This window comes from Adiantum capillus-veneris, chromosome 17, assembly GCF_014529385.1.
Source record: "Adiantum capillus-veneris isolate H3 chromosome 17, ASM1452938v2, whole genome shotgun sequence".
Taxonomy (NCBI): domain Eukaryota; kingdom Viridiplantae; phylum Streptophyta; class Polypodiopsida; order Polypodiales; family Pteridaceae; genus Adiantum; species Adiantum capillus-veneris.
This window is the reverse complement of record NC_140947.1, coordinates 72,939,978-73,084,156: the sequence shown is the minus strand read 5'-3', so window position 1 is coordinate 73,084,156 and position 144,179 is coordinate 72,939,978. Positions and strand designations below refer to the sequence as shown.

Sequence of the window (144,179 nt, the reverse complement as noted above, 5' to 3'; positions counted from 1 at the left end):
TCCTCCTCCTCCTTCCTGATCCCTCTCCTCTACCTCATTCCTCCCTCTCTGTGCTCTCTCTCTCTCTTCTCTTGTCCTCCCATGTCTCTGTTTCCCTCTCCCCCACTACCCTCCCCCTCCCCCTCTCCCCCCTCTCTCTATCTCTCTCCCCCTCCCTCTCCCTCTCCTCTACCTCATTCCTCCCTCCCTCCCTCCCTCTCTCTCTCTCTCTCTCTCTCTCTCTCTCTCTCTCTCTCCCCCCTCCTCCTCCTCTTGTCCTCCCATGTAACCAAGGCCCTTAGCACGTTGCTACGATGATCGTTTGGTAGTTCGGCGCATGCAAGATCATATATTCGATCATCTGTCAACCACTTTAGTCTCCTGCTCTAGTCTATGTCCATAAGCAATCTAGAAACAAATGTTAAAAATTTTAGAGCAGCACGTGAATGTTGTTAGGAAATAAGACGTAGCTAAATGGATATTTGAGTAGATTACTTAATGGAGAGAGATAGATTTCACACACAAGAGATTATAGAGTAGAGAGAGAGAGAGAGAGAGAGAGAGAGAGAGAGAGAGTACACAAGATATACGTGGTTCACCCAATGTGGACTACATCCACAAGAAAGCAGCCACTCAGTGGCTTTAGTACTTCAAAACAAGAAGTAGTTTACAAAGGGATTATACCCTTAATAGAGCTCCCGCCTTGCTTCACTCTCACCACCTCACACTCAACTTGTTGCATCAACTTCACACTATAAAATGTGTGTAGAAATGGCCTCCTTTTATAGGCCAAAAGGGATGCCCTCTCTCATGAGAGGCAACCATGTGTAGCCGCCCTTGTTTAGATAAGTCCAAATCGGACCCTCCAATCCGCCCATGTGTGGCCGCCCTTGAGAAGACAAGTCCGCTTTTGAATTCGGCCACCGGTCATTGACTACCGGCCATCGGCCAACCAGCCAACCAACCGATTGTTTTTCAATTACTTTCCAGCCGCCGTCCAACCATAATATTCCGGCAAAAAGGAATATTCTGGGGCCGTGAAAATTTTGGTTTTCGGCGAGTGATTCTTATTTCCGGCGAGTGACTTTCCTTCACGCACGATGGCTTCTCCTCATAATGGGGGCCTTACAAATGTGCGTTTTTAACACAGAAAATTACAAGGGGTGAATCAGGCTCCATACTTAACAATCTCCCACTTGGAGACTGATCTCCAAACCAAACCTGTGACTACTTTCCATCCTGGCTTCTTATCCTTGAATGCCAATTGAAGACGAGCAAAATCTCAACTTCTCCTTGTTGACCACCTTTGTAAACATGTCTGCGGGATTTTCACTTGTATGCACCTTTCCTAGCTTTAGCTGTCCCTCTTCCAAAAGAGTGCGTATGAAGTGATATCTCACCTCAATGTGCTTTGTCCTTGAATGAAAGGTTGAGTCCTTTGCAAGATGGATAGTGCTTTGGCTATCACTGTACAAGACACAATTGTCTTGTTTAAATCCAAGCTCTTCTAAGAATCTGTGAAGCCACAAAAAAAATTTGCTTGCCTTCGTCATTGCTTCATACTCTGCTTCCATGGTAGAAAGTGAGACCACTTTGTGGAGCTTTGAAGCCCAGCTTATTGTTGTGCCTCGAGCCGTGAAGACATAGCCAGTAGTGCTCCTTCGAGTATTTTTGTCACCTGCCATATCTGCATCAGCATACCCTTCTAGAAAAATATCAGTTCCTCCAAAATACAAAGCATTTATTGTTGTCCCTTTTTAATACCTAAGTATCCACTTCACAACTTGCCAGTGCTCTTTACCTACGTTATCCATGAACCTACTCACAACTCCCACTGCATTTGCAATATCTGGCCTTGTCCAGACCATAGCATACATAAGAGAACCTACTGTTGCAGCATATGGAACTTTAGACATATAGGTTATCTCCTCTTGTGTCCTTGGACACATATCCTTGGTTTGTTTAAAGTGACTGGCCAAAGGTGTAGAAACTGGTTTTGCATTTTGCATTGCAAACCTTTGTAGTACCTTCTTGATGTAATCCTCTTGAGATAGCTTTATTGTCTTCTTCGTCCTGTCCCTTGATATTTTCATACCAACCTCTTTGCAGCACCTAAATCTTTCATTGAAAAAGATTTAGACAGCTCCTCTTTTAGGTCTTTGATGTCCTGCATGTTAGAACTTGCAATCAACATGTCATCAACATACAACATTAGGATGATGAACTTCCCATCTCCCAATTTCTTCGTGTAGATGCAGTGATCCGAGTTGCATCTTGTGAATCCATGATCCAACATCCATCGATCAAACATCAAGTACCATTGTCTTGATGCTTGCTTTAAACCATACAAGCTCTTCTTTAATCTATAAACCATTTTCTCCTTACCTTTTACTTCATACCCCTTTGGTTGAAGCATGTAGATTTCCTCCTCTAAGTCACCGTGAGGAAATGCCATATTTACATCCATTTTCTCGAGATTTAAATCATGAGCAGCCACAAGGCTTAAGACAAGCCTAATTGAGTTCATTTTTACAACAGGAGAAAATATTTCATTGAAGTCAATACCTTTCTTTTGAGAAAACCCTTTTACCACAAGCCTAGACTTGTACCTTTTCTTCCCACCTCATTCTTCCTTCAGCTTGTACACCCATTTGTTTTGAAGTGCCCGCTTACCTTTAGGCAACTCAACCAACTCCCATGTTTGGTTGCGATGTAGTGAGTCCATCTCCACTTGCGTGCTCTTCGTCCATTCTTCTTTGGATTCATGTTGCATAGCTTCTTCATATGATTCCGGCTCTCCAGAATCTGAGATTAAGAGATGGTTGAAGGAAGGAACAAACCTTTCTGGAGGTCTACTTGCTCTTGTAGATCTTCGGGGAATAGGTTGAGGCTCCTCATTTGGTTGATGTTGTTGCACATTGTCACCGTTTGCAGTCTTTGAGTCTTCACCGTCCTCAAGCTCCATGTACTCATCACCTGTTTCTTTTTTTTGTTTTCTTTCCAAGTAATCTTTGTACATATTTTGTTCGTTAATAATTACATCTCTACTCCTTAAGATTTTACTATCTTGAGGATTCCGTAGGCGATACCCAAAGTCACCTTCTCCATAGCCAATGAAGAAACACTTTTTGAACTTTGCATCTAGCTTTGATCTTAGGCTTCTATCTATGTGCATGAAATCCTCACACCCAAACACTTTGAAAAATGCATAGTTCACCGGTTTACCTGTCCATGCCTCTTCTGGAACTCCCCCATCCAATGTCGTTGAGGGGGACCGATTGATTAAGTACACAGACGTACTTACAGCTTCCACCCAAAGCTCAAGCGGTAGGCCTGCATGTAGCCGCATGCTTCGTGCTCACTCCATGATTGTCATGTTCATCCTTTCAGATATCCCATTTTGTTGAGATGTCCTTGGGGTTGCTTTGATCTTAGGCTTCTATCTATGTGCATGAAAGCTTCACACCCAAACACTTTGAAAAATGCATAGTTCACCGGTTTACCTGTCCATGTCTCTTCTGGAACTCCCCCATCCAATGTCGTTGAGGGTGACCGATTGATTAAGTACACAGACGTACTTACAGCTTCCACCCAAAGCTCAAGCGGTAGGCCTGCATGTAGCCGCATGCTTCGTGCTCGCTCCATGATTGTCATGTTCATCCTTTCAGGTATCCCATTTTGTTGAGATGTCCTTGGGGTTGTCCTTTGCCTCCAAATGCCATTGCTAGCACAAAAGCTTTCAAAAGCTTGGCTGCAATATTCGCCTCCATTGTCGGATCTGAGGCATTTAACCTTGGTACCTGTTTCATTCTCCACAAAGGCTTTCCACCTTTGAAATATGGAAAACACATCAGATTTATTCTTCATGACATAAACCCAGGTTTTTCTAGTCGCATCGTCTATGAATGTTACATAGTACAATGAGCCACCAAGTAATGGTGTACTTGCAGGACCCCAAACATCAGAATGAACCAACTCAAGTTTTTTATTTTTTCTTTCATTTCTTGATTTTGAAATTTTACCCTCTTTTGTTTACCATAAACACAATCTTCACAGAACTCTAAGTCCACTTCTTTCAAACCTAGTAGAAGTTTCTTTGTTTGAAGGATTTGCATTCCCTTGGCACTCATATGCCCAAGCCGGTAGTGCCATACCGCACTGTCAACTTCTGTAGTTGTTGGACAAGCTGAAGGTTGCATGCTAATAGTACACAAGTAAAGTGTACCGACCTTTTCTCCCTTGGCAACCACCAAAGATCCCTTTGAGATCTTCCACCGTTTGTTTCCGAATGCAATGTTGTGACCTTCATCATCCAATTGTCCTGTAGAGATCAAATTTTTGCGAAGAGAAGGAACATGCCTAACATCTTTAAGCTTCCATTCATTTCCATTAGCGGTTTTGACAGAAACTGTACCTTTGCCGACAATCTCACAAGCTTCATCATCTCCCAAGTATACATACCCAAAATTACCTTTGGTGTAATCTTGGAAATGTTGCTTGTGTGGTGTCGCATGGAATGAAGTCCCGGAATCTACTAGCCAAGAATTAGACACATTGTCTAATGAGAGAATTAGAGCATCTTTCTCTACTTTACTTGCCACATTGGCCTTTAATGTTGGCTTGTTGTCGTGAGACTCTGTCTCCTTCTTCTTCTTGGACCAGCAATCCTTCTTGACGTGGCCCTTCTTGCCACAGTTCCAACATTCAAGAACTGACTTTGAGCGTGACTTGCTCCATCTTGAGCGATCACAACCCTTTTGGTTTTTGAACCTCTCCTTAGGCCTTCCTCTTGTTTCCGCTGATAGTGCAGCACTTGATAATTCTCTTGTGCTTCTCCTTCACATTTCCTCGCTTAGGAGAACACCCACCCACAACATCATCAAACTTAAGAGTATTTATGCAAGAGATAGAATTACTTACAGCCATCACAAGGCTGTCCCAACCATCTGGTAGTGATGATAGTATAAGGAGATCTCGCACTTCGTCATCGAAATTGATTTTAATCGATTGAAGTTGACTTATGTTTGTGTTAAAGTCATTTAGGTGTTCTGCAATTGAACCATTCTCTGCCATCTTTATATTGAACAAGCGCTTCATAAGAAATACCTTATTGGATGCCTATGGTTTCTCGTAGAAGTCGTCAAGTGACTTCATCAAGTCCTCGGTGGTCTTCATCTCCGAAACATTGAAGGCCACCGTTGACACCAAGCTTAACCGGATTGTTCCCAGTGTCTTTCAATCAAGGACAATCCATGCTTCATTTACCATTGTTGCGGGCTTCTTCACACGACCGCCTAGTGGCAAATAGAGGTCCTTCTGGTAGAGATAGTCTTCAATCTGCATCTTCCAATGTTGGTAGTTTTTGCCGTTGAGCTTCTCAATCTTGAGCTTCCCTTCCTCCGCCATAACTCCCACTCAATTCAAGGAATCATTTCCTTGGGATACTTTAGCTACGAGAAAACCTTGCTCTAATACCAGTTGTTAGGAAATAAGACATAGCTAAATAGATATTTGAGTAGATTACTTAATGGAGAGAGATAGATTTCACACACAAGAGATTATAGAGTAGAGAGAGAGAGAAAGAGTACACACAATATACGTGGTTCAACCAATGTGGGCTACGTCCATGGGAAAGCATCCACTCAATGGCTTTAGTACTTCAAAACAAGAAGTAGTTTACAAAGGGATTATACTCTTAATAGAGCCCCCGCCTTGCTTCACTCTCACCACCTCACACTCACCTTGTTGCATCAACTTCACACTATAAAATGTGTGTAGAAATGGCCTCCTTTTATAGGCCAAAAGGGCTGCCCTCTCTCATGAGAGGCAACCATGTGTAGCCGCTCTTGTGTAGATAAGTCCAAATCGGACCCTCTAATCCGCCCATGTGTGGCCGCCCTTGAGAAGACAAGTCCACTTTTAAATTCGACCACTGGCCACTGGCCATTGACTTCTGACCACCGGCCAACCAACCAACCTATCTGTCGTTTTCCGACCACTTTCCAACCGTCGTCCGACCATAATATTTTCACGAAAAGGAATATTCTGGGGCCGTGAAAATTTTGGTTTCCGGCGAGCGATTTTTATTTCCGACGAGTGATTTTCCTTCACGCACGATGGCTTCTCCTCATAATGAGGGGCCTTACAAATGTGCGTTTTTAACACAAAAAATTACAAGGGGTAAATCAGGCTCCATACTTAACAAATGTAAACATAACTCCCTTTGAAAGAAATCCCTCTTAGTCTTACCTCCATCACTCTTCTCCTAAGTTAGGATCCGCAATTGCAGATGCCCGTTGCGTATTTTTCGGCCTTTCTTGTCAGCCTTATAGAATGCATTGCGGTAATGGGTAGTGAACTCCTCCGTTGAGAGCTCATTTTGCTTGTTACTCACAGATTGCAAAGCCTTTGTGTACTTTGCCTGAATCATGACATTAGTCCATTCTTTGTTTGATCCAGTACATTCTAATGCTAAGAATAACCAAAAGGACAATGAAACTTAACGGATATAGTAGTTGGGATAGCACGATAAGAGAAACCTTGTACCAGCATCTCCGCAACCCCCCACGCTTATTCATTTTAGCATCTAGTTCTCGTTGCAACCAGCATGGAACATCATCCTCCAAATCCTTAAGCAACGTATCCATGTTGGTTGTGCCCGTTGTTCTTACCATACATAGCATATCTATGAAGGAATGTTTTTACGTAGCCTTTGTCATTAATCATGTGCCAACAAAACTTACACCATTAAAAGACTAGGAAGCGATAATCATGCTATAACTAAACTTATCAATTTGACTAGGAAGCAATAATCATGCTATAGCTAAGCTTATCGATTTGACTAGAATGCATTAATTATGTTATAGCTAAGCTTATTGATTCAAGCATGCCACCACAGTGAGAACTTCTCCCTCGTTCTCTTTAGTGACCTCAACCATGCAAGTTTCCACACAGCAATGATACTTAGGCTCCTCTTTGTGAGCTGTTTAGCAAAATCGCCTTGCATAGTTTCACAAAATTCTTCTCTTCTTGATATAGACTCAAAAACAAATGTGTAAGAAGACAAGTACCTGTATCGATTTGCGCATTCCATGCCCGAAGACGGTGATTCCCATCCCATGTGTACAACATTTTTCCTTTCACGTCCCCCCACCCGGATTTATGCAATTGTTTCTCAAAACCCTCATTTAGTTGCATCCAGATTGAATCCCAGGTTTTTTGAATAGCATGACTAACTTCTACTGGATCTAGATATGGAGTCCTTATTGAAAGCATGAATCTGGCGCGATGTGGAACATATCCATTTCTAGAGAACTCCAACGCTAGATTGTTCACCCGATCTTGCACTGGCTGTACCGCTGGATGTGGTAACAAGTGGCACAATGGCACTGGTGGCAGTGGTACCTTGCAAGTATCCTATATAACCATGCTAGAAAATTTTATAATCTTGTAGCTTTCTTCACAAATGTTAGATGAGCCTACCATATCTGAAATTACAACCTCAAGGCGATGCAAAGTGTCGTCGAGCAAATCCCATTTTAGCATAGATTTCTCAGTAATAGTAAAAAGACCGCGATCTTCATCCCCTGCATCATCTCTTTCGTCATCTTCTTCACTTGAGTTGTTCGCAATAGGGACCTGGTCCTTTGATGGTGTTGTACCTTGGATTGTGTAGAGCCCTCTGCGCATTGGCTTTCACTGGCTTCTCCACTTCTTTCGCTTTGGTGACTTCTTTCTTTGTGCCAGCCGCATCCTTTTTCAAAGCAATTCTACCCTTTTTCTTTAAGGGATCCCAGCTAGGGTAGTCTTCTTTCTATGCTCGTATGACTTGCTTGCTTTCAACAACTTCACTTGCTTGATCTGCACTTCTTTTCTTGACACCCGTCGACTACTTCGTCATAGGCAAATAATTATTAGCCTACATTACTGGCAAACAACGATTAATTTCATGAGTATTTAGGGCACTAAACTCTAGTGGCTTACCTCTGCACCAAGAGTCTTTGGAGGAGGCTTTGAAACGTTTGGTTTGGGTGGAGCACCCGATGCTATGCTAGTGGCTTGTGGAGCAACAGGTACTGAACCTTTGGCTCCAGACGATACAGTTCGTTGTCCTTTTGCCTGGACACAAAATGTTGGATGTTGCTTGCAAAAGAGAGCATGTAGGACAGAATAAAATTTAGAGGTCTCATTACCAATTTTCTTATCGGGCATGCCACAACTGTGTCCACTACTAAACCTAAGGTGCACACATCATCATCAATGGGTGGAACATGTGGCAACATTAGACCGGGAGCTGAAGCCGATTGGACGGCTACTCCCAATGTGCCTCTAGGCAACTCTCTTCCATGTAGCTTTTCATAGGGTAGAGACTGGATCATGATTCCTTTCCCAACTTCTTTGCCCTTGCTTAAGAGCACCACGTGCTCATTCTTGCTAAAAGACAAATTTTTCATAGCCATCTGTTTTCCTCAAGGAAATTGAAATGAAATCTTAATATCTCAATACTATTACACACGACTTATCTTAGGTTGTGATGTTCTTCTTGAGACTCACATAAGTTTCATGAACACAGACGAAATCTTGCGAAAAGATAGATAGATAGATAGATAGAGAGAGAGAGAGAGAGAGAGAGAGCGCAAGAGATCATGGATAGCTACATTCTAATCATAAAATGTCATCAATGCACATATGTTATGAAGCAATGGAGATATATGAAATAAATTTGACAAAGAGAGAAAGAGAGACGTTAACTGTACAAACACAACTATACTAGCATGCATGTGAATAATAAATGCCATAAAAATAGAATGCTTTGGCATTTGTTCAAAGGGCTGACCTGTACAGTCGAATGCGGTTGAATGTACTCTAGATGAGATATTCTCCAATCCTGCAACACCTTCAACACATTAACATGGGATCGACATAAAGAAAGAGAGAGAGAGAGAGAGAGAGAGAGAGAGAGAGAGAGAGAGTCATAAGAGAACAATAGAGAGTTATCCAATATATATATATATATATATATATATATATAGAGAGAGAGAGAGAGAGAGAGAGAGAGGACAGGGAGGGAGAGAGGGAGGGAGATAGAGGACGAGGAGGGGAGGTGAGGGTCAGGAAGAGGAAGACAGAAGGGAGGAGAGAGAGGAGAGAGGAAAATTGGAGGGAGGGAGATAGGAGGAGGGAAAAGGAGAGAGACAGAGGCAATGAGGGATAGAGAGAGGATAGCTAAGAGGGGAGGAGAGGGTGAGAGGGAGGTGGGTAGAGAGGGAGGAGGAGGGTGGTAGAGAGGGAGGAGGAGGAAAGAAGGGAGGACCATACCTCTGTGCAGCAACAACAGCAAATGGTCCTCCCAATCTTTACTACTCTTTTTATACTGTAGAGAGGGGAGAGAGAGAGAGGAGAGAAGATATGAAAGATCTCAAGAAGAGATATACATAGAGAGAGAGAGAGAGGGAGTGGATATATAGCACACATATGTATACACAGCACACACACATATACAACACACGTACACACATACATATACCTCCCCCCTCTCCCTCTTCTCTCTCACCTCTCTCTTTCTCTAACGTCTATGGCTTGCTCTCTCTCTCTCTCTCTCTCTCTCTCTCTCTCTCTCTCTCTCTCTCTCTCTCTCTCTCTCTCTCTCTCTCTCTCTCTCTCTCTCTCTCTCTCTCTCTCTCTCTCTCTCTCTCTCTCTCTCTCTATGTGTATCTCATATGCACTGAATCCGTATAAAACTTGTGTTTCCCTTTTAATAACTCGAGACATCCTTTTACTAACCTTTTTGCAAGTTTGGCAACCACACCATCAGGATTAAAACAATGACGATGAGCCGATGGCGGAGCAGCGGACGGATAATCCGATGGCAGATATGGCATGAGTTGCTGGAGCTGATGGTGGAGCATGAGCCGATGGAGGAGCATGAGTTCATGGAGGAGGGATGAGCCAATGGCGATGATGGCGTGAGTTGTTGGAGCCGATGGGGGAGTGTGAGCCGATGGTGGAGATGTCGATGGGGGAGAGTGAGTTGAGGGAGGAGCGTGAGCCGATGGTGGAGGAGATGGCTAAGGAGGGTGAGTCGTGGGGAGGGAGCGAAGGGTTTACAGAAGAGGAGCAATAGCGATATTGCTTCCTTTTTTTATCTTTAAAAAAGTCAATAAAAGGAAGCAATAGCAATATCACTATTGCTCCTTTTTTTATTGATATCGCTATCTCTGTTGCTCAGGTCGCTGCTCTCTCTCTCTCTCTCTCTCTCTCTCTCTCTCTCTCTCTCTCTCTCTCTCTCTCTCTCTCTCTCTCTCTCTCTCTCTCTCTCTCTCTCTACAGAGCAGCTAGGAGTTGGCCTCAACCTGCTATTGCTAGCGCTCACCAGGAGTTTGCCTCAACCTGCTATTGCTAGAGCTCGCAATAACGCTGCCAGTATATATATATTTAAAAATATTAATATATACACACAAGATGTATGTGTGTGTATGCGTGTATATATAAATGTATGTATATATATATATATACGCGTGTATATATATCTACTTTTATATATATATATATATATATATATATATATATATATATATATATATATATATATATATATGTATGTATAAATATATATATATATATATTTATGTATCTATATTTATTTATTTATAAAATATATATATGTATGTATGTATATAAATATTTTTAATAAATATAAATGAATAAATATATATCTCTCTCTCTTTATATATATGTATGTATGTGTGTGTGTGTGTGTATGTGTGTGTGTGTGTGTGTGTGTGTGTGTGTGTGTGTGAGAGAGAGAGAGAGAGAGAGAGAGAGAGAGAGAGAGAGAGATGAGAAGAAGAAGAAGAAGAAGAGAGTTTTAACGTCGTAGGAAACTATCCCAAGAGACCTTAAAGATTAGTAGAGAGAGAGAGAGAGAGAGAGAGAGATGTAGGTAGAGATGAAAGAGGAAGGCTTTTATAAGAAAATATTGAGGAGGCAATAGCGACATCGCTAGTGCCTCCTCAATTATTTTTTTGAACCATTTCACTATCACTTGTATCAGGAGTTATATAAAGAGAAGGCTCATAACAGCTTACCATTTTTTCCCATCTATTAGTGATCTCTCCTCCTCTAGCTCTCAGCATCCTCCCTCCCTCCCTCCTCCTCTACTCTCACCATTCCTTACCATCCCTCACCATCTCTATATCCCTCTGTGCACTTTACCTACCCCACTCTATCCACTCTACCGACCCCTTAGTACTCTTCCAGCTCTACTCCAACCTCTCCCTCCTTTGAATATCTATACAAACCTCTATCCACTCTACCTCAGTTCTCTCCTCCAACCTCTCCCTCTCTTGACTATCTATAAAATCCTCTATCAACTCTACCTCAATTCTCTGTCATCTTTCCCTCCAGCTCTCCCACCCTTCACTATATCCACATCCGTCTGTCCACTCTACTTACATCCTATGCTAAGGGCACCTTCACTACTATCTCTCACTCTCTCCTATCTTCCCTTCTCATCCTCTATCCTCCTGTCCCTCACTCTGCCAACACATTCCGCCCACCTCCATCACACTTATATCCACTCTACCCCATCTCTCTCTCTCTCTCTCTCTCTCTCTCTCTCTCTCTCTCTCTCTCTCTCTCTCTCTCTCTCTCTCTCTCTCTCTCAATGGAAAGCTCTCATTTCATCGTTCACGTGGGTGGTGTGGGGATTGGCAAACCACACCACCTATCATCGGAAGGATCCTTGTTGGTTCTATCTAGAGCTGACATAAATGCACCAGCTGGTTTTAATGTGTTTGCCTTGACATACATTGTTGAAGGTGAACCGTTAACATTGCCTTTGAATGCAAGTAAAGCTAATAGCTCTCCTCTTTATGTTTTGGATGCTAAAATTTCCACAGAGTATGTAGCATTCTTGGATTCCCCTACAAAACCTTCTACGCCACTACAGTCTGCCAACATAGTGATGCTTTCTTCGGATGAAGAGAAAGAAGACTTTCACTTTGACCCCACCAACAAAACATCCAAAGATGGGGTGATCGACATAGACTCCCCACTACAAGAGGGATGTAAGAAGGACCGGGGTCCGATCGGTGATTCCTTTAGCATAGTGGAGCTAGCGTTACATCCCACTATGAGATCTCCAAAGCTAAAGACCTTGATTGCATCATTTGAATGGGAGTGGGTTTGGGTTACAATGGAAACATGGTGTTTAAATTTCCACCAAAGCAAATATCGAGAGGTCAGCTATGGATGGAATGGAGCAATCAGTGGATGGTCATGTGTGGGCAAAACCAACTACCACAAACACGCATTTCCAGCAACTATAAGGAAAAGCTATTGCGGAGGTGATTTCGAATGTGGTGTTTGCAGAGTGCTTGCAAGTGTTATCTACAAGAATACCCAACCGGTCGTCTTGGACATGTATTCCTTATTCTTTTGTTTTATGTACAAAGGAAGAGTGACAAAATCACAATTGTAGGCATGGAATTATAGGTGACTTGCAAAAGTATGGAACCTTGAAGTGCTTTTATTGTCAACATGTGCCTGTTATTCAAAAAACCTACGAGTGTCAAGTATACTACATAATGCCAACCGACAAACGCTATTCTCGAGCCATGGTGCACCAAGGCTTCCATGACCATGATGTCAAACTAGGGTCATCCAAAAGTACCATTGCAAGGGTGAAGTCTTTGGTGGCTGAGGCTGTTGATGCGCTTGGCATCCAAGCTGGATCGAGAAAAATCCAAATGGAGGTGGTTAAGGTTATCTCCCAATCTATCCTTCAACCTTCTTCAGGTGAATGCACGTCGCTTGGACAAGTAGAGTTGTCAGTTCTACTCCAAGAAATATTTCCTCTTGTTAAAAGCCAAAGGTATGGGAAATGCATTTTAATATGCATTTTAAACTTTAAGTCTGATTTATTTCTAAACTTTCATCATGTTCTCCACAGAATTAAGAATTGGGTGCATAAATTTCGTGGGGAGTCGATTGTGGAGAGGAGTCACTGATAATTGACTTAAAGAGACGCTTGACATTTTTTTTTATCCACGGCATGATTTTTCCAGGTCAATCTAATCGAGAGGAGGATAGATGTTTTGTATTCAAGATGTCGGCAACCGACAGTCCTGGCTCAGGCATAGACCTTGTCAATAGAATGCAAAGAAATGGAAATGGAGATCTAAAAAGAGCGTGGGTTTGCTTTGATCCCATTCGACGGGTAGAAGGATGGACAACCATGGAAGCACATGTTTACGATCCGAGGCAAGTTTTATTTTTATGTTAAATACTAAACACATATTGACACATACTTCAATGTTAATGTGGCTTTATGTTGGTGTTTAGTGTCCAAAAATTAATGACAAATGCCATATGTGAGATGAAAGAAGAGGACGCTACAGCCCAAATGATATTTTGGCAAGAAATGATCAACGTGCTAGAGCGCAATGGGGTGCCCCTGTCAGATTTTGATGGCTTTATGGCAGATGAAGCCCAAGCAAACTGGAATGCGGTGCACACAATTTTCAATGAAGGTCCGGATATGGTGATGAAAGGTAGGGAGAGATCTTGCATTTTCCATTGGGAACCAAGTTTAGGGATCCACTCAATGCATTTCAAGATGAGCACAAGCGACTGTGTCGAATGTGGCGGTGCACGCAACGCAGTGAAGATGCAGAGGCCCAATATCGGTCCATTCAAGCTTGATGGGCAACAGGAAAGGTGGCAGATGGGAATCTAGGTCCAATGGAGTGCTGGTTGAGTTGGTGGCATGTGAGGTACCCTCATTGGAGGAAGGAAATTGTTGGTGTAAGTTTTCAAATATATTCTAGAATAGGTTGTATAATGTCCATTTAATTAAACCCTTCATAAAATCAATGAAATAAATTTTTTTCTTGTTTTGTAGGATCTAGATGAGTACTGCATCGAGGTCGTCCCTCGAACAAATCTCTCTGAGTCACGTCACGCTTCATGGCTAGTAGGTGAAGGTCACAAGCCTAAAATTTCTTTGTACGATGCAATAGTTTTGGATATTGGGAACACTCTTCTTCAACAATCCAACAGAATGGCATATACAGAGGGTAAGTATATAGGAAGCGGACCAAGCATAAGCAACATGAGAGACAAGGTAGCTTCAAATAATTTTACACACCTACCCCATCACAGACTAGCCGTGTTGTGAACGATGCAATTGGAGGAACTAGTCTTCCAAAGGTGCCTGAGTTTTTTGGAAACAGGGTTACAATGACAAGGTGACGCAAGACATTCAGCAATGTTATAGGCAAGGATGCAAATAGTTCACACATGCCAGAGTATGTCACTCAAAATGTTGCTCGACAAAGAAAGGCTCGAAAGTTGTCATTTAGAGATGCATCACAGGTAACCCAAGATCACTCTATGGACAAGGAGAATGCCGGGGTGACAATTAGGGCCATTGAGGTTGACATAAATGACACCATGTGGGCAATCCGCAGGTGCAAACCAGGTCTAATTTAACTTGCCAAGGAAAAATCAAAGGAGGAAAGTACAAGAAAAAGGCGAATTTATGCGTAGAGGGAACAGCGGCACCAAGTTTTGGGGGAAACGCAACTGGGAGGGGCACAACATGAGACATGGGTATGGTTTTGTAGTGACGATGTCAAACATGTGTGGGATGTATGTCCATATATTGTCATGCGGCCTCCAAGACCTCCACTTAAGTGGACAGTGGCACAGGGCACAAACTTAATAGCGTTAGAAGTAAAGTCTTTGCAGCTAGCAAGGTTTCATATCGCAACAAAAACTATGGAAGTGCAAGCTTGGCAAAGACGTACAGGCAGGTATAGGACAGGTGTTTTTGAAGAGGCATCGAAAAGGATCGACATTTCTCTAGGACTGGAAATGGTCATCGAACAAGTGGAAATGGTAAAGATCGGTAAGCATGAAGTCCTCATTGCAGAAACACCAAACTCAAAGTTACGTGGTGAGAAATATCGGGTCACAATAGCTAGGAATCCTAGTTGTACTTGCAAAGACTTCCAAAGGAGGTTAGGGGAAGGAATGACCTATGTGGCTTGCAAACACTTGTATTATATCTACTTGAGAGTGATTGGAATGGACATAAACCACAACATGTTCATTCATCAGTCTAGTCTAGCTGATAACGAGCTCAAAACTTTACTGAGTGCAAAAAGGTTGTTGTAATAATCTAGCATTTTTTGGGCTATCACATTTACCTTGAGTTGTGCAAATGATGATATTGTTTTGAGTTTTCCACAAAGTGAATTCTATCATTGTTGTCTTTTGATATGCAATTAGTGTGTGTGGGGGAGGGGGGGAGAGAGAGACAAGTGATAGAGAGAGAGAGAGAGAGAGAGAGAGAGAGAGAGCAAGGGAGAGAGACCAAGAAAGAGAGAGAGACAGGGAGAGAAAGAGAGAGTGTGTTGGGGGGGAGGGGGGAGAGAGAGGCAAGTGAGAGAGAAAGAGAGACAAAATCAGCAAAATAAGGAGAGAGAGAGAGAGAGAGAGAGAGAGAGAGAGACGGGGAGAGAAAGAGAGAGTGTATGTGGGGGGAGGGGGAGAGAGACACAAGTGAGAGAGAGGGGAGAGAGGGGGAGAGAGAGAGAGAGAGAGAGAGAGAGAGAGAGAGAGAGAGAGAGAGAGAGAGAGTGGGGGGGGGAGGGGGGAGAGAGAGACAAGTGAGAGAGAAAGAGAGACAAAATCAGCAAAATACAGAGAGACAGAGAGGATGAGAGAGAGAGAGAGAGAGAGAGAGAGAGAGGAGGTCCTTGAGTAGCCCACTGGAGGGAAGAGTGGGAGGAGAACTGGCGGCAATGGGCGGTGGTGGTAGGAGGAGGAGTGGCAGATGGTGGTAGTGAGATAACACCACCAACCACCGGATTCACATGTGTGGTATTTTGACAGCGGTGCTACAAAGCACATTACCTCACATCATGATTTGTTCACCTCTCTTAAGTCTGTCCCTCACAAAATTCAGTTACTTGTGCCAACAATGCCTCTTATCCGGTTCAAGGAGTTGGAAAGATTGTGCTTACTGCTGCAAATGGTAGCTCTTTCACACTTGTTGCTACACTTTATGTACCTGGGATCAACAAGAATCTTTTGTTTGTATTTGCACTTGCTAGACTTGGTCTTGTAGTAAATTTGTGAATGACAAATGTATAGTACATGATCTCAATTTTGGTGATGAAATTGTTACATCGGGCATTTTATGCCGTGGGCTATATAAGCTCACTTTGTATGACAAGTGTGGGAAGAATTTTGCAAATACGATTGTGGATTCAAAGGCTATTTCAGATGCAAAACTTTGGCATGCACATTTTGTCATATGAAATCTGCCAGTTTGTTGCATTTGCAAAAATTTGGCTTAACAATAGTCCCATTGGCCATCTTTACCACTATGTTTGTGGTCCCAAGGTGAGGTATCCCCATAATTTCCCATCAATTTTTAGTCACAATGCTAACCCGAGTGCCACCATCAAGGATTCCCTTCATAGTTAATCCCTTGGTAGTGATTGGTATGGTCGCATTGGATTCATCTCCTTCAAAGTATTGTCCCAACTTGTTAACAAGTATTTCAACAACAGAGGTTGGGTTGTGGATCTAAGTGTTCCTCCTCCATAGGCATCTCCCTAGCTCCATCAATCTATGCAAAAATGGGGTAGCCCGCCAAATTCAGTTCTCCATTGAGGAAAGCTCGAAGAGCTAAGAATAGCTCAGGGTCTCATATAGTTTGGATATGATGGTGGTTCTAACTTTTGAAGCCATACAATCCATCAATTTGGCAGTATTTAACGACACCTTTTGGGCTTCAGTCTATAGATGTGGGGAAGATGGGATCTCCATTTCTTCAATAGGGTTAGGTAATCCCTCTGTAAACATTCTCTCCAACAAGAAGTGCGTACGCCCACTTTCCCATGACTTTAAGTCACTTTCATCTTGGATAACACTAGGTATGGCTAGTGGTCTATGGACTTTGTGAGATTGCTTTTATGTAGGGAACATTGTGTCGGTATTTCTATAAAAAATTCAAGAAGGACCAAGCGTGCGGAACACTCTAGCTTCATGGAGGGAGGGTGGGGGGTGGGGGGTTTTGGGAGGAGAAGAAACCAAACGCGTTTCGCTCTTAAGAGAGCTCATCAGTGGTGTTTCTAGGGAGATTGGGCAATGTAAAGAAGTTATGGGAAGGGAGTAGGGGTTTGTTTAAGTAAGGTGAGTTCTAGGAGGGAAGGTGTTTAAAAAAGAGGGGGGGAAGTAGGTTTAGATTTTTGAGCTTCGAATTCAAAAGGACTAGAGTATAGTTGTGTGTGAGAGTGACATGAGAGTGAATGTTGAGGGTGAGCCTTATTATTCTTAGGTTTAAAGAGGGAGAAGGAGAGACTCCCTTAGGGTGAGTTCGTTAAGTTGGGAGGGTTTACGTAGAAAATATGCGCGACGGAGTCTTATACCAAATTAGGTAATACTTATGGAAGGATTCCAGAGCTTGGTTTGGGTAGCGCAGTAAGGGATATGCGCGGTAATTGGTTTGGTAAGTGAATAGATTTAGCGGTAGAGATTTATGGTAGAGTATTGACAACGGTGGTTGAGAGTAGTGTTGGAGGAGTTTTAGAGTCGTGACCAAAGAAAATTTTGCTCGTACATGGGGTGCAAGAAGAGGGTAGCAAAAGGAAAAAAGGGTTGCAAAGAGAAAGGGTTTTGCCAATAAGTGGGGTACACCAAGAGAGATTCTATTAATCCGTGGGGCACAAAAAATTTGTTATGCTCGTAAGTGGGGTTCAAAGGTGATTTAACTCATAAGTGGAGTACAAAAAGAATTATTAAGCTCCTAAGCGGAGTACAAAGGATGGTTTAGCTCAAAAGTAGGGTACAAAAAATTGTTATGCTCTTAAGATGGGTACAAAAAATTGTTGTGCTCTAAAGATGGGTACAAAACAATCTTTGGATCAAAAGTGAGGTAGAAAAGGCAGGATATGGGGTAAATCATGCATCGAAGTAGTACGATCCATCAACCTGCACAGAGAGTAAAATGAGGGTAAGTTTTGGGTAGGTTGAATGTTATTATGGTGCATAAGGTTTGTTTATGAGGAGTGTTTGTAAATTGGGTCCTGTGGTCCAGCATGTGATGGGTTTATCTAAGTGGGAGAGGTTTGGCGAATTTAGGCAAGCTTGATGGATAGGTTTGCCAATTGTCAAGGAGGGTTTGAGTTTCCTAGTTTCAGGGGTAAAAGGTATTTTAAAGATGGTTGGGGAGTGGTGGTTCTTTGTTGAGGAAGGTTTACTCAAGAGGTTATCCCTTTCTGAATAAGAGATTGAGTTGAATACTTTGAGAAGAACTTGCCTAGGATAGCCTCTTTTCCTGAGTCTGATAAAAAAGAGATTCCTTGTGCTGAGGTAGTGTTCGAAGGAGCTTTCTCTCATAATGTACCTCCTAAGTTCTGACTTGATGAAGGCTATTTTCTGGTGGGTAGGGTGCCAAGAGATCCATGGTATATAGTGGAAAGAGTTTAGAGGTTTTTGGAAGCAATTAGAGTCTAGGATGCCATGGGTTAAAAATTTGGGTCCCTTGAAGAAGTGGATGTCTAGGATTGTGGCTTGATTGGTAGAAATGGAGGGGGTGATTTTAATGTGTTCAAGCAAAGCTCCTGCGTAGGTATTGAGTGCGATTGTTAAAGATTCAATGGGGCCAGTCCATATACCAAAGGCATCATCAATGAATCTTCTGAAGTATGCCAGGTTTGGGTCATTGAGAAGAGGGGATTGGGATTCTAGGTGGCAAAGAAAAAGACAAGCATAGACCACGGCAAAATTGGATCCCATTGCTGTGCCTTTGATTTGTTTGAAAGTTCTATTATTGAAACTGATGTAGTGTTGTGTAAGGATGAGGGTAGAAAGCGAGATTATGAAGTTGGTTTTTGGAGGATCGAAAAGTTTACAAATGGTTGTTTTAAGAGCAATGAGTCCTTGGTCTATCGGGATGCTAGGATAGAGGGAGTTTATATCAAAAGTAAAAAGGAGAGAATTTGGTGGAAAATGGGTATGGTGTAAGTCTTTGATTAGGGACAGGGAGTCTTTTAGATGTTGTTTGTAACTCAGTAGGATTGGGTATAGCTCTATGTGTAGCCATTTTGATGCATTTTCCAAAAAATAGCCATTGTAAGTACAAATAGGTCTAGCGACAAGTGATGGTTTATGTAATTTAGGGAGGAAGTAGATTCGGCAGGGTTTGAAAGGTTTTGAGAGGGGTGCAAGTATGAAGATACGTTGCTCCATGGGGAGGAGGGTGTATCTGTGGATGATGGTAGAGAGGAGAGAGGCTAGATAGTTGTGAGGAGGTGGGGTAGTTGGTTGATAGGTGATGGGGTCATTGAGTTGTCTAAGTGCCTCCTTATCATACCATTCCTTCGAGAGGATAGTAAGACCAAGGTTTTTGTCGGAAGGTTTAATAACAATGGAGTTATCGTGTGAGAGAGATTTGAGGGCTTGATGTACAAACTTTGGGCGTTTAGAGAAGGAAGTGTTGTAACTATCCAATTTATGTATGAGATGCAGCTTGTTAAGTTCTGTGATAATTTCTAGAGAGGGATTCCAATGGGGGTTGGGTAATTTAAATGGAGAAAAGGAGGAGTCTTCTTTGGTTTTGAAGAAATCTTTAAGTTGTAAGCTTCTTCCTAAGGTTTCGTGTGCTTCTAGGAGGTGTTTGGGTGTAGGATTGGGAGGAGGCGGGATGTACTTGAGACCCAAGTTCAAGCATTTATTTTCATTGAAAGTGAGGGGACGTGTGGTGAGGTTATGTACAAAGTTTGTAGAAATGGCGTTATCAAAAGAGTAGGCCGGTTGCTTACCAAAAATTTTGAGTTTGTACTCGTGTGGGTTGGTAAGAGGGAGCCAAAAACTATTCCTTTTCCTTGAGTTTTTGCATGTTGTTGTCGAGTCACATCGGAGGTTCATGCATGTCGCTGTCGCGTCGCATTGGAGGTTCATCGAGTTAGGCAAAGTCGTAGTCGAGGGACTAGAAGGAGAGGGAGTTGAAGGAGAGGTATTAAGCATCCATAGTGTAGGGAGGAGGGGGGGCTTGTCAAAAAGAATATGTACCCATGAGGTTGGGTGGGTTTGCCCTAGTCAATTTTTTATAGATGGGATCTCCATTTCTTCAATAGGGTTAAGTAATCCCTCTGTAAACATTCTCTCCAACAAGAAGTGCGTACGCCCACTTTCCCATGACTTTAAGTCACTTTCATCTTGGATAACACTAGGTATGGCTAGTGGTCTATGGACTTTGTGAGATTGCTTTTATGTAGGGAACATTGTGTCGGTAATCTGGATCTGCCAAGGTGTTGGCTCTAGATCCCTTTGGGTCTCTTCCACCAAACTCCTTAATTGCTTGGCTCGCTTGATCTCCTCTGTCGGGTTTGGGTAAGTTCCTATCTTCTTCTTGTTAGGAAATAAGACGTAGCTAAATAGATAATTGAGTAGATTACTTAATGGAGAGAGACAGATTTACATACACGAGATTATAGAGTAGAGAGAGAGAGAGAGAGAGAGTACACACAATATACGTGGTTCACCCAATGTGGGCTATGTCCGCGGGAAAGCAGCCACTCAATGGCTTTAGTACTTCAAAACAAGAAGTAGTTTACAAAGGGATTATATCCTTAATGGAGCTCCCGCCTTACTTCACTCTCACCACCTCACACTCACCTTATTGCATCAACTTCACACTATGAAATGTGTGTAGAAATGGCCTCCTTTTATAGGCCAAAAGGGTTGCCCTCTCTCATGAGAGGCAGCCATGTGTAGCCACCCTTGTGTAGATAAGTCCAAATCGGACCCTCCAATCCACCCATGTGTGGCCGCCCTTGAGAAGACAAGTCCGCTTTTGAATTCGGCCACCGGACACCGGCCATTGACTTCCGACCACCGGCCACCGGCCATTGACTACCGGCCACCGGCCAACCGACGATTGTTTTCCGACCACTTTCCGGTTGCCGTCCGGCCATAATATTCCAGCGAAAAAGAATATTCCGGCAAGGGAAAAAAAAAGTCTCGGGGGCTTCCGCCCCGGAGGCCCCTAAAGTTGCCTCTGATTTTTGGCCGTGAAAAATTTGGTTTCCAGCGAGTGATTTTCCTTCACGCACGATGGCTTCTCCTCATAATGGGGGCCTTACAAATGTGCGCTTTTACCACAGAAAATTACAAGGGTAAATCAGGCTCCATACTTGACAATCTCCCACTTGGAGACTAATCTCCAAACCAAAACTGTGACTGCTTTCCATTCTAGCTTCTTATCCTTGAATGCCAATTGAAGATGAGCAAAAGCTCAACTTCTCTTTGTTGACTACCTTTGTAAACATGTCTGCAGGATTTTCACTTGTATGCACCTTTCCTAGCTTTAGCTGTCCCTCTTCCAAAAGAGTGCGTATGAAGTGATATCTCACCCGAGGCCCCTAAAGTTGCCCCTGATTTTTGGCCGTGAAAATTTTGGTTTCCAGCGAGTGATTTTCCTTTACGCACGATGGCTTCTCCTCACAATGGGGGCCTTATAAATGTGCACTTTACCACAGAAAATTACAAGGGTAAATCAGGTTTCATACTTAACACTTCTTGGGTCCTGGCCATTGTGGCTCATGAAGCTCTTCCTTGTTGGTTTCTTTCCTAGTGGTCGTTTTTGTCTCCATGGTTTCACCTGAATCAGAATCCTCTTCAGCGTTGTTCATATATACGGGGATCGTCACCAGTCCCTATGTTGGTCTTTGAACTGGGGTCTGACTTCGCTGCTTTTTGCGATCTCTTCCTTCGTGTTCTCTTCTTCTTCTGAGATTGGGCAATTGATGTTTTTTCTCTTTCTTCAAAAATATAATTTTGTTTTTGGAGCATCGATTGTGTGAGTACATTTACTAGTACCACAGGTGTACTTTGTGATGGCTCCTCGGTAACTTCAATCAAGTTTAATGGCGTGATCTTTGGTGCATTTGGATAATTCGGACATTGGGCAATCAAATGATCTATGCCACATCAATTACACATGAGTATCAGCATTGTTTTCGTGCTCACTTGATTAGTTTGCATTAGTGTAGTATTCTTTTGTAGCCTAATAGGACACTCGGCTCCATGTAAGATTGTGGACTTTCTTCAAGTGCATCAATCCCATAGACAATATTAGGCTCTATATCTTTCTCATAGCCTTCCAAACAAGCAATAGATGACTCACAACCCACTTGATTCACACAAGTGATTCTCGGATGTGGTGGTTGCGATCCTAGCACCGGAGATGGTAAGGGTGTTGTTTGAACAACATTTTAGGCCCTAGGGACCAGGTGTTGTGACGTTTTTTCAAGAGGTGGCACCGACATCAATGCAGACACTTGAGGTATGTTTGTCCATGCTAAGGTTGGTCTATTAGCCATTGCGTGCTTAAATACTATGTAATCCTTGGCTTGATGACCATACCTCCCACATGCATTGCAATTCCCATTGAATTTTGCTCTAAGCATAGGGCATTCACTGACACTATACAGACCACAGCAAAATGAGCACCATGGTTGCTCCCTTCTTGGATACATATGATTGTTTTGTGGACTGAATTGTCTCTACGACTCTCTTGAATGGCCATGGTGAGATCTGCTAAACTCATCTCATGTCATAAAATATAATATCTAACTTTACCAAATGATTTTCTCATATTAAACTGATCACTTGATATGGGAAAATAAAAGGGGAACAAGAGTAGGGATATATATATGTGCTTCTAGACCCATCTCAACAGGCGAGCAAAAGGAGAAATGGTTGCATCTCAATAGGGGTCCAAATGGAGACGGTCTACCAAAGAGCAATGTGCAATAAGTGCTTCTAGTTTAGTAAGGGACCAAGAGGAGAGATGGTTACATCTCAAAAGCGGTCCAAATGGAGGTAGTCTATCAAAGAGAAACGTGCATCTAATGGAGCCTAAAAGACCTTAGGGTTAGCTTCATTAAAGACCTCCAAAAGTTAGTGTTAAAAAGTCTTTTGACCTTATGAAAGCTAGGGCTACCCTTGAGGTGGGAAGCCTACCCACGCATGAGATGCTAAGATGCTTAAAGTGGTTATGGAAACCTTGCCCAAAGCTTGAGGTGATTTTTATGCTTAAATGACTAAGGTTTTTGAAATGTTAAATTGAGAACTTTCCATGCTTGATTGACTAAGGCTTGAAGTATTCAATTCAAAACAAATGACTTAATAAGCATAAAAGACACATGCTTGCTTGATTGACTAAGTCCTTGAAGTATTAAATTCAACCAAATGACTTAATAAGCATAAAAGACACATGTTCAAATGATCCTCCACGTGTGGCCCTCATGATGTGCTTGAATGCTATTGGATAATTTTAAAGGGGTCCAATGAGAATTTAGATACATTAAAAAAAAAAATTAAGTTCTTTCTCTCAAAGAGGAAAAAGAGGACACATGTCCAAATGAAATATTAAAATAATACGAGAGAGAGAGAGAGAGAGAGAGAGAGACAGAGAGAGAGAGAGGTGTGGACCAAGCATGAGAGGGGGGTATACTCTCCCACACACACACACACACACACACATTCTCTCATTGTGTGGAGTGCAAAGTGCAAGAGCTCCATCTCCTTTTCCAAGCTTATGGAGAAGTGGAGAGCCTACACCAACACTCTTGGCTATGGAATGCAAATCCAACCAAGAGCCATGCTTCAATGCTTAAGCTTGCCATCTTCTTTATCTTCATTACTATGCTATTATGCTATGCTAAGCAAGAAGAGTGATGATAAGTGAGGAACTATTTCTTTCTCATATGGAATGTTTCTTATTCCTCTTCCCTACCCTCATTCCCCGCTAGTTTGAGGCCTTGGGACTGAGGCTTGGGATAGTTAATGCTTTTTGCAAAGTTTATGTTAAGCTCGTGATGCAGGAAGCTTTCTATCTTCATAGCATCACCAAGGTCACAAGGAACACAAAGATTGTATTGAAACAAAGTCTCAATGGATGGGAGAATCTATAATACAAACGCCTTTTGGAGGGAGGACCGGCTCTGAGTAAATCCGGTCCTCAACTATTGTCATGTTCTCTAATACTCTCTCTCTTCCAAAAGTATTGTTCATGCCAAGTTAATTAAGTGCTATGTTTATGTTGCTACCATCAATTAAGTTCACCCGCTATGTTCTCAAAGTGATCTCACAAAAAGTCTCACCTTAATTCTCTTAATTCCGCTATTCTCAAAGTTCATAGGCCATTCCCATTACATTGGTATCAGAGCATTTGGTTTCTCTTTTCTTGCTTAAGAAGAGAGGTCCTTATGTAGCTTATTAATGGTTGATTTTGTTAATTATATTAGGGTAAATGGGACTGGGATCTGTTATCGGTTTTGTTGAGCCCACTATGTGAGATATGGTGCACACCTTGGGAGCTTTGGTCTTAATAATGAGGTCTTTTTAGACTTGCCTACGACTTTACCATTATTGAGCCATAAGAAGTCCAAAAGGAGCTATCCCTCGACAATTCTGCTATGTTAGACTCACTCCACTACTCTCTATAATTCACCAAATCGAGTCGTGGGTGTAGATACTTAAGTGCTTATTTTCAAAGGCTAAGAGGAGTAACAACTAAGGTTTTGAATTGCCAAAGGATACATTAAGTAAACACATAAGTATAATTAGCATGGCTAACAATAACCAAGAGAGTAGAATGAACATTGATAGCTTTGATTTTGCACATGAAGGTGCTAATGATGATGCCCCCATGTTTATCAATCATCTTGTTACTAGGTTGCATTAAGTTATGGGCAACCCTACTTTGCAAGCTGAAGTTACCCGACAACTTCGTGCTTATGGGATTTCCCTTCCTCCCCAAGAGGAGAGAGAGTTTAGGAGGTCTCTTGATGAGACTCCCAAAAGAAGACTCTCTCCCATAAGAGAGGAGGAATCCAAAGAACGAGAAAGAAATGAATCCCTAAGTTCCTTTAAAGATGTGGCTCCATCAAGACGACAGTCTAGACTATCGTCAACTCCTCCCAAGAGGAAACGGTTAACCCGTAGTCCTTCTCCTCGTCATTCCAAAAGGAAAGAGAGGAAACAAAGGAAGAAAAAGGCAAAAAAGAGGTCACCCTCTTCTCCTTCTTCTTCACCTTACTCCTCTTCCGATGAAAGCAATAGTTATTCTCCTAGAGAATACAAGAGGAGAGGACATTGCAAAACTTACCTTGCATGGAGAAGGTCCCAAAAGCTTAATAAATTCACAGGGGGAGGAAAGAGTATCTCTTTTCTCACATATGATGACACCTTTGGTGCCACCAACAAAGTATTGGCCTTCATCCAGCAATTTGATGAGACCTTTGGAGACGAGGGCTTCACGGAGTCCTCCAAGCTACACCATGTAGCTATGCACTTCCAGAAATCTACTCGTCAATGGTGGCTAGCCTTTATGGCAACGATGAGGCCCCAAAGACATGGAAAACTCTACAAGTTTCCATCATGAAGCATTTCCTTGCAAGCGATGCAAAGGACAAAGTGCTTACCAAATGGCGGAGTTTGAAGCTACTCTTCAACAAGTCTATCCACAAATATGTAAACAAGTTTTGGGATTTACATCTCAAAGCTACAGTCTTTCAAAGGACAGACTTCATCAAACAAAAGCAACAACTTTGTGCGGTATTACCTGAAGAAATGATCGAGTATGTCAACTCACAATGGCCTAGCACTATCACCAAAGTCATCCACCAGACTATGGTTGCTTCAAGGATCAATTTACAACAAGGGGCGAGAAGAAATTTCAAGCCCATGGAAAACAAGGATCAAAATGAAGCTAAAGGGAAGAGCAATGCTCAAAACTCTTTCTTCAAGGCAACACAAACACCAACAACAACAAGGCCAAGGAGAAAGGAGCTTACCAAGGTAAAAACAAGCTCTCTCCTAAAGAATTGGAGGCCTTTTGTAAAGACCATAAATGATTTAAGTGTAATCAAGGACATGGTTATCATTCTTGCCCCAAAAGAAATGTACGCAATGACACTCCTAGAGCTTCCATGGTTGAAGATCCAAAAGAGAATAGTCATTGCAAAGGCTCATCCCTCTCCTCTGCTTGGGAAAAAGTAAGGGAGCATGATGCCCTTATTCTTTTTGACCCTGGCTCTACTCACAACTTCATATCAATGGAGTTGGCCACGAAGTTGGGCATTCAAGCTTTCGAGATGGGAGATACTGTAACGGTCGATGCAGCTTTCAAGGGATAGCAAGCCTCCGTTACTCCCTTGATTGGGAAGTTGAGGCTTCATGTCCAAAGCTACATCGACAAAGAAGACTTCTTTTTACCTCTCCAACATGAGGATGCTATCCTACGGGCACCATGGTTCAACCGCATGGCTGCCAACATGAAGTTCCTTGAAAGGAGAATCTATTTCACCTACAGGGAAAAGAGCATGTACATAGATGCTAATGAGTCGGGGAACGCCATATCCCTAGTAAATACGCTTGCTTTTGATAAGTAAATGAAAAGCTCTATTTCTGCGTATGTGATTTTTGTTAGAGAATCTGTAAATGATTCTAATGTTTTCACAAGTAGCAAAGGGAATCAAAAGGAATTAAATTTGTCTAATTTCCTAAATGGATTCTAGGATGTTTTCATTAATGACATCCCTAGTGAGCTACCTCCAAAATGAGGGGATGAGGATCATGCAATAGAGCTTCTACTAGAAAGCTCACCGCCTAATAAACCTCCTTATTGAGTTTCACAAGCTCAACAAGAGGAGATCATGAGGCAAGTGCATGAATTGGTGGAAAAAGGAATAGTGAGGCCTAGCTCCTCTCCATTTTGTTCACCAGTAATTTTAGTACAAAAGAAAGGTGGCACATATCACATGTGTGTCGACTATAGAGCACTAAATACGATCACTATAAAAAAAATATTTATCGTGCCGCAGGTAGAAGATCTATTTCATAAGTTACAAGTTTTGGCCTGACAAATGCTCTAACTACATTCAAACTCACGATGGACAAAAATCTTCAGGCCACTCAAATCCTCTTGAGGAGTACAAGTGACACCTCCAGTTAATCATTCAAGTTGTGTGAGAGAATAAGATTTTCAAGTTGTGAGAGAGAATAAGCTTTTCATTAATCAAAAGAAAAGTAAAATTTTCCTATAAGAGATTCAATATTTTAGGTCACATTATCTCTCAAGATGGTATCCGTATGGATCCATCAAAGTTGGAGGTAATAAAAGCATGGCCTAATCCAAGGAATCTACATGAGCTAAGAAGCTTTATGGGTATGTGTACATACTATAGATGCTTCTTCATAGCAAAATTCTCTCAAATAGCATGACCATTGCATGACTTAACAAAGAAGAATAGTTAAGTACTCATGGACTGCTAAAGAACAAAATGCTTTTGACAAGCTCAAAGAGAAGCTTATCTCTCAACCAGTCTTCATGCTTCTAGATCTCTCAAAGCCATTTGGGGTCCAATGTGATGCTTGTGGTGATTGCCTTGGAGCAGTCTTGTTTCAAGAAGGGCATAGCATATGAGAGTCGAAGGCTCAATGCCGATGAACGGATCTTGGGCATATACGCAAATGAGCTTTTAGCTATTCTACATGCCCTAGACACATGGAAGCACTATCTCTTGGGGGCTCCATTCATCCTACGAATGGATGACAAAGCCTCAAGAAGTTCATGACGCAAACCAAGCTTTTCGACAAACAAATGAGGTGGGCAAATTTTCTTTTGGAATTAAAATTTCATATTGCTCACATTGTTGGGAAGCACAATCAAGTGGTCGATGCACTTTCACAACAACCAAGGGTAAATTTGTTGTCTATAGCAACTCACAATGATCTATCTTTTATGATAGATGAGTATGCTACTGACCAAGACTTTAAGTAGGTCATTATAGCCTTTGCATTAGGGAAGAAAATAAGAACCATTCACCTTGAAGGATGGTTATCTTCCAAACGGCAATAGGCTATGTATTACTCACCAATACAATAAAAAAGCCATGTATGAATCCCATGCTTCTCCTTATGTGGGGCAAAGAGGGATTCCATAATCTACTCTTTGAGGAGTAGAAATGTATTTCTGTTGGTCTACCATGAAACGTAAACATACAACATTATATTTCAAAATGCGTGGTATACCAAAAATTGAAATTTGATCAACGGAAGCAAATTGGATTGTTCATTCAACAAGCTTAGCAAGAAAACACACTCTATGACTGTCAAAAAGACTATTAAGGCACATAAAACGGCAACCCTCTTTAGATCTCAAAATTTCAAGTATCATGGCTTGCCAACATCCATAGTGTCAGACAAAGATCCTAGAATGACCAGGAAGGGTCTCTTTGAGAATCTAGGAAGTAGATTAAATTTCTCTTTCGACCTATTATCCACAAATGGATGACCAAAGTGAAATACCTAATCTAATGATTCTTAAATCTACTAAAAGCCTATGTCATGGAAGTAGATCAATGTTCTCAATTAGAGAAGTACCTACCTCTTATAAAGTATGTGTACAATGACATTGTACATACTTCTATGGCAAAATCACCTTTCGAGGTTAAAGAGGGAAGATCCAAAAGTCCCTTACTACTTAAAGTATATGGGAAGATCTTCGCTACTGATGAATATAGCCAAGATTCACAAGAATCTTTTCCAAAGATTAAAGAGGTTATATGATTTCAAAGCAAAGGCAAAAAGGGTTGCTGCCAATAAGCACGAAAAATGATTGGGTCTTGCTAAAGTTTCTCAAGGCTCGTCTAAGGCATACTATGGGCAAGAATCCTTTGAGCCACCAAGAGTACTATGCTAAACTAGCAAAAAGATACTATGGTCCTTTCTTTTAAAATTATTAGGCCAATCAATGATATGGCTTATTAGTTAAAGTTGCCTAACCATTGGCTCACTCACAATGCTAACAATGTGAGCCTACTCAAGCCTTACAAAGGAGAGCCACCAAAAGAACCAATAATGGAGGACCCGCCAAAGATCAAAGATCAAGAAGAGGGGTTGTAGCCCGAATCGGTTCTTCCACACGAAGACAAGGTACTAAGAAATGGTAAGATTATCCAATGATATCTTGTTAAGTTTAAAAATTATCCCTTTAAAGATGCTAGATGGATGCAAGGAACCTAGCCTAAGGATAGTATGAACATTGTCAATGCTTACAATGCTAAACTAGAGTAAGCAATGAAAATGCATTTTAAATGAACAACATTTTTGTCTCATAAGACTCATTCTCTTTCTTTTATTGTGCACAAAATTTAAGAAGTAAGCATGCTTAGAATCATGTTTGTCGTAACGACGTCCCCCAAACACCAAGTAGAATTTGTCACTCTAATTTGGAAGTATGATATGGACTAAAGAGTAGACATGCTTGCAGCAATTAAGTCTCCCGAGCACCAAATGGATTAGTCATCCATTCTGGAATGATGTCGTAGGGTAAAAAGGGATCCTCTACCCGCTAAGAAACACGGACTAATGACTAAGCTTTATCTTCTCTACCTCATAGTTGAGGACGGCTATAATTTCAAGAGAGAGGTAATGTCATAAAGTATAATATCTAACTTTTCCAAATGATTTTCTCATATTAAACTGATCACTTAATATGGGAAGATAAAAGGGGAACAAAAGTTCGGATATATATATGTGTGCTTCTAAACCTATCTCAATAGGGGACCAAAATGAGAAATGGTTGTATCTCAATAGGGGTCCAAAAGGAGACAGTCTACCAAAGAGCAATGTGCAATAAGTGCTTCTAGATTTACCTCAGCAAGGGACCAAGAGGAGAGATGATTACATCTCAAAAGGGGTCCAAATGGAGGTAGTCTATCAAAGAGCAATGTGCATCTAATGGAGCCTAAAAGACCTTAGGGTTAGCTTCATTTAAAGACCTCCAAAAGCTAGTGTTAAAAAGTCCTTTGACTTTATGCAAGCTAGGGCTAACCTCGAGGTGGGAATCCTACTCAAGCATGAGGTCCTCATGCTTAAAGTGGTTGTGGGAACCTTGCCCAAATCTTGAGGTGATTTTTATGCTTAAATGATTAAGGTTTTTGAAATGTTAAATTCAAAGATAAATTCTCAAGAGGCATGAACGTTTCCATACTTGATTGACTAAGGCTTGAAGTATTCAATTCAAAACAAATGACTTAAGAAGCATAAAAGACACATGCTTGATTGATTGACTAAGTCCTTATAGTATTCAATTCAACCAAATGACTTAATAAGCATAAAAGACACATGTTCAAATGATCCTCCACATGTGGCCCTCATGATGTGCTTGAATGCTATTGGATAGGTTTTAAAGGGGCCAATGAGAATTTAGATACATTAAAAAAAAAAATAAGTTCTTTCTTTCAGAGAGGAAAAAGAGGACACATGTCCAAATGGAATAATAAAATAATACGAGAGAGAGAGAGAGAGAGAGGTGTGTGGACCAAGCATGAGAGGGGGGTATACTCTCCCACACACACACACACATTCTCTCATTGTGTGGAGTGCAAAGTGCAAGAGCTCTATCTCCTTCTCCAAGCTTGTGGAGAAGTGGAGAGCCTACACCAACACTCTTGGCTATGGAATGCAAATCCAACCAAGAGCCATGCTTCAATGCTTAAGCTTGTCATCTTGTTTATCTTCACTACTATGCTATTATGCTATGCTAAGCAAAAAGAGTGATGATAAGTGAGGAACTATTTCTTTCTCCTATGAAATGTTTCTTCTTCCTCTTCCCTACCTCATTCTCCGCTAGCTCTCTCCACCTTTGAAGGTGTTTGAGGCCTTGGGACTGAGGCTTGGGATAGTTAATGCTTTTTGCAAAGTTTATGTTAAGCTCGTGATGCGCGAAGATTTCCATCTTCATAGCATCACCAAGGTCACAAGGAACACAAAGATTGTATTGTAACAAAGTCTCTCTTGATGGGAGAATCTATAATACAAACGCATTTTGGAGGGGGAACCGGCTCCAAGTAAATCTGGTCCTCAACTATTGTCATGTTCTTTAATACTCTCTCTCTCTTGCAAAAGTATTGTTCATGCCAAGTTAATTAAGTACTATGTTTATGTTGCTACCATCAATTAAGTTCACCCTCTATGTTCTCAAAGTGATCTCACAAAAATGCTCACCTTAATTCTCTTAATTCCGCTATTCTCAAAGTTCATAGGCCATTCCCATTACATCTCATATATCTTTGGCTCCTTAGCAATAGGCTTTAGGGTCATTCGTTGATGTCCCGATGCTTGCGAGCTAGTAGATTTAGGCTCAACAGACACTCTTTCTCCTTTAATCATTAAATCATCCTCCAATTGGATCACATTGGTGGTGACTGCTTCCCAAGTGGTGATACCTATAATGATTAGGCCATTGTAGATATCCTCATGTCGTAATCCCCTAATGAATCTATCAAGCAATTGGTTATTAGTGAAGCGCTCATTTGGATTACAACAAGAATTCAAATGCTTTAAGCGACTAATAAAGTCTCTCACGAACTCTCCTTCCTCTCGTTGGGCTTTCTGGAGCTGAGATGCTACACCCCAAAGCCCTCCCTCCTCTCATATGTATTCTTTCAAGAACGTCTCCTAAGAGTAGGGTAAATTGTTTTTTCTTCCACCCTTAGGATTCTATACCAATCCCCAGCCTTTCCACTTAAGGACAGGCTCAAAGCATTACTCTTATGCAGGTCATTGTGTTCTCCTAGGGAATTGCATATTTGTTCAAACACTTTGATATGCTTTCTCACATCCCCATCTCCACTAAATATTTGTGTGAGCTTGGCTATTTGTAGTGCCTTACTTATAGGCTCCCTATCAAGCATGTTACACAAATTCTCAGCAATAGATTGACCGATAGCTTGAGCAAATGTTGCCAAGTCACCTAAGTGAGCAAGCACCGTGGGTGAAGGCGCTCCAGAGACTACATATGGAGTAGGTAATGGCATTGGGCTTGGCGTATAGGAAGCCCTTGGGTTCCAAGTTTGGTACAGTGTTGTGCCATGTGGTGGCCCAAAGTTCATGTGTGGCCCTAGGCATAGCTGACGTGGTAGTTGGTATGGCCTCATAAGGGCTTGGATGTTGCGGTCGTGGAGCATAAGTTCTTGAAACCATGGGAGGTGTAGGAGCTACATGAGCATGAGGACCCATAGGTGTGTATGATTGGTACACACTTGTAGGTATTGTTGCAAGCACTGGACTACCATGTAGCGGTGCTTTACTAACAAATGAAGTCCATGGCGTGTTCCTTGGCATGCCCATCACTGGGGTAGGCATGGTAGCCGTGGTGTCATCAAGAGAAAGATGAGCTAGACTTGGAAAGGTAAAGCTATCACTTGTGGGCTCAGATTGTACTGAGACCCCTGGCGAAACAACATATGGAGGATCCATCAAGCTTACCGAGGGAGTCTCCATTTGCAATAAAGTTGGTTGCTTAGCCTTCTCTGTATCCGAGAATCTCATGAGACCCGTTGAAGGCATGTGGATCCCTTTGTTCTATCTCTCTAGCTTAATAACCCTATGAATGACATCACAAACTCTTTGTTGTTGCTCCTCTACGCTAGTAGCACCTAATGTTGATTGTAGGACATCTAACCAACCCACGTGATAGGTGTGACCTATGTATAGGTCATTAGAGTTTCCGTTTGTAGTTGGTACTCCCAGTTCTCATTTAGGAATGATCCATCTAAGATTGAGGTGCTAGAGGTCTCCTTTGAACTAGATGCAATGTGGCTCTCTATGGGTTGGCCCTTAGCGATCGCTAATTCAGAAGCACTCGATTGCTCTCCTAGCATGGATGTTGACATAGGGGCTTTTGCTTTTAATTCTCTTTGTTGCTCTGCCCTACATAAGCTCTCGATTTTCTTTTTCCTAGCCGCAATGATATACCGCTCAACCTCTTGCACTTCGGCAAGGCTTCTACCATCAGGTAATATAACCTCGAAGGGGAATAGCTCTGAAGAGTCAAGGGGTGCAGTGAATGGGGTATTCATGTGCACACTCTCCAGAAGCATGGGGTCTACGTTGGTCATGAATGAAAAATTTACTTCCCCACCCCCCTCATTTACATCGTTAGCTCCATGTTCGGAGCGAGTGGCTCTACTAAAAGTTTCCTTCAAGAGCTAAGCACGCTTGGACTGGATCGTGGGCCCATGGCATGCATGTCTTGCCTTGAGCTATCGAGATAAGGCATTGGGTAACTCTCCATGACGTCGTAGTCAAAGGAAGAGTCAGTAGATGCAATATGTGGGTCCTAAGTGGTACTACGTTGGGTTCCTGCTCAGAGCCTAGAGCCTAAGGTGGAGGAATAATGAGTGCCCGCGTAAACGGAGACACTTTCTATGTGCTCGTCCTCTAGCACACGACCAGAGCATAGGTGCCTGTGACCTAAACACTCTAGAAGTGTTGGTGAGTGCCCTTGAAGGCTGCTCACCTAGATTTTTGGGCGTTAGCAACCCAAATTTATCCTCAATTTTTTTGTTTCTATGGTGTTTTTTTCAAACCAAGCCACTAAATATTGTGTGTGATAGCTCAAAATGGGCGTCTTGGTTAGAGGGATGTGCTGTGCTTTACAACCCCCGATGCGGTTACGTACAACCCTCAAAATCTTAAAACTAGTCTTTTCCTAGGTAGGGAGAGGGCTAGATTTAGTAAGTCCAAAGGGTGAGTGTGAAGGGGATGGTTGAGGACTTGAGGAACTTGTCCCACATGCCCTCCCTTCACTTGAGGTTCTAGTCTTTATACATAAATTAATGTGTATAGCATATCATAAGACTAAGGACTGAGGTCTGGGTTTGGGCCTGGGCTTGGGAAAAGATCTCGATCCCTTCCTTTTATAATAATATTTTTTTATTTTCTTTTTTGTTTTGGGTTTCCTTTTTGGTCTCAATATGTCTAGGTGTTTTTTTTTTAACTTTTTCAAAATTCTTCTTCTGAGATAATGTGGCCGTGTGGATGTCGAGCTTCCACGCGCACAAAGCAACTCCTAGGAGCTCTGTCTAACCTCCTTGCAGCTAATTAACACTAACTACCTTTTCTAACACAGTACATTGCACACTCACAGACAATCAACTCTACTGCTCACTGTCTACTCTACTTCTCACTGTCCACACTCACTAACAAATCTACTAATGCCTGCACATTATAGATCTTGCAAAACTAACAAAAACAAGTACAATGCAACACTAACAGAAGCTTACAGCCACTAATCGAAGCTAACAAAAACTTGCTAATCTGCACATTTGCAGCCACTTAACGGTTCCCACACAACTCAACAAAAAACAAAAAACAGATGGAAGAAAGGCTTCCAGAGGTAGCGCTGAGTACTCCTCAAGCTTAATGCAAGGCAGTCCCTGTTAGTGCCTGATGTGTCAGGGTTCTTATCTTTTTGGACTTTTAACTAAGGTATTAGCTTTAAACCTTAGGAGCATGTTTACACAAGGACTTTATGCCTAGGTAGTTTGAAATAGCCGAATGGTCATATGGCGAGGAGCAATTTTTGGATGTAACTAACCGACAATTTGCAATTTGCAGCTTGTAGTTTGCAGTCTCCCTACAGTCGTAGTGTTGTTTTGGGCCTGTAGTTGGATGATGATGATGAACACAGGGTAGCGCAATACTTTCTCTTGCTTAGCCATGGTCTCTTGTGTTGACACAATTATAGTTTTCATGGTGTAATGTGCAATCACCTGTAATCAATTTCTTGTATTCTATATGTGGTTTGCATTGAATATCTGTTAGGGATGTAAACCCCTAACACTTTGGCGATCCTGCTGGCTTTGGCCATGGTGCTAGAGAGGAACGAACTGGGCAAAGGAGAGACATTGGGGTCGTTTGCAAGTTCTTGACTATTGAACTTCTTGTTTAGATTCCTGCTTGTTTTTGTTGTGGTGCCAAAAATGGCACGACCTAGAAGAGAAATGTGTTTAGGGTTCTGTTCATTTCCAAGTTTTTGTTAATTTTTTGATCCTTGACAGCATGCAGAAAGCAGTTTGGAATCTACAGTATGTTGTTTGTAGTCTGCAGTTTCAGGCAATGTGCAGTCTGCAATTTGCAGCTTGCAGTTAAACTGTTTACATGCTGCAGAATACAATTTTTCGGTTTGCAAAATGGAGTTTCAGTCTTTCAGTTTACAGAATGTAGTTTGAGGTATTTCAGTTTGCAATGCAGTTTAAGCAGTTTCAGGGTTTAAAGAGGTACAAATGCTCTTTGTTCTTTTGATGTGTATTAATGGCAAAGAAGAAGAAGACAAAGTGTGCAATATGTCAAAAGTATGAGCACCGCACAAAGGAATGCCCTTACATGTGCAAGCCGTCAAAAGGAAGATGTATGTGTCAAATATTGTATGCATAAATTGTGCAAGAAGTTGTATCGGATTATTAGATCTTTTTGAGATGCATCAGATCATGAGGAACTATGTGATGCACAGGAGGATTTGGATGATTTTTCTAATCTTCTTGACAAGGCAAAAGACTGGTATGAAGGTCGTGAAGGAAAAGAAGAAAGTCGTGCTCTAGTATGCGCAGGATACAGATGTTACAAGAAGCAATTGAAGGCTTGACAGAGAAGTATGAAGATCAGTTTCAGGAGGAAGACGAAAGTGATGAGTGGGGAGTTACAACACCAATGTTCCCCTTGGTTGGGAAAAATCAGGTACAATCATATTTAACTTGTCCAAATACACTTGCTATAAGTCCCAAATCAATGAAAAAAGTTCAATCACAAAGCCAACCTAAAGAAGTCAAGAAGGTGATGTTGAAAAGGGGAGAAGAAAAGGAGCATCTTAAGAGCCAAAGAAGCCAAAAGGAGCACTTAGTATCCCAAAACCACACTCCAAATAGACTCAAGGGTTTGCAGGATGCTGAACAACTTGAATCGACAATAGATAGGTATTTGCAATTAGGTCAAGAAATTGAAGACAAAAGAGGGCCTAAAAGTATGTAGGGTCTTAAAGAAGACATGCACATTCTAGTAGAAGATATGCAAATTTCTAAGGGCATGGAAGGTTCTGAAGGCATGCTTGTTCCTAAAAATTTGCAGGAAATTGAATTTGTGAAATACCAAGTTACTGTTCATGATGTAAAGACTTTATATTTGCAGGAGACTAAGAGAAAGGTGTAGCTCATGAGCCAAAGGAGAGATGCCTTCACCCATCTAGCTTGCAAATGTAGAGACTTTACATTTGATGGAGTCCAAAAGATGTTGGTGGAAGAAAGAAGAAGCCAGGAGTAGCTCATGAGCCAAAGGAGCCAAGAGGACTGCCAGCTATCCCCAAACCTCACATCAAAGAGACTTGTATTTTTGTGAGAAGAGAGCAAGAGCTACCCAAAAGAAGAGTTGGCGATTGAGAAGAAGGGAATGCAAGTGGGAGTGAGCCAAAGAAGCCACCAATATCCCATACAAACCCATATACCAACCTTGGACATCAATCTTGAAGAGGTTGAAATTCAGAAAGAGATCAAATTACATTGTACTAAACGGGAAGTGACGCTTATAGTTGAAGACATAATGTGTGCTGATGATGTGATGAATCATTTTTTGATGTATCTTGATGAGGATTATCTTGCAAGTGACAATGCGGAAGGTGTTTATGTTGATGGAGAAGTGTTTTTTGGAGTTTTGAAGAGTGAAAACCAATTTCCAAGAGTGGATATGATTCATTCAAGTTTTGAAGACAAAGATCTTGACTTTCAGGTCCTTGAATTGCAAGTTTTAATATCAAAGATCCCTGAATTACAGAGTTCCACAATACAGGTCCTTGATCCTAAGATTACAGATTTTCAAAGAAGTTATGTACCTGAATTTGATGAACAAAGTCTTGTTATTTCTCAAGCGGAGATGATCCATAAGCTTTCTTTGGTGTTGGATAACGAGAGGTATTTAAATATGGTTGCGGCAAGTGAAGCAGTTTCCAAAATCAGTCAACTTCAAGAAGAGAAGGCGTCATTGATTGTGGAGATTTCTCAGGTTCGAGCGGAATTTGACTTGCATATTTCTTATTGTTATGAAGTTCATGATGCTCTTAAGCAAGTTGTTTTGAAAAAGGATAGTGAAATTGAGGATTTGAATCTTCAACTTACTCAAATCAACAATGTGGAGTTTTCTTCAAACCTTGATGATATGGAACATGTCTTGAATGATTATGTTGTCATTAATAATCTTTATGATGTCGATGCTTTTACAAATTCAATCAAGGAGGTTGGAAGTCCATCTTTTTCCAATCAAGTTCAGTTTTTTGATGATATTCTTGATTATTTATACCAAGTTTCTGATGTCAATGGTGTTTATGATGCTGAGGAGATGGTTTTGGCTGATGATTATGCAAGTATATTGCAAGTTCTTGATGATGGTGAAGTGGGTTTTCCTAAAGATGGTTCTACATTTTTATGTGATGGAGGAGATGATTTTGATATTCTTATATCTCATTGGTTTTATCTCTTCATGCTTGATGACATAAGGGAAGTTGTTCAGGGAACACAAGTCAAAAGTTTTCAGTTTTAGGGAGATAGCATCGATTGGAGAGATTTGTAGCTACAAAGTGGATTTCTTTATTTTTTTGAGAGAGGATGTGAGCAAGCCACATTGGTGGTCTTTTTATGTGTGAAGGAGAGCTCAACTTCTTATTTTCAAGCCTTGAATCAGATAAATTTGATGAAGAAGCGGATCAATTTTGGTATTTCTTGAATCAATATTTTCAGGAAAATCAATTATTTTGGCATACGTAGTCTAAATCAAGTCTCCCAGTGTTTCATCTACATGCAGAGATATTGGATATGTTCAAGAGGCAATGTCTACTGGTTGCAAAGTTTTCATCGTACCTTGAATCTTTCTTTAATCTTTTTGAAGAGAAACCTGAACCTGACCCTGAACATGAACCTACTAATGTGTTTAGTAAGCCATACCAGGCCTTTGCTGAAGTAGAGGCTAAGGAAGAAAATATGTTGTTGTAGAGGAAGTTCAGTGAACTGAAAGGTCATTTTATACAGTTGAAGTATAAGGGGGAACAAAAGGTTCATGACCTACCTGAACCAGGGGGTGTTGAATGTGAAGTGATATTGATGGATAATGCAGATCGGGAAGTTCAAGAGTAGTTAATTGAAGATACAATTGCAATCATGGGATATGAGAATGAGGCAGAGCAACAGCATGTTGGGGAGGCATTATTGAACACCGTCGAGGAAGTGTTGGGTAATAAGAACATTGAAGAAACATACAATGGATGGGGTTGAAGCTGAGATGGAAGTAAGTATTGATGCAAAGGAAGAAGCCAAAGATGAGAATTTGTTTGTGTAGAGGCAGTTTGATGAACTGAAGAAGAATTGCACTGGTAGTTGGAGCAACAGAGGAGTCATCAACCTGAACAAGTGATTACTCATACTGATATTGATATGTTGGATAAAACTGAAATTGAAGTTCAGGAACAGTTAACTGAAGGTGCAGTCACAGTTCCAATTGCAGTTGCAGATAAAGAAGCATATATTGCAAGTGGACAACAACAGTTTAAAGATCCAATACTGATTATCGTTGAAGATATACTCAGTAAGGAGACTATTGAGGTTACAAAGGAAACAACTGAAGCTGAAGTGAATGCAGGATTTGGTGAAGATGGTAAGGAAATTGCAACTAAAGGGGAAAGTTTAAAGAAGCCTGAAGTTAAAGATCATGTTGATGTTGAAATTTCTGATCAAGGGATGGGTTCTCACAATGTTTGAGAAACATTGCCTACCAGGTGTGCTAGGTGTTAGTGCTTGATGTGTCAGGGTATTTATCTTTTTGGACTTTTAACTAAGGTCTTAGCTTTAAACCTTAGGAGCATGTTCACGCAAGGACTTTATGCCTAGGTAGTTTGAAATACCCGAATGGTCATATGGCGTGGAGCAATTTTCGGATGTAACCAACCGACAGTTTGCAGTTTGCAGTCTCCCTGTGGTCGTAGTGTTGTTTTGGGCCTGTAGTTGGATGTTGATGATGAATACAGGGTAGTGCAATACTTTCTCTTGCTTAGCCATGGTATCTTGTGTTCACACAGTTTGCAGTTTTCATGGTGTAATTTGCATCACCTGTAATCAATTTCCTGTATTCTATATGTGGTTTGCATTGAATATCTGTTAGGGATGTAAACCCCTAACATTCCCCGACAATGGTGCCAAAAATTTGTGCTTTGCTGCACATGTTGAAGGCTGGGAACTTGCCTGTGCACTGTGTGCGAGCCTCGAAAGGCTGCAAGCACACAACTAGAGAGTCCTAGCAAGTTCAAACAAACAATGGTGTGTCACTCACCGCTCAATGCTTTCGTCGTGAAGGATCCTGTGCTGTGAAGAAAGAAGGAGCTGTCGTCGATGCGCACTCAATCGTCGATACCGCCGCAATGCTCAATTACGCACTCTCTCTCTCTCTCTCTAGCATACACACACACACACACATACACACATGAGCACACGAAGGAGAAGGAGACAGAGATGGAGCAAGAGCACTTCTTAGCTTATACCTCAAAGAATGAGGACTTTAAGGTCAAATGGACCTTTTATAAGAGTTTGACCCATTCACACATGGGCGCCCACCACAATGGCCGGTCGTTGCAAAACTACTGTAAAAATAAGATAAGTGGTGTGCCTCTCATCGACGATCACCTACACACCTATTGGACCGACAAGCCCGGTCCATGACTCAATCAAATAAATAATATGCGTCCGTCGAAGGTGACAGGGTGTCCGTGAGGGTTAACAAAAACAGACTGCCCTTGCACGTTGGCTGCAATTCCCACCGGCCTCTCTATGCCTAAACCTACTAATATATGGGTGTAGTTGGTTATTACACCTGTGTAACACACACGAGGTCTTTGACTTGAGCAAAAGTGAGGCTAGCAATGATAGTTATACTGAGAAGATGTGGTGATGAGCGAAGTCCATGACTTGGTTATTTTGAGTAGCATAGAATCTTTTGTGGCTACATCCCATAGTTGCTTCTCGTTCTTTTCCTTGTCTTATACCACATGCTTTAAATTTCACTTGACAATTGTATATAGTCCCACTTTCGTGAAAATTTCTTGTATTCTTCTTCATTTTTTGCTACCTCCGAACTCAATTCCTATGACTTTAGAAATTTCTCCGCTTCTTCTTCATGTTTTCTTATACTACTCATCTAAACATCGTTACATGTGTGTGTACTATTAAAAAGATTGTTCAAATAGGTTGTAGATCCTATTCAACATACAAGATCTATGACACTTTGCAGTGCCAATAAGTTATAAAGATGAACAAATTATGCATAATATTTAGGAAAGAGAAAAGAAAGAAAATTATGTTAAGTACACTTTCAAAGGATTTCTACGCCATGAGAACAAGAAAAATGGGAAGAGATTATGGAAAGAGAGGACCATAACTTAGCTCTAGCTCTTAAAGCTCTCCATATCGATACTTGAATTTGTAGGAATTTAAAGCATTGCTTTGATACCACTGCTACAGACGGGTGCGTAGAGGGCCTGCAAAATATAGAAAAATAACATGCTAGAAGCCATAAAACAACATATCTGCATACCTGACGAATCGCACATGCACATAATCGAAGCTATACACGATTTGAGAGAGACACAGAGCGAGTCAGAGCACAAAAGCACGTGTCAATGCACCTCCCAGTTACATAGGCACGGAGAGGTAAGAAGAGAGAAGAAGGACACAGACACTGAGTGCAATCTCCCCCCTTGCAAAAGTGAGCATTTTCCTCTTGCACGTAGTTATTTATAGATTTCTTGAATGCTCAAAATGAATACAAATTTTTGGCTTGGACATAATAATGACCATAGCTCATGAAGAGCACTAAAATAATGAAATGTCCATAAGTGTGCTATCCTTTCTTATAGTCCATAGTTCACTTATGCTTTTGCCACTTGTCAACTGCAAGAAATAACTATCTATTAATTTCCATTACGGATGCGGCATGTAAACTTTATCTCAAGAATTCTGCTATCATGCTTTGCATCAACAAAGACTTAGCATGCTTCAACTTTGGAGAGTTCTGCAAAATTCAATGAAACGTAGAATTTAAAACTCTAATATGAACTTACTTATTGTCTCAAAAAAGCCCTGATTGCGGCAAGTCTTGCTTTGACACCACAATCCAGTCTGGGAACCACTCCCTTCTTGGCTTTGAGTTTCTTGTGTTCTTCCTTTGCTTGCAAACTAAGACAACCTTGGAGTCAAGTGTTTTAGTATTTTGAAATTGCCACAAGCTTGCTCAGTGATTTTACTGCAGAGTGTAAGTGGAGCATTGCTTCTTGAGATTCCCAAACTTTGCATGGTGGTATTGCATTTGCGTAGGGTGGTCCATGGCTTTTGGATGGTTTGGCCTTGCTCCTCTTTGAATTCGATCTTGGTCTAGAGTTTTGAAGCTCTTGATACTTTGCCCACACCTTGTATTCGTGAGGAAAGCTTTTGTGCACACAGAGAGGTGCATCCATGAGTTTTGCATGCATTATGCCTCAACAAAGGAGGAGAACATGTTGAGGTTAGAAAGACTTGGGTTTGCATGCAAGGTTGCATGCCATTTCTCAACAAGGTTAGCATGGAACGCCATGCTTCTATGTGTATTGCCTGGGTACAGCCGCTTGCACACACCTTAGTCGTGAAGTCGTCATGCACGAAATGATGCATGATAGACTTGATGGAAGTGCCCCTCCAATTGCATCAACTTTTGCCATTGGAGTCACCTCCAATTGGGCCCTATAAGCTGATGCAAGCCCATGAAGCTCTCCGTGGAAGCTTCCACACTGCTGCTTGGCTTTTTTAAAATATGAGCGCCCAAAAAATTTGGCCATAAAGCCCTAAGTGGGAGTTCTTGACGTGAATGAGAGAGAAAAATTGTGGCACATTTGTTGCTGACAACAAGGTGAAGAAGCATTCATGGCCGCCTCCACAACCTTAGCTTGCAGTGCTACAAAAACAAAAATGCTTCCTTGTTGTATGACGATCCTTTTCGGCATCACTCCCTTCTCGTATGGTGCAGGTTTGCCATGACACTTGTTCCTTGTAAGGGCCATGTCCCGCTATAGTCTCGACGCATGCATGCTCATGCACATGCAAAAAGCTCCAAGACCCTCTCCTTCTCCCCAAGAGCTAACATGCTTTATACTAGTGAAAGACCATAGGGAACTATGCATTCTTATCTCCACCCATCCGTAATCCTTTTTAGGGCACGTGGCCCCTCTTTACGAGACCCTTGACAACGCAAGCTAAGCCTATGGCAATGCCCCTTGGTCCTACCATTGACCTGATAGTCTCTGGAAATGCATTGATTGCATGATATGCCTAACAAGGGCAAGATCATGACGCTCTGAGTTATTCTACGATAGCCAAATGGTTGAGTGTCCCCTGATCAGTTGGACACCTGCTGGAGAAAGTTGCCCCCCCCCCCCCCCCCCCCCCTCCCCCCCCGCGGGAGGCCATCCTCCACTTTTGGCTGGGCAAATGGCTGCCCGCCACCTCGGCATGGCCAGCCACCCGCTCGAGCAACCCCGTCGGTTCCAGTGTTCGAACGTTAAACGTTTGGATGGCTCTTTCAGCAGGCATTCCACATGACACCAGTCTTTGCGGATGGAAGACGAGGAACAGGTGGCGAAGGAGGTGAGAAGGCAGGGTGGTTTCGAGTATGTAAGGCTCGCACAGAGGGCAGCGGAAGGTGATGATCTGGCTGCAGAGGCAGCTCACGATATGGCTTGGGAGCAGCTGCATTCTGGTCCTTGGCATGCCGTGCACGACGCCTGGCGTGACGCATACGCCCTTTCCTGTCTCCGTCTCGCCACACATCGTGCACATGATGCACTGCGCCTCCTCGACATGGGCCTTTTGATGGGTGGCCCCCTTCTCAAACCTCGCCTTCATTCCGCAATTGCAGAGGCACAGCTCCAACAGCAGCAGCATCACAGAGTGCTGCATGGCAATGATATTCTGGACTCCGGTGAAGATATGGTTGATGATCAGCATGTCAATGGGGATGTTGATGCTTCTGGGCATGCACTTGACACTGAACGGAGATGTTCTATCGCTAGTGATGATGGCTCAGAGTTAATCGTGCACTCCAATCCTTTTGAAACTCATAGTCAGATATTAGCAGCCACAGCTTGCAACCCTGCATGCCAGGTTGGCAACATGCGTTGGTTCTTTCTTAGGGAGGTCGTGTGATTTGTTTAATTGAATGACGTATTCTTGTTCTAGGTGCCCAAATCAATGCTTCCCTGTGGATCATTTTGTCATCAAACAGTCGTCAGGAAAAAGCTTATACCAATGGAGGAATTTATCTGTGATTATTTTATACCCACTTTGCCTGTCATCATTTTAAATGCAATGACACACTGGCCTGCAATCGAAAAATGGAAAAATTTGGATTATTTTAAGGATGCTCTCGGAAGCCGCACTATTCCTGTGGAGGTTAAGGCTCACAGCCTCCTTGTGTTGCTCTTTTTAATCTCTCTTTTCGTCTTATGCTGACCGATGAGAGCCTCTTTTGATAGGTTGGGGAACATTACTTGGCTCCAGGGTGGAAGCAAGAACTCATGACTATGGAGCAACTGCTTCAAAGGTTTCAGTCTCCAGCAGGTCACGCTTCTGAACGGCCTTATCTTGCGCAACACCGACTTTTTGAACAGGCTCGTGCTTTTGCTAATTTAAATGTCTGTTCTGGCAAGTGTAGGCATTTCAACTTATTAAAAAGTTTTTCTGTTTCAGAGTCGCTTATTTTCCATGGCATACATTGGCAGATACCAAAATTAAAAGAGGATATTATTGTCCCAGACTATTGTGCAGCTACTGGTGGTGAGCTAAGAGCAGTGAATGCCTGGTTTGGCCCAAGCGGAACAGTGACTCCTCTTCATCATGACCCTCACCATAATCTATTGTCACAAGTAAGTTACTGTTTCTTCTTGTGCGCTCGGAAGGAGTCTTAATAACTTGCATGTTTTTTGCTGGTTTACAAGTTATAATAAGTCACAAGTCGCTTTAGCTTGTGTGGGAGAGCAAAATTTAGTTGTGTCACGAACCCTAAGCCTAACTTTAATTTTCTGCTCTTCCTACTTTTAAGATGCTTTTTTTGTTTATTTTTGCAAAGAAAATATTCTTCTACCCTAAGCTTAACTCTAATTTTCTGCTCTTCCTACTTTTAAGATGCTTTTTTTTGTAATTTTTGCAAAGAAAATATTCTTCTTGATCAATAACTGAGATTACAAATAGGTTTCATGATGAAAGGAGAAGTGCTATAAATTCCATGAATTGAGGAGATGCATTTTACCCCCAAAAAATGTTTAAGCTCCCAGTGTTTCATTATATACTCATGACCCTAAACTACTTAAGAATTTTTGGAGATGACCGATAATTTTCTAGTGAGTTTTGATGCTGCCTCATAAACCCGTCCACAAGTTTTTGGAACTAACTCACAAACTCTTCTCATTATTGTTTTGCCATCATAAGAAAGGGGATCTGACTAAGACTCTGTTACGTTCCCAGACAACAGGATGGGCGCTTATGTCCGGCCAGTGTGAACTGATCGTGCATGTGAATGCACCCTTAGTTGAAGGGAGTTTAAGAACGGTGCTATAAATAGGACTGTGAGCCATCTTGTGTGATCACCACACTTAGACTCTAGGCCCTTGGTAGCTCTACCCATACACCTGCTTGGTGCGGGTATGGGACACGAGCCCTTGCGGTAGAGGCTAGCCTGTTAGCTGCAGGCTCCTAGGCTATGGCTGGGAGGTAAGTCTGATGCTCGCTATCTATGCTTCTCTTTGTGTGAGTATGACTTGTGTCATGTCATGTGTGTAGGATGGATCCGGCGAGAGGCTTGTGTCATGGCATGTGTGCAGGATGGATTCGGCGAGGAGCGGAAGGAGTGTGAAGAGACCGCCATTGACTCTTGGTTGGCAAAATGGACGGCCTACTATGATTTGTATTATTTTACTAATGCGCAGTGCATTGGTTAGATACAACTTATGCTACAAGGCAAGGCCTACACATGGTGGGCAGGGTGACGCCCACAACCAACGACTTGGGCAGATTTGCAAGCGGTCTTTTGCGCTCACTTCGTGCAAGTGGACAAGACCGAATGCTACAAGCTGTTCAAGTTGGAGATGGGAAAGAAAGCTTTGGACGCTTACTCATAGGTATTCAAGGCATAGTAACAGGGGACGCCCTTTTTCGGGCTTCCCGTCCCCACTTTTCCGTCCCCACTTGCCGTCCCGCTCTCTTTTTTACACTAAAAATCCATTTCAGCCCCGTCCCCCGTCCCCCGTTCCCCCGTCCCGGAATGCGTCCCTTGTGACTATGATTCAAGGACCTCGTCCACAAGGTGAAGGCCATGGAAGACCCAAAAGTCATTTTTCAGATGCTGTATCTATTCGGATTGCCACCGGCATAGCAAAATGAGGTATTGTGCAATCCCGTTGCATCATTGGAGGCCGGGGAGTGACCCAGTAGCGGGGGAGACGGCTAACCACGACACTTCTTCGCCAAAGTTTAAATGCTTTGCTCCTCAAATCAGTCGACTGCACCTTTGTGGAGGAGAATGGCAAAAGCAAGGCTTTTTGTGCCGAGGATCAAAGAAGAATCGATGCTATGATTGCCATCAAACCAGCCACTTTTGTTGCTAAAATAATTCTAAATGAATTATTGGATTTATAAGTGAGAGGGTTTTTCTCCCTGGAGACATCCGAGTACAGATATTTCTAGTGCATCATTCATAGTAATGACGGGAGCATTGTGAAGGGAAATATTTGTAAGGCCACTAGGAACGAGTACTTCTGATGTGTCGCATCGGATGGGTGACAGGGAACATCGGGAAGAAGTATTTGACCATCCGGGAACGGACATCTCTGGTGCGTCATAGGATGGGTGACATAGAGCATCGCGAAGGAGATTGTACCGTAAGTTTGGCAGGAAAGGACTAGGTGAGGGTATTTCTGATGCGTGACAAGGTGGGTGACGGGGGCATTGGCAAGGGGATACTTGAAACAAATGCAGGGAGTAACTCTCCCGGCTACACAGACCGCCTACAGACACGCGTCGGACGAACCACCCGACCATAGCCACCATTCTGCAGCTCCCCGTGTTGGGGCAGCGTCTGAGGACATAGGCGTGCACCTGTAAGACCGAGCGTCCCATACCATAACATATGAAGGAAGAGCCAGTTTATAGGCAATTTGGCCAATTTTCTTTGTGATCAAGAACGGACCACAATATCTAGCTGAAAGCTTATAATGCTTTCCCATTCGCATAGTCTTGGAATCCTTGGGTATCTTTAGATAGACCCATTGTCCCACCTCTAGAGTCCTGGGAGACCTCTTTTGATTAGCATAAGTAGTGACTCAATCTTGAGCCGTTCTTATACTATCCTTAGCCAGTTTGAGCATTTCTTGCATGTCATACAGGAAATCATGAGCTTGGCGTTCCTTGACTTTCTCTAAGCTAATAGCAATCGGGGATTTAGGCTCAAATCCATACATCATCATGAATGGGCTAAATCCAATAGCAGAATGCTTGCTACTATTGTAGGCAAACTCTAACTGCGGAAGATACCTCTCCCAATCAGACTGCCTGTGAGAGACATAGGCTCTCAACATGTCCTCTAACGTCTGATTCATCCTCTCGGTTTGTCCGTCGGACTCAGGATGGTCAAAAGACGACATACTCAACTTCATCTGAAGATGAGCAAACTCTCCTCGCCAATCGGCCATTGAACTTAGTATCTCATCACTGACGATATCCTCTGGCAGACCATACAGCTTATAAAGCTGATCAACAAATAATACTGTCAACTCATGGCTTTTTACTGATTGACAAATAAAACCGCCAACTCATGGCTCTTTACTGTCGACTTCGTTGATATAAACTTCGCCATTTTTATGAGTCTATCGACCACAACCCAAATAGCGTCATTGGCCCGACTAGTATTTGGCAAACCAATGATGAAGTCCATGGAAATACTCTGCCACTTGGCATCTGAGATTTTCAATGGATGTAGCATGCCAGCTTTCCTAAGGCGCTTTGCCTTATTAACTTGACACTGAGCGCATCTCTTCACATAGCTCTCTATGTAAGAGCGCATTTTTGGCCAATAGAAATATTGCTTGACCAAAGCCAAAGTTCTCTGGATGCTTGGATGCTCAGCGCTAGGAACATCGTGGCATTTGCACAAAATTCTTTGTCGAACCTCATTGATTTTCGGCACGCAGACTTTAGCATTTCTGAACAATAGTCTACCTCTAATGGAATATTGTCACTGTCTCGTCTCTCCAACACGACTCACTTGGGTCTTCGGATCACCCAAGCCTGTACGTCACTCTCTTGTTTTTGTTAAGCAGGATATGCCTCATGTATCTGTTTCACTTTGTAATCAGATTTCTGTGAATAATGGTGCAATACCAGTTGCTACTGCTTTGGAAATGTATAAAGATACAAAGTCTTCTGATGTTGACTTTTATCAATGTGTCTCATCTGCTTGGTTTAATATATTAGTGTTTGATACTTCTGTCACTGAATTTCATAAAAATGTTTCATGTTCTTCTGTTGAACTTGGGGATTCCGACGAATCCAACCTTATCCGAGAAATCATGACTGATTTCAAGGATGTTTTTCTCGATGATCTACCTCCCGGCTTGCTGCCTTCGAGAGGAGTAGATCATGGCATTGAGTTGGTGGCTGATAGTCAGCCCTTCTCAAAGAAACCCTACGGTTTAGTAAAACCGAGGAGGATGAGATTTAATGGCAGCAGTTGAAAGATTATCTCGACAGGGGTTTTGTTCGGCCAAGTAAATCCTCGTGGGGAGCGTCAATGTTACTTTCTCGAAAGAAGGATAACACTGTGCGCTTCCATGTGGATTACAAAGGGTTAAATAAGCTCACTGTTAAGGACAAGTATCCGCTTGCGTGTATGGACAATCTGATAGATCGGCTCCATGGAGCACTGTATTTTACGCAGATAGACCTGCGATCAGGCTATCACCAATTACGGATCAAACTAGAAGATGTCCTAAGACAGGTTTCCATACACGTTATGGTCACTATGAGTTTTTGGTCTTGCCTTTTGGTTTGACCAATGCTCCAGCTACGTTTCAGCAGATGATGAATGATCTGCTGAGACCGTTTCTAGGCAACTTCGTTGTTGTATTTCTCGATGACATCTTGATCTATAGCCGAAGTTTGTTTGAGCATTTAGCGCATATACGCGTTGTTCTCGAAGTACTGAGAACTGAGAAGCTTTATGTTAAGGCTTTCAAGTGTGAATTCTTCAAGAAAGAGCTTCTGTATTTGGGTCGATCAGTACACCACAGATCTAGATTTTTTTGATGTGTTCACTCAAATACAGAATGGGGAGGTAGTAGCGGGATATTCCATACAGGATGGCTACTTGATGAAGAAAACGATGTTGTGTGCTACATAGCCGTTGAGGGAAAAGGTTCTAACGGAATGCCACTGTCCACCTTTTACGGTCACCGCGGCATTGAGACCACCTTGAAGGGTGTGAAGCGTTATTTCTTTTGGCTGAGACTCAAGGACGTGGACGATTTTGTACACAATTGTTTAGTATGCCAGAAGGTCAAGTTTGACAGGCATAAAGCACATGGATTGCTACAGCCTTTACCTATTCCCACCTGCCCCCGGGAAAGTATTTCAATGGATTTCATTTTTGATCTCCCGAAGACACAGAGTGGGCACGATGGTATCTGGACTGTTATTGACTGATTTAGCAAGCAAGCTCATTTCATTCCAGTGAAGAAAATAGTCAAGCTGGACCATTTAGCGAGACTGTTCATTGCCCAGATATTCAGATTACATGGCATGCCTGAGACAATAGTCTTTGACAGAGATCCCCGCTTCACGAGGTTGTTTTGGAAGGTTATTTGGGAGAACATTGGCACACGGTTGCAGTTCTCGTCATCTTTCCATGCGTAGATAGATGGCAATCTGAGATTGCAAATTCAATCGTACTGGATTTATTGAAGTCTTACATATCTGATCAGAAGACTCCATGGGAAAAAATTTTCCCTTGGAGGAATTTGCCTACAATAACACGATCCACTCTTGGACGGGGAAGGCGCCATTTGAGATTACAGAAGGTGCTACGAAGGTTTCACCCTCCCTTAGCACGAAAGATAATATTTTTGAAGCCGACCAGTACACGAGGGACTTGGACACTGCTTTTGCCAAGGTCCGAGAGGCTTTAGCGAATCTTAGGAAAGACACAAGAAGACAGTAGATCGACACCGTCGCACTTTGAAATTAAAGAAAGACGATTGGGTGCTCTTACGTTTTGAGAAGGCACGCCTAAGAAAGAAAGGGAAAGGAGCGGCTTTTTCCAAAGCTTAGCATGAGATACTATGGACCTTTCCAGATAAAAGAAAAGATAAATGATGTCTCCTTTAGACTGAAGCTGCCCGATACTTGGAGGATTCACATTGCTTTTCATGTGAGCCTCTTGAAGCCTTTTAAAGGCTATGTGCCCGATGATGGGGAGTTAGATAAGCAACCCGAAGTGGAGGAAAGTGAGGAGATACTCGTTCTAGAACAAATATTGGCACATGAAGATAGAAAGATTAAAGGTAAAGTGATTAGGCGGTTCTTGGTCAAATTAAAGAACTATCTTGCATTGGATGCGAAGTGGATGGAGGAGGAGGACCTAGCAAATACTCCTCAGATGGAACTTTACCTTGAAGCATTCGGTTTAGCATAGTTTACTCCGATAGAACCCCGATTTTAGCATGGGTGAATCTAGTGCAGCGGGCTTGCACAAGAGGGGAGTCGCTCCGCTCCTTTGTCAACGGATTACACCGTTGATATAGAGTCATTGATGTCCCTTTGGGTTTCAGGGATACTGTTGGGCTGACAGTATTCTGCTGTATGACTTTATGAACTGGAATTCCCGAAAATGAAAATGATACTGATAGATTTGCACTTGACTTGTTGAGTGCAGGAACTGAAAGACGAAATGATTGCAGCATTTCGGTCTCATAAATCTCTATAGACATGATTGCAATATGGATTAGTTAATCGGGCATCTGTGAGGTCCCGATTGGATCTAGATGCGATTACTAAATACGTTGCCGATTAATCATGGTCTGAGATTTGGAATGAATTTGAATGTGATTTGTCGTGCGATGTCGTGTGATGTCAAGTGATGTCCTGTGATGTCCGATGATGTGATTGTTGATTGGTACATGTGCTAGATGTGTTGTGCCTAGTGTGTCGATACTAATAGCCAGTGTTTGCTAAGACAGTTTATGGCCTCTGTTTGTTTTGCAGGCGGTATGTCACAAATTGATGACGTGGCAGCAGGCCCCGGACAAACACTCTGTTGGCTGTCGTAAAATGCGCCACAGGCAAGCTGTACAGACCACCGCTGACTGCTGATGTGGCATTTCCGCAAAACGCGCTGACCTGCTGACGTGGCAGAGCGTACAGATTTTCGCAAATAACGCTGGCTGATTTTTGGACAGCTTTGGGCATTGTGCTTTAATTTTGAGAAGCTTTTGGGATAGTTTCTTTTGAAGTGAAAGCTTTTGGGGCAGTTGCTTTTGAATTGAAAGCTTTTGAGTTTAATGCTTTTGGGGCTTTGCTTTTGGGCATCCCTTGTACTTATAAATTAGTGGGCAGGGCTTCACTTCTCAGAGCATCTGGACGCAGAGTTTGAGAGTGAGCACCTACCTGCTCTCTTGTACTTTGAACACAGATTAATACAAAAAGAAATACCGAAAGGGGCGTTAGTCTTTTGGGCCAATACCTCTTGGCACGGAACTACGCCGGGCCGTGTCGACCTTATTGTGAATTGTGAACTGTTTTGAAGTGAATCTCGCGGTAGAATCTTGACTTGGGGTGTCCAAGTTTGTTACAATATGGCCAAGAAAGTGAATCTCTTCCAAGAAGAACTCACTTTTCTTAGGATTAACAAGCAACCTGTGAGTGCGTAGCTCTTCGAAGACAATGGCCAAGTGACGCCTATGCTCCTCTTCATTCTGAGTAGACTATCATGTCATCAAGGAATGTGCCAACAAACTTTTGATGTGGGCGGAAGATCCGATCCATCATCCTATTGAACGTAGCAGGAGCATTTGTAAGATTGAACGGCATCACTAAAAACTCATACAGACCAAATGTCGTCCTAAATACAGTCTTGGGCACATCCTCGGGCTTGATACCAATCTGATGGTACCCACTCTTAAGGTCTATCTTGCTGAAAATTGCAGTTTGTCAAGAATATCATCAATCCTTGAAATAGGAAACCTGTTCTTGATGTTATTCTTATTCAACGCACGGTAATCAATACACATGCGCCAAGAGCCATCCTTATTTTGCACTAGAAGCACTGGGGAGCAAAAGGGTGAAGAACTAGGTTGAATCAGCCCTTTCTCTAACAGCTCCTCTACTTGGCCCATAATCTCTTTTTGTTGAGCCGCAGTAACCCTATACGGAGGCCTATTTGGTGGGCTACAACCTGGCCCCAAATCTATGGCATGATCCTCAAGCCTCTCCGGCGGCAACTGAGACGGTAATGAATCAGAAAAACAGTCACTAAACTCTCGCAAAAATGCTGACCTTTCTTTGTCTAACACAGATAAATTTGATCGACAATTATTTGAAACATCACGTGCAAAAACCAAGTACGCAGAAAGATGATTCTTAATTACAGAAGTGATAGCCGAAGCAGATACAATAGGGACAGACTCCCCTTTAAGCTTTACATCCTGGATGTGAGTTTTGCCCCTATGCTGTATGGTGATCTTTTTGTTGAAGACATCTAACAATCCATGAATACGGAACATCCACGGGATTCCCAACAGCGCATCACACCCTTCCAGTGGCATGATATAAAATTCCTCTTTATGACTGAATATGCAGACGCAGCTTTCCAATGAGGAGTAACACACTCTGAGTGGCGAGGACATGTCAACCCTGCCTCTGCTGTGTACCCCATCTCTTCAGCTTTGATGCCCAGCTTGATGGCCAATTTTGGTGAGATAAAGTTTGGTTTAGCACGTGGATCAAAGAAGATAAGTGCTGTCTGGTCCCTGACTTTACCCACGCTCTGCATAGCTCATGGCATCTGAACTTGGCCTATCACCCACCATATCTGGCACTAGACCTTCCGTGGGTTTAGGCTTCTTGCCTTTCTTGTCCTCTTTGCCATTCGAATCAGTTGGTCTTCTTCTTTGTGGACAATCTGTAGCAAAGTGACCAGGCTGTTCGCATATGATACATTTGTTCTCATCCATTAAAGCCTTCTTTTCCTCGAACGACTTGCGCACAAAAGGCTTCCTTTTCTTTTTCTTAGCCTGTCCTTCAAAGGTCTCGACTGAGGCCTTGCCTTTGTTTGCCTTTTCTGATCCCTAGGACGCTTCAGGAGGCACTTTCACAATGGGCTTCTTTGCTGAATTTTTCTTTTGCTGACCCCCTTTCATGTTGCCCGGAAACCCACTATCCTCTCCCTTCAACAAGGCAAGACCAGTGTTGGCAACTTCCATAAGCTGAGTGAGGGTAGCCACTCTGTTCTTTGTAGAGTAATCTGAAAGCCCTTTAGGCAGCCCACAACAATGCTTCTCAATCTGCTCTGTCAGTGGCACAAACCTATAGGAGGTTACTGAGAGCAACGCTTTATAGAACCTCCGATTGTACTCCTATAGGCTCTTGCAAGTAGCCGCAGTGAGTTGGTGTCAATCCGTCATGACATCGGCTTGAAATTCATTTGACAACCACACAGATGCAAACATTTGCTTGAAGTATACCCATGTGGTGGGTGTCTGTCCTTGCATCAATAGTGTCGTCCACCATGTAAGCGCATTGCCTTTCAAGAAAGTGGCAACTTTCCTGATCTTAGAGGCCTTTGTAAAATTCCCCCTTGCTTAAGCTGTATCAAACTACTGGAGGAAAGTAAGAGCCTTTGCCTTATCCTCAAAGCTGCTGAAAATATCAAACTTCACAGCTGCACCACCTTCTTTGTAGGCTTTTGGCTTTTCTAGTGCTCCCAAATTGTCATAGGGAAGCGTTTGCAACATGGGCACTGTAATAGGGATCATCGGCGCCCCTTGGCCATTGACATTTTGCGTCATTCGTGCCATATGTGGTTGCTAGTTGGAAAAACCAGCCATGCCAAAATTGCTCTATTGCACCCCTAACTGGCCCTGGTTGCATTGAAACCCTTGCTGCATGCCAATGTTACCATTCATGGGGTTTGGCATCATGCCCTGCATACCCCCAAACACTTTCCTGGCATATATTGCTGGTTTCCAGGCGCATAACCAGCCATGCTTTGAAACAGTGATCCACCCCCAAAATACCCAGGATGTACTGTGGGCGGTGGAAAAATCTGTTGCATAGCTTGAAAACTGGTTCCTTGTCCATTTAATGCAACATGTGGACTCTGAAAGGTGGCTGGCTGATGTAAAGCCTATGGAATAGGCGTCCTAACCACTTGTTCGTGGATAGAAGGAACTTGTCTTGGAGCCCCACGTGACTCCACAACATATGAGTTGCTCCCGGCCTTGTTGGGATGCACAAGGGACTTGGGCTTGAGCCTCAACAGGCTCTACTGCATGAGACTGCATGAGACGGTTTTCTCGTCTTCTGTGGTGCTGGCAGCGCTTGCAGAGATTGTAAGGTGCAACGGAATGAATGTTTGCGCTTTGCTCAAGATGAGTGCTCTGAACTGTGCTCAAGGTTCCTTTTGTTCTTATGGAAGGGAGAGCCTTCCGTTCTTAATAAGAGAATGCTATGATCACAAACAAAGTGAATGGACACTATGCGTGCAAGTGTATGAGACTGAGAGATAGAGAGAGAAGAGAGATACGACACCAGAGACGTTGTAAAACCCTCCTCCGAAGGCCCCACTCTCGTCGGCCAGAGTGGTCTACTTATGATTGCACAATCTGGTACAAAGTGAATGCATGTGACTGATGCAAGTCTAGGCTATGTCGACGATGACGACGGGGATGGCGACACCGACCTAAGGGCTGAAATCTGCAATCTTTTATCTGCTGTCCAAAAACGCTATGGGCTGAAATCTGCTGATGCCGAAAACACTAAGGAAAACGCTGATTTTGCGGGTCTTTAAGGCTGAAAATCTGCACTTCCTTAGGGCTGAAACTGCAGGTTCTTAAGGGCTGAAACTGATGGTCCTTTCGGGCTGAATCTGCGGTTGCTTCATGGCTGAAAAACGCCAGCTATAGTGGAGGGCGATCTGGGTTGAAAACGCTAGGGCTGAATGTGTGTGGGCGATAATCCTCCTGATGGAAAACGCTAGGTGCTGAGACTTGCTAGCGATGGTACTTGTTGGAGAAAACGCTAGGTTGAGTCCTTGCTTGCTTGGAGGGAAGACCACCAGGTTCTTGCTTAAGAAGTTGCCTGCTGAGCTTGGCTCCTGTTGCCTCTCTGCCATTTAGTGGTAGTCTAGGTTTGCTTATATACGAACTTACTCAATTTTGCCCTACTTACTTTCCAACAAAAGTCACTTAAAAATAATAAGTGAAAAATGTAAAAAATAGGTACAATAGGCTAAATGCACTGGAAAATTCCCCTGAAGGATTCTGATGGGAATGCTTATGATCATGTTGTGTTTAACCAGAGGATATGCATCTACACTAAGTGTCTGGGCATGCACGGTCTGCGAACAGACTAACAAAAGTGCCAGATCACTAGCTAATCTAGACTGACTGGACTGACTGAACCCTTGTCGTGTTGTAGCTTGTCCACGGACACATAGGGTTGGATGTGTCACGTGACATCCCCTCCTTTTCAAAGTGAGGTACTTGTACCGAACTGTATGGCGTCGAGGGAGATCGCCAATAGCATCCGAAATCCTGGAAAGGACTCTTCGTTGGCCCACTCTGATGTGTGGGTCGTGCGATACTTGAACTTCATAAAGGTCTGCAACGCCTGCTTCTTTGGGCCGCGCCGAAAGCGACAAAGTCTTCTGTGGCTCCTTCAATGCTTCAACTTCGTCGAGAGTTATGCTTCTTTCTTCTTCAAGAATCTCCATGTCTAAAAATTCTTGAAACCATTTCCAACACAAAACCATGAACATACCTATTCCATGTAAAGTGAATGGAAAAACTGTGTCTTCTCTAAAGACTGTGTATGCAATGTAGAACAACATAGAGACGGAGTGACAAACTGTTCATCAAACACATGCAAACAATGAGATCGAATCTTTCTCTTTTGAGCTAAAGCAATCAACTGTGGCAGTTCACAACGGAAATGCCCATGCTTGGTGCTCATACTTTCATGTGCTCTTTCTACAACTGTGTCGTGCCAATGAAGAGACATGGAATGTGAGTTCCTTGAATGCATACTTTTCAGCTCTTCATGAATAATCCGCATACATCCGTGCTCATCCATGAGTTAAACGTGCTCAACATACAATATGTCATGCCTAGGAAAAGGGATCACATATAGACGTTGACTAAAATATAGGAAACGATCATGAATGAAACACTCGAACAATGCGTGCGAATCAATCATGCGAACACATAATACTTCCTGTGAGGGGTCTTGGGACCTAGGCTCGAGAGCCAAGATCACTTCTTCTTGAGGGGGTTCTTTGGACCTAACCCTCCTCCGAAGGCCCCACTCTCGTCGGCGAGAGTGGTCTACTTATGATTGCACAATCTGGTACAAAGTGAATGCATGTGACTGATGCAAGTCTAGGCTATGTCGACGATGACGACGGGGATGGCGACAACGACCTAAGGGCTGAAATCTGCAATCTTTTATCTGCTGTCCAAAAATGCTGATTTTGCGGGTCTTTAAGGCTGAAAATCTGCACTTCCTTAGGGCTGAAACTGCAGGTTCTTAAGGGCTGAAACTGATGGTCCTTTCGGGCTGAATCTGCGGTTGCTTCATGGCTGAAAAACGCAGCTACAGTGGAGGGCGATTTGGGTTGAAAACGCTAGGGCTGAACGTGTGTGGGCGATAATCCGCCTGATGGAAAACACTAGGTGCTGAGACTTGCTGGCGATGGTACTTGCTGGAGAAAATGCTAGGTTAAGTCCTTCTTGCTTGGAGGGGAGACCACCAAGTTCTTGCTTGAGAAGTTGCCTGCTGAGCTTGGCTCTTGTTGCCTCTTCTGCCATTTAGTGCTAGTTTAGGTTTGCTTATATACAAACTTACTCAATTTGCCCTACCTACTTTCCAACAAAAGTCACTTAAAAATAATAAGTGAAAAATGTAAAAAATAGGTACAATAGGCTAAATGCACTGGAAAATTCCCTTGAAGGATTCTGATGGGAATGCTTATGATCATGTTGTGTGCAACCAGAGGATATGTATCTACACTAAGTGTCTGGGCATGCACGGTCTGCGAACAGACTCACAAAAGTGCCAGATCACTTGCTAATCTAGACTGACTGGACTGACTGAACCCTTGTCGTGTTGTAGCTTGTCCACAAACACATAGGGTTGGATGTGTCACGTGATAGAGATTCCATATTCTGCACCAACCGAGATAACACATTCACAGCAGCAACCAACTGTGTCCTGACACATCCTCGTCTAGTTGCCCAGTCATATACCCTTGACCTTGTGGAGCATTCATCAACAAAAGGTGTAGTCACGGGTTGCCGTGAACTCTCGCCAACCTTGAACACTAGAGGAATAGCCCGTCTGTCCTGTGAAGAGGAAAACCCTCTTCCTTGGTGTCATTTGTCCTGTGAGCCATAGTGTAATTCCAAGTTCCTGTGCTCTCCGTCTTCGCCGCAAACCAACCAAGGCTCACTCTTTAAGGAAAAAGTGCCCGGCGACGGAACCATGAAACCGGCCTGTAGGGCGGTAAGACTTTAGCTTTCACCCGATTTTTACTTGATAAACTTTACTTGACTTTATGACACAGAGGAAGACTTCACGAATAGACCTTTGACTGGAATTAACACTTCACACAAAGCACGGCCTGGGAGCTAGAGTGCTTCCAAGCATCAGTAACACCCTGTAGGCCCCAAAGACTGGCGTCCCTTTCGGTATTTCTTTATTCTTATATAACTTGGGAGAAAACCTGCGAGTTTCTACGAGATGTCCTGCTTTTACAGGGCTGAAAAAGGCCTAGTCTAGCCCGATTTCAGCAGCATAACCGCAGTAGGAGGCTTCACAGACAAAATCCCCATGCCAAAGGTGATTTTCCTGGCACATACAGACACTTTCTCAAACCTGCCAAGAATGTGCAGCACGCTAAATTCTCTTTTCTCTGTCTTAAAAATGCACCGGACCACTTGTACATTGACCCCAACGCTTCCCCGAAGGTTCAGGGGGTATTAGGTATCAATTAGGGTCAAAACCCTAAATCTGCAAAAATACACAGCAGGCTGTAATTTACTGTTCTGGGATCCTTTTCGCATGCCGGTCGCATCTGTAGCTAGCCCTCGAGCTCCCGCACCTATAGGGCTACTTGCCCTTTGAATCGGACGAGATTTCTCACGTGAAATCTCTCCGAATTCACCTGTACTTGCGAGGGATTAGCAACTAGCTAATCCAGTACATGTGCAAGAGGCTCTTGCCTTGACAATCGCGCATGAACCCACCCAACTGTACATACAGATGAAAAGCCCTCAAGCGGGGCATCACATTTCTGTATTCAAAGGGAAGAGAGATGCACGAGAGTGGAATCATCGTGCTACATGGAGCAAGGGAGAAGGCAAGTTTTCCATTAAAGGTGTGATCAACTGCACCCACTACTCACACACACAGTAGCACTTATATGATCAAAATCAGCCTTCTCTCACAAGTTTGGGTGCCCCCTCTTCATGTAAGCTGGCAGATTGTTTTGGAGCTGCCAAGTGTCCAGTTTGCCTCTTTTTGAGTTAATTTCCTAGTACCTGTAACAATGTCAGACTTTGTAAGTAGTTAATTTATTTACGAGAAAATAGTTATTTAATTAGTTGTGTGCACATTAGAATAGAACTAGCAGTTCTAGGGCCTCAGTTGGGCCAGAGCACCTAAGGGAGACCCTAGTAGAAAATACCCTGAAGCCCTAGTGATTGGGAAATCGGGTCTTCAATAAGGGGTAGACAGTAGCCTCAGATTTCAGGCTCAGAAAATTACGCGCGTCAGTGCGAGCAAAGAAATGAGATGGGAAAAGTAATCCTAAGGCTTGGATTATAGGATAAGTCAGCTAAACTAATCTAAATTGTTTGTGCCAGACTAAATGGTCGAACAAGTGCGATTAGGTAATGCCAGAGCATTGCCGGTACGACATTGTGCTGGGGAGCAGCTAACGTTTTCATAAGTAGCATTCATGTGTGCAGTTGTAAGTTAATTTGTACATTTCATTAATAGCGTAGGAACTTTTAAATGTGAAAGTTGAATGGTTTTTAAGTTATTAAGTGTGCCACTTGACACACTTACCAAGGCAAAGTGACTTTCTCACTCTCACTCACCCTCCCTCATCCTCTAGCGCCCCCTCTTCTGGCTGGCTATATGGGGGCACCCCCTCCCTCTCTTCACAGGTTGTTAGTGCACCTACCCCCCCTGAAGTGAGCGTGCTCTATGCAGCAGAGCTCTCTGTTGAAGCTTGAGAGTCAACCCTTGTGGTGTATGTTGAGTCCTGGAGCTCCCATCACCTAGAACAAGGTTTCTCTTGATCATAGGCTGTCGTGGGGGAAGATTCATCGCGAAAAGTAGAAGGAAACTCTCTTTCTTTCACGCCTAGCTGCTGCAAATTCTTTGTTTTCAGCTTCTAATCACCTCAATTAGGGTGAATTTCAGCAAAGTACTCATAGAATTTAGTTCTTCTCTACCTACAGTACGCGTACACAAAGTTTGGTGCGATTCCATGCGAAAAAGGGCTCTATTTCGGCATTGGAACGTGCTCAAGTAACAATTTCAGGTTATGTGCAGAATATTACAGCAAGCATGTGTGCGTGCATTTTGCGTGTTTCTCCCTCGTTTTTATTGCAGGAATGATTATGCATAAAGGGACACCGTTAGCGGAAGGTAGACTCTCATTTATGAGAACTTCCGTGGAGTTTTGTGGAAGATAGACTCTCGCTTACAAGAGCTTCCCAAAATCTCAAAGCAGAGGGAAAATTCCTCTCAGTATTCAGAGAGTAGTTTTCTCACTCTCTAAGTCAGAAGCAGAAAAGAAAGAATAGAGGATGAGCTTTTGCCCCGTTCTTGTGCTTGTAGAGATTCTCCCTTAGTAATAAAGGTATTCTCTTTATAGGGGGGGGAGGGGGGGATCAGCCCATCTTCTGGTCCCCAATGAAGTGTCAAGCTCTCTCTCTCTCTCTCTCTCTCTCTCTCTCTCTCTCTCTCTCTCTCTCTCAAATTCTCTTGAGTATTTGAAGTGCAATTAAAAAGTCGGTTTACGCTTCCGTATTTTTGTGACAGTACCCACCAACTTATAAGTGTAGCGAGGGGCCTAAATGACTTTGATCTGAGCCTAGACACCCTTTTATTGCTCGACTAGCCCGACCATCTCGTGGCAACCTGCTCTGCCTCTTCTTGACTATGGGTGAAACTCTTGGCCGTTGGCCGTTTCACGCTAGGCACACAATGTCCGGCCATTTGTGACTTCAAAAAGAGGGTCCCAAAAATTAAAGAAAAATCAAGGGAAAGAAAACTGAAAAATGTTGGTTGATTTGAGTGTTGAAAGCTGAAAATGCTCTTCTTGGCGCAATGGAGAGATCGACCGCGACGAGGGAAACACTGATCTGCAACTATTGCGGCGGTACACCGTGCTAAGCAAAAAAAAAAACGCTGCTTGCTGAAAATTGTTGAAGCCAAAAATGCTGATGCTCATGGGAAAAAGCTGATGGTGCTGATGATCCCAGGTACTTGGTACTGCTTGGTTTTTGAGAGGCTCCGTCATTGCTCCTCTGGCTTCTAGTGGTGCACCAAGGGTTGGTTAAATAGGTACAAATGCTTGGGTCGAGCAGCCATCCCAACAAGGGTAAATAAAAAGGCACTTATTAATAAAATGTACTTTAAGAGGTGGTTCACACGTGGTAAATGCCTAAGTGCTAAAATGCGGAACTGTGCAAGAGAGGGTATGCCTGCCTGGGCATGCATGTCCTGCTAGAGACTCACAAGGGTGCCAGGCTAGGTCCTAAGCTAAGATTTATGCTAGACTGTAGCAGAAGCATGTCCACGTAGCGCAAGTGAAGTGCGCACGTGACAGTCTAAGTATATTCCAGACACATTCCATTGTGTTGCCCACCCGGTAGGCTAGCATGCCTACTCGATGCTCCCATCACCCACCATGTGACTTATGAATCCCCATCTTCGAGTCTTTCACTCACCACAACTCCTTCGCGATGCTCTATGTCAACCATCCCATGATGCATCAGAGATGCCTGTTCCGGATGGTCAAATACTTCTTCTCGATGCTCTTATGTCACCCAATCGACGTGACACATTACAAGTATTCCGTGACACGTTACAAGTATCCCCGTTCTTGGAGGCCAAAGAAATGTTCCCGTTCACAATACTCTTGTCATTCCAAAATGTTCCCGTTCACAATACTCTTGTCATTCCAAAGTCTTGTCATTCCTTTGGAATGACACACTAGGAATATCCATACTCAGATGTCTCAAGAGAGATTTTGTCTATGATGCTCTAGACACATCTGAAAAACCATACCTATGGATCCAATTATTTTTAGGGAAAATTACGAAAATACCCCTCTAATTTGTGGAAGTTCCCAGTATGCCCCTTATATTTGACCAAAAATTCCCAAAATACCCTTCAATTTCTACAAAATTCTAAAAATACCCCTCATTAACCTCGTAAACTTCTCTAATGATAAATTTTTTTGCAACTCTTCACAGGAAGATGATAGAACTAGGATTTTATATGGTATTGTTGTTAGACTTACACCACTCTGCTGCTTCACACAGGTCTAGGGCACTTCCTTGTACGGCTAGTGTCTCTGGGCTGGCCACCCATAGTCTAGGTTGTACCTTGTCCGGCTGCCCGAGTTTGGGACCAACCGCCCACTTGAGCTGGACACCCACCTTGGACACTCATATATATGGGGCGAGGGGGGTATACATATCATAGTTATCATCTGGCATTGTACGGTCTCATGTTCTGGTAGTCAGGGGGGTTGATCTCCCCCTCTTCCTCATCTGGCTCTCTCTCTCTCTCTCTCTCTCTCTCTCTCTCACACACACACACACACACTTCCGCACAGGGGCACTCTCACATGGTATCAGCAACGAGCTTTCCATGGTCTTGAGACCAGGTGCATCCTCAGCATGAGGTTCTTCTCCCAAGAGGACAATCAGCCAGCGATCTCTGCAAGAGGGGGTGGGGTGACTCCATCACTTGGACAACGTTTCTTGCGATGGAATGCTCTGCCACCTGTGCTTTTGCAAGAACTCATCAGATCTGCTGCTTTCTCCACGAGCGCTGGCCTTCCCAGGCCTTTTCATCGCGGAAAACCCCCTCCCTCCATGTGTGTTTTCAGAATGTGCCTGCGTTTTTTTAGTGGAGCTGTCCAGCAAGAAAACACCAGCGTTTTCAGCAATTGCGGGGCAGGAGCATCAGCGTTTTTGCACCAGAAGCAGAGGAAGACATTTGCGTTTTTTTCCTGCCTGCGTAGGAAAATTCAGCAGTGTTTTCAGTTTCTTTTGGCGTGGCAAAACAGCGTTTAAAGCAGGGCTGCATTTTCAGGTTGAGAGGGGGAGCGCTAGGCCCCGCCCACCATGGATCTTGCCTTGCTATACCCCGTTTGGCATCCGGTGCTTTGCCGGCGACATTCCTCTTTATTTACTACAATTTTCAGCCATTCCCCACTGCTGTTTTTTCTGTTTCCAGCCCACCCGGGGTTGCTACATTGATTCACCACCCTCCCTACACCCTCTGCACCGCTCTAGACCCTGCCGGGAGCGTACGAGCACGCTGCAATTCGCTGGACAGCAGTGTTTTCATCACCTCGCAGTTGTGTTTTTGGGTGGACAGCAGCCACATGGCTTGTGTTTTTCACAGAGGATGAAGTTACCTCCTGCCAAGACACCATCCAATGGTGGTCCATGCGGTCTCTCAGTGACTGCTGCAGTACATGGTATCTTCGACATCAGCTTGATCATCTACGGGCGTACGATCCTTGGGAGATCCATTCATTCTAGCCATCATTCGGCGGTTGTCCACCCTAGAGGGGGTGGCGACTCGTGGTTTGCTATGGACACAACTATGCAGATATGGCCATGCTCAAGGCATATGGGATTCCGACATTCCCGGAGAAGACACCACCATCTTGGGTGGACAGACACTTATCACTTGACCTTGACACGTCAGATCACTTGCTTACACATGAGCATCTATATGGACTTCGGGAGAGTATCTTGGAGGCATCATTACTCGACTACATCCGGAGTCACCCGGAGCTTGGCTTAGATGGTAGTGCAGTTGCTCTTCTACACTCCTGATCATTTGGTTTGCTACCTTCAGAGTTTCTTACACTCACCCTCGGTAACCTTACATTAGACTTATGCCCCTACCTGAATAGTAGGCCACTCCCAGCTTATTCACATTGAGAGCCACACCGAGTTACGGTTTGGTGGCGTGGATTCTATTTTGATTGACACCAGAGGATTTGTCACGAGGACGTGGCAACTGCTAACCTTAGTTGTTGGTTTCTTTCCAATGATTTTTGTTTAATTTTTGAGACCCTCTTTTTGAAGTTGCAAATGGTCGGACATTGTATGGCCAATGTGAACGGTAGTTTTACCCGCAGACGGGAAGTTGGTCGGCACTGGAACTCGTAAAGTAAAATGATGTCTAGGTTCAGTTCAAGATCATGTAGGTACCCCCGTCGTACTTAGCAAGTTGGTGGATACTAGGACGAGAACTCAATAAAGGCACAAAGTCAAGGTGGGATCACCAAAGGAAAATACCCGACAGTTGGGCCACATTGCACTTTTGGATGCGGTCCCAATGGGGATAGATAGTCAGAAGACGAGTGGGAGCCCAATGGAAGCATCTCCTAAAATTTAGGGAATTGCTATTTTGGGCCACGAAATCTGTTCGCGTCATTAGCTTCAGAATGACAAGGGGAATATTTTATTACTTTGCTACAAAGTCAATTGATGCACCAGTTAAGAGATTTTTAAGCAGGAAGCCCAATGCGGGAAAATTGCATGTATGAGTGCCAAGTGGCACTTTTTGGCCAATTTACCAAGTTTGGGAGAACAAATCTCGTAATTGATTTTTTGGAGCAGTTTTGGAGGCTGATAACTGTGATTTTCAGCCATTTCTCTCCATTTTTGAGCTTCCCGTGACTTTACTGAGGACATAGGAGCTCATTTTCAGCATTGGAAGGCATCATATGCGTGTTTATAGGGCTGTTTTGCTGCGTTTTCAGCGATACGCAGGTTTTGGCAGCCATGGAAATCTTCCCCTTTTGCATCTATTGGTTCACAGATGTATTACAGGTCGAGGGCAGAAGAGGGGGCACTCGATTTATGCTTGGGGGATGTTTCATTGAGAACCTGTCACAGGTTAAGAGCTATGGAGTGCTTTCTTTCCCTCTCATGTACAGTGTGGTGCTAGGAGTGATGCCCTGCACACTACACACTCCTCTCTCTGTCCCCCATACGTGCAGTTATGTGATGCCCCACAAGAGGGCTCTTCATTTGACTGATGTACAGCTGTGTGGTTTCATGCTTTTGTGTTGAGGCAAGAGCCTCCTTGAGTAGGAACAGGGGTAGCTAATTGCTACTCCAAAGCAGGCACCGGTGAGGGTCATAACCTCACCGTACAGGTGCGTTTTCAGCGCTGTGTATGTGCTGTAAATTGACTGTTTTTCAGCCATACGGACGCTAGAACCATTGAGAGTAGTGCCCCACTGGCAGAGGACAGCTAGAGGACTATTTGGGGCTAAAAACAGGGCAAAAACCAGTAAATACAGCGTGCTGAATTTACTGTTTTTGGGCAGGAATCAGAGGGTTTATGCTAGTGGAAGTGAGTTCTAGCAGGGAATCGGTTTTGCGCAAGTATTGGGGCTGTTATGTTACCGAAATTTGGCCAAAACAATCGGTATCTAGCTGGATACAGGTAGAGGATTCTCAGGACTCTACTTTGTAATTTACCCTCTCAAAGAATGGCGCCAATTTTGGGGCCTACAGGTTGTCGGCGTCTGCTCGGGGCATTCTAGCTTCCTAGCCGTGTGTGTATTCAAGTGTTAATTCCCGTCGCAGGTTCTCTTTGCAAAGTGCTCTGTGTTTGTGTGTCTAAAGTAAAGAATTTCGGGTGAAAGCCAAAGCCTACGGCCCCACGGGCCGGTTTCAAGGTTCCATTGCCAAGATATCAATCACTTTTTCCTCAAGAAGTGAGCCTCAATTGTTTTGGGTAAAGACACAGAGTACAGGAACTTGGAATTACACTATGGCTGACATGACAGATGACACCAGGGAAGAGGGTTCCTCTTCACAGGACAGACAAGAAATTCCGCATGTTCGCCTTACCAAAAAGTGGTCAAATTACGGCTGATTTTTTGCTGCGTTACTAGGGTTTGCAAGGATGAACCAAAATGAGATAGGGAGAGGTCTCACGGTGGTAGATTGGCCACTAGATCTCCTGCGGGAGTGATGTGGGTTTGCCAGGTGACATGCTGCTTGCCGATTCTCTGAGGCGATTGCTTGGATTCTTTGACGCATCGGTAAATCATCTTGAAATTTGAGCTGACTTGGGCGTGGGTGGTACGTCACAGTGTTGTGGAATTATGCTCATTTGCGGAGGCAAGAGCCTTTTGCACACGTAAAAGTTAAGGGACAGGTTGTAAAGATGCTACTTGGTGAAGTTCAAGAACTATCCAGCTATGGATGCAAAGTGGATGGAAGAGCATGAACTGTGAGAGTCACCAAATCTATTGCAGCTTTACTTTGAGGCGTTTGGGTTACAGCCTACGTATGCCCTAACCCAACGTCTGCAAAGGAGGGGTAATGATAGAGCTAGTATATCAAATGTACATATGAATTCAGTGTAATAGATGGAAATGACAAAAATATGAAGGTCTCATTAAGTCATTTGTATCTACGTGTTACGACCTTTCTTGCGTATACATGCGATGATAAAAGAGTGTTAATAGCACAAGATCATCAGTGGCATGTATTTATGGTATGCAATCGAGGACATTTGCGATTTCAAGAGGGGGGTATGTCACGAGGACGTGGCAACTGCTAACCTTAGTTGTTGGTTTCTTTCCAATGATTTTTGTTTAATTTTTGAGACCCTCTTTTTGAAGTTGCAAATGGTCGGACATTGTATGGCCAATGTGAATGGTAGTTTTACCCGCAGACGGGAAGTTGGTCGGCACTGGAACTCGTAAAGTAAATGATGTCTAGGTTCAGTTCAAGATCATGTAGGTACCCCCGTCGTACTTAGCAAGTTGGTGGATACTAGGACGAGAACTCAATAAAGGCACAAAGTCAAGGTGGGATCACCAAAGGAAAATACCCGACAGTTGGGCCACATTGCACTTTTGGATGCGGTCCCAATGGGGATAGATAGTCAGAAGACGAGTGGGAGCCCAATGGAAGCATCTCCTAAAATTTAGGGAATTGCTATTTTGGGCCACGAAATCTGTTCGCGTCATTAGCTTCAGAATGACAAGGGGAACATTTTATTACTTTGCTACAAAGTCAATTGATGCACCAGTTAAGAGATTTTTAAGCAGGAAGCCCAATGCGGGAAAATTGCATGTATGAGTGCCAAGTGGCACTTTTTGGCCAATTTACCAAGTTTGGGAGAACAAATCTCGTAATTGATTTTTTGGAGCAGTTTTGGAGGCTGATAACTGTGATTTTCAGCCATTTCTCTCCATTTTTGAGCTTCCCATGACTTTACCTAGGACATAAGAGCTCATTTTCAGCATTGGAAGGCATCATATGCGTGTTTATAGGGCTGTTTTGCTGCGTTTTCAGCGATACGCAGGTTTTGGCAGCCATGGAAATCTTCCCCTTTTGCATCTATTGGTTCACAGATGTATTATAGGTCGAGGGCAGAAGAGGGGGCACTCGATTTATGCTTGGGGGATGCTTCATTGAGAACCTGTCACAGGTTAAGAGCTATGGAGTGCTTTCTTTCCCTCTCATGTACAGTGTGGTGCTAGGAGTGATGCCCTACACACTACACACTGCTCTCTCTCTCCCCTACGTGCAGTTGTGTGATGCTCCACAAGAGGGCTCTTCATTTGACTGATGTACAGCTGTGTGGTTTCATGCTTTTGTGCTGAGGCAAGAGCCTCCTTGAGCTGGAACAGGGGTAGCTTACTGCTACTCCAAAGCAGGCACCGGTGAGGGTCATAACCTCACCGTAGAGGTGCGTTTTCAACGCTGTGTATGCGCTGTAAATTGACTGTTTTTCAGCCACACGGACGCCAAAACCATTGAGAATAGTGCCCCACTGGCAGAGGACAGCTAGGAGACTGTTTGGGGCTGAAAATAGGGCAAAAAACAGTAAATACAGCGTGCTGAATTTACTGTTTTTGGGCAGGAATCAGAGGGTTTATGCCAGTGGAAGTGAGTTCCAACAGGGGAATCAGTTTCGCGCAAGTTTTGGGGTTGTTATGCTACCGAAATTTGTCCAAAACAATCGGTATCTAGCTGGATACAGGTAAAGGATTCTCAGGACTCTACTTTGTAATTTACCCTCTCAAAGAATAAAGAAATACCGAAAGGGGCGCCAATTTTGGGGCCTACAGGTTGTCGGCGTCTGCTCGGGGCATTCTAGCTTCCGGGTCGTGTGTGTATTCAAGTGTTAATTCCTGTCGCAGGTTCTCTTTGCAAAGTGCTGTGTGTGTGTGTGTCTAAAGTAAAGAATTTTGGGTGAAAGCCAAAGCCTACCGCCCCATGGGCCGGTTTCAGGATTGGAGGCAGGAAGCAAGATGGCACAGACAGATTGGTCTGGCCTTTCCTCTTGTCAGAGATTATTCATAGCACAGACTGCTCAGTCTAGCTTGCCTACTTGTACAGGATGATTACGGTGCAGACAACCTGGTCTGACAACACCTCTTCTCAGAGGCCCTTCACAGCGCAGACTATTGAGTCTGGCTTTCCTCTCATCTTGGATTATCCTACCTACTGACAGGACACCATCCGATGGTTGTCCGTGCGGTCTCTCGGGGATTGCTGTAGCTTACGGTAGCGTCTACATACAGACTGCTCAGTCTGGCTTTCCTTGATTCGGAGGACGTTTTCGGCGCAGATTGCTACATCTGACCTTCCTGGAGTTTTTCCACAGATTAGCCACCTGGTCACACTGGGTTACAGGCTCATGCATTGACAGGGTTCCGGTTCTGAATGGTTCCTGGGCTTCCCCATTTTCTCCTGATGGTTTGACTACATACACCACGGATCCTATTGGGTAGGACACTTGCAGGTCTATTGGCACTTCTTTTACGACAAGGAGTTTTTTTCACACTTAGTTCGGGACCTTCACGCAGTATCTTCACCTTGTATTGGCGAAGTACATCAATTTAGTACACTTCTCGTGACGGCACTTTACCTTGGAGATCTCTCGGTGGTCGAGACACCCTAGACTACTGCTACACTCATGGAGTATTGTCCTTCAGTGGACATGGCTGCAGATATCTTCATCATCTGCCTCGCATCTTCGGCTTCATGCGGTTTGTTCAACATCCGGTGCTGAGAGGGGGTGTTAGATTTACACCACTCTACTGCTTCACTCAGGTCTAGGGCATACATGTACGACTAGTATGTCACTGGACTGGCCGCCCACCTTGTCTGGGCGCCCTTTATATATCTTTTTGTTGCTCGGTCGTGAGGCATTCTTCTGGCATGCTCAACCTCCCCCTTGGGCACCTATATATGGGGCCGGGGGCGCACTCACTTCTGAATCTGATACAATTGTTGTTCGGGTCTTATGCTCTGGCAGTCAGTGGGGGGCTGATCGCCCCCTCGTCCTACATCTCGCGTTTGTGGTCTCTCTCTCTCTCTCTCTCTTCCGCACACGCGCACTTTGACATGGAGATCCCTCCGAGGTTGGGACACGCCAGATTGCTACTACACTCATTGAGTCTCCTTCAGTGGACATTGCAACAAACATCTTCATCATTTGCCTCACATCTTCGGCTTCACGCGGTTTGTTCAACATCCGGTGCTGAGAGGGGGTGTTAGACTTACACCACTCTGCTGATTCACACAGGTTTAGGGCACTTCCTTTTACGGCTAGTGTCTTTGGGCTGGCCACCCATAGTCTAGGTTGTACCTTGTCCCGCCGCCCGAGTTTGGGGCTGGCTGCCCACTTGAGCTGGGTCCCCACCTTGGGCACTCATATATATGGGGCCAGGGGGGTACACATTTCATAGTTATCATCTGGTATTGTACGGTCTCATGTTTTGGTAGTCAGGGGGGCTGATTGCCCACTCGTCCTCATCTGGCGTTTGTCTCTCTCTCTCTCTCTCTCTCTCTCTCTCTCTCTCTCGCTTCCGCACACGCGCGCACTCACAATTGTGGGCTCTTAAGATGAGATTGTTCATCATTTTTAGACACAGATGCCTCTGAGCGCATTTGTGAATATTTCTGTCTAGAAAGCTTAAAAATAACTCCCCTTGTTGTAAATATTAGAATATCCAAAAATCGGGGCAAATCCATCCCAAATGAATCAAGGGTATATTGGGAATTTTTGAAATTTGAGAGGTACTTTGGGAATTTCCATAATTAGAGGGGTATTTTGGTTTTTTTCCCTTATTTTTAATAATTAATCTATAATTATGTCTCTTTTAGATTTAGCTTATTTAGTAACAATGGGGACAACCAGCATGGGAGGATGGGCGAAGGGTGGCGGAGGGCATTTTGGAGCAGCACGAGGGTTCCCCGCTTCAAACATTGCAAGTTTCAGGGGAGCTCCTCTCTCTCTCTCTCTCTCTCTCTCTCTCTCTCTCTCTCAAAACAAAAGTAAAAAAGGAAAAAGGCTAGACAACCAAGCAAGAAGCAATGTTTATGGTAGGGGTTCTTTTGTCACGTTTATCATCTGCTGAGCCTGAACGGAACTAAAAATGATAATAAAGAATATAATAAGACGATCAGATTAAAATGGGAGTGCGGTGTGGGGGGGTGTTATCCATCTTCTTTCTTTTGGTTTGCTTTCATGACAAGGCGGGACTTTTAAAGAAGGTGTTGGCTGAGTTTTGTTTGTGTTTCTGCTTAACCTTGTTTATGATAATTAATTCTATTTCTTTTGTTTTTTGGGCTGGGACTGTAGTGGCAGGAAGATTTTCATTGTGGATGGTGTGGGAACTGTTCGAGATGTAGGAACCATTTGAAAAGTAAGCCCACAATTTTTCTTGCTTTGAGCTAACCATTTTTATATGTTCCTGGTTCTCTAGGTTATGGGACGGAAATATGTTAGGCTATATCCTCCCCTTCATGGTTTTGGATTGTATCCATTTGAAGAATCGATGCTCTGCAATTCTAGTCAGGTATGTCACGGATGCTTCTCTTGTGGACAATACTTGGATGAAATTAGATTCCAACCTAGAAACAATGAAGTTCTTTGGACTTGCAATTGAGTTTGAAAGACTTTCAATAGAGTTATTAGTTCTTTTGAGGTACCTGTTTTTGACCACTTGAGGTCCAAATCATGCAGAAGAGCTTGTTAATTTAATTTGTTAGCAATGTCTTGACAATAAGAGACGAGTTGGAAAAATTCCTTAGCTGCCAAAGAACCAAGGTGCCTTGTTACGCGTTTGTGCTTAATTTTTCTTAACAAAATCTGGAAACCACAATTGTGTGTAAGGTCCACATGTTGAGGTTAGTCTCCCATTCCTCTATCCCTTCATATATTAACAATGGAGTCTGGAATAACTTTTTTAGCTTTTAATAGGTAGTCTGATAGCCATTCGAAATAGTCTAGAATAACTGTTCCTCGGGTTAGCCTTTTTATAGGTATTCTGTTAGGTCGGAGGCAAAAGATACAGAGTATGCTGTAAAGCTTTGAAGTCTTCAATCATGGTAAGATGATGAAGCTGTGCCTTTATGCACATTACATCACCAAACCGCCAAAGTCCAGTTTGTCAGAAAGATAAGCAGTGGAAGAAGGAAGACAGTCATATGTCTATCTGTAGTTTGATTGTATGTGCGAGTTTGTGTGTGAGAGAGAAGGGAAGGCAAAAGCCTCTGCCACATGCTGAACATACTGACATAAAAACCCGTTTCGGCCCTCCGAAACCCCGAAACCCTGAAACGTTTCGGCAAAAAGAGGTGAAATGAGTTTATTTTTTAAAATCTCCTTTTGACCAGTTGACCTTTAACCACCCATTTAAGGGTTTTTAAAGCCATGTACAGAGGCCGCCTCAAAATATCAAGAGATTTTTTGACCCTCACTCACATCAAATAATTTCTGTGTTAGGCGTCAGCCTGGCCCCCTTGTCTTTACCTTTACGTTGCTGCGGTTGGCTGCCGACTTACCGAGTTCACTCGTGACTCAAGTCCCAATTCTCACATCTAGATTTTGGTATTTCACATTTCTTGACAGGTGAATTTGTTGTATATTCAATGTATAATTATAGGTACATACATGTAAAATGATTCTTTGAGCTCCGAAACGAAACGCTTCAGAACGCACGCCGAAACGCATGAAACCCCGAAATGTTTCATGTTACACTGATGCTGAAACGCCATTGGATGTGTAGTCTTCCGTCCGCCTCCAAATCCCTTCTCCCCTTTTCAACCCCCAACCCACTCTCCTCGGAAATGCTTGCATTCCACTCCAAATGCAGACCATGTAGGACTTGAGCTCTGCCGCATGGAATGAGAGTTGGACATGCATGCTGTACGACGTGCGCTAGCTGGAGTCACGCAAACTGCCTCCACCTTTTGTGAACACATGCGCAGGCAGCAGCTCAAAACAGGCAGTCTTCTGCCGTTCCCGTTTGAACCCAGCCATAATAACCATACAAGGAGGCCTGTAGAGGTTCATGTCAAAGGTAACAACAGCTGTGGGGTTATATGCATTTAGAGGTGATGTTGCAGAGATGCAACTGTACACAAAGTACAACGGAAATTCAAGAACTCAAAGATTTCAATATTTTTTCTTCATTTTGGCTTTATGAAACATTTCTCTTTACTTTTCTTTACTTGCCAATGCTTTTGGATGCTATAGCCAGCTAATATGCTTCCATTGTGATATATAGGTTGATCTTGACAATCCAGACTACACCAAGTTTCCTCTGGCAGAGAACCTTCCTTATTTGGACTGTATTTTAGAGGAAGGAGAGATGCTTTATATTCCTCCAAAGTGGTGGCACTATGTGAAGTCTCTCAGTTTAAGCTTTTCTGTCAGCTTTTGGTGGAATGACAGTGAGGAGTGAGCGAGAACGAAGATTTTTTTGCAATTAGCAGATCAGCAATGTCCACCGACGGATCTGAGTAGGTTTGTTTTTGTATACAAGCCATTCAAAGAATGACGATGGCTCTGCTTGGACAATATAGTCTCCGACAACAAATATATAGGACAGGGGTAATATAGATGAAAGAGGTAGAGCAAGTGCTAACAGCAAAAAGCGACTTTTACAAGGTCTTATTCTGTTCTCAGTGGGATGTATCAAGTCCTTATTCAAGCCATTTATTTTGTGAGTAGTGGGCTGAAGAACGCAAATACATACGGTCTTGACTCTTCTGTATGTCATCTCAGTTTGGGAGGGATTTGGCTATAACTTCAATTGTTCAGAGATTCGGCAGGGATTTCAACTTGTGAGCCAAATGCTTTCTTTAGGTCAAGACTTGTCAGGAGATATTTGAGGTCTCCTGGGATTGGTCCTACGATGTTAAAACTACTCTCTCTCTCTCTCTCTCTCTCTCTCTCTCTCTCTCTCTCTCTCTCAACAGGTCTTGAGTTCAACTCTCCTCGTTGGATAGATCTTTAAGGTCTCTTGGGATAGTTTCCTACGACGTTAAGTTCTCTCTCTCTCTCTCTCTCTCTCTCTCTCTCTCTCTCTCTCTCTCTCTCAAAACAGGTCTTGAGTTCAACTCTCCTCGTCGGATAGATCTTTAAAGGTCTCTTGGGATAGTTTCCTACGACGTTAAGTTCTTCTCTCTCTCTCTCTCTCTCTCTCTCTTTCCTACGACGTTAAAACTCTCTTCTTCTCTCTCTCTCATGCACTCCCTACCAGTGCCATTGATTGTTTTTTTTTGGATGCGCTAGAGGGCCCACCAGGGGAGGTGCCCAAATATTAGCTATGAAACAAGGTCTTTGTACACCCAAGAGCTCATCTTTTGTATTTTTCTTATCCATGATTCCTGAAAACATGGATCAGTTGTCATAGGCCAAATTGGCATTTATTTGATGTTGATATTCTCTCTCTCTCTCTCTCTCTCTCTCTCTCTCTCACACACACACACACACACACACACACACACACACACAAAATCTCGCCTCCTGCGTTCACTTGAATTGCTACAAGAAGAGTCTATCAATGTCAACAATAAAGACTACGGGCTTTCTCCAAGAGAGTATGACATAAACTCTAGCTTCATCTTTGAATACCATTTGCTTGAATCTCAAGAGAAGAGTCTATCAATGTCATTGCAGAAGTCTAAAGGCTTCCTCCCTTCAGCCCTCAAGAGTTCCCCTGATGGTAAGGGTCGTGTGACGAGAGAGTGCTGTCCATTTCTATTTCTAGTTTATACTCATTTCTTTCCATCTTTCTCTCTCTCAGGTGTTTTCTAAGACCTATGGTATGTAAATAAGCTCTCCATGCTACCATAAGTGATATCTTCATATGACCCTTTCTAATATTTAAGGAAAGATGCTTCCCTGTACCTTATTGCCCAACATAGAGGAGGGATCTCTCCTCTATGTTGGACGTCTTGATTACAATCCTTTCTATTATTTAAAGGAAAAATGTTATTAGGTACCTCCATGTACCATGGAGGAGGGATCCCTCTTTGTAGTCATTCTCCAAAATTGAAGGGGATGTCTAGCCCTTGGTCTCTTCCTAAACTTAAAAAAATACAAATGGCCCTCTAGTGTGAGAAGTCTACCTTGGAGCAATGCCCTCATTCACATTAAGGAAAACACCCATCTTTGCGAGTCTACCTAGTCGACCGCTTTCTTCTATGAGTCTCTCTATACGATCAAAGGTTGTGACACGTGACCTTCATAGTATATAAAGTTCCTTGGGCTACCATATTTCTAGATGCCTTAGCACAACTTAACCTTTTTCTAGTGCAGACACTTAAACAGAATTTATCATAGGCAAGAGATAATTTGACAATACGTATCATTCAGAGGCCCAAATGTGATATACAAAAGTAAAACCCTAAAACCCTTGCTTGGTTGCCCTAAATAAAATTTCCTCTTTGCATTGGCTTATTTTTTTGCAAGGGATATACACCATATACACCATCCTTGATTTGGCACCTCATGGTGTTGAAAGATGTCCTCCCACACTCCCATCACGTTTGGCTAGAGATTCCCTACTTTGCCGCAATTCTATAGAGACCCAATCCTTATCCGATTTGGGTCTAATCGCTACGTGTATACCCCAATTCCATTTCGTAATAGACATTGGTTACTTTGTAGGGTGAGGAGATCCCGTAGTTACCTCGATGCACCACCCAACATCAATACCCCTTCTTTGCCCTTTGCTAAGAAGGCTATTCTTGGCATAGCCAAGTGACTGTAATAACCTTTGAATGGAAAATTTTAGCCATCAAAGTTATTGGCATCTTGGATAAAAACAAAGACTACACCATTTTGTTGCTTGAACCTTTGAACATAATATTCATGAAAAATCAAAGTCAAGATACTGGCCTTAAAGACACGTTGTGGTTATGTGGCATGCATGCATCATTCAAAGAAGCTGCAACTTTGATCTGAGAGAGAGAGAGAGAGAGAGAGAGAGAGAGAGAGAGAGAGAGAGAGAGAGAGAGAGAGAGAGAGAGAGAGAGAGAGAGCATTTTGGTGCTAATGTACATATGTAAAAGTGACTTTCCATTTTGATCCGGTTCTTTTTATCGCTAGAGATTCAGCTATAAGTGTGTACATCCTCCAATCTCCTTGAAAAATGTGGCATATCAAATTGTTGTCTATAATGTTGCAAAGTTCTCGTGCGTGCGTTCATATCACCCAAGATAATAACCTCACTCTTGTCCTTGAAGTGAAAAATGATTTACTTTAAATTGACAAAACAGATTAATCCTTATCCACACAAGCATAAAAGTTAAAGTCACGGTGAGAAAGGTAATAAGATGTCATAAAAGTGGGTGTGCCAATTGGTGTGATTATTTTCAACCATATGTAGTGTTTATGCTTGCCATCTTTGACAACAGATACACAATCTTCCATTCCCTTCTTGATCATGCACGCCACACCTCCTTGCCCTCTTCATTGTTGTGCATTCTTGGTCCACACTAAAGAATATATAATGTATTTGTCCAAAATTAGTTGGGCATCATGCTCCCATGTTTCAACAATAAGTATGATATCCAATTCATTAGTTAAGTCATCTATGGCAATTCTTGCATTCCATCGATATCCATTACAATTCCAAAAGCACACTCGCAACCATGAGTTGGTCTCATATGTCTCGACTTGGCATTGTTTGCTTCTCTTCATATGCTTTATGACCGAAGGGCCGGGAGGGGGAGAGAGAGAGAGAGAGAGAGAGAGAGAGAGAGAGAGAGAGAGAGAGAGAGAGAGAGAGAGAGAGAGAGAGAGAGAGATGAGCAATGGTGGAAGAGGGAGACATGGTGCTCACTAGTGGATAGATCAAGTAGAGGGATGATGAGGAGAGAGCTTGGCAAAGCTTGATGGCTCTAAGCATGCTCAAATTGATAAAATGGGGCCTAGATGGAGGGGTGGGGTATATATAAGCAAAGGGTGAGAGAGTGAATTATGAGGTTGTTTTTTCCACCACATGTGTGTGAGAGCATACTTGTACCAAGCCTAGAGAGGGATAGAGTGAGAGTAAAGCATAGAGAGGATGATTCCAAAATAGAAAAGGAAGAATCATTTGCCTTCAATTTTGACCACCATAATTTTATCAGTAGAAAATTTACCTGCGAGATGGACTCGTCGATAAGACAATCGTGGGTGAAAAGGAAAGTTTGGATATGCACATTTTGATGAGAATCATGGAGACCTCAAAGACTTAACTCCACAAGTTCCAACGCCTTAAGAATCGCTTGAGACTAGAGAGCTTAAATATCAAACTTCGATGAGACTCAAAATCTAGCCCTGATATTACTACAATTTGATCTTGTTTTCTTTCTTTCTCTATCATTTACCTTTCAAACATATATAGATTTATAGATGAGACACGCTGTAACATGTTTTCGAAGAATAATGTGGGCCACCCTAGAGACTTTGAGAGATGTCTTTTAATGCTTTTGGAACTCATGGATGTAAATAAAGGATGCTTGTACAAATTGTACAAAGACAATGTGTGCCATTTATCTCTAGGCATATGGTCCAGTTGCGCAAGGTATGTAGTTTTCCTGTTTTTGTACATAGAAGTGTCGAAACTTCAAAGAGTAATTGCACTTAAAATGTGAAGAAAAATGACGATTTTATCAACTTTGGATACGAGTGAAGGGTGGAACTCATCAGGAAAAAGAAGCTCCATTTTTATGTAGCCTGTTGTGAAGGGTTGGGGTTTTGCTGTGGAGATGCCCCTCTTGCTTTGCGAGAGCCCCATGTGGTGATCGAGAGTGGTTCCTCAATAGGCTTATCTCTGAATATTGACCTCTCTTCATTTTAGTTTGAGGTATGGTAGCTATGTTATGTGTAACTCTCTGTGGTGCAGCTAGTCAAGGGTAGACTATAAACAACAATACCTTGCTTGTATATATAAGAAAGGGCAAGGTTCCCCCCAACTTTTCCATCACTTTTTTTGAGTTTTTATACTGAAATTTATGGATTCTCAAATTGGTCTTGATTGAATGGGTTTCGGTCAAGCTATATGTATATATGGGGCGCCTATGGAGTCTCTACTAGCACATGGAAGGGCTTTTGAAAAGAATTGAAGCCCTTGGTTTTATTAGAAAAAGTGCAGAGATTTTGATTTTTTTCCTCACTTTTTTTCTTTGATTTTATTACTCCCTTTGCATCTTTTGAGTGCAATGGAGTATAGGAGGAGTTGAAACGGTAGAGAGAGTAGCTAGTCGAGGTGGTCGGTAGGTAAGGTTCAAAAATTTCATGAGTGAAGATCAACCCATATCCTCTTGAGAAATCTATTCTCTTCATAATATTTTTATTTTCTTTTTGGTGGTTTTAGGCGTTGTAGAGGCCAACACCCCAATTCTACACAACATGAGTGTGTACACACACACACACACACACACACACACACACACACACACACACACACACACACACACACACACACTCATGTGTGTGTGTACGTGCGTACACACACGCATACACAGACACGCCCTTGGTTTACTTGATGTGCTCTCTTCTCAAAGCTCCTCTATCTGCTAGACTTGGTTCAAATTTGCTTCATGGATACTTCCATGCCTAACAGGCTACTGGAAAGCTTTTGGATCTCCATGAAATTCTCTACTGATGATCCTTTGCTTTGTTTTTTCCAACCAATGCTCACAAATGCAAATTTTGATCTCTCTAAGCTTGATGCTTTGCATCTCTTTCATGGTGTGTTCCACAATTCTCATGAGAATTCCCCTTGTTTTTTTTTTTAATTTTCTTAAAACACATTGGATTGGGTGGATGTGCCCCTAATTTTTTGAGAGAGAGTGGCTTGGGGACTTGGTCTCATTCATACCTCTCTCTCTTCCCCTTCTTTTTCCCCCTACGTAGTCATGCCTCCGCTTCCCCTTCCTCTGCTGGCTTCACATCATGTTGCTGCATAGTGAAGTCAAGCTCCCCGCTCTATACACTGACTCTTTAGTGGATATCTCCATCTCCCTCTCACTCACATTCAATGCTAGTCTCTTCCTCCAAGTATGAGTACTACACATTTCCCTTGATTATTGTTTCGGCTTCAGATCCTTACCTTCAGGTATTGCTTGTTCAAATTGTTTTTCTACTAAGATTTGAGGCTTGTTCATAAGGCTTGTATGCACATTGGGTTGCTTCTCTATTGGATTTCATCTCCTCCCTATATCTTGAGTGCTTTGATAGATGCAAGCCTTGATTGTGGCTCAACTTGATGAGGAAGTAAATCCCAACACTAAATGATGGCTATGACTAGGTGAAGGCCTTGCTCAGGCTAGTGAAGGCATTGGATGCCAACATCCTTAGGGTGGTAGCTGCATTAAAATTAAGCTATTTCCAACCCTCTCAAAACTCCCAAAGGTGGGGGATCTCTTATCCCTGAGGTAGCCTTGTTTTCTCTTAAAGCTTTGTATGCCAAAGATAGAGAGAGTGAGTGGGAAATGGTTGCTTCTTGTTCTTTTCAAGCTAGAGAGAATGAATGGAAGGAAATGAGCTTTGTTGTTAGAGTTACACCACCGTTGCTTCGCCATTTTGTACGGCTAGTGATTGTCCCGGGTTGGCCACCCATCGCACATCATGTAGATTGCATGGGCGGACATTTTTAGCACGTGTCCGGCTGGTCATTTTTTGAGCTTGGCTGGGTGCACACATTTTTAGCCATTTTTGGGCTTTTATGTTTTTTACACCAGTTACACATTTTGCCCTACCTCAACCTAAGATTCTATAAATAGAATGCTTAGGGTGTTGTAGTCATTTAGATTGTGTATTGAGAGCATCATTTACAGAGCACTAATGTTTCTCTCTCTCTCTCTCTCTCTCTCTCTCTCTCTCTCTTCAGTGTTTTCGACGCGCGTGGCTCACTTTCTTTCTGCACGCGACATGTCGACTCCGAAGCAAAAGGGACAACAACAATAGTCCCAGAAGGGGGCCACCACGTCTTCGACGACTACGGCCACTTCCACTTTCACTTCTGCGACTACGTCGGCATCTGCCAACGCAACATCCAACATTATGCCCTCACCCAGTTTGCTGAGGAGAAGAAGTTGGATTCACACAACTATTCTATGTGGAGGACATGGGTCCCTACAATCATTGCCTACCATCGACTCTGGGAATGGTTGAATGATTTCACCCATTCCACTACTTAGTCTTTCCTTCCCACTGTACTCAAGCCCAAATCAACGAGTGGGTGGATCGGGACATACGAGTCTTCACCTTTCTTATGATGAACCTTTCGGACCTCATCACGAAGGAAGTTTCCAAAGAGGAGCATGCACATCCATTGTGGAGGCTGTTTCTTGACCAGTTTGAGGAGATCTCGTTTGCCAGACAGATCACACTTGAACGGGAGTTGTACAACCTCCAATTTAAGGATTTCAACTCACTCGATGGGTTGACCCCCCGCATGGGGGAACTCTGGGATGACCTTGTCTTTGTCGGAGGTGACATTACCTCGGCATGCATGGCTGGCCTCTTACTATTCAAGCTTCCCCCACGCTTTGATCTCTATTTTCAGAGTTTTCTCACATTTGAACGTACCTCTTTTCCCACCTGGGACAAGATTCTCCCTTCCCTTAGACAGATTGAGGGGCACTCCGCATTCAGAGTCGGAGGTGCTGTTGATGCATAAGGAGTTTTGATAGCTCAAGGAGGCAATACGAAAGGTAAAGTAAGAAGAAGAAGAAGAACAAGGATATTGAATGTTACCATTGCCACAAGAAAGGGCACAGAGAATCAAATTGCAGAAAGAAGAAGCGAGACGAGGCCAACAGGGAGAAACAGAAAGCCTCGACTACAGTTGTAGCCTCTCACGAGACGACTTGGACTGCTCCTGTCACGGCAACGGACCACGCTCTTGCTACATCGCAATCAAATACTTAAATTGTTGACAATGGAGCCTCCACTCACATGACTCCCAACTAGTCTTGGTTTAGCTCTCTTAGGGAGACTCACCAGCAAACCGTCACTATGGGTGACAACCATGAGATTCCAGTGTTTGACACATGTCAGATTGCCCTCTTTCGTTCTACCTCAAAACTGAAGTTCAGTTCAGTGGAGGTGCTTTACGTTCCAGACATGGCCGTCAACCTCCTCTCTGTGTTGAGTTTGGACTCTCAGAGAGCTGACATACGCTCTAGGAGTGGCACTATGACCATTTTTGATTCTACGATAGGTACTATCCTTGCACGCGGTGAGCGCGATGGTTCTCTATACCGACTCACTGCTCTTTTGTCTTGGACCACGGAGTCTTCTTCTCTATGGTATGCACGATTTGGACATCTATGCTATCAGCAGCTCCATCAGGCTTCTAGGACCTCTATGGTGGAGGGTTTACCAGCAATACGCTCCTCATTAGGCGTATGCGAGGCTTTCCAGATGGGCAAGCAACAGAGGGTTGCCTTTCCAAAGCAGGTACCCGACAGAGCTTTAACACCACTCACACTTGTTCACATTGATCTATGTGGCCTGATGAGCACTCCTTCATTTTTTGGCTCATAGTTTTTGCTTGTGCTTGTGGATGATTTCGGTAGGTACACTTGGGGTTCGTCCTTAAAGCTCAAGTCGGAGGCTTTCAGTTTCGAAATTGGAAGATGATGGTTGAAAAGGAGAAGGACTTGCACGTCAAATGTATTCGCTCAGAGAGGGGGGGTGAGTTCACCTTGAAGGACTTTGCACAGTGGTGCAAGTCAGAGGGCATCCAACGCCAGCTGACTACTCCTTACACTCCTTCCCAGAACGAAGTTGTTGAGCGGAAGAATCAGACTATCATGGAGATGGCTTGTGCAATGCTTGCGCATGCTTCTTTGCTCGGGGTTTACTGGACAGAGGTGTGCAACACAATGGTTTACATCCATAATCGTTCTCCTACCCATGCTTTGCAGGACATGACTCCTTATCAGGCTTACTACGGGCGTAAGCCCTCGTATCATACTATCAAGTTTTTGGGTGTCTGGCCTTTGTCCATGTGCCAAAGGAGAAGCCATAGAAGTTAGACTTCAAGGTGAAGAAACTCATTTTCCTGGGCTATTTACGAGAGTCTGATGGATACCAGCTTAATGATCCTGACGGCTAACGCCAAGACCACCATAGTTAGCCGTGATGTGACTTTCATGGAGCTTTTCAACACACCTGCAGAGGGGACAACATCCAAGCCTATACCTTCCCTACCTCCTCCTTGTCCACCTCCTACACATGATCCTACACCTATCCCTGTTCCTGTTGTACCCTCTACACCGCAGCCAGTTACTTCACCCCATGCCATGTCAAATTCCGATTCTGATATGGATTATGGTTCTCCTTCGGTGGAGGCGGTCCCACCTCGCAAGGAGAAGTTATTACCTGGTTGGCTGTACTCTACGGTTTCTTCCTCTGGAGTCACGAAGTTACCATACTCGCCAAACCCTGGACAGCCTCGATGTTCTGCATGCCTCAAGGAGAGGCAAGTTTATGACGGCGCAGAGTTTGTGAACTTTGCAATCATGTCCCAGAATCACGCTTCACCAGTTGAGCTTTCCTTGGTGGAGGAAGCACTCTAGCATGATTGCTGGAAGCATGCCATGTAGATAGAGCTGGACACTATTGAGCGGAATAAAACCTAGACTTTGGTTCCCAGGCCCGACAAGTGGAGGTGGTTTCTACGAACTGTATTTTCAAGACACATTACAAGCCCAATGGTTCCTTCGACGAACATAAGGCGAGACTTGTTGCTTGGGATTTTACACAACGACCAGGCGTGGACTTTGACGAGACCTTTGCTCCCAACGCTCGCATGACTACCATACGCACAGTGTTTGCTCTCGCAACCACCAACTTTGGTTGGGGCCTATCTTCCAGATGGTGCTTTTCTAAACAAAGATTTGGATGTAGAAGTTTATGTGGTGCAAACTCCTGGGTTTCGTATACCAGGCAAGGAGGATTGGGTCTATCAGTTGTGGAAAGCATCATATGGACTAAAGCAGGCTGGACGATAGTGGTACCTCATCAGATTCCAACTGCTATGTTGTCTCTAATGGCTCTTTGGTTGCAAAAGTGATTATCTATGTGGACGATCTCTCATTTCACAGGCTCAGTTATTCCCGACCGAACATCTGTCACACAGTTTTTGTCCTCAGTTCCTTCAACACCCGACCTCGTCAGCGACATTGGCAATGTGCCCAATGTACTTTGCGGTACATCAACGACACCTTGGACCATGGTGTGTTCTACGGTCTCTCCAAGGGTTTCACCTTACTTGGTTGGTACGATTCAGATTGGGCAGAAAATCTAGATACTCGGCAGTCTACTACAGGAGTAGTTTTCACACTCGGCTCGGACCCATTTCATGTAGCAGTAAGCGACAACCCACCGTTGCGCTATCCTCTACAGAGGCGGAGTGCAAAGCAACTGCTGCTTGTGAGTTCATATGGCTATGGAGATTACTGGGAGAGTTGTGTTTATCCCAAATTGCTACGACTCATCTTTTGTGCGACAATCAGAGTTGCATTGCTATTACCAAGAACCCTATCTTTCATGCTTGGACAAAGCACAGAGGTGCAATATGTTTGGGAGCGGGCCGGAGATCTTCATTTGGAGTATGTCTCTACAACGGACAATGTAGCAGGCATCTTCACAAAGGCTGTACCTCAGCGGACCTTGGCTTCTCACCTTCGACTCATCTGTGTTGTCGAAGCATCCAGTGCTGAGAGGGGTGTTAGAGTTACACCATTGTTGCTTCGCCATTTTGTATGGCTAGTGATTGTCCCAGGTTCGCCACCCATCGCACATCATGTAGATTGCATGGGCGGACACGTTTAGCACGTGTTTGGCTGATCATTTTGTGAGCTTGGCTGGGTGCACACATTTTTAGCCATTTTTGGGCTTTTATGTTTTTTGTACCAATTACACATTTTGCCCCACCTCAACCTAAGATTCTATAAATAGAATGCTTAGGGTCTTGTAGTCATTTAGATTTGTGTATTGAGAGCATCATTTGTAGAGCACTTGTGTTTTCTCTTTCTCTCTCTCTCTCTCCAACGTTTTTGGCGCGGGTGGCTCACACCCTCTGCACTGCTCACTCTCACATTTGTGGTGGTAATAGTTTTTTGCTCACCAAAATCTATGACTTTACTCCATCTTGCAACACATGGAGCTTGTTGAGGTTGCATCATTTTCATGAGTCCTTTACTACTTCCTACTTCATCGCTTTGCTCATCACCTTGAAATTATCTCTTCACTGATCCATTGTTTCAACAAAAGGACTTTGCTTAGTTTGATTAAGTTTGAATGAAGCTGTTGAACTCTTTGAAACTATTGACCTCTTTGAAACTTTCTTTGAATATCCAACGCTCACGTTCCACTTCCATGAAATTTGTGCTCTCAATTGAGACACACTTTTGATTGTCTTGGGAATATTTTTTTCTTGTAAACTTTGTGACTTTTTGATGCTCTTTAATCCAACAAGACCTAGGTCCTAACTTGGCTTGCTTTAAGGAAATGGGTCCAAAGAGTGATCTACTTGCTTTATTGGAATTTGTTGTTATCTTATAGATAACACACACACACACACACACACACTTTAGTATTGCTGCTTGGCTTGATTGGTTAAAACATGGAATTTTCCCTTGATAAATTTTCCCCAGGTGACCTTGGGTTTTTTTAGCACTCACGGATATAATCAATCACGAACTGACCCAACAAGGGTTTGTGTGGACACCTACCTACTCAAGATGGCTAGTGTTCTTACTTTTTTGCACTTGGCTACCCCTAGGATATTTCCCCAGTGGGAAGTTACCCTTACTCAGGGTGCATTGTAAGTATAACCTTATCATAGTAAGGTTAAACATGGAGGGTTAATCCCCCTTTTACCGAAGTAAGCTTCATGCCCCTACTGTCGTCTTCCCTCTCTCTCTCTCTCTCTCTCTCTCTCTCTCTCTCTCTCTCACTCTGCCGCATATCCTTCTCTGAGGTTGCTCTGTGCACCTTAACCTAAAGCTACATGCTCATAGCCCCCTCTGAGGCGGCCACATTTGTGACCCATAAGGAACGGTGCCCTACTGGATCGTGCTTGTTATGATGGGAGATACTGCTCGTTGCTCTTCATAATGATTCAACCTCGACCTGCTTCTATTTAAAGAGGTGAGGGTGCTTTTTGCCCCTCACTTAGCCTTGATTGTGTTTTAGTGCGTATATGAAAGTGAGGCGTGTGCTTGTTATCGTTTACTGTACGGATATGGAGCTCACGGAGAAACCTTCACAGGTTTGTGGTACTATTTGGCTTGGTTTCGTTATGCACTGGAACTTTTGACCGCATTACTGCTCTGTGTCGAAAGGGATACTCTGTAGTTTTTAGTACTTCTGGTTCATTGCATTTATGAGTTTGAGTACACTAATTGATGTTTTTTAACGGCTTTTATGGAGTAATTTCATCACTGCTAACTAGTACATGTTGTTGGAAATATTAAAGGGTTTTTTTAAAGAGATAAAGAAACCTCTATTCTGTTGGTATCGTTTACTAGCTAAAAGAGAAATAAAGAAACCTCAGTTCTGTCGGTATCGTTTACTAGCTAAAACTCATGACATTTTGTTGATAGCCTTGATCTTCACATATGGGTTTAATGGAGCTTCTTTACGAGGATAAGCCTGCGGTTCTGTTTACCATCACCTTATAAAGATGGCCTACATTGGTTGGCATCTTTATGATGTTACTGTGAGGTATGCTGTACCATTTGAGGCAGATAACATTGGTTTGGGATGAGATGTTTAGGTACTGGCAGTGAGAATAATGGTTTTAGGTGGGTTGCAATACCACAGGTGTTTGGTTTCTAGCCCGTAGGGCTTTGGTTACGGTAACATTCTGGTGGTTTTTTAATTTTTTACCCTGCTGCACAATGAGCTAATGATTTTTTCTACATACTATGGGTTCTGGTTTTTGTAAATATGGGGTGGATAGTATAAGCACTTAGTGATGGTTCTCACACCACATGCAGGGTTTTTTTTTGGCTGAGCAAGCTATAAATAGAAGATTTACGCAGTGCATGGCAGCGCTAATGAATTTACTGCATACTGTGGTTCATGTAAATAAGGGGTTGATCTTGTAGGCCCTTAGTGATGGTTCTCACATCACCTGCATAGGTTCTTGTTTATTAAATGAGCTGAAAATGGAGGATTTACGCATGGCAGCGCTATAGTATTTGGTTTTTGGATGGGGATATTGCATTTTTTCCTGAGTTTTTTTTGAAAAAAGGGGGGGTTTGATTAGGACCATGTTCTCTGTTTGGCTATTTTTGGTTTGGTTTTCATATGTGGGTTAAGCCTAAACCAATCTAGAGTTTGTTTTTAGTAGGATAACACCGTTATTTTTTAAAAAACTTGGCTTTTACAGTCGATATGGCCCCTCAAAAAAAAAAGGGGATGGGTATTTTGAGGCGGTATGTATAAGACCGTGAGCAATTAGTCTTAAGGTATTCTTGTACTAATTTTGGCTACTTCATGAAAAATTATTCAATTTTATAGGACTGTTGAAAAGGCTCCTTTTTTTTTTTGGGATGTAACACACTTGGATCGGAAGGGGTGGTGGCCTTCCGATCAGAATGATATGTATATATAGCTATTTAAGGATTTTTATTTAAAAAGAGAGGGGGTATATAACCTTATCTATTACAATCACTTAAATCCACCTGGGTCTTGGAGGAGTGATGACCTTTTTGACTACATGCTCTTAAAATGAACATTAAAAAAATAAATACACAAATTTTTTAAGTGGAATTAGTTCTTACTTTGGACAATGGTTTTAAGTTAAAACGGTTGTAAGTTGGACATGGATAACAACTGAAATAGTCTATAGACATCTGTAAAATGCATTCAAGGTTAAGATATCTGTTGTCTTGTTTGAATGGATGAAGGTGAGGACTCTATCCTTTCTTGGTTTTTTTTTTTCTTTGCTTATTGTCCATCCTTCATTACGAGACTCTTTCCACTTTATGAAGCAAACAATACAAGTCATCCTTTATACTTATACATTGGAATGAGACCTCATTCTTGTTGCAATGTACAAAAATAAAGATTGAGTTGTTTTCGTGCTATCCCCGGTGACTTGTTTGAAGCCGGTTGTCTTTTGAACCGTTTTGTTTATTTGTGTTTATGTATTTAAGTAGAATTGCTACACACACGTGCGCACGCACGCACACGCACACGCACACACACACACACACACACACACACACACACACACACACACACACACACACACACACCCCTGCGCATTAAAATACCTCTCACAAAGACCTTCAAACCCACATGAAGGGTGCTCTGACCAAGATTAGCATTGAGAAGGAGAGAACCCTTAGTAGGAACTGGTGTTGTCTCTTTCTCTCTCTTGTCTCTCTCTTTCTTTCAGTTCAGTTCAGTTCTTTCAAGTAAAGCAAAGTGTCCCTTGTGACATGGCTTGATGATTGAGCATGTTGCCCCTGGGTTTTGTACATCAAAAGCAAATGGGTATTAAGTTCCCCACGAGGGGAAACTTATTAATAGCTTGTTCACTAATAAAGAACTACATTTTCTTCCATTCCTTGTATAGGGACATGCACATGTAGCTTGGAGTATTGAAGGAAGGGAGCCCATGGTGGGGAATAAATACCCATCGGGTTGTGTTTTGTTTAATGTCTTTGAAACATTTCTTGATGTGGTTTCTCATACCAAAGGGAGATAGGTTAGCCCTACTAGGTGTTGTAATATTTGCAATGATTGGTTTTTTTTGCAATTGGGCACCAGATGCTGGTGAACTATAAGATTTGGTTTGCAGAGAAATGTTCCCCTTTCAAGTATGAAGATTCTTCGTGCTCGGTGTTTTTCCCCTTTAGGAAAAACCTAAGTAGACACAACCCCCATTTTTAAAACATACCTCTGTAGTAGTTTAAAGTATATAAGGCTTGCTTATAGCCTTTTTATCTGTAGGTCTTAAATCTTAAAAGAAGTTTTACATGATTTTAAAGAAAAAACAGATAGCTCATTTTTGAAAGTATAAATGTACGCATGTGAGTGGCATTGATAACAAGTAGAGAGCTTGTTGAAGCCTGCAAAATGCACATTGGACTAACAAATAGATGTCTTCTGTTGTATGGGTGTAGGTGCGGATCCCACCCCCCCCCTCCCTTTCCATTTATGAATTGGTGCTATTCAAAAGAAGATTGAGGATCTTCAACTATAGATAAAATTGATTTTTAATCAAATCTTGATTTAACCCTCTTGTACTAGATTTGGAAAACAATTTGGTTTATAATACCAAAAACTTTTACTCTCCTTTGTCAGTTGTCATTTGTAACAAATTTTTGATTCTGCTGTGGGTATTTTAGTTTATATTAAACAAAGACACACATTGTATACACAGGGTGTTCTGCCTTGGCAATCATCATGTCACTGACTTAGGCTTTTTTGGTTTTGGGTGCTCCTCTTAGGCATTACCCTTTGGCTAGTCTTGGACTTAGGTCCTGATGACTAGAGGATCCTCGAAAACAGTGTCCCCTCTCACGGTCCTTATATTCCTCAGTGGATTGGCCAGATTTTAGGAAGATGGGACTACCATTTGTATTGCTCTTAATTATCACCTTTGGTTACAGGCTACCTCTTATGTTTTGAAATGCATTAATAACATTAATGCTTCTCTAAAATTTTCAACATCTTTTGCCTCTCAATCACATGGATCACTACTTCAAGTTCTCACATTCAATGATTGGGTAAAGTTATTGGCTACCTTGGATAAAAACCTGGCTGAAGGCAATAGGGTTCTTTCAAATAACAATTCTCATCTCCCTATCCTAGCCAAATTCCACAGTGAGGAGCTTGCCTCCTTCTCTTCCATTGACTTGTATCTTTCAAATGATCTTAAAACATTGTTGTGGCCTTAATCCATCTTTTGTGATGATTAACCTTGGTGTCCCTAGCCTACCTACGGGTGGTAGCATTTATCTCGCAGTCCTGCTGTTTTGGAAGTTGTCAAGAAATATGATGCAAATCTATGTGCTATGAGTGAGGACACATGCTTAGACCTTGTCCCAAAAGGTCCAAAAGTGTTTCGTTTCATATCAATCAAATAGTGGATTTGAAGCTATGGAGGTAGATGGAGAGCTTTGGAAATTTCCCAAGAAAGGCTTCTTGGCCCCTACCCAACTAGCTATTCCTTGGAAATATCCCTGCAATTTAAGTAGAATGTTGTTGACTTACGCTTTTAAAAGGGGTACATTTCCTGGAATTGGTTAAAGCTCCATTCACCATGAGTTTCCTTAATATTGCAAAGAGTTCCTCAACCACTAAAATGTGTGGAAGAACGAAAGGAGCTATGGTGTTTTCTAAAGCCACGGTTGGATATTATACAGACTCTATTTGGAATGTTTATAGGACATATATCAAATGTGCTCATAAGTTCTGGCATAGTAGGGTACCATGTAAGTCTACTATTATGTGGTTTGACCATGCCATCTAGTATGTGCTCAACCATCTAGAACTCATCTTCCTATACAACCTGATGAATATCATCTGCCCTTATTTTTCTCTTGGTTAGGTGGCCAAGATCGACAATTGGAACTTGGTCAAATCACCTTCATGCACTTTAGTACCATGATTCCATAATTGCTCAAGCAAACTAAAGCAAATGAACCCATTACTTTACTTACTTTTTTAGTACCTTTGTTGGTGTTAAGGTTATCCAAAGTATGATAAGTCCCTATTTAGAGGAAGAAACTACCTCTTCCCTAAAGAAACCTAATTTTCTTATTTCTCCTAGTGGATCCTACACTTCTTTACTAACTGCAACTTTATCTAACCCCAATCTTCTAAGGGGTAAAGCTATGAGTTTTTACTAGAGAGAAAGGAAAGAGTGTTCAAGTTAGAAATTTACTTGATCTTTGATCTTTGGTAGGTATTGGTAAGCTACTCTAGAAGAAGAACGTGCAGCCGTACTCCAAACCCTAGTAACCTACCTTTTGTCCCCTCCCTCTTTATCAATAAACTTATATCCGCCTAAGCTTTTAGTTTTAAATTTTTAAAATCAACATCCCAAGACAATGTAGTGTTTGCATGGAAGTATTTCGATCCTATCAAGGGTATCTTTTGTTGAATGGAATGTTTGAAAAGTGATGTTCCCCCTCCTTGCCTTTGTGGAAATCATGTTAAGTTTTGTAAAGATTTGGGGAATTTTGGTTTTCATTGATGTACCAAAGATGTTATTTTCCTTTAAGATGGATTCTTCTAATACTTAATTTTTGTGGGACTCCATCATATACCTCAACAACCTTTGACCCTAATCTAGCACTAATTGCGTTATCTAATTATTTTGTGGATTTAACTGAGCTCCTCTAGCTGGAGGAAAATATCAAACTTATAATTCATATCCTCTGTGATTTTTTCACCCATATGGTCAAAAAGTTGCCCCATTTGTTGTTTTCCCTAGAAACGGACTGGGTTACACCAAAAACCATGCTTGAGATACAAAACTAGACCACAAATAGTAACATTTTTGGTATTGATAAATCCGCTAACAATGCTTCTTTTCTATGTCAGGATAAAGCCCCTAACAACGCTTCCTTTCTATGTCAAAAAATGGTATGGATCCCTGCTAAAGAGAGACTCAATGGCTTTGAGTTTAGCTATCTTAACGGCTCATTGGGATGTTAGAGATGCAAGCCCATGCATAAATTGTGTTGTCTGTGAAGCGCACTACTAATCCTCACATTCGTTCAGCTAAATCTGCAAAACAAGCTTGAAATATTATGGCTAGTCTTTATGCAAGTCGTGATGAGGCTAAAATTCCATTGCGGCATAAAGAGCTGGCATCAAAGATTATGCACGAGGAAGATGAAATGGACACTTTCCTTGCTAGTATCAAGGATATTAATGAGAAAATTATTTTTTCAGGCAAAGTCATTTTTGACAGTTGCCTTGTGTAGATTGTTCTTGATGCTTTGCCAGATTCTTATCGTACCTTTGCTAGTACATGGAGAATTATGGTCCAAGGAAATCCAGAACTTGTCAAGTTTGATGCATTATGCACATTGCTATTGCAAGAGTCACTTTGAAGAAAACACAAGGCTAAAGAACGTGCTGTTGAACATGCCTTATTGTTCCTCAGAGGAAAAGTGGTATCAATAATGTAGCCACTTCTCATGGTTCTTCTACGAATGGATAATCACCTGTTCCTATAAATGCTTTTGCTGGTAGCACTTCGTCTGGGAATTCTGGTGAAAAGGGAAAAAAGAAGATGCATTGCCATTATTGTAAAGCTAATGATGACTTGATCAAGCAGTGTCCTAAGTTGAAGGTAAAGGAGGCTGGTTCCACTATAAGTGTAGCTATTGTAGAGTCTTCTGTGAAACGAGATTGTGATGCTGATGTAGATGCAAAATGGGCATTTAGTGAAGAGTGCACTTATGATCATTTCGTCCATGATACATGTATGTCAATTGCTGTAGATGCTCATGTGTGATGCTTTGATAGTGGTGCTACAAAGCACCTTACCTCTCATGGTGACTCATGGGAATTCAGTCACTTGTGCCAACAATGCCTCTTATCCGGTCAAGGGAGTTGGAAAGATTGTGTTGACTGCTGCAAATGGCAGTTCTTTCACACTTGTTGATGCACTTTATTTACTTGGGATCAAAAGAACCTTTTGTGTGTATCTGCACTTGCTAGACTTGGTCTTGTTATGAAATTTTTGTGGAAGATAGATGCACAATTCATGATCTCAATTTTGGCGATGAAATTGTTGCATCTGGCATTTTGTGTCGTGGGCTGTATAAGATCACTTTGTATAACAAGTGTGGGAAGAATTTTCCAAATATAGTTGTGGATTCAAAGGCTGTTTCAGATGCAAAACTTTGGCATGCACGTTTTGGGCATCTGAATTTTGACAGTTTATTGCATTTGCAAAAATCTGATATGGTTGCTTCTTTTCCTCTTGAAGCACTGATATGTTTGTGAAGGCTATATTTTGGGTAAGATGCAATGTTCAAAGTTTCCAAAGGATGGCTCAATTGGGGCTACATGCAGATTGCAACTTGTGTTGCATAGTGATGTTTGTGGGCCATGCAAACTTTGTCCTTGGGCAATCTCCTTTACTTTGTGACTTTCATTGATGATTACTCCACACATGTATGGGTGTATTTTCTTAATGCAAATTCTGAAGTGTTTATGTGCTTCAAGCAATTTTTGGCTATGGATAAAAATGTCTCTAAATATACTATGGACACCCTCCGTTCAGATCTAAGGGGGGAGTATAAGTCTCATGAATTTAATCCATTTTTGGCTAGTCGTGGAATAAAACACCATGTAAAATGTTGTATACACATAAAAAAAATGGTGTTGCTGAAAGGAAAAACAGGCCTCTTACAGAGATGGCATGATCTATGGTCAAGAGTCAAAACTTTGTCACATTCATTTTGGCTTGAGGACATCATGTGTGCTACTTATATGCTTAACAAGTGTCCTACAAAAGATTTGAAATCTATGACTCCTTATGAAGCATGGCATGATAGAAAGCCATCTGTTGATCACATGCACGTTTTAGGTTGTTTGGCTTATGCTTTGGTGCCATAAACACATCACAAAAAATTGGATGATAAAGCTTCTAAATACATTTTTGTTGGTTATAGTACTGAAAGAAAAGGTTACAGGTTGTACCATCCGCAAACAAAGCGTATCTTGGTTTCACGAAATGTTGTGTTTGTGGAAGATTCTATTCAACCTTTGCTGCCATGTACTAGAGACATTAATGTAAGGTCATAGGACATTTATGACAGTTTGTTGCCTCTTTTTAGTAGTGAAAACTTGAATGTAAATTGCAATGAGACAAATGTACAGCCTATGGGGGTTTCAAAAAATATTAAGGATCAACCAATTTCTGATGTAGATGTACATGATGTACTTGATGTGGAAAGGGCTGAGAATGAGCTGGGTAGAGGTATGCCAAAATGGTTGGTGCATACTTTGTGTGATAGTAAATTGGATGCACCTTTGTCTAGTTATACTTGTTTAGTTTCTTGCCATGCATCTTATGCATCAGATTGTTATGCTTTGGCTATTTCTAGCTTATGTAATATAGAATAACCTATATCTTTTGATGAAGCATAGAATTCAAAAAATTGGATGGCTGCCATCAATCAGAATATAATGCACTTATAGAAAATGACACATGGACTTTATGTGATCTGCCTTGTGTGAAAAAGGCCATTGGTATGAAGTGGGTTTAAAAGTTGAAACATAAGCCGGGTGGTGAGATCAATCTCTATAAGGCTCGACTTGTTGCAAAGGTTATGTACAACAAAAATGAAAAGATTATGAAGAGACTTTTTCTCCCACTTTTTGTATGACTACTGTGCATTTTCTATGTGCATTGGTGGCTCATTTTGGATGGGATGTACATCAATCAAACATTGTTACTGCTTTCTTGAATGGTGACATATTTGAGGAAGTATATGTAAGGAAGCCTCGTGGTTTTCTCAAGAAAGGACAAGAGGATAAAGTGTGAAAATGTGAGAAAGCTTTGTATGGGTTGAAGCAGTTTCCTCGTGCTTGGTATGAGAAAGTTGACACTCATTTGGTGAAACGAGGATTTTGTAACAGTCCAATAGAAAGCAGTTTGTGTGTAAAACATGAGGGTGATGTACTTCTCACTGTTGTTCTATGTGTGGATGGTTTGCTAATTACTGGTCCAAATGAATCACATATTGCTGAATTTAAGATTGATTTGAATGCTACTTTCAAGATGAAAAATTTGGCGGTTCTTGCATCATTATTGGGCATACAGTTTAAGCACTGTGATGATGGTATTGCCTTGTGTCAAACAAGTTACATAGAATCATTGCTATTTAAGTTTGGACGTAAGGATTGCAAACACATTGCCACTCCCATAGAAAAAATTTGAATTTGAGTCTGCATGATGCTGGTGATCTTGTCGACGTCATTCTTTACCAAACTGCTGTTGGATGAATTTTTTATGTATGCAATATGAGGCCATATATTCAATTTACAGTCTCAGAGGAGGTCAGCAAATTTATGCATAGCCCAGGGTCTAAGCATTGGTAGGATGTTAAGCCAATCTTTCACTACTTGAGTGGCACTTTACATCTTGTGTTGTTTTAACCCAAGGGGGGATCATAGCCACCATATTTACATGCCTTTTTTAGACTCATATTAGGATGGTTTTTTTGACATGAGAGTCCACAAGTGGTTTTTGTTTCATGCTCGGTAGTTCATGCATATCATGGTTGAGCAAGAAGGAACCTACTGTGGCCACTTCTAGTTGTGAGCTAAGTACAGGGCAGTCTTCACAGCTACAATTGAGTGTGTATGGCTTATACACCTTATGACGGATTTGGGTGTTGGGCACGATAGTGCCAACACCATCTACATTGACAGCCTGAGTGCATTGGTAGTTGCAAGGAACCCAGTTTTTCATGCTCGCACAAAGCACAGTGAGGTGCGCTATCACTATGTCAAGGAGAGACTCTAAGAAGAAGAGATGAGCTTGGCTTGTGCCAACACATGACAACCTTGCAGATCTTTTCACAAAGGCATTGTCTCATGAGAAGTTCAAATCATGTCCTCAGGGAATGGCACTTTCCTATATTCTATGTGCCAACTCTTGTTCACTACGTCACTCCCAAGGAAAATTTGTTACGATACATATGTGGCGGTGATGTGTGTAACACACTTAGGTTTGTCGGGGTATTTTTTCCCCTCATTAGGAGGTTTTTCCCTCCGTGCATTGTATATGCCCATCACTCTAGGGCTATCTTATCTTTCATTGTGCACTAAGAAATACATATTGTCTATTGTGTGCCTTGAGCTTCTTCATCTTCTCAAAGATGTGTGTGTTTCCCTATAGCCCTATTTCTAATTGATGTACTCACTACCAAGTGCTTGCCTAAGGTCATAATTGATATCACTACTCTCATGAGGCAATAGGCCAATACTCTTGGGGCTTACTACTTCAAGAGTTATCTGGGTGCTTGGGACAAGCCCCCCCCCCCCCCCCCCCCCCCCCCCCCCCCGCCCCCAACACACACACACACACACATACACACACACACACACACACACACATGTTGCTTTCCTATGTGGCTTAATGTTCTGAGGATGGACACTTGCTAAGATTTAACACTACATGGATGGTATATATAAGTTAAAAAGGTTTTAAGTAGGACATGGATAACAAATGATAGGTTTGTTGACATTTGTAATACGTATTCAAGGCTAACAAATCTATTGTCTTGTTTATATGGATGCATGTGAGGACTCTATCTTTACTTATGATCTTTTTGGCTTAGCTGCTGTCCATCATTGTCAAACCTAGTCTCTTTCACTTCAAAATAAGTTGTTCTTGACTATCTTATATACAAAACACTACAGTGACACCTCATTCTCACTATGATGTACAAAAAGAATCAGACCGAGTTGTTTTTGTGCTAATCATTGTCCTTTGTGTAAAGCCAGTTTTCTTTTGAACTTTTATGTTCTTTTGTGTATAAGTATGAATCTAAAAACAACAACACACACATCCAAAACACAAGGTTCTTCTAGAAAGATGGGAAACCAAGATGCTGGCTTTGGATATTTTTCTCTATAGGGCCATTTTAGGAAATCCCGCACAAAATTGTTGCTTTTCCTTAGCGAAGTCTATCTTTTGAAAGAATGTAGCTTTGACCCAACTTTGAGATGTAGATCCCAAAACTTGTCTACATATTTGTGGATAGACTCGTGGGAGAGTAGCTTCAAGATTCTCCATTCAGTAAGCACTTTGTCGTTGGCATCGCTTGTTGCAAGGAATTGCTTCATTATGAAAAACTTGTAGAGTTTTCCATGTCTTTGGGGCTTTGCCATTCCTACGGAGACTTGCCAGCTACATCATTGACGAGCAGATTTTTGGAAGTGCATAGCTATATGGCATAGCTTGGAGGACCTTGTGAAGCCCTCGTCTCCAAAGGCTGCATCGAATTGTTGGATGAAGGCCAATACTTTGTCAATAGCACCAAAAGTGCCATCATAGGTGAGAAAATAGATACTGTTTCCTCCCTCTTTGAACTTCTTAAGCTTTTGGGACCTTTTTCAAGCAGGGTAGGATTTGTGATGTCCTCTCCTCTTGTATTCTCTAGGAGAATAACCGCTGCTTTCGTCGGAAGAGGAGGAAGGTGAAGAAGAAGGAGAAGAGGGTAACTTATTTCTTGCCTTTTCCTTCCTTTGTTTCCTCTCTTCCCTTTCAGAGTGACGAGGAGAAGGACTATAGGATGATCTTTTCCTCTTGGGAGGAGTTGGGGATCGTTGAGACTGCCGTCTTCGTGGAGCCACATGTTCAAAGGAATTCGGAGATTCACTTATTTCTCGTTCATTGGATTCCTCCTCTTCTCTTATTGGAGAGTGTCTTCTTTTGGAAGTCTCAACAAGAGGCTTCCTAAGCTCTCTCTCTTCTTGGAGAGGAAGGAAAATCCCATAGGCACGAAGTTGTTGGGTAACTTCGGCTTGCAAGGCAGGGTTTCCCATAGCTTGTTGCAACCTTGTAACAAGATAGTTCACAAACATTGAGGCATCATCATCAGCACCTTCATGTGCAAAATCAAAGTTTTCAATGTTCATTCTACTCTCTTAATTATTGTTAGACATTCTAATTAAACTTACGTATATGATACTTTGTGCTTTGGTACCCTCAAAAACCTTAGTTGCTACTCTTCTTTACCTTTGAAAATTAGCTCTCAAGCAGCCATACCCATGGTTTAGAGACTGTTGATTGCAAAGAGTAGTGGAGAGGGTCTTACATTTCCCGGTTGATTATGGTTCCTATTGAGCTTGCTAGTAGCTCAATAATGGTTAAGCCAAATGCAAGCCTCGAGAGACTTCATTTTTAAGTCTATAGTTCCCAATGGTGTACCTCGAACTAAGTCCTTTTCAACCAAGATAATAGATCTCTGTTCCACTTACCCTCTTGCAATGAACAGGTCCAACCTTTCATGGATAACTTAAGGAACTCTCCTCTTTAGTAAGAAAAGAGAAACCAATAGCTCTGATACCAACGTAATGTAAATGGACTATGAACATTGAGGATAGCAAAATTAAGAAAACTATAGTGAGCATTTTTATGAGAGTACTTTGAGAAAATAGAGGTGAACTTGATTAGAGGTAGCAACATACCCATTATACTTAATTAACTTGGCATGAACAATACTTCGCAAGAGAGAGAATTAGAGAACTTGATAAGAGTTGAGGACTGGATTTATGTGGAGCCAGTCCCCCCTCCAAAAGGATTTTGTATTATATTTTATCCCATAAAGAGAGACTCGGTACGATACAAGCTTTGTGTTCCTTGAAACCTTGATGCTGCAATGAAGATAGAGAGCTTCATGCACCACAATTATGTCTGTAACTTAGCTAAATGAAAGCATTAATTTGTCCCCAGCCTTAGTTCCAAGACCTCAAACACCTTCGAAGGTGGAGAGAGCTAGCAGGGAATGAGGATAGGAAAGAGGAAGAAGTATTCTCATGAGAAAGAAATAGTGTCCTCTCATACCATTATCCATAGAGCTTAGCATAGCATAGTAGCATAGTAGCATAGTAATGGAGATGAAGAAGATGGCTAGCATAGCATTGAAGCATGGCTCTTGGTTGGATTTGCATTCCATAGCCAAGAGTTGTTGGTGTAGTCTCTCAACTTCTCTAGCTTGGAGAAGGATACGGAGTTCTTGAAATTTCACAAAGTGAGAATGAGATCATGTGTGTGTGTGTGAGAGAGAGTATACCCCCAAGCACACCCCCAACTTACTTTGGTCGATCCCTCCTTGTAGCTCATCCCTGAATTTGATTGGACCCCTGTAAGCCTAGCCAATCACATGCATAGTGTATATCAAGCAACCATGGTAGCATTTGGACAAGTTTCCTCCTTTCCCCTTGAGGGAGAGGGCTTGAAAAATTATTTAAACAATTAATTAAATAAACTAAATTCTCATTGGACCACTTTAGAGGTCAACCAATAGGCTTTAGGCACTACATGAGGACATCATGTGTAGGTGCTTGACATGTGTCCTTATTACCACTTGAGTCTTGGGCTTGCCTTGAGTGTGTATGTGTGTGTGTTCTCTCTCATGCCCCTAGCTTTAGGGCTTGTCCCCTCCTTTGTAGGTCTCATGTTAACTTTGGAACACCACAAGCCCCTCAATCACCATAGTCATGAAGCACCTCAAGCACCTTAGTCATAAATCATCACAAGCACCTCAAGCACCTTACTCATAAAGCACAACAAGCACCTCAAGCACCATATTCATCAAGCACGACAAGCACCTCAAGCACCTTAGTCAGCAAGCACGACAAGCAGCTCAAGCTTGGACCGGGTTTCCATCTCAACCCCAGCCCTAGCTTGTCTAAGGTCCTAGGTCTAAGGACTTTTAACACTAACCTTTGGAGGTCTTTAATGAAGTTAAACCTAAGGTCTTTCAAGCTCCATTAGCTAGCATTTCTTTTTGATAGACCATCTATCATTTGGACCCATTGACTTTGGTCATAAGCACATGTCTATATTCTAACTCTTGTTCACGTTTATTCTCCCACATTAAATGATCAGTTTAATATGAGAATTTTTTTTTGGGTTAGTTAGATATTATATTTTATGAAAATGCTAGAATACTTCCACGTGATGGCCAATCTAGTTTCTACTTGTGTCCATGATATCTTGGATCCATACTTAGCACAAAGGCCTCTCTCAGTGACAAAATTGTATATCCCACCTCCACCCTCCTCATCCCCAACATACCAATCTCTCACAATCAAATACTTAATCTGGGAACTTGTTGCATAGAAAACTTGCTCAATTACAACTACAAGCAATTTATTCTTGTCAAAGACAACATCAATGGCAATACCCTGGAGGCAATGCTGCCCTAAAAGGGGTATGCTGAACTTTTGGTAGGTGATAAGGATTTTGGACTCAGCCTCCTTTTGGTTCTTTTTCTAAGGCTGTCTCTGAGGTTGGGAGTACAAAGAGATGTCCTGGACGTCGATATGAAAGACGTGGATGTCTAGCCAAGTGGGGATGTGGAGGGCAAGAGATTACTGATAGGTTCTGAGGCAAGATTAGAGAATCTAGGGAGGCTCCATTTGAATGTTGGATATGTGGAAAATGGTGTCTTTGGAGAGGCCCCTCGGAATAGAAAATCTTTGCACATCCAACACAAAGTCCCACTTGTACCTGTGCTTGAAAAACTTGATTATGGAAGAACTGCCATCAAGTGATAAGTTGACACTGTAGATGCTTGTGGTGGAGGATTTGCTGCGGCATCAAAGCACAACTAGCTACACACTTGGACAAATTTGCACTTATGCAAGCCAAACAAACATCTTGTTGTTATGAGTGTTGCATTTTGTTGCTAAAAAAGCTGACACTCATCAAGCCTAATGCAGTAGATTTGATCAAGGGTAGTTTTGATTAAGGGCTATTGTTGTGCCAAGTGGCTCACTCCAAGCTCAAGAAAAAAGAAAAGCATCCTAGGCTCACCAAGTAAATAGTTGTCATAGTCGTCTCTCTCCATTCACAATGTGATGAGATAGGATGAACCATTACGAATATTGATGTGTTTTTGCCCTAGTGATAATGGGCATGATGATGGTCTCCTCTATTATGAGTTAGAGAAGAGCCTTTCCTCGTAGTATAGAATTGTGATCCTAGTCGTAAGCTAATACCTATGTGATTGATTTTCTTAAAATCCTTCATTGTTAGTAGCCAAGCTAACAATCATATCATTTTTTATCACTTTGAGTCCAACTATTGTAATTTCATCTTTAATAATTGAATGAAATTCTTGTCCAAGTCCAATATTTTGTAATTGAACCCATTCATTCAAAGATGGATGATAGGTTCATGGGGTCATGACCTTCAAAATTGTAATTATTTTCACTAACGAGATCAATTCATTATCGATGCCAACATACCAACGTTATTGGCTCGTCGTCGTTGGCGAGCACCGCTATATGCATTGCTAAAATTGGAGGGAGACTCATTTTTTTAAAAAATCAAAATTTAAAATACTGACGTTTTTAAAGACGTGAATACCGAGATTGACCAATAAAACAAAAATCGTGGATTCATTTCTGCATTTTTGCCCCATTTTTTTGCTTCTTCTCCTTGCTCCTGTACTGTGTTTCTCCTCCATGCCTACATATCTACCATGTTGGGCCTCACCCGGCTTTGAATTCCCACTCACACACCCTCTTGCAATAAAAATTATGCTTTTAAAAAAAGGTTTATGTTAGATTGATTATGTATTTTTGTGTGTGCGTAACATAGTGTGTGTAGGTGTGTTTTCTTACAGGTTTGCTTCAATCCCCCAAGCTCTTTGTGCTCACATTAGCCAAATGTGAGTGCTCCTTCTTTTTTTTTCTTGCATAAACACACATACATAATCACACTCACATGCACATAAAAATAGAAATAAACACACTCTCTCTCTCTCTCTCTCTCACACACACACACACACACACACACACACACACACACACACACACACACACACACACACACACACACACATGTTGGTATGGGTTGGGTTTATCTTTGGATGCACACACACACATACCTGCTGACTTGATGTACTTCACCTAATCATCTGTCCCTTAGGAGCTACTGATGGTTACATGTTTGTATGGGTGATTACCTTTAGTGAATATGATGTATGCTATTGATAGCCGTTTTTTGGCTATCCAAAATTGCTATAGTGAGCTACCTCACCCATCAAAATCACTCAAACACTGTGGCTATCTTCACTCTTTCACTGCACATAGGCATGTGTGAGTTAGGGGACTTTTCCCATATCGCCTTAAAAACCCTCAATTAGCTAGTCATTGGGCTAGTTGAGCCGAAAAAAAAGAAAAGTATATTATGGCCTTTTTGTGTGTAAATAATTCATTGTATATAGGGTCTAAATATAGGGATTTTTATTATAATTATTTTGATATTTTATTTAAATATTTATACCTAGATGTGTGTTTATTAGACCTTGTATGCCTTCTTTATCCTCTTGCACCATAAGCATATTTTTTTACCAATGTGTACATTCCCTAATCTAATAAATATTTTTTTCTTTTATATAAATCACTCCCACATTTTTATCCTCACCCTTGTGAAAACAAAAAACCGGCTTTTACTTCCTTAGTCACTTTTATCATATAATTCTCATTTACTTGCATACTTTTCCTCTTTCACCCAAAATAATACAAAAGAGTAACCATATCATATGATTTCAATATCTTTTTTTGTATCCATAGTTCTTTCATATTTTTTCATTATGTACTCATTATTCTAACACCATGTGTTCATTGAGCTAAAATCCATGAATACTCCATACACTAGTCCCACAATGTATATATTTCTTTATTCACCAATAATCCTTCTCCATGCACGTGTAAAGATAACTTGGATGCTTTGTATCATGATATAACAAAGGAGGGGCTCACTCTTGGATGCATTGTGCAAATTCAACAAAGGAGGGGGCCACTAAAAGACTTTTGCAGGCATAAAAACTAGGCTTTTTGGTGAGATTTTTGGCGCTATCTCCGCTCGGAATTTGAAGAAGTGATCAACAGACAAATATAGTCCACAAGCTGAATAATCACTTTAATTTTTTGCATAATTTTTGAAGCTACCATGAGAGAGATATGAATTTTATGGTGGACCCCAGTCTACCCACCTTTTCTTACAAGTCACCCTAGTCTTCTCTCACTTCTTTTCACACTTCCCTTCCCACTTCCACACACACACACACACACACACACACACTTATTTCTCTCTATCCCTCATTCAAACCTACACCTTTCATGGTTTCTCTCACCCTCCTCACCATTACCCTCTCCTCTCACACCCATATCTTTTTCTTGAAGCTCTACCTACATACATTATCTCCATATCCCTCTCTATTACTCCCATAGTACAATTTTATTTCATCTTTTCAAAGTGCATAAAAAATTTAGCAACCTAACCATGCTTAGAACTCTGCAAAATGGGGATTTTTTAATCAACAAAAGACCCTCATATTCTTGGAGGTGTTCAACTATGAGGTAAAAGCATGTATTGGTGGTACCACTTTTTGCACCTTTTGGGGTACCCTTTAAAAAAAGTGGGGACCGGTAAATCTTTTGCAAAAAAACTCAAAACTTGTCGGACTTTATACTTTTAGATTCTACATGAAAAAATCTATCTATTGATATATAACATGTTAGTTTATTTTACATGTAGCACATGAAGATGTGGCTTGTAAAGTTATACCAAAGGAGTGTCCAAGACACCCCTTTTTGGTACCACCAATACATGCTTTGGCCCTATGGCGGTGGCGTGAAGTAGACTGACGATCACTTTTGATAATCTATGCATGAGTGAGTCCAAGATTCCTCAAGGATTCACCATCTCAAGGGTAAACCCATCTCATTCACCCCTCTTTTCTCATCCTTCAAGTCATTCTACCCATTGTAATTATATTACTAACTTTTTCTAGTGATTGCTAACGCTAACTGCTAACCCTTTTTTTGTGAATTGCACCCACTCTACTCTACCTTGGAGTAAGCAACCTCACACAAAAATCATTTATCTCTATAGAATCTTCTCTATTTCACCTCAATAATTCTCTCCTCTTGAGCCCACATCCATGTGACTCAAGAGACAAGAGAGCCCCACTCTCATAAGAATATACAAAAAATTCCATAAACATGGTTTTCTATGTAAATGTTGATTAGGAGATAATCCTAATAAGGGCTCTCCTCACCTATAAATAGAGCCCTTTTCCCATTGTAAAATGCATGATCTCTACACTATTGCTCACTAATTTGAGCATACCATTTTTCATCTTAGTTATAGGGAGAGAGAGTGAGCTCTCTATACACCATTACATGTGATGTATATGAAAGCTTCTTGAGATAGTTGTAGCATTGCAAGGTAGTGAGTGATTCATACCTTTCAATCAAAGTTGTACCTACTCTTGGGCATCAATTGAATCAATAATTTGGGTACGATTGTGGTTCAAAACTCTCTTGAGTCTCTCCAATTCATGCTTGTAAACCTCACCTCGTTTGGTTTAAGGTGACGCGTTTTCATTTTGAGATTCTTTTGTAGTATTTGCTTGTATGTAACGCAAGGGTTTTTGTGTTTGTTTTGTTGATTAGGAAAACATTATAAGAGGGTTGTAGGATGAGAGGGATCCCATAACCCTAAGATATTGTGTAGATTGCAACATCATCAAACTTAATTGTGTCTCTTGACTCTCCTCCAAGCTGTTTATACACCTGTGTCAATCATTTAAATTGAAGCTTAATTCTTGCACAAAACTCTCTCTCTCTCTCTCTCTCTCTCTCTCTCTCTCTCTCTCGATGTTTGGTGTGTGTATTTGTAGCAATGATATTAGTGATAATGTACCCTTCCTTCTCGCTTGTATTGCTCACGGGTTCTCCTCTTTGCGTCCTAGTTCGCTCTATAACTAGGTGGTGTCCCTTCACTTGTTGTTGGATATGGGTTTGTTGTTGTTTCACTTGTTTGTGGTATCTCCATCCCCAATTGAGCAGCACGAGAGCCTTGAGGGGTGTTTAGAGGTTGCCTCTCTTGTTGCCCGCGCCCCGAACCACCTCACTATGCTTACTGTTGCTATACTTAGCTTTGATGGCTTCATCCTGCTACTTTCTTAAGCTGCCTTCACCTTGCCCTTCCCTCAATGGGTGAATGTGCTTTTTACTATGCGTAATGTGGTTATAGGTGGATAGATTGTCTTTTGGATGAATACCATTAGTCTTTATTCTACACTTTCCTCAATGGGTGAAGCTGGGCTTTTCCTCGTCTCCTTGCTTTTTTTCCATGGGTGATTACCATGAGGGTAGGTACTAATGCTTTACCTACATTTCCATTAATATTTATTTCTTTGTACTTTCCTCTTTAGGTGATTACCATGGTCTTTACCTAGATTTTTCCTCCAGCCTGGCCGGATCCTTCCTCTTTACATAGTTTGAAGTGGACATTTTCATCATTTACGTCTAACTCACACTCTCTCTCCCAATAAACGGGGCTATTTTGTCTAAGCGTCTGAGACGAGCCTTGGTCTAAGCTCTTTGCCGCACCTTCACCTTCGGGCTCGTGTTGCTGCCACCTAGGAAGGTCTCCCCTCCTTTCTGAGTCCTTGACAAGCTCGACCCTTGAGAAAGTACCTGCTGGATCTCTTTGTGGATTGCCTCCATTGTGAAATCTTGCATTCACTTGTTTTTCCCCCCGCTTGATTCACTGATGGGCTTGTCTTTCTAATGTAAGTTTTGTTGGATGTATTTATTTCTTGCATCAATTCCCGCGTCCAAAATTCACTATGGTTGGGCTTGGTGAGCTTGGGTGCTTTCTATATCATATTGCATGCTTGTGAATAGCTGCTATACAAACAATAGCCACTGAGGTTTGTGCATTAGTCTCACCATGGTGCATCATGCCAATGAGTACTACACAAATTTTTTTACTGTGTTTACTTCAGAATTTTTCTCTTCAAGATGACTTCAAAACTTACCTATCTCTACCCTTGGTTAGAAATTGCATGTACTATGTGCAGTTTAGCAAAATTGCTTGGCTTGACATATTGGAGTTGGAGGCTTGCTGGTTAAACTGATGCTTCCGTCTATTTAAGGTGAGGGTTTTTCCCTCACTTAGATTTGGGCTTACTTGTTATGATTTTAAAAGTTCATTTGAAGGGAGTGTTAGGGAAAATGATTTTCTACTAGAATTTGAATAATGGTCTTGCAATAAATTGAAGGTTGATTGGATCCACTTCACACACAGTTTTTCCACCTTACCAACTAATTTTGGGTATTAAAAAAAACTAGCTACATTTTGATAGCCCCATGCCCTAATTACTGATTTGATTAAATTATTTTTAGTTTTGGCTACTAGTATACTTAAAGAACTGTGTGCATTCATCTCATTAGTTACATGTTTGGCAAGATGGTTGGGCTTATTTTCGTTGGTATGACTTTGGACTTGGGTTTCACCTGTTGATGTTCCTGGTTGATTTTGACCTTGTTCGAAGGAATTAGATTTTTGGTAATAAGAATAATGAGGATCATTATGTGGATAATTCTTAGAAGCTGGCTGACTAGCTCCCTCACTTAGACTTGGTTGGGTGAGAGAGAGAGAGAGAGAGAGAGAGAGAGAGAGAGAGAGAGAGAGAGAGAGAGAGAGAGAGAGAGAGAGAGAGAGAGAGAGAGAGAGAGAGAGAGAGAGAGAGAGAGAGATTATAATGGTGCTAAGATTTTTGGAGCTTTGTTTGGATAACTGGTGATGTTACTAGTCTTCTCACTTTTGGGTTGTTTTTACTTACTTTGTAACTATTTTGCTGACCTATCCTATCTTACTCAAACCCTTGACATCAAATTGCTTAAAGTGGATGCAAGTGGTATTTGAAATAGCTAGGAATGACCCTTTGTGGGTAACCATGATTTTGGTCATACGTGTAGGTTCTATTGGTCTCTTGCCCTAACACTGATTATAATTCTGCTAGGATATAGTTTGCGGAAGCTCTCAACAAAAAATTCAATTGTACGGCTTTGACAAATATATCTTCTTCCTATCCTATTGAATAAATGGAAAATTTTGGGTGGGATTTTTTTCCTGGCGTTGACTTCTGGGAGTGCTTGGTTAATGAAGACATTCCTCATCTGGATCTTTTTGGTTGATGAAGGCACCCCTACTAATTGCTTTGGTATTTGGATTATTGTCGACAAGTTATTTGATGCTATACACTTGATGTTAACATACTGGTCTTCTCAGCCTAATTTTAAGAATGCTTACGTATTCTACAATCATGGATAATTTCGGTTGGGTGGAATCACTTAACTGACATGAGGGATGGCCATCTTGCTGGCAGCTTGTACTTAGCAAGTTGCTGAGTGTAGATAATTGGGGGTGGCTTGGCTTGGAACACTGCTACTAAAACTTAGGAATCTGAGGACTAGTCTACAGACCGTGTTTACCACTTGGATTTGATGTTTTCCCAAATGGTTACTACTAATCTATCTGGAGATATCAACCTGATTCTTGGCTCAGGCTATTGTTGAACTGGCTTGAGCTGACTTCGGCTAGTTTATCTCATTTTTTGACTCTAAATACAACTGATCCTTTGACTAATAAGGCTTTCCTATGAATGATAAGGCACCTTTGACTCTAACCAGCTTGCTGAGCTTGTTAGTTTGGATTTTTTTGGAGAACACACGAGGCTCAACTGAGTGCCTCATTATTTTTCATTTACATATTTACTTCAAAATGTGTTTGGGTCTCTGCTTGGTGCTATTTGTCTCTTACTCTAACACTGGTTATGATTTGGTTGGGATAAGTTTTTCCTAGGATAGTTCTCACTTGGAGTGTCACTTTTTACCCTTCTCAATTTATACTTACCCTGGATAAAAACTTGCCAGGAGTATTTCATGAGGCCTTGATACTTCTAGTTATTCTTGGGTTTATGCTTTGTTTAGACTTGATTGTCTTAGAATTCATTGAATCTGCCTACTGATTACTGTGAGCTTGCTAATTACATTGGTTTTGAAAGTTTGGTGTAGTTGGTCCATGCTTGCAACATTAGTTTGACCCACCTGGTTGAGTCTTTGCTTTTTTGGTCGCTGCTCTAGCTCACTTTCTGGTTGTTTTGGTTTTCAATACTGATCTCTACTTAGGTTTACTATTGTGATTTATTTACTGGTTTTTGCTGGTCCTTGGGGAATGGTTTCTCATGAATGGTTCTTGCCTTATTATTGTTTATGTTGATCCAGTATATAAGGATTGATGCCACTTGGTCTTTTCCATACCTGCTCTTGAAATTTCTTGCTGCTATGAGTACATACATTAAGTTTTATAATGTTATGGTTACGTCTTCTGAATAATCTGGTAGATTCCTGCACTAGAATTTGTTTTTTACTGAGTATTTTTGGCCGAGTATGTACCCATTGGTGGGCTCGCTCTTACTATTCATTGTCTGCTTGGCCCTGGGGATGCTGGCCTTATGCTAGCTTTGGCTGGCTCTTGCTAGCTTTTTTGAGTAAGTGATGATCTTGACTTAATTACTAACTTGGGGCAAATTACTTATGGATAACTAGTTTTGCTGATGTTGCTTTAATTTGTGGCAGGTCCTCCAATATTATACCTTCTTGGTAATGTTGTATCTCTTCATTTTGATGAAATAGTCTAGCTTGGGGTCATCCTCTTTTGACTATGATGGGATGTTGTTGATTTTGTTAAGTGGTGCCTCCCTTTGGCTGGCCTACTACTTATATTTTAGTGATTTGTTGTTATTCTGGGATGGGTCTACTATATGATTCTTTTCTACTTTATGGTGATGAACTTGGTGATGTTTGTAAGGATACCTTGACTGGTTTGGATCAGCAAAAGTATCTTCCTCGAGATTTCCCTGTCAACCACTTGTAATGTTGACTCCTAGTTTCACTAACTTGATACTAGTGTTTGGCACAAAAAAATGTTGATTTTGTTTGGCTTCTTTTGCTGTCTTGGATGTATGGTTTGACTGGCTGTTGGGTTACACTTTGTCTTTTCACCTGATGGGTTGATTGGCTGCTTGGTTGCACTTATGGATACACTTGTTGGGTTGGTTTGAGCTGCACTTATGTTTTCACCTATTGGGGATTCCGACTAATTTTGAAACTATGAGAGAATACTTCTCTATTTACTAACATGAATCCTCTAGGGATATCATTTACTTACAATTTAATGTCAGTAGGATATACTTGGAAGTTGTATTAACCGCTTGCTTGTGGTTCTTGAAAGATAAAATCTAGTCTTAGTTTTGGATAATCTTGAATGCTGGATTCTGGCTTCTGAAAAAAATTTCTAGCTATGAATTTATATTTACAAAGTTATGGCTTGCTTAAGGATGATTGGACAGTGTTGTACTCATTGTTGATGAAGAAATTTGGCTACCTCTTTTTAGGTTGCTGTTATGACTGGACACTTCACAAAGTGGGAATTACTTTTGCTTTGCTTATAATTTTTACTATTTAGGATTGTAGCTAGAATAATAAATTTTAAGTTGTATAACAACTGATAGTTTCTTTGACACCTGCCATACGTAGCCAAATCTAACAAATATGTTTTCTTGACTATATGGATGCAGATGAGAATTCTATCTTGGCTTAAAAAGGTTTAGCTATGCTGTTGTCCAACATTGGAGATGGAGGAGTATTCCTTCTTGATATTTTGGTTTAAGTCCTGATGTATAGGATAACTGGTGTTACTTCATTCTGATTATATTGTACAAAAATGAGTCGAGTACAAAGTCGTTTTTGTGCAATTTATCTTTTTGTTGTCTAAATCCAATTATCTTTTGAACTTTATGTTCTTTTGTGTATAAGTATTATCTTAATACAACAACACACACATCCTAAACACAAGGCCTTCTGGGCAACTAGGTTGGTCAGGAAGCTGGCTTTGGACTATTGTAATGTCTGTCTTTGATAGGCCCACTGTCGGTAAATCCTTTTTGGTTGACAAGTGTTAGGTGGTCTGACATTGACTTCAGGTGGGGGTTCCTATTCTTCTATGGTCCTTTGACTTGGCTGGTTTCAGGTAATAGAAGCTACCAATTTCATTTCCTCTGGTTAGATTTTGTATCTAATACTGAAGTCTTCTTTGGATAAAGACTATGAAAACCCTTACACCACTTTTTACTGACTAACAAAGCCTTACTGGCTAACAAGCCTTAAAACTCCGACTGGAGTACATTCTTAATCAAAGACTACTTCTATGTTGACATTACTAGATAATGGTTCAATGGGACTTGAGAGCATGATCTATGCAAACTTCTGAAGTATTACAACTCTTATGACTTCAAAATTGACAATTCTACTCTCATCAACTTGCTGAGGCAGCAGGCTTATACTCAATGGGCCTACTGCCTTAACATTGAGTATGGTGCCTAGGTAAGGGTGGGTGCACACACACACACACACACACCCACACACTCTCTATGGAACATGCACTGACATATCGCACGCTTACACCTACATGGTCAACCCCATGATGTAGGGTCGACACATTATGCCCCATTTTTTGGATCGGCTCTATGTTAGTCCTGTTCACCCAATACTGGCAACGCAGAGTCTAAACACATGATTCTATATACACACTATGTCACAAAAGCACACAATACATGGAACATGGTAATGCATAAGGACATACAAACTCATAACACACACCTGCTGGCATAATAACAAGACGTCATTTGTACTGACAGATTTTGCATGACACAGACAACAACATCTTTGGCGGAGGAGTAGTCAAAAGACAAGGACATACAACATGAGCAGGCTGATGAAGCATTCAAGCAATAAACCCCTTCTATTTTTTGGTTTTATTCTGGCTTAGATAAGCCAAGTCGTTTGTAAAATGGTTTCCAGATACATGATAGCATCCTTCAAGTTATCTATAAATGTGTGTTAGCATCCCTCAAATTATCAAAATTCTGCTTCAAGTCGCAATAACATTATGTAGTCTGTATCTCAAAGTGTTTCCCCCCCCTTTTTTTTCCCCTTTTTACAACAAGGGCACTTACTGATATAACACCTGGCTACCTTTATAAGGTCAACATAGTAACTAAGGCGTAGGTTTTAAGCCTAAGCAACTTGCAATTTGGAGCCTGGCTAAAAATGGCACATAGCATTACATAGCAGCGCTGTATACACTCCTGGCGAGAAATCGCTGCAGCTAGCATCGCCATAGACTGCCTTTAAGGCACCGGACTTAGCTTCCCTATAAAACCAAGGCATCGCAAGTCACACTTAGCACTATATGCACATATACACATAGCATCATACACACTCATTTGTCCAGAGCATCACACACACACAATTGCCGTAGGTGGGCGTCCTGAGAAGGCACGTCACACTTGCTGCTGGTGGCGCATTTGCTACACTACCAAGCCCAAAGTCAGCCTCTATTACCCACAAAGCTACTGCGCAAGATACAGAAGATACAGAGAAGGTACATTATTTTTTTCAAACGTATATGTTGAAATGCAATAACCATATAATAAGCTGAACCTCCATTATTTCTCACAGAAACGTTCTGTAAGACATAGTGTTGATTACTAGTCACTTAACGATTTATCATAAGGGACTCAATTGTATGCACACACATCTCAAGGCACTGTATGCCGTAAATAATCACATTTGTATGCCATAGGTAATCAACCTGGGACGGCACGGCACATCGGCTGGTGTGTGCGCAATTGGTACACTAACAAGCCCAAAGTCATCGCTTTCTACTGCACACAGAGATAATTCGCAAGCTGAAGACGTATAGTACAGACAAGGCTAACTTGCAAGCTACAAACAATACAGGGGAGGTACGTTCACGTGTCTGTACACCTTATCTATTGAAATTCATTAACAATAATGTAGGTTAAACCATCTTTTGTATCCAGTTTTTCACAGAAAGTTCTATAAGCATGTGTATCGTTTTGTAATTACTTATTTTCCGGTAACGATTCCAGTAACAGTAATGGATTTCTATTCACTCATATTTATGGTAAAGAGGTTTTAAAGGCATGGTTTTGTTTTCGGTTAACACATCATCTCTCATGCATAAAGTACTCGTCTATTGATACACATAGGAAAAAATCATGGCATCACGAACTTAAATTTCTGGCGGTAGAACTAAAACTTGCATACAAGCATGCAATCCGATTAAACATTGGTAGGATATGTGTACAAAGTATAGCAATAGGAAGGTCCACAAACAACCTATATTCATGTAAATGGCACATAATAGGCACAAAAGAGAATACCTCCCTCACCCATACCCTTGTGTTTGCATACTTATGCATAAGGCGTACATTCATAACGCAGTTAAGCCACAATTGAGCATGAAAACAGGTTGGTAGTGTACCTAAACTAAAAAAGATATATGGTCCGACTAATTATACATAAAATTACTTGAAGGGAACGGTTGCAAGGAGAACAATACCTTGAACCTACAAAGGCAGAAGGAGCACTTCCGATGTATAACAACTAGGTGAACTGATAGTGGAAACCTGGAGTATAAGTTTTTTTTCACAAAATAAGAAGCAAAGTGGTGTTTTTTATCGATTGTCTTGTATGTAATATCGGGCATAAAGGAGGTATTAAATCTTTGCATAAGGGTTTAGGATAACCTTATTTCAGTATGAAAAGACCGGTTTTTTGAAGAAAGGGATAGAACAAACAAAATTTTGACCAAAATTGTCAGGAATTGACCTTAATATACTCACTTTGTAACCATGGCAAGGTTGCCCCTAAGGCATAACCAAATAGTATATAAAAAACAGTACGAAAAACCTTAGAGGTAAGGATGGTGAGTCAAAATAGAGGTTTTTGTATAAAAAAAGGGGGGGGGGGTTTTCACTCTTGTTTATGATTAATACTTAGCCAAAAAATGGATCAAAGATTTAATGTATAGGACACATCTTGTAAAGGTAGATGTTGGTCTCGTTTGGAATATGTTTTTTTTTTAAAAAAATAAACCGTTTTACAAACAAAATGCTGCCGAAATTTTTCAAAAAAAAGAGAGTGCTTGTAGATTATAATGCTTACTTATATATCATAATGATAGGGCTGCCCCTATAGCAACATAATATAGTCGCTAAAGAATGCTAAACTCCTAATCATTGATGACAAACAGGAGTACAGGTAGACAGCTAGGATGAGTGTCACTCGTGATATATTCAAGCTGCAAATGATTCGGGACAAGCTCATAGCAGCACACAAGGGAAAAATCTAACCAAGCCATTAGCAATTAGAGACCCCATTTCCAAACCTTGTAAACCTATACGAAATTTCACGAACCATAATCGATCATATCTGCATAGGCGAGCAAAAGAAAATGTATCATATACCTAGGAGTAGGGTTGGGCTTCAGGGTGTGACAACGATAACAAGCAGTGGGGATTGCTTGATATACCTGTCACCCATTTAGTGCAAATTAATTCTAATTGATTGTACTTGTGGTTGGTTGGCAGGTAAAGATCCCTGTATTGATCTGATAGGAGTTCCGGCCTAAAGCTCCTATTGTTTTATGTACCGAAGGATCTTGTAACAATTTTTGATATTTAAAAAAAAGTTCTACATTTCTTTGGAGTAACCATATGATAAGTGTAAATAGTACTTAAGTTCTCTCAGTATATGGTTCTAAGTGATGGGATTTTTCAATCAAACACACACACACACACACACACACACACACACATGTTGGGATGGCTTGGGTTTATCTTCGGATGCACACACACACACATACCTGCTGACTTGGTGTACTTTACCTAATCTGCTGCCTCTTAGGAGCTACTGATGATTACATGTTCGTATGGGTGATCACCTTTAGTCTGTACCTTTCATTGTCCTTAATGAGTGAATGTGATGTATGCTATGCTTACTATTGCTATACTTAGCTTTGATGGATTCATCGTGCTACTTTCTTAAGCTGCCTTTACCTTGCACTTCTCTCAATTGGTGAATCTGCTTTTTACTATGCATAATGTGGCTATAGGTGGATCGATTGTCTTTTGGGTGAATACCATCAGTCTTTATTGTACACTTTCTTCAATGGGTGAAGCTGGGCTTTTCCTCGTTTCCTTGCTTTTGTTCCATGGGTGTTAACTGAGTCGACGTCAGTTAACAAGAGCCGCTAAAGGCCCAAACCTTACAAATGCATATCAAGGATAAATACGAAGGAGTAGCAAAGATTGGAGTTACACATTTTTCCAAAATGGTCATGTATTGTAAATTTCCAATTTATTTCAAGCCATTGTAATATTTTTAATGTGTTACGGGCTCAATGGGAGTTCCAAGTTTTAAAGAACAGGTTAGTTAGTGTGCCTAAGTTGCAGATTCAGTTAGTGGACGAGCCCTAAAGGCCTCGTGCGCCCGAACATTGCTAATTTTTGCCAACTTACATACTAATTTTCTACTAAGGATTGAAGCTTTCAACCGTTCAACCAATCTGCATTGGAAATGTAAACAAGCTGGTATTCTCAACCTCCCTAGAATCTAAACATGTGTAGAGATGAGTAGAGATGCCATGATGATGCAATGATATGCTATGTTAATTAACACCATGTCAATGCTATGTTATGCTATGCTAATTAACACCATGTAAATGCTATGTTATGCTGTGTTAATTACAATACCATGTAGATGCTATGTTATGCTTTGATTTTTTTTGAAATGTTCATTTTCATGCCGTCGTAATGGCGAAACTTTTCAGATTTGGAGGCGTATGGAATTGCCAAGTTCAATTGCTAATTGGTGAATTTATATTTCTAATTGTGTGCCTAATTGATCTAATTGCATGCTTGAATGGTCAATTGCAAGTGTGTGTGCACTAAAATCAAGTGTGTGTGCATTGAGTGTGTGTATGCCTAATTTTAGGTGTGTGTGCACTATTTTGCGCTTGTTTGTGCACCTAAAAAGCAATGTGTGCTTAATGATTTTTCAATTATGATGATTGATTTGTGTTGTGGTTATGCCCAAATAGAGACTTGTGAATTCAAATTGCAATTTCGACAAGATTAACCCTTTTGTGTGTGCATCTAAAAATTGGTAAAAATTGCCAATTATTAATGTGTGTGTCTAAAAAGTGCTTAATGTGCATGATTAATTCAATGTTTGATTGCATATTCAATATGTGTAATGGTTAATTGCTGCGTTTTTGAGCTCAAAACAGGGATTTACACACTCCAAATGCATCAAATTTTGACCTAATTTTGCCAATTTTAATTGCCTAGTTTAGATTTTATTGTCGAAATTATTTGGCAGTTAAATTGATGTGATTATTGTGATTTGATTTGGCTTCACTAATCCTCTATGTGTGGAGAATTTTCAAAAAAAATTTGGGTATTTTTTGCATAATTTTTGTAAATGTTTGGCAGTTTTTTGCCAATTTTTGCATTAATTCTGAAAAAAATTGATATTTTGTGATCTTGATGAGCTATTTTGTGTGCGTATTTAAGGCATCATTTTGAGCGCATTTGTGTCCTTGTTGGTCGAGTTTTGAGCGTTACGCTATTTTCGGAGGTCGAGTTGTTGATTTTGTTGTAATTGACATTGGAGTTCTTATGTGTGTCAAAAATGTTCAATTGTGATTGCCAATGATTTTTTAAGATTTTTAAAATTTTTGGGGAATTTTTTGGTAATTTTTAGCTTTTTCGGGTGATTTTTGGACTAAATTTGGCTTTTTCGGGCATTAAGAAAATAAAAACTGAAAAACATTGGTTTCGACGAGCGTTGGCCAGTTCATCATGAGCTTGGGTGTATGCTCTGACAAATTTTGATCGTCGTGCGGATTCGATGGTCAAATTTAGAGTTTGATGCAAAAATCCGACTCCGATGGCTAGTTTCGATGAGAACCACCTCATGTGATCATTTAAGTTGAATTTTGCCTTTTGTAGGCACATAATAAAACCTCTCTGTCATTTTCTCTCTCTTATTTCCTCTCTCTCCTCCGTTGACAATGGAAGCCACAAGAGAGTGGACCCCTCTCTTAACTCTCTCTCAACTCTCCTCGTCGGATAAATCTTTATTAAGGTATTTTGGGATAGTTTCCAATGGCGTTAAAATACTCTTCTTCTTCTTCTCTCTCTCCCCGCCATGTGGCGATCAACCCACACACACCCCCACTCACACATGTGCTGCGAGAAGACACAATCTCTCTCTCTCTCTCTCTCTCTCTCTCTCTCTCTCTCTCTCTCTCTTCTCTCTGTCCCTCTCAGGCCAGGTCTCCCTGTTGCCCGTCGTATACTTTCTCTCAATGCCGCTGTCGGCGCTAACAGACTGCCACATCATCATCGGCAAGGTCGACTCTCTCTCTCTCTCTCTGTGTGTGTGTGTGTGTGTGTGTGTGTGTGTGTGTGTGTGTGTGTGTGTGTGTGTGTTTAGCTCAGGCCCGGGGCTCGCAATTGGCACTGACAGTCACTGCACGTGGCCAACTCTCTCTCCGTCTGTTTCGCGCGCGGCGTGCTTCTGCTCAACCACCATCCCAGCAACCAATGCGCTGCCAGGTAAGTCAAAGGTAAATTTTTCTTTTGTTTTACTCAATTTAAATAAATAATAATAAAAAAATCAAAGAATCAAAATATAAAAAAACCTTTAAAAATTACAAAAACAATAAAAAAAGCCAAAAAATCCATTAAAAAAAGGGGTCTTAAAATTCATAAAAAAATAAAACAAGCCTCACTAAAAATTCACAAAAGAATTAGAAAATTCAACAAAAAATCAAAAAAATTCACAAAAGCCTCCAAAAATAAAATAAAATTACACAAATAATTCACAAAAAACCATTAAAAATGAAAAAAATTGACCAAATTTTTTAAAATTTCAAAAAAAAAATCATTAAAATACCAAAAAATTCAAAACTTTACAAAACAATTAATACAAAAAAGGAAAGAGGAGTCAGTAAAGAGAAAAAAACAGGGCAAAAGAGAAAACACCTGCCAAAATTTCACACTACAAGCAAGAAAGTCGAAAATCGAACGAGAGGATCAAAGGAAACCAGAAACAACAAAAAAACGCGAAAACCAAGCGAAGTGAGCAGTGAGATGGTCCTGAAATGCAAAAATTTATCGAAAAAAGCGAAAATCAAGAAGTTTGAAACCTAACAATCGAAAATCCTGAAAATGGAATCGAGCACATGAAAGCGTAGTTCAAAACAGATTTTCAATAAAATGAAGCCATTGGGGTAGTTTCATGCGTCAGAATTGCGACTCGGGGATGAAAATAGCAGAATTTGGGTGAAAATTAGCAAGTGTGAGTTGCAAAACTTGTGAGAGTTTCAAATTTAGACCTAGAAATAGGGGAATCATCAACAAACAGCTGGTAAGCATTTGAGCCGAGATCATCACAGTTCTAGCCCAGTTCTGGAAGGTGTTACAACAATTCAGTCAAGAAGCTAGAAGTGAATGTGCACGCTAGAAATTGGCTAGTGCAATAATTGCCCTGCAATTTGAGCTTCCAATTGGATGAACAGGAACACAAATCACGGTGGATTGCAGGTTAGGCTATTCAAGGCCTAGATGTTCATCATTTCAAAGATCGTAACCAAGTCTAAAGCATTCGAGCTAGAGTCAATCAACTCTTGTGAGTTTGAAGAGCAATCAGCTACCAAAATAGCTTTGACAAGCAGTTTTCCTAATTGAAGTATTGATCACAAGCTAACCTAATTTTGTGGAATGCTGTGGAAAATTATACCTTGGAATATTTACAAAGGTACCACGCATCAATTATTCAACATCTACTATCTATTTCAACTCCTAGAGTTTTAGATGCAGAAGACAGTTTTATCGACGACCATATAATAACTTTAACAATGACCGGCGATGAGGAAGTCATGCTAGTTTCCACCACTGGAAACCAAATCCTTAAAACTGACCCAATATTAGAGGAATAGACACCGGTTTGCTTTGCAGTTGGAGTGGCTAAAACGAAAGTTGGAGTTGATCAATGTGAAGTAGACCAAGCTCTTGAAAATGCTGATGTAAAATGCTCTTCAGAGCTGAGGAATGCAACAGAGGGTCCATGCCAAGTAGAGGAGGATAAGGGAGTGCCTATTATTGTGGCACAGGATGAGGCACATCATCAATATGAGGGAGTCCAAGCTCCAGTAATTGCTGATGTGAAGAGCTCTTCAGAGCCGAGAGAAGATACAAAGTGTCTAAGCCATGTAGAGGAGGAGGCCAACGTTGCAAATCAAAGCCAGGACAAACAACAGAACAAGTTAACCATTCGGCCATGGAAACACAAGAGTCCTGTACTGCACAACCACAAGAGGTGGATACCTATGGCAATAAGGAAGGGAACATCGACACTCAACAACAGAGACATGACTAGTATGGACTCTTGTTTCAAGTAGATATGGTTGTTCCGGTAATATCCATTATACTTAAATAATATACTCTTTTTTGTTTCTAACTACTTATATGTATGTACACAATGATTACAGGGACTAATTATTTTGGATCTCAATGGATTATTGTTGCTACGACAGCCATACAGTGTACCTACAAAGATCTCTTATTTACGTAGTTTTTGCTTGGGAAATCTCAGAGTAGTAACTCGACCAGGCATAAAGGAATTCTTGAATTTTTTGATTCCACGGTTTAGGGTTGCTATTTGGTCTCCAGTGCAGCCCCAAAACTTGAATCCCCTTGTTAACATAGTTTGCAATTTTGCTAAAATTCAGAGATCGGATTTTTATTTTGTGTATAGTCAAAGAAATTGTATTACATTGCGGGACATTTCCACCCAACTAAACCTCATGTACAACTTTTCTACAAGCCCTTTGAACAGATCAATGTGCCTTATGATGCTCAAAATACTTTGCTGATTGATGACACACCACATAAGGGTTTACTTAATCCACCGGCACTACTACTTCCCCACCTTCATTTGAAGGGCATCTTCACGATTTTTACCTAGAGGACATTTTGGTCCCATACCTGCAAGGAATGTACTTAAGCACATCGGAATTTGTACTTACAAATGTACTTAGAAATTCATAATTTATACATTAAGTTGATACTGTCTACCTGTCTATGTGTTTCGAATACTTAGAGAGAGAGAGAGAGAGAGAGAGAGAGAGAGAGAGAGAGAGAGAGAGAGAGAGAGAGAGAGAGAGAGAGAGCTCTTAATACACAATTAATAGCAGGCTCCCATATTTGCTGCAACTGTATTTAAGCCGCTTGTGCAACCCACAATTTGTACTTGGAAATACACTTCATAATGATTCGTTGTACCTGTTTTGAGAGAGAGAGAGAGAGAGAGAGAGAGAGAGAGAGAGAGAGAGAGAGAGAGAGAGAGAGAGAGAGAGCTGTGAGCAAACACTTGATATTAAGATTAAACTAATAAAAAAAGTTACATTTTGTTGAAGCCATTCAGGCTAGATTACATGGGTACGATTTGAATACGGCCAGAAAGATCTCCACACAGAAAATGCTTCTACCTTCGTTGCATTATTCTTCATCCACCAAGCAAGAAATAAAAGTTTATGGAGTCAATGTCCTCCACTATATCATGTCAAAGTTGCAAAAGATTGCATTGCTGCCTTGTTGTAATTACTGTCATAAGATTCAGGTCTTTGTACACCACTTCCATGTCTATGACATCATTGTTTGCCAAACTTGCTGCCTCTTGATCGATAGGCACATATAGAAACCTTCAACAAGGTGAGAACGCTTGTACCAAAAGGAGATTATTAGTGTTTGTGTTGCAAGTATATACTTGACAATGAAAGTGTCAAGAGCAATCTCGCAACATATGCCATCTGTTTCTTTCACATACCACCCTTGATCAAGAAGATTATCACACAAGAGGGAATCAAATGATTTGCAGAGCAGCATAGTTTTAGCAACATGTTCATTGCAGGCTTGAAAGAACTCAACAAAGAGACCAACATGATAGAAATTTGCAAGTTTCACCAATTTAGTGGGTAGAGAGTTTTGGAGAGACCTCTGAACATCCCTATAGAGCCTGCTCCTGAATGCCTCACTCATTGTTGTGTCGGGAACGGGCCAATCCACGAAGTTCCAGTTGGTTGGTAGAGAAACCTTCACCAACACTCCTCTCTGATTCCTTTGATTGAGTTGGTAGAAATGGTCATAGAAGAAAATACCCTCGTCTGCAAGGATTTTTCTAGTTCTGCCCGCATACTGCAAGACCCCAATATGAGCATGGGTCACAGAGATGAGACCTATAATGCACTCCATTGGCTCCCATTCCTCGTATGAGGAAGGATAAACATCTGTGGATGTAAAAGAATAGAAATAAATACAAACATCTGTATAACCTAATTAAATATCTGTAATAAGAGAAGAAAAAATAGATTCACATTTGAAATGTAAGATAATATTTATAGAGGAGTGCTAAATAATTAACTCATAGTTGCACCGTGGAGCATGCACCATGGAGACATTGCCACCGTTAGCAATCACATCAGAGTGAGTGAAAACATGTTGAACAAAGACCTCTTTCATAGTCTTCTTACCAACCTTGACTTTGAAATCCAGAACTCTTGCTTCCCATGCAGAACAAAACATATTTGTTGCCTTTGAGCTTTTTCTTTTTCTTGGCTGCATAAGAACCCAAGAACCTTTGCTTATCCTCCTCTGCTCTTGCTACCTATTATTTGTAGTGAGAGAGTTTGAGATTGAGATAGTGCTTATGCTACTACAAGGTCTTCTTGGCACACTAACGGTGAGGTTAGTTGGAGACAATGTAGAGCAACCTCTAGAACTTCTTGGGTAGGAAGAAGACAAAGCCATAGCTATAATGGAGGGAGAATGAGTTTTGAAAGCCTTTCATAAAGGGAGTGAATATCTTTTCATAAAGGGAGAGTTAGCTATGAATCAGTAGTCAGGTCTCAACAACTTGACGGCTATTGGCAGTGGGCCCTACTTTGTTAGACGAGGAAGTTACCTTACGAAAATGGGACACATCTCAATATTTTATTTATTTTTCTTTCATTTTTGTGATATTTTCCATGCATTTCTGCGTTACATAAGGTTGCTGCTCATTGGTTGCACCTTCTTTTCTCTCTCTTCAATAAGGCCCTCCATATGACCTCCAAAATTTCCTAATGCATCCCCTAATTATACTGTTCTGATTAAATTATTTGTAGTTCTAGCTACTAGTATTCTTGTAGCCCTTTGGGATTCACCATAGACGGATGGATGCAGGTGAGGACTCTATCTTTTCTTGAAAATTTTTGGCTTAAAGAAAATGTCTGTACATGATTACTCTTACACCTACTGCTGGGGAAGTACTTCTGATATCAGTTTATACTGGAATGAGGCTTCATTCTCATAAGCTTTGTACAAAGATAATTCTAAGACTGAGTTGTTTTTGTACTTATCATTGCTTGCTTTTTCTCTAAATCTAGTTGTCTTTTGAATGTTAAAGTTCAATTACGTCTTATTATTTAAGTAAAAATAGCTACACACACACACACACACATTTGCACATAATTATACACAGTACATGTACATACACACAAATTAAATTCATCATTTTTAAATTTTGACATAAATGTTATCATAAGCAAACTAAAATATTGAAATTTGTTTATCATAAATATTTAGTCAAAAAAATAAAATTTGTTGAGTTGTTTTGTTTAAATTTATTTATAATTAATTACTTTATATTTATGCAAATTTATTTTAAGTTTACGTGGTACTTTTAAGTTGTGACTTGTCGTATGTCAAATTGTTAGATGTTAGCAACTTATGGTTACCTAAGTAGCCGCATTTTTCATTATTTGGGAGACGAATAATGCACAAATAATAGGCATATTATTCATTGATCCATATTATACACCCGTTTTATACGATGCCACATCAGCAAAGTTGAGGTCTCGTATAACTACTTAGTTTTCTGATTGAAATACTACTCAATAAAAAATATTGTATATAAGAAGGCAGCGCACCCTCTTGGGCACATGTGACACCACAAAAGGTAATCCATGTGCGGAGTAAATAAACAAAAATATTTTACCTTTGACTTTTTAAATTCAATGAGATTTAATAAAATAGTTTTAAAATAAATTTGATCAAAATTATTTTAAATTATTAATTAGAATGTGACATATAATTTTACTTTTAAGATCAAATAGCGTAAGCTTTGTATATTGTGTAGAGGCTCGGAATGTCACTCTTTGCAAGGTGTTTGTTTATAGGAGTCACTTGCTATATGCTTAGTTAAGTGACACTTTAAAGTGAATTAGTGATATAATTAGGACATTTCCATTGTGTAGAGTATACTCTCACATGAGATAATTAGTTTACAAAATATAACATTATAAAGGTTATTTTTATTTAGTTTAGTGTTCAATTTTGACGTGCAGATATTTTCTCACTTCAAAGTGAACATATGTAGGTATTTTTCGGTCATGTGTAGAGCCATCACACTATGCTCTCACTAGAATTAAAATGTAAGAATATCATGTCTAAATATATTGATATTTAGTTATCTTTATTTGAATCGCAAGATCTATCGTACTGCGTGATCGTATATGTGCTTGAGCTACAGATAGATAAGCTCTCAAAGATCTATCGTGGAGTGTAAGAATTTCATGTTTGCACTTCAGATAAATATGGTAATCACCAATGTTTGGAATTGATTATCATTTAACAATGTCACTTGTAGCTTTTGTAGCTTGTGCATTTTGTAATGATAATCATTTCCAAGACATGATTAATATTATCAATTACCATCTTGTGGGGCCACGAGTTCAGTGGTAATGCGACTAGAATCAAAGAGAATTTCTTCAAAGTCCTTCGCAATGTGGAAAAGTGTACGACCTCGCCAAGAGATATTCATGTTAGTTTTTTGTAATGTACCCAACATTTTTCAATAAAAACTTTCTCAATTATTTTGCAAAAGTATTTAAGATTTTCATTTTGTTGAGTCATAGAGAGTTTTATCAAAAAACTTAGATCAAAAATTGGACTATGGAACTATTAATTATGGCCCTTGTTCACTTGGAAACAATAGGTTGATATGGGACACTTAAGCCTCAAGACTATATCTAAAAATAAGAGTTGATCCTTAAGGAAGAAGGAGTAATTTTAGGAAAGAGAGAGTATTTTTAGAAAAGGAGGAGTAATTTTACAAAACCAAGAGAAGTAAATTAAGTTTAAAGCTTCTTTTTTTGGAAGCCAAGCTTTTCCTAAAATTAGAGTCTCAAAGTTGCGCATTGAGATGTGTGTCCGCAAAAAAGAAGAAGCCATGAACATGCACAAACTTAGATCTTTGCTTTTTGCTATTCTTACCTTGTGATTTTAGCTCTTGAGAGCCTATATAAAGGCCCCTCTTCCCTCACTTTCAAGACACACACACTTTATAAGGTCTCAGAAGTGGATTCTCTCTTGCCTTAACAACGGAGTTACCTTCTCTCCCTGAAGCTCTCTCCCTCAACCCATCTCCATTTCTACCACCATCGTGTTGTCCCTCGAATTGTTGAGTTCTCTCTCTCTCTCTCTCTCTCTCTCTCTCTCTCTCTCTCTCTCTCTCTCTCTCTTTTGTCATCTTCTTGGCAAGCAAGGAAGCCATAACTCTGCTTTTCACGATGAGGCTTTTCTTTTCTCTATCACTATATGATACCCTCAAAGCGAGTGACTCAAATCTCCAAGGATTCTCTTGTCGTTCCACCTCCAAGGAAGGTGCAAAAAAAGGTATCATCTACTCCAACTATAAATCAAGTAGAGGTATTCACTCCGGAAGAAGTTGAAGCTGCCTAACCTCAAACACAAGAGGTAATCAAACATGTCACTAATTCGGTAAGAAAAAATTATAATTTTGCATCGTTATGCATATCGACCTAGTACGTCATGTTTAGGAATTCCCTTAAAATGTCCAAGGAAACATGATTGTATCACAAGAAACAAATATATGTTCTCGTAGAGTAGTGAAAGACTTGTTGATAATATCATTGTTTGATAAGTTATTATTGCTTGACAAAATTATTACGTTTCATATTAAAAGTTAGTTATTTGATATAAAGAGTTGGTTGATTATGTTTGAAGAATCATTCAGGAGAAGAATTGTTGAAAGAATATTTTTTTTTCCTTGCATTAGCAAGATGCCTCGTGGTAAGCGAGATTATCCCGCGGTTAGTGAAGATTAAGTTGAGGTTATTGAATCTCTTTTTATTCCTTGCGATTAGCGAGATGCCTCATGGTGAGAGCGATGATCCTGCGGCTAGGAGAGATTAAGATGGCTCTCTTTTTATTCCTTGCTGTTAGTGAGATACCTGGTGGTTAGCAAGATGCCTCTCGCGATTAATGAGATGCAAAGGTTGCATAATTCGCGGTTAGCGAATAAATAAATCCTTTGCAAAGGCTCTATTGGTTAGACAAAGAAAGTCTGCAGGTAGAAGCAAATCATAAGAGAAATTGCATAATTCTTTTTGTTTAAATATAGGATTGTCTTCATTAGGCCTTGTTTGAATTGTTTTAATGATGTTTGAAGAGCTGTATGAATGAACCTGTGTCCAAAACTAATAAAGGAACTCTATTTGTATATATATAATAGTTTGGTAGTAATTAAAAAACAAGAGGAAAGGGTGAGTGTGGTGTGGAACATGGGAGACTAGTATTCAAACGGATCTATGTTACAGATGGGTGGACCCGATTAGTTGGGTACTTTTCACAAGATTACTAGTTAGTTTAGACTAAGTCTCATATCATATTTAGGGTTTATGAATGGCGGTTGTGCCTCTTAAATGTGGGAAAAAAGACGTTGTTTATGAATTCTAAATATGTCAATGGGATTTTATCTTTGTGATATAAGAATTATCTCCCATTGATATCCCTTGATTATCGACATGACATGTGGCTTATGACCCTTACAACCACGATTGCAATGGATAGAGGACTTCCTCTCTTTTGTTGCTTGTATCTCTGCTTCGTGGAAACGGAGTAGCGTGTTGTCAACGGAACTTGAGAATAAAGGAAGGCCATCTATTAAGTCACCCCAATATTCTGGGGGCTACCCTACCTCACATTTGGTATCAGAGCTTTAGGTTAAAAGTTTTCATTGGTTACCTAGAGCTTCATTGTGAGTACCATTTTCAATACCTATTACACCCAACTCGCAAAGATATTAAAATGTGCTAAATCAATGTGTATCATAGTTATGGTTGAAACCTCTATTGTATTTTCTCATTGAGAGATTTTTATAGATACCTATATGATATTTGGATGTCTTTATGAATAGAAGATTGAGTTTTTTTCCTTCAAAAAAATTGTTTGACTGGTTAAGTCATGTAAGTGAGTATTTTATGGATTGGATACGCCATGACTGGTTAAGTCATGTGATTGAGATAAGTCATGAATAATTAAGTCATGTGATTGAGATAAGTCATGAATAATTAAGTCATGTGATTGAGTTTTGATGGACTGGATAAGTTGACTGGTTAAGTCATGTGACTGAATTTTGATGAACTAGATAAGTCATGATTGGTTAAGTCGAGTCATTGAGAGACAGAGAAAGACATTGCAAAATATGAGTGAGTATTTGGATATGTTAGAGATCAACTTGGAGGTGTGTTTGCATCCGCTTAGTGAGATGATGCCTAGATTCTAGTTTACTTTGGTCACTTTTGTAGACAACGGTCTTTTTCGGATTATCTAACAAATGTAAGTGGAGTTTTTTTGTATAGTCATGTACCATTGCCCTAAATTGTATCTTTTTGGATGTGGTATACCATTCAAAGCTATGTGTAACCCCATATTTCAAGATGTATTGATGAACACAACCAAAAAAGGGTTTGTGCTTCTTGCTTACAACAAGATGCACCCTGAGTATTTAGATAAAGTGAAAGATAGTACTGAAGCCATCCTCAAGTACAAGGTGGTAGACTTTGTTCCAGCATATGGTTGCACCATAGCATTAGATGGATGGAGTAATTGTCAGAAGAAGCCACTGATCAATGTGATACTTATCAACCCTAAAGGGTCCATGTTTGTAGAAGCTATTGACACCTCATTGAAAGAGAAGATGGGCGACTATCTAATAAGAATATACGAGCGTGCAATAGGAAGAGTTGGTGGGCCAAATCATATGACTCCAAATGTCACAGATAATGCATCCAGCTATACAAGGCTGCAAGAAGGGCTATACAAGTTAAGTACCCAGAGATTAATTGGGTTCCATGTGCAACACATACTTTTAATTTTCCAATAAATCACATTGGTAAATTAGCTTGCATGAAACAAACTCTACTGGATGCAAACCATGTGGTAAAATTAATCAGAGATCATCAATTTTTTGTGTGCTCTTTTTTGAACAAAAAGTTTCCTAATAAAACTTTACAAACATTTTGTGCGACAAGGTTTGCTACTGCATACTATATTCTTGCCACCTTGCAAGAAGTGAAGCTTGCGTTGATTGAAATTGTAGCTGATAGTTGATGGGATGCATAGCTCAACAAGTATCTTAGCTATCAGGATGCCGCTACAAGATGTGTACAACTTGTCAACTTGCTAGTTTTTTGGCATAATGTAGAGAGGATTGTCACTTTGGCAAAATAATTTGTAGATCTTTTGAAAACTGTTGATAAATATACTCTTTTATCCTTGAACAACTTTATTGGTATATGTCAGAGGCCTTATGCAAGATAAGATAGCACATTGAAATTGGTGAAAAGGACAAATCCACCATAATCACAACTGTCAACAAGGGATGGGTACAATTGCATACACCGTTACATGGTGCGGCATTTGTATTGGATCCTAAATTCCAAATGCATCAACAGTCTGCCAACAAAGAAGTCATGACCGACTTCAAAACAATGTGCTCCCAACTCTTGGGATAGGAGGATGGGAAAGTAGCTTTTTATCAGCAAGTGATTCTACTAACATAACTGGTATGTTTCAGGATCCATGGCATATAGATGCCATTGCCAAAACAAGTGTGCCTCTATGGTGGAAGGAGTATGGCGGGGAGAAGGTGAAGCTGCAACAAATTACAATAAGGGATTTATCGGTTGCTGCATTAAGTGGAAGTTACGAGAGAATATGGTCGGCATTTGACTTTATGCATACCAACAAACAAAACCGGATTCATCCTAAATGGGTTCCTGATTTGGTGTATGTTTTTTGCAACATGAGACTTATCAACAAGAGAAACACAAAAGCACTATGGTGTCTTCCAAATCCATGAAGCTATTTCCACAAAAGTGGATGATGATGATGATATGAAGTGGAAGATAGATTCAAAATGCTTAGATATGGATGAAGTAGATGATATGGTTGGTGTGTTTGATGCCAATGATGATTTTTGACTTAAGCCTTGTAACTTTTTCTCATTTTGATAACAATGCATAATGTAATACAATGCTATGCTACTTGATGTTCACATCTCTCTCTCTCTCTCTCTCTCTCTCTCTCTCTCTCTCTCTCTCAAGTTTTACAAACAATTTTGCAATAAGATTCACAATTATAGTTTGATATAACACGATGTCTTTTTGAGAATACAAAGAGGGGGAGATGAGAGGGCAAAATGTAGTTCTAATATTACAAAAAATGTAATACAACACATTGGCTTCTTGAGAAAATAGATAGGCAGAAGAGAGGGGGTTGCTTAAACCAATGATTGTGCCAATTTGTCCAATAATTCATCTATCTAGAGCTTAGAACTTTTGAGCTCTGAAGAATGGTTTGCAGGTCCTTGTTGTTGCGAAGGACCACCCTTGTATGAAAGATGTCCATACAAGTAGGCATATCGTTCAAGCTTTTCTTGGGCCTCCACCGCTAGCTCTATCTCAAGCTCAAGGAGTTGGCCATGTAGCATGTTAGATGCCTCTCCTTGGCTTGCAAGATCTTGCCCCTGGATCTCCAATTCAATGATTGTCTCTAACTCTTTGAGAAGTAGAACTATAGGGCCTTGCTACCACTTTTTCTATAATGAGACCATGGCCCATGCCAGTATTCTTTGGGCAGTCTGACCAATCCACCCGCCTCCCTAGGATGTCATAGACATAACATTGTTGTATGAAGTAGATTTCCATTTGGATATTGTTTGGCATACACCTCTCTTGTCGTGTGAATCATCGTAGAAGTAATCGTACTAGCTTCTTGCATTCCTTGAGGCTGAGTGGCTTGCCTTGCAATCAAGACTCATCCTCTTTGATGCTAGCAATATCTCCGAGTTTCCTCTCACATATGGCTCTCTCTCTTCTTTAAATATTAGCTGAGATTCAACGTGGTTAAGTTCAGGCTTTCATATCTGCAAATCAAGCGAACATGTCATGATTAGAAAGCTTGGATGCAAAGTCAATGAGTCATCACATTAAAACAACTTATTCAATACCACTTATTTAGTTATATCTACCATCATGCTTTGAGAAAGAGATAAAATAAATTAATCAATTGTATAACTTACATTTTTCACTAGAAAGGAGACAAAAATCAAATTTTCACTTTAGTGATCAACAACTGGTCATATACCAAAAGTCATGCTCTTACTCGGAAGGTTTACTCCTCTTTCTCCGCACTCAATATTTCCTCCCTCTCTCTAATCTCTCTCTCTAGAAGAAAGCTTGAATTTGACAAGCAATTGGTACGAGTGCAGGAAAGCTTCAAGATGAGGCAAGTGGCCACCTTCCGCTCTTGGCTACCCATTAAGTGACATGCATGCCCCTCTACAAATGAAGATGTTCTAGAAGTTGATGATGGGTGATAGAACTTGCCATATTGCAAAACCTCTTAATTGTTACAATTGATAATGATGATTTTTTTAAAAAGATAAGCATTGTATAGTCACTAGTATATTAATGTATGGCTTGAGTTTATCCTCCAATCTCATTGAAAATGTTCTCAAATAAGCTGAAATGCATGATAGCTATCGAACAAGTTAATAATACTATATGATTCAAATCTCAAGTTTTGCTTCCACATTGGAAGTACAAGCTAGGGTCTCTAATTGAGCACGACCTCGTGCGACTCGCCTATGGTAGGTCTTGCTTGCTCTTACCAATGGTTTCAAATGATGAATCCTATACATTTTCTCAAGCTGACTCATAAGCACACATATAAACACTCACACTATATCTCTCTCATTTCTCTATTATTGCTTTTGAGTGTCTCTATGTTTAGATATTCAAGAAGGTTCTGGAGCACGTAAGAATACCTTTTCCTGATTTTTCCTAAAAGTGATTGGCCGAATTTTTTTGAGAGTGACTTGCTAACATTTTGTTTCAGCATACTTCTTGTATCTATACGACAAACGTTTGCATATCCATATGACCTTGGATAAATTCCTTGACTTGTTGAAGTTTCTCAATATACAATTCCCAATAGGGAGGTTTCTTCTTGATAACATATGCTCATAGCATATCCTTTAGCATCTAATTAACTTTTGTGGTGCAGCCATCCATATCTGGATGATTTATTGTAATGATATTCAGTTGTGTTTCCAATTGATTAAATAAAGTCCTCCAAAAATGATTGTTAACTAGGGATCATGATTGCTCACAATATTGATGGGAAATCCATACAATCTATACAAATTTCTAGCACACAACTTGGTTAACTTTGGAGTCTTAATAGTGGACTTGGTTGGAAGAAACGTACAAAGTTTAGTCAATATATCTAAAATCGTCCTTTTTGAGTCATGTCCTTGTATGGTGGTTGGTAGGCCCATAATAAAATCCAGAGAGATATTTCACTTATTGTGACTAGATAAGCCGTTACATAAATGCTCACAAAGGGGACAACAATGTAATTGATAAATATTTTTTTGTTGATTTCATTGCATGTCCCATTCAACGGCATGAACCTAAACGTATTATTGACTATCATGGTATAGGTCAAGTGTAATAGATAGGCTTGAGCAAGGGGCCACTGGGGAACACATTATTGTTCTTAAGAAGAAACATCCCACTTTTTTTTGGCGGATGAAAACGCTTCTTCAAAGGGGAGTTATGTCAAGACAAGGGTCCTAAAGTCAAGGCTTAGGGAAGGCTCTAGCTTGAGGGGTTCCTATAAATAGAGGTCCTAGGGCAAGGCCAAGACTATTTAAGGAGATGGTTGGGTAGAGATGCAGAGCTCTTTTCCCTTGTGTCCACTGCCCTTTCAAGAGGTGTGTTTTCAAAACTAGTGTTGCATCTACTTAGTCTTTTCCTAAAGGGAAAACAACACCAAATAAAAAAACACCTTCACACTTTAGAGGGGAACAACCCTCCATAATCTGATTCATATAGTTCACCAACATTCAATGCGCTCAGTTGCAAAAAGGACCAATTAGTATAGAGACACCCAATAGGGATAACCTATCTCCTTTTGGTATGATAAACCACATCAAGAAATATTCAAGACTACCAACTATTTATGTAGGCCATTAAACAAAATAGAACCAGATGGGCATTTGTAAAAGAAAAACTATTATACAAGTCCCCACCATGGGTTATCTTCCTTCAATAATCATGTTAAACATGTGCATGTCCCTACATGGGTAATCTAAAAATTTATAGTTCTTAATCAGCATGTGTAAGCAAAAAAGGTTTCCCCCTCATGGGAAACATTAACACCCATTTACTTTTATGTGCAAAAATCAAACAGGTGTAACATGGCCAATCATCTAGCCATATCAAATAAGAGAAGCATTCATGTAGTCCTCAAATATAGGGGTTAATTCTTTAAGGAAAGCAACTGGTTCCATAAGCCCCTAACAAGGGTGTAATGTATAAGCAGTCATCATTACAACAGATATAGATGGCACGCTATGAAGGGGTTGGGACTACCTGAGATGTAGCCACTTCCTCCTCCATTTTATCTTTAGAGATCTTGGTAATGATGCCAACACCCTTTCACTCGGCAATGCCTCTCAAAAAAACATAGCACAATGAACTAAGTCAGCTCCAAGAGGGGTTCACCTTATAGTATTTAGAGGTTGATTTTGCATTGCCCGTTGTTAGCAACAAGCTAACAAAGCGGCCCAATTTTGAGTTCAATATTGTAACTTCACTCATTTTTTATATAGAAACATCTCATGTCCATATTTGTAATTTCAACTATAACTACAGAAATGTAAAGTCTATAAGCAGGCCTACGAGCTTCCAGCTTGTAATTACCCTTATGTTATCTCTAGTCCTTTCCTACCTAGATTTGAGTCTATTTGACATTTCTAAAACTTTGACTAAGGTATAAAAGCCATTTTTTTTGTAAAATACTCTTATGAAGTTTTTGGATAATAAGCATATATACAGTCTTTGAGCTCTATGTACTCTCCAATAGTCTTCTCTTTCTCATAACTCACTCAAGGATTGTCTATTTGGAGCCTCATCTGTTCCATTGTATTTGCAGGTGAAAGCTCTACACAAAATTGTAAGTTTCTTGCAATGATTCCATGATTTTGTTGTAGCTAATCCTCTTCTTAATTTATTCATAACTCAAGATTTAGGCATCCAAATTTCATTTATAGAATAATAGAGGTATTAGAGCAACATTGCTAAGGTATTGAGTGCATTCCAAGCCAAAACAGACTAGGTCAAAACAACCTGTAGATGATAAGCGTTTTTTTTTTTGAAAAGTGGTTGAAACGTGGATTTGAGACCCTCAACATGTGTGTTTAGGCTTTATCTAACCGACCTATAGGTTTGGTGATAATTGGGCTTTGTTTGCTTAGTGAATCGTCAAGGTTTGCTTGTAGATATTATGATTAGTTTTTGCTACCTAGCATGCAGGTTGAGTGTAGTATTGAGTAGAGAAGGATCAAGTGTATTTTCCAAGAGATTGAAAACCTCTTGTATCCTCCATGCACTAGCTGAGCCAACTCCATCCCACGGTATATTTATGTATGTGTTTCTTGCTATCCCTACAATAAGATAGAGTGATGCTTGGAAACCCCACATATTGGACCAATCTACCCTGTACCATCATCAACCACATTTTTCAACCCACCATGGTAACTTCCAATTAGAGAATGAGAAGAGAAAAATGATGTGTAAAAGGAGAAAATGAATGTTCCCAAAACCCAAGAGCTTTAAAAAAGAGGATCAAGAAAGTAGAAAGCTTGAACTAACACCTGACCAAAAGACTAGAGGTGGCTGATGCTTTCTTGGAAGAGTTAAGAGCTCTCCATGATAAGTCACAATCTAACATTTAGAGCCTATAAGAAGCAAACCACAAGCAACTAGCTGAGCTAATAGATATGACTATGCTAGTAGAGAAGTTAACACACCATGTAAAGATCAATAGAAAAAGATCCAAGAGTTAAATACAATGGTCCTAGATACAAACTCACACATTCAATGGATACATATGCAATTGGATGTTGCCAACATCTAGGTAGCTCAAGCTGAAGCCATATTAAAGGACCAAAAAGAGATTCTAGATAAGTTAAGGAATAATCCAACAGTCCTCACCCTCCAAGGCCAAGACCTATCCTACCAGGCTATGGAGAAAAGAATGAAAGATCTAGAGACAAATATAAATTTAGAGAAAATGCAACGAAGAGGGTTCTCTCTCAGCTTTTTGCATAAGGAAGAGGAATATCAAAAGCACATAGCCAAGTTTCAAGAAGACATATTGGTAGCTCAAGTGCAACTTAATGAGAAACACATTATCACTAGAGAAGATACTTTTGAGCCAATCACCAAATAAATAGAATCTTTGCAATTCTTGCAATATATGGAGGATACAAAGGACACCACTTCCCTCCTTGAGACAACACCACTAGAGCTAGAGTAAGCAATAGGACCAATAGACAACTTCACCACAAAGGCGGAGAAGTCTTTAAAGGTAAATATTGAACAAGAGACAAAGGAAATCTAGAAGGAAGCCATGGTCTAAGAGGAGAATGTTTAGCACTTGGACAATGTTTCTCAGCTTCCCTCCCAACAGATCATTGGCACATGGTACCAACAATCTCTTCCATGCCCAATGGTAACGTATGAAGCTCTGAAAGTTAAAGAAAAAATGTTAAAGACCAAGTAGGAGGTAATGCAAAGCCACATCCAGCTTGGAGAAAGTATTTGCTAAAGAGGCATCCCAAATATGTGGTTTTATACACACAAAATTCATCTAAATATGTGATTCTATACACACAAATTCCATAGGAGATCAAAAGGGATTTTACCATCTGCCCAATGCTAAGGACATGGGTGTCTCGTTCCCCTCAAGGGTCAATATCGATCACATCTCTAGAAGAGACGAAACCAAGACAAAATGTCAATCTTGGGAAGAAAGTGACTTGACTAGGCCATGGAGGCATGCCAATAATCTCATGTCTAAACACAATATGGTCCACTTTGACACTCAATGTGCGTTGTAACTTGTTGCGGTTCATCACAACACAAAGAAAACTCAAATGGAATACTACTCTTGACCTCACATTACTCAAACTATATTCAAACACAGCAAGTGATACACATAAGAAACTTAATAGAGTAAGAATATAACTCAGAACAGAATTCAGATCCACTACATTCATCAAGAAAGAACATTCCAATTGGATCCATTACATGCGTAGAGTGGGCTTATATGCTTGCTTCACCTGAATATGGTTATAAACAACCTCAATTTTGGAATACAACTATCTGTTAAGTATCCGATTTACTACAATCCGACTGACCATAATCCAACAAAGATCATACTACATCGGATTGATCAACAAAATGACATACTAGTGTGCCTATCAACATAACTACCAAAATCTTTTATTCTATCCTCCAATCATCTCACACAACCACATGCAAATCTTCAAGGAAGACAACTCTGATTGATTCCAAACTCAATAGGCATCTTTCAAAGACTATACAGAATAGAAATGGGTCATCAAATTTGCAATACAATACAAGGAGAAAAACACAATTTTTTCTTGTAGGTTAGATGCAAGTCAACTTTTCAGATTACAAGATTGCCTACTAGATTCTCCTAATGCCAAAAATCTTGTGCAATTGACGGAATTGCAAAACAACACGCAGATAGTGTGAAATGTCATCTAGAAGGTCGTAGAAGTTGATGCTCAATTTTTGCGAAGCACTTGCAATGTAGTTATCCACATGGAGTGGTGAGACAAACACAATGATGCCCTCAGACGACAACCGTGCAGTGCAGTGTAGTGCAAGGAATTGAAGTTCACGATAGAGAGTAGAAGACACACGACGTATAGAGAAACCTTATCCACTCATTCATTCATAATAATGATTCATCCCCAAAAACTTTACCAGGTTTCTTTTTATACCTTGGCTTTGGGTTTTATGGTACAAAAGCTAGATTTTTCCATAATAGCATAAAAAATTATAGCTTGGGCTTTTGAATTACATCAGGATATCAAATATAGTTTTGGGAAAAATATTACAATAAATTGCAATTAAAATTGGAATTACAATGAAAGGATGATGAAAAAAATTGTGAAGATTAGAATCCTTGTTGGAATCTTTCAACACTCCCCCTCCGATTTCAATTCGTCCTTGACATGAGTCAAAATCAAGGTTGTCGGTGGATGAATGGTCTTCGTTGTTGGTAGCGTATTGCTTGCTCTTATAATACTGCATGATACTCTCTTGCCAAATTGACGTCTTCAAGGGCAAAGGGTTTCATGGTGTCCATTGAATGGAGTTCCATTGCATAGTAACTCACAAATCATCCCCGGATATCGTTGATTTTAGGTCCAAAAAGGGTGGTGTTCAGTGTGAAGAACCCTATATAAAATGCTTCTTCAAATGTGTTCATGAAATAAGAGGGCATGAACGTGAGGTGTGCAAAGAAGCAATGTAGGATTCTTTCATCTGGCTATGTATTGAGGTTGTAGACTAAGCCCCTGCTTCCTTCCAAAAAGGATATCAATGGAGTTTCTGAAATCCACGGCTTGTGATACATGGTGATGCATGCAACCATCATTCTTAAAATCTTCTTTAGCATCTGACAAGACAAAGTAGGAAGTCCTTCATATTGTTTTATTGTGACCCATGAATAGTGTTAAGCATGTACTTTTCATCCAATCTTTTCTTTTTCTTTGGGTCATGGTAGTGCTCGATAGTTCAACAAATTGCGGTGTCGCTTTTGCTGTGTTTTGTGTGTGAATCCATGTGCACACTTGGGGCATTGGATATAAAGTAACATCATTTTCAATAGAATTGGACCACTCATCATATGAATTCTCCATTTTGGATGCTTTTCTAGCCATGCCATTTGCCACTTAGGTTGTCACTCTTGGGGTTGAGCTTCTAGCATTTCTTGTTCATTGACTGCTTTCCTCCATAAACATTCATATTTTATTAGGGGAAGAGGGAGAGATTGGGTATACCAGTCTTCATTGATGGTCATTGGTTTGAGGAGCTGAAGATTGACAAAATGGAGAAGTTGGGTTTCCCATTCCATTGCCTTCTTCTAGTGCTCTTCCTATGTTCTTAGAATTCTTTCTTTCATCTCAGCCATGGTCTCTTCTATTGGGAAATGTGCTCTTTTGGCTAATGTTTTAGGCTCATTTCTCTTCTCAAATCTTGTCCTTTGAGCTATACTAGTCTCAAGGATTTCTTGCATAGCTTGCTCCTTCCCTTTGTCTCAACCATTAATTGATGTCGGATGAGTAGTTTCAAAAGCTCGACTTGGGGTAAACCCTTCCTTCTGATTTACGTTGTTCATCATCGACTTTGAAGCTATGAAGGGAAATACGGCACTTTCTTGATCATAGGATTCCATGACCCTTGATGGATAAGGATCACTCAAATGGTAATTTCAGTGGCGTTCCTCCTTGTGATACATTTGTACTGGTACTAGAGAACTCTCTTCTGCATACTGAAATGGATGCACTTCACTACTGCACAATCTTCACCAGGTAGTGGTGATTGATAGCCTAACACCGGTCTCGGTATTTCTACTCCTGGTTGTGGGTTTACTGGTCTTAGGACATAGCTCGGTGGTAGTGGTGTTGTTCTATTTGGTTGATACTCAGGACTTAGTAGCATGTTCTGTTGGTATTGAGAGTTAGGTTGACAAGGCCTTTTGTGAACTCGCCCTCGGTTGTAGTAGTATTCTTCAGTGGTCAACATGGTTCGTCCACTTATACTCAATTGCACAACACCACTTCTACTTAGGATATAGCTATGGAAACATAGTGCATTGTTGTGTCGGATGGTCTCCTCCACAGGTTAAGAATCATCTCAATGATGATACTCTCTAGTTTTGAATTCGCAGCTTTTGCCCGATTCTCCTCACAAGCTCCTGTGAAAGTTGTTTGGTATTCATGGGTATTTGTTGTTGCAGTGGCGTTTATGTCGTGCTTGTTCCACTGGCCATAGATTGAGAATTTGTTGAATTTGCATTTGCATCTTGCGACACTTCTCCATAAATTTGGCAATTGTCTACTAAGTAGACGGCTTCTTTTGTGATCTTGTCCAACATCATATACTTTTTCAAGTGAAAATCCTTCTTGAGGTGTTCGTTCTTGAACCCCCCCATGAACAATACTACTTGAGGATCCTCTTGAGGCTTCTCCCGTGGTGGACACCTCTGAATGTATTGCTTGAATTTCAATGCAGCCTCTTGGAATTTTCAATAGTTGCTTGGTTGGTGTAGTTTTTGGTTTTTGTGATGTACCCCCCCCCCCCCCCCCCCCCCCCCCCCCCAATTTCTCTCACTATGATAGCTCATTTCCTGTGCGTTTCTTGTCCATAAGGACAATGAAGGCTAGCTTAGAAGAAGTGTCAGAGACCACCTCTTCTTGCACAGATGCTAAGTGTTCTACGCTAGCTTGGTTAACACTTTCAATAGATCCTCTACTTACTTGATCCCTTGGAAATCTTGACACCTGACCAGTACTAAGCTCTTGATCTTAAGAACATGAACAATTTAGGGGTTTCAAACGTGACTTGTTACTGGAATTCTTTGGGTCCCTTGGAAATTCTCCCATACTCCAACTCTTCTCGTGCACTAGTCTCCTTACTTGGACAAGATTTGATAAAACTTGAACACATTGGAGTTAAGGGAATCCAGCAACTAATTTACAAAACTTTTAGCCAATTTCAAGACTTTATGCACAATTTTAATGATCTCTAGACCCAATATTGTTCTACACGTCTCACTTCAGAGGGTGGAACCAAAGTTTTCCAAAACAACTTGCTCCTAGCACTCTTTGGTAGAAAATTATGATTTTCTCTTGCCTAAAGGTCTTTTGGGGTATTTTTCAGTTCAGCTCTCTAGCTTATTGCACACTCCAAACAACCCACTCTTGCAAAAATTTCAAGGCTTAAACTCTTTTGATGGTCTCAAGGATCTCTTATCCTTCTTTTAATATGCTTTCCAGATGGAAACTAGCCTAACCTCATGCACAGGGACTTAATTCTAGATTTGACTATATGGGTGTTTTCCTAACCTTAAGGACTTCCTCTGGTACAATTGTTGTCTCTTAAGACTTGGGATAGCTAGGGTTTGAGGACAAAATTGCAATTTTCTCCTGTCTGTGTGAAAAAATTGTCCAAGTGCACTTTTAACACATTGGATGAGATTCTCACTTTAAAATCATCTCATGGTATCAAACTTAGCCAAAAAAGGTCTAATTTTAGTAGAAATTAAGGAAAAAATCCTGATTTTTTCTTGAAGTCCTACTTTTGACCCTTTTTTCAAGCTTTGGTTAATTCCATAGTTTTCTACCCTTCTTCAAGAGTACATGTGCCAATTTTCACCTCAACTGAGCAAGTGAGACGACCACAAACTCAATTTCAACACTTTTTTTGGTCTAAAGGCTAGATTTTGGCTCTATACTCACTTAGAATTACCCAAATTCACTTTGGACTTGATGAATGGACTTCTTAAGTCAAGGTGGTTGACCTTAGCCTTGCACACTTCTAGGCTTCATATCTGAAAAGAGAGAGAAAACCACGATTTTTCCTAGGAAATTCCCAAAATGCACTTATACCCCTTTTTTGAGATCCAAGGTATTTGTAACCCTCTTTTAGTCTCTACTATCAGCAGCCTGTAGCTTGTTTTGGCCTTGTAGGTAGGTGTCAACAAGTAGTTAGTCTCCTTGACACTCTCCTCACTGGCTGTTTCTCAATTTTTGTTGGTCAACTTGAATCCAACCTTCACTCATGAACTTATTAAACATACTAATAAAGTATCATGCAAAAATTTATCTTCAAGCTTCGTCTGTAGGAGAAAACCACAAATTTCTCTCAGAAATGCTGATGACTGACTTTTGAGAATTTTGGCTATGGCTGTGCATTCACACACACATACACACACACACACACACTTGTATATGGAATTCATGCCCTGATTCACCTACTTTCTTGGATGCACTATCCTTCTTTGAGCTTACACTTTTTTTGGCAAAAGATCCTTGCAGTGGTATGCATATCCAAATGGATGAAGAGAGCACTTGTCGGAATAGCTTACTTACCCCACAAAAGATTGTGGTTCTTTTGTATCACATAAGCTAGAATTAGCCAAAGCATAACAATCTGATGCATAAGACGCATGGCAAGAACCTAAACGAGTATGACTAGCATCCAATTTACTATCACACAAAGTATGCATCAACCATTTTGGCATACCTCTAGCCGGCTCATACTAAGCCCTTTCCACATCAAGTACATCATGTACATTTGCATCAAAAATTGGTTGATCTGTAATATTTTTTGAAACCCTCATAGGCTGTACATTTTCCTCATTGGAATTTACATTCAAGTTTTCACTACTAAAAAGAGGCAACAAACTGTCACAAATGTCCTCTGAGCTTACATTAATGTCTCTAGTACATGGTAACAAAGCCTGAATAGAATCTCCCACAAACACAACATCCTATGAAACTAAGATACACTTTGTTGTGGATGGTACAACCTCTAACCTTTGCTTTTGGTACTATAACCAACAAAAATGTATCTGGAAGCCTTATCATCCAATTTTTTGCGTTGTATTTGTTATAATAATAAATATCTAATTCTCCTAAATGATTTCCTCATGTTAAACCGATCATTTAATATGGGGAAGTGCCAGGGGAGAAAAAGCTAGAATATTGGTTAAGCTAGCAGACTGGCCACAGTGAGGATCCAAAGGAGGGAAAATAGGGATCCAAAAGGGGGGCCATCTGCAAAAGAGCAATGTGCACCAATGGTCTTAAAAGACCCTAAGGTTCAACCCATTAAGACTTCCAAAATGCTAAGGTTCCCAAATTCAAAGGTTCTTTCCAAAGGTCAAAAGCCTAGGGAAATTGGATGCTTTGTGTGTGTCCCAAAAGTCTTCAACCATCCCTAAATAGGAGGGGGTGAGCCCTAGAAGTAGGATATGAGAGAGAAACTCTCTCTCTCTCTCACACACACACACACACACACACACACACACACACACACACACACACACACACACACACACACACACAGATCCCTTTACACAATGGGAATGAGGCACACATGTCAGCTCCCTAGCCCAAATGCCCACAAGGTGTACTCAGTTCCTATTGGATGGACTTGGAGGTGGACCAATGAGAATTAAGCTAGAGTAAATCTAGTTTAATTAATTTAAAAACACTTAATAAAATAACCAATAAGAATTAAGCTCTCTAGAAGACTATTGGACAGTCTCCCAAGGGGTCCATTGAGAGTTTAGTTGAATTAAGTAATTACCGATTTCTTATAATTAGATAGGATTTGATTTGTGTGTAGTGTAATTAGGTTTAATTAGATGTGTATAGAGTCATTTCACCCCAAAAACCCCTAAATTCTCTTTTGATTTTGTTAATTTTTCACTAACCTTCACTAATTTTGCATCCCATTCATGCTAATTGTACTAATTTCATGCTAATTTCATGCTAATTGTGCTAACCTTACCACTAATTTTGATTTGGAATGTATGCTAAATCCCCTTAATTGAGGAGGATCATCACTCTTAATTGCTCTAATCTATGCCTAATCATGTGATTGAGTGTTGATTTTGGTCAATTTTTTAATCAATTTTGGACCGAATCAGGGTTGCACACATGTGTGTGCAATGGAGTGTCTACACGAGGAGCAAGGACTAAGTGAGCAAGCAATCAATTGTAAGTGGATTGACCTACTCCGTTCAATTTTTGATTGATTAAGTTGATCCCATTGAGTTGCTAAATCATTGCTAAAATTAGGTGTGTGCCTAATTGATGGAATTTATGCCTAATTTGATGAAATTGGAATGGAATTGTAATAAAATAGGATGCCTAGATGCTTGTGGAATTGTAGTTTTGCATAAATTGTGTGTGCAATTACTAAATTGATATGTATGTGAGGCTATTCCGGTCATGGAGTAGGCCTAATTGCTAAAATTAGGGCAAGATTTCAATGTGTGTGCCCATTTTAAATAACTTTGATGAGAAGATTTATGGTCAAATTGAACACCTAAATGCTTGTAGATTGATGATTTTGCAAGAAATGTGTGTGCAAGCATTAGGAATTGGCCTAATTTCGTTGCTAATTGAGAATTTTTTTTGGATTTGTGCACCTAATTTTTGTGTGTGTGCAATGCTAAATTGAGTTAAAATTGGATCAATTTTTGATTAAAATTGAGTTAATTTAGCATGTATATACTCATGTATGTGTGATCAAGTGTGCAATTGATGAAATGCAATGAGTGTTTAATGAAATTTTTACACAAATCGACGGCCTAAATTTAGGTATGTGTGCCTAATTAATGGCCAATTATGCCTAAATTGTGAATGATTAATTGGTATTTTACCAATTATGATGATTAATTTGGCCTAAACGATCGGTGTGTATTTGATTGATTGACTTTGGATGATTCAATTGATACCCAATTGAAAATGATTAATCTACATTACCATTGTGATGTGAATGCCAATTCGATTGGATATGGCAAAAAATTTCATTACATGTTGCATTTGTAAGTGCCATAATCAAGCGTGTAGCGATGCAATGAAACACCTAATTAGGTTTGATCAATGGTTTTGATATTGGATATGAGCAATATTTTGCAATGATTGTTACCTAATGAGTTGGGTAGTCTCCAATGAGAAAATATGGTCATTAATTGTGCATACATGCCTTGTCCGATCAAAGAGTGTTAATCCGAGATACAATGCTAAATTGAGCCATTACATGAGTATCCATGAGATTTTTTCTACTTGATGAATTTTTCATAATAAGTTGCATATGTGGAAGCATTTTTTTGATTCAAGAGTGTATGCCAAGTTCAATGGTTGAACAAAAAAAAGCTTGAGGAAGTGATGGAAATTGATAAGTCTTCAACTTAATAAGAAATTGATCTAAATTCAGAATGTATCCCTCACAAGAGATGCGTGCAATCAAATGTGGAAATTGAAAAAAAAATTGAAAGAAATTTTACACAAGTTATGAATTCTTTTTATGTATTCATCACCTCTCTCACTCTCATTGTTTGACTCCGATCGTATCCATTGCCACAACCATGGCATGGAAACACCCTCCAAGAGGAGATTTTTGAAAATAAAAAATTTACACACACACATCCATTTTTGGATGTCGGATATGGGTTGGCGTTATTCAAAGCACCCTCACACACACACACTTTCCAGCTGGAAACGGTCGCACCCTGGTCTTTGGACCCGCCACGACACACAGGCACGCGTTGGCTACCGATTATGGCGCATAAAAGATGGCCCACTCACCTTGGCGTTTTGCAACACAACACACACACGTGATCACTGGCCAGTCTTGGCGTATTCAAAAAACACACACACCTGCTAATTGGACCCCAGCCCATCACGTCGTTTGTCCAATTGTGCTCGCCACCTCGGCTGCCTTCAAGGCGTTCACCTCACACACACACACTGCTATCTCGGCAGCCCGACTCCTGAGCCTCAAAAGGCACTGCCAAGAGAATCTACGTTGAACTGCTTTTAATGCAACTGCTTGACCTACCCTCTACTCGCGCTGGCCTGCCTGCCATAAACTCTCCTACACACAGCCGAAGCACACACACTATACTTTTCAAATTCTCTCTCTCTCTCTCTCTCTCTTGCAGCGGCTCCACAGACCCCACTTGCCTCACCGCCTCTGCAGCACTGGCTTGACTTCATATACACACACACACTCACACACACACTCTTGCTCAGTGCCCCACGATCCCCACTTCTCCCTTCCTCTCCCTGTCGACCCGCACAGCTACAACTCTCGCAGGCAGGCATTTTTTTGAAAATTTTAAAAAATATATATAACAAAAAATAAAATAAAATCATTCATAAGCCATGATTCCCACTGGATCACCTCAAAAGATGAGAAACTTCATTCTTGGTTAAAATTTTCTTGGTAAAATGCTATTATGTTTGTGCAGAAATGACAAAGATATTCATGCTTTGTGAGTCATGTCTACTTTCAGTGTTTGATTTAAATGCTAGAAAGCTTTTATAGCATTAAAATTGGCATCATTGTGACGGTTGTTGGCCTAAGCAACAAGAGGGGAAACTCCTTGGCCATCAAAGGTAGCTGAGGATGCATTTGAAAATTGATCCATTGAAGAGTTGCGCATTATGCAAAGATTCTTTTGTAGCACTTGGTTTGAATGATCACTTTTGTCATGCACTAATGATTAGCATCATTTAAAAACTCTCCCTTTTGACGTGAAAAAATCCACTTGACACTTACAAACATGAAAGCATTGAATTTATGCATCAATTGTTGATGGATATGGAAGTTCTTTTGAAAGGATTGCATGCAACAATGTGGAATAACCATAAATTCTTAGTGCTTGTTTCGAATGCTAGATGCTTCTATGGTGATCTTTTTGAAGGGATGGTGGCCAATAATACAAAACAAGATTTTGATGCATCAAGGGATCTTACATTTCACTTCATCTTATGCTCCTTTGCTATGCATATTGCCGTATGAGAGCTAGCTAGATGTGAGCATCAAGTGTGTGCCTTGACACAAAAAATTGCTTATACATTAGGCATGAGTAATAGTTCTCAGTGGACAAAATGGATAACTCTTTTGGGTAAGCATACTAGCTTCATTTTGGAGAGCTACATTGATGATTTTTTATGCTTGATGGCGAACATGCATTAAAATTTGGGCTTGAAATTGTTTGTTGCATCTTAGTGCTTGATATAGATGAAAATTCCTTGCATAGCACTAAAATTGAGAGTTTTTGAATAGCCAAGAGAAAGAATTAAAATTTGAGTTGTGGTTGAGCATGAGTTTTGGTGCTAGTATTGGATGTTCAAATGCTTAAAAGCACTAACCATTGTGCTTTCCTTTTGAAGGATGTTGCAGGTGTGTGATTTCAAATGATCCAAGAAGGGGTCATCATTGAAAAAAATTGTAAAATTTGGCTACTTAGAGCCATTCCAAATTGTTTGGATTAAAAGTTGTATATATGCTAGCTCATATCTTGGTCAAAAGTTCATTTTTTTTCATTTTGAGCTAGTGTTTAGCCAACTCTTTTGAGCTTTCAAGTACATACTTTGGCTAGTAAGAGCCATTCATTTTCATTTCATCAAGTTGCAGTCATCTCTAGCTCAAAGATTTCTCTAGAAATTGTAAAATTTATTGAGCTAGTTGTTAGCCAACTTTTTGAAAAGCTTTAAATTGTAAAATTCAGCTTTCGAGAGCCACTTCGTTTCATTCAAAAGTTGCATTATTTCCAGCTCTTGGCTTGTTTTTAAACTCCATATTTCATAGAGCTAAAAATTAATTGACTTTTGAATCATGCATGAGAGATGGTAAACATTGCAAAATTTGCTTATGTAGAAGCATTTCATCTCTCTCATTGTTGTTGTGTATGCATAAATTTTCTACTTAAGAGCATCATGTGCATAACCAAAGGCACCTTTTTCCCTTTGGAAAAATCGGGTATGCAAGACCCTAGTTTTAGGTTTTCATTGATGTTTTTGTGTGATTTTTTGGCTTTCAATAAAAGGCTTTGGAGCTTGTGGTTACACTTAGCTTCAAAAAGCTTCTTCTGCAAATAAAAAGATCAAGAGGCTTCTCTACATAAAGGGGATGCTTGCTCAAGGATGCTCAAAGAGCATGAATAGGTGTAATCCTTCCATGATTTTGCTCTTTTTATCTCTTCATTCTCTTGCTTGGTTTAAGTGAAATTTTGCTTCTAAGCAATGGTTTTTTCATGTTCGAAAGCTAGGAATTTTAAAGTTTCAACACTTTGCTTTGTGAAAATTAACTCATAATTTTTTTTTAGGTTTTATGTGTGCTAATCATAGGTAATTGGCCTTGACCTTAGGTTAATGTAGGTTCATTTCTTGATAGTCCTAGATTCTTAGTGATAGTCTTAATGCTCCACTCATTTTTGTCATGACCTAGGGCTATGATTAGGATTTAGTCTTTTTTAGTCCATTTGCCATTAGTATCTCATAAAGGAAGCAATCAAAATGTGCTAAAAAATGAACCATGAACCAAAGAAGTGTCCAAAAAAGTAGCAAAAATGCTACTAAGGCACATGAAAATAAAAATTCTATGTTATGTTGTGTCTATGAGAGGCCTAGGCCTTATTGGCACTTGGCAGGTGAGGGGAATCACCTTGGCTCGCTTGGTCAAGGCCCTAAACCGATGCCCTGGGTTGATAGGGGTTAGCCGTCGCCTTGGTAAGCTAGTAGGCTTTTGGAACACCTTCTTGAGGGTTCAAGGAGCCGAGAGTCGCACCTAGACTTGCCTTGGGGTGGTAGCCTTGTGATTGTGATTTAATTTTTCAACGAATGACTAAATCAAAACTTCCATGAGCTTCAAAAAACTTTGACAATGTACTAATAGATTAGGAGCTTTTTTATAGCCCATAGACATGATAGACTTGAATGATTTATTAAGATTGTTCACATAGTTCTTAGGCTAGTAGGTTTATTAACTTTCATTAGCCTAGGGTCATAATTGATTGCTTGTGTTTCATGCATAAAACTGAAATTTCAACTGGTTTAATCTTCACAATAGTTTGAGTATTTTTTTGCTTTATGTTGTCTAGTTTTTGACTATGATTGACCCATCTTTTAGAAGCAAAAAATCACTTTGCATGATTGTTCATTTATGCTTCATGTTTTATTCATTCTTGGTGGCCTTTGATGCTCATTACTTGTTCTTATGTTTTGCAGCTCAACATTTCTTCCATGGACTTGCTTTCTACCATGTCACTGTGTCTTGCTTCACCGGCACACGAGGACGTGTGCCAAATTAGGAAGGGGAGAGTGTTAGCAGCGGCTAACAGTTGCACCAAGCATGCACCAAGCAGGGGATATGCTATGGATGTACACAATATTTTCTATTCACATTGTATAAGGTCTTGGGCTCATTTGGGAGTTCCGAAGTTGTATATGCTAGCCAGAAAGCTCAACTTAATCCCATAGTAGGAGGGTTTGTGGTGCATGCCCTTATAAAGAACCCTTTTATGCAAAGAGGTCATTCTGGAGTTGTCCTTTTGAGAACTCTCTCCCTAGAGTAGGTCTTGATGGCCTAGCCTTTGAGATTAATGCCCATGCTTAGAAGGCTAGTGCTAATCACATGTAATTAGTGTAATCCTCTCTTAATTAATTTAGTTTTCATTATATTGTCAATCATGTTTCTCTACTTTTCGTCATTGTTTTGAAGTATTGATCTTTTCTAATCTAACTCTTACTTATGCTAAGCTACTCCGATTAGTGGAGTCCTTATCTAACCCTCTCGTAAGTGGAGTGGACGTACTCGTGATTGAGGGATTAGAGTTGTCCTCTAATGGTTTGCTTGTGTGTGTGTAGGTTTAAGAAGCCTTGAGCTTAAATTGATTATGTGTGACTTGATTTGGACACCATGATTGGCATGGTTGGGGTGGCCGACTTGAATGCGATCTTGTGTGCTTAATCGTCAATGCATGTAATTAGAGTTGTGCTTGAGAGAATCCAAGATTAGTGTGTTTCATTTTTTTGCTTGATGTGTGTAGATGATTGCTTGTATTGATGCTTGATGTGCGATTAGCATTAGTTGATTTGGGATGATTTCTATTTGCATTGGAGGATGCACCCTCTTGAATCCTCTCAATCTTTGCATCCGATGACGCTCTCGCACATTCTTTGTGTGATGCCTCCAAGCCCTAGCCAGGTCATGTTCTCTCTCTCTCTCTCTCCGGATTGATAGATTTTGTGGGAGATTGCCTATGCTATGGTGAGCCTCCAACACACACACACACACACACACACACACACACACACACACACACACACACACACACACACACACAAGCTCCCTTTACACAAAGGGAATGAGGGACACATGTCAGCTCCCTAGCCCAGATGCCCACAAGGTGTAGTCAGTTCCTATTGGATGGCCTTGGAGGTGGACCAATGAGAATTAAGCTAGAGTAAATTTAGTTTAATTAATTTAAAAACACTTAATAAAATAACCAATAAGAATTAAGCTCTCTAGAAGACTATTGGACAGTCTCACAAGGTGTACAATGAGAGTTTAGTTGAATTAAGAAATTACCTAAAGCTCTCACAAAAGGGGAAAGGGGGACACATGTCAGAAGACTATCACTTATGCTGCTTAATTTTCATTGGCTACGCCTGGGGAGGTCTAATGAGGTGTGAGGATGAGCAAATAGCAAGAGGGTCGACCAAGAGAGAGAGGGGGCTGATTTTGGCAAGGCATTATCTCACACACACTCACACAATCTCATGTGTGAAGCAACGAAGACTCTCTCTCCTTCCCAAGCTTTAATGGAAAGCTTACCACCTACTCCAACCTTGTGAGAAGGGAGGCCTACACCAACAACTCTTGGCTTTGTGATGCAAATGCAACCAAGAGCCAAGATTCAATGCATGCTCATCTCCTCTACCATGCTAGTTACTAAGCTAAGCTAAGCTAATATGAGTGATTATGTGAGGAGATGTACATCTTTCTCGTAAGAATACTCCTTCTTCCTCTCAATCTACTCTCATACCCCGCTAGCTCTCACCATCTTCAAAGGTATGTGAGGTCTTGGGTCTGAGACCGTGAGGGAATTGATGTTGTGTTTGATAAGTGTTTTACTTAGTGCATGAAGTTTCCATCTTCATTGCAATAGCTAGTATTGAAGGAACACAAACAATTGTATTGTAAAATGTCTCTCTTGATGGGAGAAACCATAATACAAAGCCTTTTGGAGGGGGGACCAGCTCCATGCAAATCCAGTCCTCAACTGTTGTCAATTGTTTAATTTCTCTCTCTTTTGAAGTATTGTTCATGCTATCTAACTAGGTGTTATACGTTTTGTTGCTCTCTCCACCTCAGCACTCTTGTTATTCTCATTAGGAAGCTATTCTAATGAAATGATCACTATGTTCATGCTATTTTCCACTACACACATGTTACTAGACCATTAAAATGTTAGAGTGTTTATGTCACCAAAGCATAAGCCAAACAACCTAAAATGCACATGTGATCAATAGATGGATTTCTATCATGCCATGCTTCATATGGAGTCATAGATTTTTTTTTTTTTTTTGGGAAACTTGTTAAGCATATAAGTAGCACACATGATTTCCTCAAGCCAAAATGAAGGTGGAAAAGCTTGCCTCTTGACCATACATCATGCCATCTCCGTAAGCGGCCTGTTTTTCATTTCAGCAACACCATTTTGTTGATGTGTATACAACACTATACATTGGTGTTTTATTCCACGCATAGCAAGAAATGCATTAAATTCATGAGACAAGAGGTATCCATAGTGTCAACTTATCACTCGATGGAAGTTCTTCCATAATCAATCTTCTCAAGCACGAGTACAAGTGGGGCTTTGTGTTGGACGTGTAAAGATTTTGCATTCCTAGGGGCCTCTCCAAAGACACCGTTTGCCACATATCAAGCATTCAGAAGGAGCCTCCCTAGCTTCTCTAATCTCACCTCAGAACCTACCAAAAATCTCTTGCCCTCCACATCCCCACCTAGCCGGACATCCACGTTCCTCA

The 144,179-nt window shown here is 41.0% G+C and overlaps 1 protein-coding gene and 1 pseudogene across 5 annotated transcripts; one reads left to right on the top strand and one right to left on the bottom strand.

The window, feature by feature from the left end:
* Nucleotides 1-6,851: 6,851 nt before the first annotated feature.
* On the bottom strand, nt 6,852-9,790 carry LOC147437472 (uncharacterized; annotated as a pseudogene).
* Nucleotides 9,791-42,367: 32,577 nt separating this feature from the next.
* Nucleotides 42,368-71,704, top strand: JMJD5 (2-oxoglutarate (2OG) and Fe(II)-dependent oxygenase superfamily protein). Of its 5 annotated transcripts, XR_015184879.1 has the most exons (7): nt 42,372-43,073; nt 43,149-43,361; nt 43,445-43,579; nt 43,691-43,834; nt 69,120-69,165; nt 69,244-69,336; nt 71,050-71,187. XR_015184879.1 is itself a non-coding variant. In XM_086487009.1 (6 exons), the coding sequence occupies exons 1-6, from the start codon at nt 42,528-42,530 to the stop codon at nt 71,224-71,226; spliced, it is 1,290 nt and encodes a 429-aa protein (XP_086343135.1). In that variant the 5' UTR covers nt 42,369-42,527; the 3' UTR covers nt 71,227-71,704. The 5 variants fall into 5 exon arrangements, 2 of the variants coding, with proteins under 2 accessions (XP_086343135.1, XP_086343134.1); XR_015184878.1 differs by having other exon boundaries at nt 42,368-43,073; nt 43,445-43,529; nt 43,659-43,834; nt 69,120-69,336; nt 71,050-71,105; XM_086487009.1 differs by lacking the exon at nt 69,120-69,165 and having other exon boundaries at nt 42,369-43,073; nt 43,445-43,529; nt 43,659-43,834; nt 71,050-71,704.
* Nucleotides 71,705-144,179: the final 72,475 nt, after the last annotated feature.

Coding starts and splice junctions, on each gene's coding strand:
- JMJD5 (XM_086487008.1), top strand. CDS start 42,528: ATGGAAGACGAGGAACAGGTGGCGAAGGAGGTGAGAAGGCAGGGTGGT. Junction 43,362..43,444: donor GCCGCACTATTCCTGTGGAG/GTTAAGGCTCAC, acceptor CTCTTTTGATAG/GTTGGGGAACATTACTTGGC. Junction 43,580..43,690: donor AACACCGACTTTTTGAACAG/GCTCGTGCTTTT, acceptor ATACATTGGCAG/ATACCAAAATTAAAAGAGGA.